We start from the raw sequence: 126,803 nt of genomic DNA, 5'->3' as shown, positions 1-126,803 counted from the left end.
ATCCATGGAGAATTCCAAGAAAAGCTCGTGTGACACACGTCAGTCACAGGTGACAGTTGGACTCACTCCTTTCTTGCACACTGGTCTACTTTCTTTTTGCTTGGGTGTCATTTATATCCTGATAGGAATTAATGGGAATTGATTTCATCTGTGAGCTGCACGACTTGTTAGCAAGTCACAATCAACTGATGTGGACCAGAGAATGCAAACTACCTATGTGAAGGCAAACAAAACTGGACTTGAGAGTTCTTGCGTGACCGCACACTAAATGACTGGTAGCTATTTTCAAACCCTTACTTTCCCCTACCATATGAATTTTAAAAAATGAAATAAATACCTGAGATTTAAGGTCTGGAAGACATAAATATTTGTCATTGGCAGTGAATGAGCTTTAAAAATATCACATTCTGTGACATAAGACTTGAGTCTTAGGTCTAAAGCCTTGTTGACTCGCCAAAGTTTGTCTTCACATTTGTTGTACTCATGCATCAGTTCTGTGAAATGACTTTCAACACCTCTTCCAGATAAAGTACATTTCCCTCTTTGTCAGTGCAACTGGGGGCTCCAACCTGCCAATCAAAGATTCCCTAAAGCAAACAGAGACAGCCTTGATGAGATGGCAATGGAAGGATAAGGGAGGAGGTAAATGAATGAAGTCTGGGAGAGGGGGATTTGAAAAGTCATCTTCAATTAGACTTCTTATCTCCTGCTATATACATACAGTACAATAACAAGATGGCTGCTAAAATGAAAGGTTGTAGGGTGCACAGCTTGCAAGCGGTCAAGCATAGCTTTTGCATTCCCTCTCTGGACAGATTTTCTTATCAGGATTTTACGGTCTTATTGTGTCCTATTTTTGTCCCATATCTGGATTCTTCCGGTTGTGGATCACATTGTCCTCTTTAAACAACCCAGTCGGCACTCGGTCCATTTAAATTGACATGATGCACTTTTTTTTCACATTTTAAAACATTTCCCAGGTATCATAATAATGTCGGCGACAAAATGTCATCAAATGTCAGGATGAAAAATGATATTTTACAGCATACACATGCCATGGCGGAGTTGGCTCATTTCAGGGGCTCATCTGTTTTAACGCAGTGCGCCAGCCCTCATCTTGCCCTCCACAGTGCTGCGTCAAACGGCGAGTCCGACAATCGTTTCGCAACTAGGATGCTTGCGCTTTTTCATAGAGCAATCAGGCAAGTGTTCCATTTCAGAAGCTAATGCTGTTAGAATGCTAATCGTTGCATCCAATATCTCTCACTTACTTTGCATCAAGCCTTCACCTGCTATTTTAACCATAAACTCCCCACCCCTTAAACTTAAACTTACACTTAAAGCAAGCATGGATTGATTCGATCGCATTTTAAGTCATGGCCATAGCATTTCATCACCAAGTCGCCAAATTAGCAGTGCAGCGTAGGAAATGCCCCTCCACATTGACAATTTAACCAAATATTAATATATTTAATTGAATTATTATATATCAAATCAACTTTATTGTCGAATGTGCTACATGTGCAACATACAGCACAGATGAAATTACATTCCTCAGGAGAGAGAGGAGCCGCTGCGGGTGCCACTGCAGCCATCAAAAGAACAGTTAACATTAAATGACAAAATAATACAACACAACACATAAGACGCAGACAGTCGTCCAATCTTAAGCACTTTTCCTGCGTACACTTTTTGTTTGAAGCAGTTATAGATGAAATATATTACTATTTAAGGTAAATGCTGTCAGAATCAGTGTTAGGTCAAGCTAAACCACTGCAGCTCTCCTTATTACTGGCTTTAATGCACGTTTCGGCCGCTGAACAAAGTTGAAAGCTGCTCGCTCACCGACTAGTTTTCCGTTATTAAAAGATGTAATGGTTCTTCAATTTCACACTTGAGGGGTGGGCAGGCACTCCAGAGGCACAACTATTTGTAAGGCAACAATTCAAAAGTTCATTTTCCACAGTATGTCCCTTTTAAAAAAAGCATTTTTTTTGGGGGGGGGGGGGGGCTTCTTCTGTCATCCCACGAAAAGAGAATCTCTTTTTAAATGTGTCACAAAAGGAAATACAGCCTTTCTTCACGACCGTGTGAAGAAGTCGCATTTTTGTATACAATGTGCCATTGCTATACAGCTAAGTACAACATGTTATCGTGTTTGCGTGTGTTGACAATTGGCAGAACTGCGACTCATCCAGCATGAAAACCAAGATGAGGTGCTTTGGTCAAACCTGCCCGTGTATGGGAGAGCATGCAGCCTTGCTTTCAGTTCCCGATGCAGGAAAACTTAGTTCCACATCGGCGAACAGTACAAGCGGAATCTCAGAGGGCTGGCTGACCCACTTTTCAGCTCTCCAAGTAAGCGTTGCACATCGCACTCAGCCCCTTATCTTGTCTGTCGGCCTCACACAACGGCTTCAACAACGCAAGGCAGCCATTAATGTCACATCCTGAGGAACATCATTAAAAGTCATTTGTCTTTGCGTTCTGCCGAGGCTGTCGGTTTACTTTAGTCTTGCCATTATACGCTTGCGAAAAAAGTTTTTTTTTCTTATCAACAGTGCTTTCTAGTAAAGTGGTCATATTGTGTAAAATAAATGGACTTCTTAATGTTTTGAAACATAAATACTTGGGTCTGTGGAGTGTCTGCGCACACAACACTGGTAAAAATCAACGACCAAGTAGATCGTTTATTGGCTGCCTATTTCCACAAGTAAGCTAGAATTGAGCTCTTCTGTATTTTGACAAATTGTGACAATCCACTCACCTAATTTACTTAACCCTTTCCTACACCCTGTAACCTAACAACATCATAAGATGTCCACTGTATGTGCTTATACTTCTCATCCAACCACAATCAAAATCACTCGATTTGCTATTGCGCAATTTATCCGGTGTGGTGATTGAATGAAATCCAAAAGGAAATAGTAATGAGACTTGTTTCGTGTGTGTAAGGAGTAGAAGTACAAAGTAGGCTGAGAAATATCAAATCCAAGTATTGATACCCAAAATGTCTACTTTATGTAACAAGCGTTATTTCATTTTTTGGATAAATGGCTGGCATGTTATTTGAAGCACTTGAATTCGATATTGTTCAAGACAAGCACTTGCTTATTTAGGGTTTGTTAGATGCTAATTCTGAAAATGCTTCTGTTCACATCCATGGTTTTGGTGAAATAGGTATTCTGTTCAGTCCTTCCGTCATTTGGAAGGAAAGAAAATGCCCTGATATTTGAAATCATGAATTTTTGGACAAAATAATGCACAGAGAAGCAGCGTTCTTGTCATCGGGACTGCGGTGCTCAGTGAAGAGAAGACATGGAGGTGTCGACTGGTTTTAATGAAGCGTAAGTAATGATTCCATGGTCTTTATGGTTTGAAGTGTAGTTTTCCTGGCTCTGAGTGAAAATAAATGCAGGGCTCATTGCATACAAGCGAGCTTGATTCAATAAGGTTTACCCAACAGGAAATGTGACTGTGAATCGCTAATGAAGGCTTGGCTCATGATTCTTTGTTTGCTAAAGCGCTAGCACATTAGAATGCCATTAGAGATATCGGCTGCATTCAGCAGGGGTTGTCACTGCCTGGTGTTTACGGAATGCTCTTTGGAACAATGCCATGATGACTTGGGGAAAACCTATACCAAGAAGTACGAATATGGCGAACACAACTTTACAAAGACTGAAGGCAGCGCCGGGGGTGTTGCGCCACAATTTGCGAATGGATCGTGGCTGCTTGGGCTCACGTGTCTATTTGCACTCATGTTCAAGCTTTCGGAAACGCCGGCATAATTTCTGAGGAGCTGCACAGCACCGAGACTGACTCCAAAAATAATGTCAGTACAATGTTAAATACATCAATGAAGTACCACTGAACTCAATTTTGCTCCTGCCGCCTTAAAAAAAACAAAACAAAACTTTTCTTAAAGCTCACCAACACGCCCAGCCCCATTCTGATGGAGACATGTTATCTTTAGCCATTTCTCAATTCACTTTCTTTTCTGTTCGTGCATCCTTGTGAGCTCGTGAAACGGCACCAGTCGTGGCTTAACTCCCCGCGTTTCATAAGAAAGTATGCATAAACCAAGAACGCACAGAAAATTTAAACCGAGGATGCATTGGTTGGTGACTTGTGAAGAAGACGTGGCATTTCGTGTTGCTGTCAAAATCGACTCACGTTTGTAATTTCCACTCCTTTTAATCATTTCGCAGAAACACGTCAGAGCAAAATTCGCAATCACACCACCGTGCCAAGATGTCAAACTGTTTGGGTGACAATATGGTGCGTCACTGTCCAGACTTTATATGGTTTGGGATGAAACTAGGCTAGAAGCAAACAACAGTAGGTCATTTTAGCAGTTCAAAGTACAAGATCACAATGTGCTTTAATGAATGAAAACTGCATTCAGCCAAAGAAGATACAGAATACGTTCGAGAATCACACTTCAGGAGGCAGACTCAATCCCAGATCGATTTTTTTCCCCTACATTCCCCAGAAGCCACATCGCCCTTTTGGGTTCCCGCTGGCCTGCTTCATGGAGGGAATCACAAAAATGAGTTGATTGCAGCTGCAGTCTCAAAGGGGAAAAAAAGGCCGAATTCTGCTCTAAGATTAGAAACTTGTTTTAGAGAGGATGAACGTGATGAATAGAATTCTGCAGGGGTGCACCCGCTCACTTTTGAGGGATTGCCTCCACAAATTTAGGAACTCATATGTCCACATGTGAATTTGTGGAGCACCTAAAAACACTGACAGTGCTGACATAATTACTTCAGCTCTCAAACACACACACACTCACACACACACACACACACACACACACACACACACACATGCAGAGGGCGCCAACCTCATAAATCAGCAGAAGACACATGAGGCAGGCGTAGTGTCCGCATGGTTATGTGGGACCGCTCATTTGGTTGCCTTCATTGGAGACTATTTCAGGGTTTCTTTTTTTTACATGACACAGATTTTGAATTAAAACAATGGGGGAAAAACATGTTTGGTCCATTTATTAACACCACGGGAGTGTTTTCTACCCATCTACATCCATCCATCCAGAGGAAAACTTGCATCAACCTATCCATCCAAAGCAATAAATGCATCTATTGAGCTTTTGAAGACTGAATACATGCATCGATTTTAAACAGATATCGATTTACAGGATGTCAAATTGTATCAGTACTGATGAAGGGTGTTCACAATATGTTTTTTTGGCAAACACAAGGTTGGATTTGTATTGTGGGTAAAGTTGTCACACACATAAAACTTTACTAACAGCGCAGATAATATTTTAGTGGGGGGGTCATTATGGGAACTTTTTTTTTTTTTTTTTTTTTAATTGCTTGAATACAAATGCTTGGCCTCCGAAGTGCCTGCCCGGCCATCAAGTGGGGAATAAATCTACATAACAGAATCCATTTTCTGTGTTCTGTCTCACCGCAAAAACGAGCAAGGCTTCCAGAATTTAGCCCTGATGTCAGCATGGACTAAACGCTGCATGCATCACAAGCACAAATCTGCACACGAGTTGAGTCAAAACGTTTACAGATGTAATTTGGAAACTTGGGAATGAACTGTCACCTCCACAAGTGAAATGACAATGTGTTGACAGTCTTCATGGTGGCGCGCCTGTGCTCCGCACTCTTTTAGACTCTTGGATTGCTTTAGCACAGTTCACCTGTTACGGACTACTTGGCTTGTTCGGAGACATGAAAGGACACAAACAAAAGGGGGGGGGGGGTGAATTCCATGAATTTTATTTTGCATGCTACAAATGTCAATAATTTTAGAAGTTCCGATGTAGACATAGACATAGACAAAGCCCCATTGATTGAAATCCATTCACTGCACTCGACATATGATCCTCCATGCTGTCAGACATGTGCATTAACAGTGTAATCCGGATCACACTGGATAACTCACGCCAAAGGCTGTTTTGTACAGTAGCACTCTGCATGTCATACATCAAAACAGACAGGACATGCATGTCCTGCTATGGTCATTAACTTCAATGACATATTTAATTACATATAAAGGTTCCTTCGTAACAGCAGGCCATTATTTCGACCTTTCTCGCTCAATGCAGCACTGGTGAGGAGTAAAGGAGTAAATAATACGGAGTTCAGATTTACCGTATTTTCAACACTATAAGGCGCACCTAAGAGTATTCACTTTTCTCAAAAGTCGACATTGCGCCTTATAATCCGACGCACCTTCTGATTTCTTGGACGTAGTGTATTTAATGTTCTGTGAAGTGCTTTGTTCCAGCTGAAGCGGTTGTGAAACCTCGATACAAATAAAGCTGGATTGTATCGTTGCATCTAGTGCATACAGAATGCAACTGCAGCTACTATTGTAGCTCCTATTCTATGCACCTTATAATGCGGTGTGCCCTCCATCTGAAAACAGTTTTAAAATAGGCCATTCATTGAAAGTGCGCCTTATTCCGGGAAGCGCCTTGTAGTGCGGAAAATACGGTTAAAAATTTTTATTGAATATTCCTCTTCAAAACTCTACCTACTCAATTTTCCTTTCATTTCCTCCATGATATTATTCACTTTAGCTTTTGAAACATCCTGAAAATTACAACAGTATCCTGCCGGGGTGAAATAAAAAAAAAAGTAATTTAAGATTTTGATTCAACACGCAACACATGCTTTCTTCAGAAAGTAGCTGGAAATAAGAAAAATCGCAAATAAGTGAATATGTGAATCGCAAAGCACGAGTAGGTAGGAGTTCAATGTAAAAAACTTTTATCCACATTACCTAAGCTACAGTAGTTCCAGACATGGTTTTGTGACACCAACATTCCATTCAGGGTGAAAATAAACACAATCATTCCTGATGCTTACTTGAAATGCCACCGTATTTGCAGTCTGACAACCTCCTGGAATCCCAAATGTCAAACACTCGCATACGTGTAAATATACACTTGACCCTTGTAAGTAAATATGCGCAGGCACAAAAAAAAATAGCATCACAATATATTCATATGAAATGATTTATGACTATGGAAATGAGTCGCTCACCTCCAGTGTGGCGTATGAAGAGTGAAAGGTGACGCTACTGCAGTGACGATGATTAATCGTAAAACTGTCCAAGTACCAGGAGCACCGTATGAGATCATGCTATGCTGACATATTGATTTGACAGCCGGTACATGCAAACGTTTGCATGCGTCATCTCCATTAGCACATGCGGTGCGCAGATATTTTTTTATGATGCTTTCTAAATATTATGGCTGTATCGTACATCCATTCAAGAGCTCTTTAGAAACAGGCGATTTATCATATCAAAGAGCTGAAAGATTGCCGTAAACTGATTTTAAAAGAACTCATGTTACCTTCATGCTTAAATCTCACATGAATATTTAAAAAGCTCTGGTTTTGACTTATTTAAATCAGGCTCAGTGCTTGTGTTCCTTTTTTATTTTATTTTATTTTTTTAGATTTGAGTGTGGCCGTCTTCAGTTATATGGAGAGCATTCATACTTATTGTGATACTCTTGTTTTGTAGTTGAAATCAATGAGGGAGGCACTTCATTAAAATGTTTGCGGAGTCGCCGCTATTCAATCACTTGCATGCAATGAGGTGCGAAGGCCATAAAGTGGAGCAAAAATAAATAAAGTGCCTGCAGACACATTGGAACAAAAGAAGACTGTTTTGACATCGAGTGAATTTTAACTGCAGGACCGCTGGCAGTGACTAACAAAATTAACATAAGTGCCTTGGGCTGTAGCGTTAGGCGGTGTTGCTTCTCTAAGTCAGTATAAAACCAAAAAGTGAACACTCCATTACACACTCCATTTTTTCCGGACGCATTTGAAGGCTGTTATTGACCATTCATTACTTCTAATGCACTGTGCCTCTGAGATAAAACGTTGCACAGTTGTTCCAATTTGTGTTCAAAACATCGCTTTGGTCAGTCGGTTGACTTTAGTTCATATTTACTGCATATATTATCCATAGGTACACAGTATATGTATATGTATATATTATATTTTTATTTATGTAGGATTGTGATAAATTCATTGTTGACAATTGAATTGAATTGATAATGCCACAGATTTGTTTGCATTGTGGTTGGAATCTGAATTTTGAGAAGTCGGCACATTGAACGCTTAAAAGACTCAAGTCAAGGTGTTTTGTAAATGAACAACTCTAATTGAAGGAGATTAATAAACTCTTTCATATTATTACATTGTTCATTTTCCTTTATTTGAGCACAAGCCTAACCTATGAAACCAAAACACTTATGTATCGTAAATTGTTACTGTTTATTGTAATACAGATGGAAAAAAAATACATGAGAAGAGGACCTTGAAAAAAATAATCGCATATTAAATCGTAAACGGAATATTGAGGGGGAAAAATTGCATTTAGATTCTTTTTCAAAATTGTTCAGCCGTCGTTCTGAAGTGAGATCTATCCTATCTTCTGATTGATTGATCAATTTATCATTGTGTGTGTGTGTGTGTGTGTGGGTTGGGGGTGGGGGTGCCATGGCCATCTATTGCCCCATTGCCACCTTGGCCCAGAGGCCGCAGAGTGGAAACTGCCGTGTGGAGCGTGATGACACCCATGAGGATGTAATTACGTGAGGAGCAGATGGTCTTTGCAGGAAGACGCTCCGAGTCAGGGCGCAGGCCGCCCGCAAAGTGAGCGCAACTGCAGTCGCACAGTCAGAGCGCTTTAAATGGAAGCCAGGCATGTAAAGCTTTGCGCAGGTGCTCCATCTCTGTTACAGCTGTCCCACCGCAATACATCAAATCAGGGGCAGGGAAAAAAAAAGACGCTGACTCATTGTCTTGTTTTAGCTGGGTTTTTTTTCATGCAGTTAAAAATCTCATAAAACCGGCAGTGGTAACCCAGAAAGCTTCCACAGCATTTTATTAGATTCAACCATGACATGTAGGATAATTGCTTTTATTTAAAAGACCCTAGCATACCAAATGTACTGTTGTTTGGATTCATGTTTCAAGCATTTTCCTCCAAATATACTTTATTCAAACTCACTTTCCCTATTGCTTCTGTCTTTCGTTCGGGATGTGATCCTGTGTGTGACTCAATTTACTGATTGCTGTTCCAGTAATGACTTTCTTCAAGCCATTGACTAGCTAAAATGTCTTCTTTTGTAACCTTGTTCTGTTCCTCCTTTCCGCTTCTATCTATTAGCCCATTGCCCTGCTCTCCATCATTACCGGTCATTCGTTCTTTCCCAATGGCCTCCAGGTAAGGCCATTGTGAGCAGATTCTTTTGCAGTGCTTACCTGGCATAGAAAAGCAAAGCAAGGCAAAAAAAAAAAAAAAGAAATACTGTACCATATTTTCCTCATTATAAGGCACACCTAAAAACATTAAATTTTCTCAAAAGCCGACAGTGCTCCTTATAATCCCACGCACCTTACATATGGATCAATATTCAGTTTTTTTTGGGACGTAGTATTTGTTCTGTAAAGCGCTTTGTTAAAGCTGCAGTGGTTGTGAAAGCTGTATATAACTAAAGCTGTATTGTGTTGTATTCCTTTTAGCGTAGCTCCATCTAGTGGATGCATAACATAACCACAGCCACTATTGCAGCTTCTATTCTATGTGCCTTATAGTGCAGAAGCGCCCTTCATATGAAAACCGTTTGAAAATAGGCCATTCATTGAAGGTGTGCCTTATACTCCGTAGCGCCTTATAGTGCGGGAAATACGGTCATCAATAAATAACCAGACAATCTTGTGCTCCGATCAAAGTATACAATCGCTTTCTTCATTTCAGCCATTAACTGTTAGTTCATTAGAGAGGTGAGTGAGGATACTGGGTTGAAAGATGTGATCACAGCATGCTTTTTTCATGGACTATACACCTGCTTAAAAAAAATCAATCTGGATCCACTTGATTTTTTTGTGCATCCACCTGTTAAAATTGAGTACATTTAACCAAAACGTTTTTCACTGCATAAATTTAACACACCAATTTCTTTTGGTGTGACGTCACTCACACCAAGCTGAGTCTGAAAGGAAAGGAGCAACCACAGTCCTCCGAGTGGGTAGTTTATTTCAGTTTTCTTGTCCCATCTAGACATTTCTCTCTCTCTCTCTCTCTCTCTCTCTCTCTCTCTCTCTCTCTCTCTCTCTCTCTCTCTCTCTCTCTCTCTCTCTCTCTCGCTTCCTCTCTTAGAACGTACCTCACACTTAGCTCCAAGTTGGAGGGCGAAGCTCCTCGCAGCTGTGCTGCACATGCTCCATCATAACACTCCGCTCAACAAAACTAAAATGTAAAAAAAAACTAAACTGGGTTGGAATTGTAATGAGGCTTACTGCAAAAATACCGTCTGTTGAGGTGTAAAACAAGAAAACTGCGGCCATTCAATCCCTGTCAAGTGTGAATTCAAGATTAGTCACATTGTTTTCTCTCGCTTAACTGCTGCTGTTGCTATTGCGGCTGCTTTTCTTAAAATGTCATCTTTTTGTAACCACGATTTCGGCGTTTCTTATTATTTCTATCAATGGTTCATTGCCCGTCACGGACTGATCACACATGGGATTCTCTCTTTTCCTTAGCTGCCGCTTTGACCTTTCAAGAAATGGCTTACTCCAAGCTTCTTCTGATTGGCTAAAACCGAGAATGTTTTTCTCACAATCATCAGTCCTGCTTCTATCCCATTCTCCATATTTTGACTTGGAAGCATTGTCGTTGTCAGCATCCTTATTGGCTACCGTGCAGCTAAAAAAACAAGAAGCCATTTTTAACATTTTATATCACAGCAAGTATGGCTGAAAATGTCTTCTTTTTAATAGAGTACCAATAGATTTGTGGACTCACTACCTGCTTCTAAAAAGACAATGTACACAATTTTGCTTGTCTGCACTCCCACAGGACACAGATGCTTAGTGCGCAGCCATAACCTTCTCTTATCATCCGGGTCGAGAGTGAGGACTATCGCTCGGCTGTTGTTTTGAAGGCTAAGAAAGTATACTATATTTCATAGATGGAGTCAGAGAAAGCATGCCAGCGTTAAATATAACTCGATGCAGCGTAATTCTGGATGATTAAGTGGATTCACAACACAGGGAAAGAAACAAGGTGATTTTTTTTCTCACATCAGCATATGTAATCTACTCACAATTGCAATTGTCGTTGTCATCCCAACCAGATGGGCACACATGAGTGTGCGCGCGCTCAGTTGAGAAGAGCGTTCTGCAGGGTTGAACAAATGAGGCGTCCTTGTCGTCAAGTGTGTTTGCTATAAAGCTGCCACGCGGCGGAATCAATTACAGCATAGTTTGCGCCCGTGACATGACCTGACACATCACGACGCGACAATGACTGGTTACCCCAGCGGCTTCAACAACTCCCATCATCAAGGCGGCAAACACCAGAAGGTCAATGACACTCGTCTAATGGCCTTATGATCCCATTTGGTGTCACTTGGATGACAAAACAAAACACGTTCCCTCGGTATGCTTTCATTGAGCACTTTGGTCCATTCAAAGTGGTCGCAGGATGATGCAGTGCAGTCCTAAAGCACTGCGAACTGCAACTCCAATTACAACTCCTTTTTTCTTATTTTTTTGGTGAACCTTGAGCCAAGGGCAATGAAGGATGTGGGAAAACAGATCCTGTACAGTATGAGCTTCCTTGTCTCCAGTTGTTGGGTCTTTTCATGGAGTGACTTTTTTCAGGCTTCTGATTGGTTTACAGTTTTACTCCCTCATCTATCAAATTTTCATCTTCAAGCCATTGCTTCACTAAAACGTCACTTTGTTTCTATTTCTATTCCTCTCCGCTTCTGATGTATTTGTACATTTTGCAGCAAATGCTTTCTACCTGGAAAAAATGTCAAATTCAAAGATACCAGGTGTGATATAGGGTGTTAGACTTGGTTGCTTGTTCAGTAACTGCAGAGCAAATGTTTACAAAACTTTGAGTAGACCAACAAAGAACTGATGAGATTGAGTATTTTTATTTTTTATTTTTTTAGTGTAGAAAGTTTTTAAAGAAGTTTCTAGACTCTTTGAAATGGTCCAGTTTCAGGCTTGTCAGAAATACAGTCCGTCAGCGATCGAGTAATCCATCCCTAGAGGTAAGCCCCATCAATCTTTCCCTTCAAAAATAAACAGCATTCCTCTTTGAAGGGCACAGCAAAGTCCAGGTTGGGTGCTATATACAGTATGTGTATGGGGTGCTACTCACACTGCTACTCACACATACAGTAACAGCTTGCTGCATCCCATTATCTCCTCACAGATGGACATGCATGATCCATGTGGCCCCTCGCCTAAGTTCTGGATAATTTATTCTCTCTTTTTTTCCCTCCTAGTTTTATTGTACTCATGTCATCTGAACTGTAAAAGAAATCAGCAGGCTCGATACGATTCCAAATATGTGCATGCACACACACGCACGCACCCACACACATGCTGTGGCCTCAATTTACAACCAACTGCTAGGTCCTTCCGTCCTTTACATTTTAATGGCGACCCCACATTGAACAAAAGGTTTTGAGGGATTCTGGATCTTGGTTCGCTTCTTTGTGTACAAAGTGTTTCTTGTTATCCTATGCCAGGTACGAGCCACTTGAGGCCCGGTGTTAGTGCAACAAAGCCATGTCTGCCATCTCGTGGTGAATGGTGAAATTACAACTTAAACTTCAATCCCAGCATATTCACAGTCTGGCACCCGAGGATTCACATATTCATTCCCCCCCAATATTTTTTTTATATTTTGGATTTTACCTTTTTTTTTCTGTATTTCCCCTATTTTTCGTGGAAATCATAATGAATGTTTATCAGTGTTGTCTGAAAATGTATTTACCCTTCTCTGTCCTATGGATTCCTATCAAGTATGTTTCCTATCAGTTTCCAAATTTTGGAAACAACTGTTTCGTTATAGCATCATATCGGAGTACGATTGGTTTAACTCTAACATTCCAACCCAAAGTCTTACAAATTGACCCCTGCTTCCTTGCTCATTCTTCTGTGAATGCAATTTTATCGCTTCCTGCTTTCTCCCAGCACTTATTTTCATATTCGGCCGGGAATGTTCTTTCTGGAATGAAAAATACATATTTCGACTCTCCAGGCTGACTGACATTATCTGGTTGACCCCACCTCCGCCATCAAGATAAGTGCTAAGGACTGAACGCTCTGATAACAGCTTAACAAATGACCCAATAAGTGCGTCGCTAAAAAATGTCAGAGCGTGTGATGCTTTTTTGATGTGAGTGATGTTATTGCTTGAAGATCTGGATTCAATCTCTCGTTGCGTTGTGCTCGTTCATCGGAGGTCAATGGTGTTATCAGTGTGATTTTCACCTTGCGTATATTAAGCTTGCAACAGGCAAACCAATGTAGCTAGCTGCTCTTCCGCTAGAAGCAGAGCTTATGGTGGCATCTTAAGGGCATTAAAGAAAAAAAAAAGAGCATCATTTTTATTCCAATGTCATCATTTTTAAAAAGAGACAAAGTATATTAATTGTTTCTTATGGAAAGTACTGTAAATATACACGAATTCGCTAAAAGCTAGTTTTCATCGGCCCTCTCTTTGCCAAATGTTCATTGACACTTCATTGAAAATGAATTGAAAGTATCAGATGAAGGGCATACTGTCGTTAAGCATATGGTGGTGCTTTTGCATTTTTGTCTTTAATACATAAAATTATCATATACTCAGACCCAAACAAGAAACTCTCAAAGACAAATAAGCTCACGTATACCTCGCTCTGGACTTTGCGCCTTATCCTCTCAGTAAACAGATTTTTTTCTCTTTGCAACTGAAGATGCTGGCTCAACTGTTTACATTTAATTGGATCTGTTTCAATCAAGTGTATACATGTGCCACCTCATTAAATCAGAAAAGCAAAATAAAGTACTGAAGATAAAGAGCACTCGCCAGGCATTAAAACATTGCTGGGTCTTATTTGCCACCGACAAGCATTACTTCTTTCGCTTTGCCAATTATCCTCCTGCCACAGGAGGTGCTACGACAGTTCTACACGGCAGTCATTGAATCAATCCTGTGTTCTTCCATCACGGTTTGGTTTGGGGCCGCCACAAAAAAGGACAAAATCCGACTTCAACGGACAGTTAGGACGGCGGAAAAAATCGTTGGCACCGCCCTACCCACTCTTGAGGACTTGCACACTGCAAGAATCAAGACAAGGGCACGGAAAATCCTCCTGGATCCCCCGCACCCTGCCCACCACCTTTTCCAGCTACTCCCCTCAGGCAGACGCTACAGATCCCTGCGCACCAAATCCAGTAGACACTTAAACAGCTTCTTCCCTCTAGCCATTAACTCCTTAAACAGTCACTGACGTAGTCACTCTTCTTGTACTACAAATACTGCTACTGGTTACTCTAAAATGGTTCAATGATTTGTTGTTTACGATGATACTAATGCAGCGTGTTATACCGGAGACAAATTCCTTGTGTGTTCTACATACTTGGCCAATAAAGATGATTCTGATTCTGATTCTGATTCTGATCAGAGTAAGTAGAGCACAGCAGAGAATAAAATACTCACTTGGGGGAAAAAAAAGCAAACAACCTGACAATGCAGAGCATCGCCTTCTTCTTGGATGTTAAATAAGAAAAAAAATCTAAACAACAGTGGCTGGATGGACAATGCATTTCTAAATTTCTAAAGTAAAGGTGCTTATCAAAATATTCAGTATATTCACACAGTTGCATTTGACTGAAATATTAACATGTCTGTTCCCTAACTGTTCCCAAAATTTTGATATGTCTTTTTTAATCAAAAAGTGACACAGATCATAAACTATTGTAGATTCCGGATATTGTTATGTCCTTGCCACAATGGGTACCGTATGAACTAACTACTGTATTAGCCATATTTATCTCACTTCATAGATGTGATCGTTCACACAAATCAACCATTGAGCTCATTTGATCTCTTTTTGAAGAAAATATGCAGCACCTACCAAAGCAGGTAAACACTCCAAAAATGGTCGCTGATGGTGTAAGTGGCACACTTGCCTGATTTGTGTGTGGGTAGCGTGGGATCGGTTCCCACTCAGTGAGAGTGTGGATGTGTGTGAATGGTTTTTGTCTCTATATGTGCCCTGCGAAGGTTCAGGGTGTAGTGCGCCTTGTGCTCCAAGTCAGCTGGGATAGTCTCCAGCCCCCCGCCTGTTCAGATAAGTGGTGTTGAAACTTGATGGATGGACTCCAAAAATGTGTCATCCATGATAGCCCTAGTGCATATTTGATTTGCGAAATGATCGAGATTTGCGAGCACATTTGCACATACTTTATGCACATAGAAGAAAAGTAGACTTTTTGTACAATATCTCACTAAATATATTTACATGACATACAATTTGCCATCAGTGCAATACATAGGAATGTTGCATATTTACCAAAAATGTTAAACTTTTTCCTTTTTATGAAGAAAAATAATGACAGAAGCTGAGTGTTTTTTCTCTCTCCAGCTCTCTCTATCTTAAAGGAACATGTGCCACTCTCATATTTTGCTCGCATTCCAGGTCCGCGGCAAATAAAAACATGTACATATACATATACTGTATATATCTCCATTTATGGAATGGATTGCGTTTGTTTTTGTACAAAGATTCTAAACAACTTTGGCAGTTTATCAGGAACTTAAACAATCAAAAAATATGACGTGAAATGATGCGGCGTAAGCTTGCCTTCCAAAGCTCATGTTCACAGTGGTCATTCAAAAAGGCCAGAAGCTACCAATTCAAAAGAAACAAAAAAGGAGGAAAAAATAAACGACTAATCCTTCTTTCTGGAGTCTTTTGTCAGATATGTCATGATTATAAAATTACAAACACCTATGAAGGTTTACGTAGCAGTCGTCGCCATTTCAAAATAAGATCAAAACAAATTCCTTGCGGTGGACTTACGATACAAAGAGTTTAAAGGCTCGGGGATCGGGACCCTGTTTGGTGGTTACCGTGGGAACATGGGAAAGACGCAACCGAGAGGACGTGCAACAGTGCTGGGTGACAAAGCAAAACACACTTGAAAGAAAATAATGAAACGCAAAAACAACTGACTCCTCAACAGTGCTGTGTGACAACCAAATACAAAATGCAATCCATTAAAAAGGTCAACAATTAAAAACAAGGAACTTTACAACTGTGCTGGGTGCGAAAACCAAACAATAACAGGGATTCCACAATACGTCTAGGTGGCAAAAAGTAAAAAAATAAGATACAAAAGACTCCACAACAGTGCTTGGTAGGAAAAAGTACAATAAGATAAAGGACCCCGAAATAGTGTTGGTGGCCCAAATATATATATTTTTCTTTCTAAAATAAGGGATGTTGTAACAGTGAAGGGTGGTTCAAATGACAAAAGGGGACTCGATTTTTTTGGAGGGGCATAATAATAATTAAAAAATGACAAAAAATCTTGGGTGCAACAGTGCAAGGTGACAAGAACGGGGTGGAGGAATGTAAATGAATGCAGAACAAAGCCATACAAAAACACAACTCGCCAAAAAGTTGGGTGGCAAACGTGTCGTAGAAATAAATTAATAAACAACAAATAACAAAAAAATATAATTTAAAAACACAACAAGGAACTTTACAACGCTGGGTGGCAAAATATATATCAAACAAACAGACAAACGAGAGACTGCAACAATCAGAATGCCACACAGTCATAAAGTGACTTACACTGGATCATCGAGCAAATTTTCCAACATACTTAGTTCATCGCCACAATTCCTGTCTGCTTTGTTCTTTTTTGTTTCATTTCATTTTTTGTTGTTGTTGTTGTAACTCCACTGGTTTGGCACTTTATTGGAACAAATCTCAGTTCAAAAAAAGACCAAGTGTACAAAAGATATTTTGTCTGCTTGAACGTAACCGATAGAATATGGTACTTAATAATAAGCATATGGTCAGTAAACACTTGTACGTACTTGTAGTATTCAAATGAACATTCCAACAGATGTTTTTTTTTCTTACACACATGCACAAAAACAAACAAACAAACAAACAAACAAACAAACAACTCCTTTGCTCGCATCCTGCTTTGGATCATCTCAAGTAGAACACCATTCCAGTCATTCTCATCTGTAGGACAAAACCATTCAAATGAAATACTGCATTTTTTCCCCACCCCCACACACCCTAAATTCGCATTACGACACTTCCTCGGCTGAGCGTGTGTCCGTCTTGAGACGCACAAACTCCTTGGCCACCTCGTCGTTGGTCCTTTGCGAGAGTATCCGCATGATGGTGAGGCCTGTCTCGTCCATGGCGATGCTCTTCACTAGCGGGTAGCAGGCGGCGCAGCTGCCTGAGTCAGCCAGCTCGCGCAGCTGGATGACGGTCATGCCGATGATGCGGTCCTCGCGGGCGAAGCAGTAGTCCTTCACCGACACATGCAGCTCGTACGCCTCCGGCCCATGCTCGTTGCTCAAGACGCTATGGGAAAGAGGGAATGCAAAGCTGAAATCTCATATGATTGACAAATGCAGTGAACAGCAGTTCACCTTTCACCGTTCTTCAGTAGGTTAGCATTTTTTTTCTGAACGTAACTACAGTAATCATCCACGAGGTTGTGGGTCTCGATGAATTTGTTTTGTGGAACCCGCTCCAGCTATTATCTGGAAAATTCCCCTGTTCAGACAACTTTGAGTTGTCAGAATTTACACTGTCTTCACATCATACACCCTCAATTTATTTATCAGGATAAGAAGATTTTGAAATGAGATTGTTTACCTTGGTCATTTGTCATCAGAGTTAAGATTTCATAAATGTCTTACAGTATACAACAACGATACCGCATTTTCCGCAGTATAAGACACTTCTGAGTATAGGGCGCACCTTTAATGATTGGCATATTTTAAAACTGTTTTCATATACAGGGTGCATCACATTGTGAGGCGCATACAATAGAAGCTACAAGAGTGGCTGCAGTTGCGTTATGCATCAACTAGATGAAGCTATGCTAAAGGGAATACAATACATTATAGCTATATTCATATAGATCTTTCACAACCGCTGCAGCTGTAACAAGCCGCTTTACAGAACATTTAAAATACTACATCCAAGAAATCTGAATATTGATATATATACTGTATATATATATATATATATATATATACCTGTATATATATATAAGGCGCACTGTCGGCTTTTCAGAAAATTGAACGCTTTTAGGTGTGCCTTATAGTTTTGGAAAATACGGTAATATACTTTGAATTTTTTATTATTATTATTTTTTACTCTTAACAGCTTCTTAATGCATTTGTACTGCGGTATGGCAGTTAATGTTACATTGCCTTTGCCATGAGACTAAAATTGTATTTTTATGTTTTATTTACTTAGTGTGTGAATGTTGCAATATTACTTATATATCCATAAAGGTTTTATTTGTGATGCCCCAAAATGAAAATTCTTATCCGAAAACAAAGAAACCAATGCCGACAACCGAAACACAGATAATACAGTACCTTAACCCCCCCCTTCATCATTAATAGTGTGTCAAAGTACAATAATGATTGTGACAGTGACATGTGAAAAGCCACACACTTGTTTGGGGATTGTTGAGTTAATTTAGTCCTGTTTTTCCAGTCATGACTTACTATTGGAATGTTTCGTTGTACTTTGGTGACCAGTTGTTGTTCTTGGTCTTGGTGCTGAATTTGCGTTTCTTGTCAGCCAGGTGCGGCCCGACGGCGTTGACCTCAACGAATGGCCGGAACATGGCGGTGGTCTGCCACTGGAGGTTGTTCACGCCGACCACTGATACACAAAGTAAGTCTGAGTTAAAGCTTTGAGCAGCGATAAACCTACCCTTGAATTGTCAGATGAGATGCAAGTAAAAAGTTTGAAGGAAATTGGAAGAGGCAGGGTTACTACAAGTAGCCTCTACTATTTCTGTCAGAAATTGTCACTTCATCTCAGAAGGAGGGTGTTTGATCAAGCTCCGACCTTGTGGAGTTTCATGCATTCATGACAAATGATCAAACTTTGCGGCCATTCAATGACAAAAACGCCAACATTTTGTCGCCTGTCTGATTAATGTCATGATTCCTAACCACTGCATCACAGAAAGTATATTCTCTGTTCATAAAGAGTGCCGAGGAAATGATCAATTTCACTTAAGTCATGTTACTGACATCAAAACAATGGATGTGTATTGATCAGTTTGTGCCAAGGACATATAATGACAGGGTGAGCAATACAGCCAAAGCTCTTTCGCCAGATGGCAGGAGAAACATTTCCCGTATTTTCCACACTACACGACACTTCGGAGTATAAGGCGCACCTTCAGTGAATGGCCTATTTTGAAACTGTTTTCATATATAGGGTGCACCGCATTATAAGGTGTATAGAGTAGAAGCTACTATTGTGGTTGTGGTTGCATTATGCATCCACTAGATGGAGCTGCGCTAAAGGGAATACAATACAATACAGCTTTATTTATATAGAGGTTTCACAACTGCTGCTGCTGTAACAAAGCACTTTACAGAACAGTTCAAATCCTACATCCAGGAAACCAGAATATTGACCAATATATAAGGTGCATCGGATTATAAGGCGCACTGTGCGCTTTTGAGAAAATTGAAGGCTTTTGGGTGTGCCTTCAGTGTGGAAAATACGGTATTCTGTGAATTCACCTGTTATGATTTGTACAACCCCCCAACTAAACAGGCCCAGATTTCAAACTGAATAAGTGAATTAATAAATTGAGGCGAGATCATTTTTACTTTCTCATATATACTTTTGTTTGGTCGAATGCATAAGCCTCGGCTTAAATGTTGGGAAATACAGGTGGTGCACAAGGTAGGTTGTGATAAGCCGAAATCTTTAGAACTCTTTGCAATGGACCACTGGAAATTGTGAGAATGACCCCATGATTTCCTGTGTTCTTGAGAGTTCTTGAGACTTTTTTGTGGGTCTCCTCATGATAGAAATGCCTACCAAATTGTACGTTGCTCTGTGAAACTGGCTTTGGGGGCTGAATTTTCAAAAGGAAATCCAAACTTGGCCAAACTAGACTTCAACGTGAAAAGTATCTTTTATTAACACATTATTAGCACTCCGAACTGTTTTATGATTTGCTCTGCGCCATGGAGACAGACATGAATGATTGGTACGTCGGCTGCTCCAGCACTGCCAATGTAACTTTACTTTTGATGTTGTGGCTGAGAACGAACACAAAAAAAGACAGATGATGGAAGATTAAGGCAAAAAGCAGCACTCAGTCTCTTGTTTGCGCGGCCTAATAACGAGCTAATGGCACACCCCACTGCCTTGGTAATAAAGATAAATGTAAGGCTGTGAACATGTCGTCATAGCGCTTATGTTGCTGACAAAGTGTGTTATTCAGGGAGGCAAAAAATAATAAAACGGCACCCATTAAAAAGAATCTACGCAGTGAGACGGAGTGCAACAGCAGGGGGAAATGCTTAAGTCATACGCCCCCTGTTGGTAAGAATGACAATTCATTATAATTGATAGGACGGGCTCTGAAACACAAAGTGTCCCACACACATATTGCCAGTGTTTTTTTTCTTTTGTTCACTGTATCACAAACAGCGATCCACTGTAACTGCTGAGCCTTGGTTGCGCACCTAAACAGCAGGACCTAACGAGGCATGTAGACAGTCTCTGAGATATAGTTTCTTATCAATTGTAAGCATGGATTAAATGCACTCTTAAACAACAAGTGGTCGCATCGCAATGTTCTGTCCATCCATGTTGATGTTCGCATTCACAGGTGATGCATCTTTTTTGATAGTAGTGCTGAAGTACATTTTCAGTTCCTTTTAAGCGTGACATATCTCGTTGATGTCTGATAAAAACCACACATGTCGTGTATTGTTTTTTTTTTGTTTGTTTGTTTTTTCTGGGAGCAACAAAAAGGTGTTTTCTAGTAAAGTACATGAACTAACCATCGCAAATTAACAGTAGTAACGTGACCAGTGGCCACCATCTTTCTAGAATTTTCTAAAAAGTATGGAATGAGTGCTTCAAACACCTCTAAAATCCTCTCTAATAAATACATTCGTTAAAAAGATAGTTGGTGACACAAGGACATGAGCTATTCCGCTGCTCACGTTACTCCTCAAGCATCATTTATTTGTCCAAAAAATAATTAGTGCAAAGTATGAATGTCTCTCTCTAATAATGCCTTTCCCTCTCTGCAGTTGAGTAACTAAATGACTCTCCCCTGGCCACCATCTGAGGTACACCATATTTGTTTCTAAATGGAGCCACAAGCACAGTCACCTGCTGCTTCATTCATTTTCGGGATCCCGGCCGGCAGCACAATCATCTCGGGAGTTGCCTCAGGCGAGCGAGCGTGAATACATTTGAATAGAAATGACGACTGATCTGAAGCTCACCCTTCACACTGACTTTGTGCTCTCCGGTGCCAGGGTGAGAGATGAGGTTCACTTGTATGGACACCTCGCCCACCGAGCCGTTGCTTGACTGACCTGAAAACACGGCAGCAGAAGAGAATTAAGGAAAAGGCGTGGTTAAAATTCGGAGATGTAGCCAAGAAGACAACAAAAAACCCCATCAACAAAACAACTGAAACCCATAAAATGCTGAAGGGATACACGCTTCTTTCAACAATGTTGGCCACAAGATGTTTCCTTTAGCCCAAGGCTGAACAAGAACCGCAACAGGAGTTACAAAAAAAAAAAAAAAAAAGGCAAGGAAAACAGAAATATTCTTTCTGGTTGAAGGCCAGCGAGAGGCAGATTGTGCGGAGGGATACATTAAATAGTTTTTTTCACAATGAAGTCATCCACAAAAATGGCAACGAAATACTGGCAGCACTTTAGGGGTTCTCACAGTGGTCTAGTACATGTTGCAGTGCAACATGCTGAGGGGCATTTCTAATGTTTGACCCTTTTACATTGAATAGCAAAAGGCAAATAAAATGTTACAATATGCAAAAGTCATAGAGTTTGCGACAGGGTTTCTTGATATTAAACTAAAATAACTTCCTAAATTCTTACAGCAGTAGCTTTGGGATTGTACTGGAATTGTACTGGCAAAAAAAATAAAAAATAAGAAATCCCCACGGCTATACATGCTCATTATAACAGTACAAAAACAAAATATATTTTGGTGGCCTGAGTCTTTTCCACAGTAATCGGGGTTACAGTAGCCAGAAAGCCTAATTTAAGTGACCCTCAAGAAATGGGGTATCATTATTAGAACAGTTATTAGTGTTGGAGTTTCTTTTCAAAAGAAATGTTTTTTTTTTTTATAAATTAATGTGACCAAACATTAACCCGCTAATAAAAATGCCACATCACGTTCAGCATGTTTGCAGATTGTACTAGTGCAGTTGCTTGAAAGCGACTGCAGTCCACATTTCAGGGGCTGCTACCAAGTCAAGTACCAAAAAAACCCAAAACGTAGTCTTTCGATCAGATTGCAGAGCACGTTTGCGCTGCAGCCAAGCGAGGACGGACGGTGAACGCCCGAAGGCTGCGAGTGGGCTCTCGTACGACGGATGATGGAGCGTGCTGGGCTGATAGCTGATCGATACGTGCCAAACACGATGCATATGTTATGCCACTAATGAAGAAACAAGCCAGGTGATTTATTGTTATGACAGCGCGAGGGGAGGGCTGAGAGTCCCTGCCGCATAATTAAGCTAATAACTTTTGTAAAACAAAGAAACATCACAGCACTTTTGCCTCACGAATGTGCTGATCCAGCACAGTATTTGTAATCGCGTACAGGGACGGAAGCTCGACTGTACATTATCAACATACGTATAGTGTGCACTGGCTTGGAATAACAAGGATGCTGACTGGCGTTGCCCCGGCAACCCTACTTTAGCGTTTTGTATCAGTAGACCAGTCAGGATATTATTCCTCAGCCGCTGTTTAGTTAATGTTTGTTTGCAATAATGTTTGATTTTTGTTTTGTTTAGATGTTGGATCTTGTCGGATCACGAGATTCCAGCTGAAATAATACACAGAGCCAACTATTGATCTTTGAATACGATGTGAATCTCTGCATTGTCTCGCTATTGTGGCTCCCCTTTGGCCAATTATTGCTGTTATATAATTTTACGGGTAACTTTTCCACTTCTATTTCTAAAGTGACGGCAGTGGAAGTGGAAAAGATCTGATTGACACTGTCATTGCGAGATGGAAGTCATTGATTCCAAACTACTGCTCTCTACATTGCCTTATTTCTTGGTTGGTAGTTTGCTGAACTTATTTTTTTTTTTTCATGGTAAATCCTCCAAATGATCAAACATTGAGGCCATGCTGTGACACGAGATGGTGTGGGCTAAAAGCCTAAAACGTCAGCCCAGGTCCTAGAATATTAGAATCAAAGTGCTGGGATCGATGGTACCAGGTGGGGTTCATTTGAATTCCTCAGTCGAGTTGATCAAAGTCAAAATCCTTCAACTCCCAACATGGCAACTTCAAACTAAAATGGCAGACTTTCTGTTCAATTTTATGTATCAGTCCAAGAGACTTATGATAGATGTCCACCCAATTTAAGGTCAACTGATATATTTTTATTTTTTCTTAATACCAAGGGGGTGGGGCGCTACTGAGCATCTTCTCTTTTCAATTAAATACAGACACAATACAATACACACATAAAGCTAGAATATCTGACGGTTTTAGCTATCAGTTAGCTAAATGGTGGGGTTAATGTCGCTTGCCTGTGTTTTGGGATTTTGTGGTAAGAAATCAAGTTCAATGTCATTGTTATTATCTTTGAGTTAAAAACCTTGTATGTTGGGTTGTATGATCACATTTTTCTGATTATAGAAAAATATTATCCAAATATAATAATCTTCTAAACTCCCTCCATGATAGTTGCTTCATGAGGTAGCTTCTGCTCTTTGCATCTCAGCATCCCATGTTTGTGCACACCACACACGCAGACACACAAAAACCACTGCCTTGGAAACTATTTTTAAATGGAAACAAGCCAGATATGGCCAAGCATATAGTTCAAGTCTAAAACACTCTCATGAATACCAAATCAAATTCAAGTCGTCTTCCAATTAGAATCTTTATTGTCTATGCACAGCATGTAGCATTCTATGCAATATAAGGGAATCACAAGTTTCCCAAGAACACGGGGATTCTGGGTGCAAAAAACCCAAATGACCCACATGACCACAAAATAAGCCGCACACTTTGAAGAGAGAAACATTCCTTTTTCTATTGTAGCCTGACCGCTGGTGCGACATACTTTGGCTTCTGTGGAATAAACGAGCACACGCACACCGGGCTCTAAATATGTCACTGTCATGAGCAACGGGGGGTTGGTGATTAATGAACGAACGTTCGAAAGCCAGCACATCGCTGCCCTGTTTGCTGACCTAATGTGCATCAGCCACCTCACCACCTTCACTTCTAGATCCTGCATTTGCCTTATTAGGTGTGTAGTGACTATAATGAAAGAAAAAATGCAAGCTGTCAGTTAGCAAGGTGGTGCTTATATGCAACGTGTGTGTGTGTGTGTTGTGTGAGTGAGTGAGTAAGTGAGTGAGTGAGTGAGTGAGAGAGAGAGTTTGAAAGGTTCCATACATATATCTATCAAAGAGAAAAGGCAGTAACCAGGTGAGCAAGAATTGTTATCACATGTACAGTAGCACAAAATATATTACATAAACAACAGCTCAAAAAGTGAATTAGACTTTGTAGCTAGTGGGGTGTCTTACCTTGAGAGGTTTGGGTGCATATGTATTTCTTGATCAAGGCATCTGTAGGTTGAGTGTAAAGGCTAAGAGCATATTTGAGGGACTTCATATCCGGGCTCTTCTCCAGGAATGTCTTCTTTAGCCCGTTTCCTCCAGCATGGAAATATTGCTGCAGAAAACAGGCAAACAACCATTTCTTGGGTTTGCATCGGACAATGTGTTATACTCATGTTGCAAATGGCTCAGTGATAAGTGGAAGTGGCAGCAAATGCATTAAGCCACATTTGCAGCTAATTAGCACTCATGGAAATGTGGAGGCCCTGTCTGGAATGTTCATGAAATTCAAATCAAATGTATTTAGTGTGAAAGTTTTGTGGCGTAAAGTGAGAAGAGAGACGAGATCAAGGGACAGTGAACTCCCAATTATACTCTACCTCTTATTCCTATGTGCAGCTTATGTGCTTGCCTAAAGTATTGCATAACTGTCACCAAGTTGAATACCCTGTGAAAGACTGGACTTTGAATACAATCTTCAAAACATAATTCAAATTAACCCTGTTGCATAGTTGTTATATCTTATTATGAAAACTGTTTCATTCGTGTTTTTACGCATGTAAGGGCAGCCAAGTGTAGGTTGGTCGAGTGGCTTGTCCGGTGATTGAAGGGTCCTCGGCAAGACACTGAACGCAGATCTGCTCCCAGTGGGCCTTGCAGCGTCATGCGTGATGGCAGCACCAGCAGCTAATTGGCGTATGAACGTGTGCGTGAATGGGGTGAATGTGAGCCTCTGTAAAGCGCTTCGGGCACATTGTTGTCAATAAGCTCCAGGTAGCATTTGCCCAGTTGTTTGTCAAAATGTTTCTTAGCTTACGGTTTACAAGTTGATCAAGGTTTTACGATGGCCATACATTACACTCTTCTGCATCTATCTGTTTATTTATTTTTAATATCCTTTGCCTAATTAGGGTCATGGCTATCTCAGTCCTGGAATGGTCCTGCAATGGTCACCAGTCAATTGCAGGGCAGGTTTGACACATTATTTCCTCTGGAAAATTGCAAAGCTTCCCTGAACAGATACCTCCCCCCCAACATCGTATGTTTAAAAAAACTTACATATTTTGGTTATGTTTGTCTACAACTACACTTTAATGGGCAATAATTTTTCTTGATTTCCACATTTTGTCTGGAAAATATTGGGCATTGGACCTGCAAACTATTAGATTTTGTTCTGAATCCTGGAAAGGATATGGAACTGGAGTTTTTATTTTCAGTCAAAACTTCCAGCAGATGGATGGCATTTCTCCATTGGGCAATTGACAGCCAGTTTGTATTGTGCATTACTGCCATCAAGGGGACTGGAGTGGAACAGTGATTTAATTCGGCTCTAATTACAAAGGCTTGTTTAAGAGCCAGAAATGAAGAGAACATCACTATAGCGAGAGCTTTACCGCTACCACTGGTAGAAGGACTGAAAGCTATTGTAGGTTTTCATAATCTCTTATTTTGTGTGGATTCCATTAGCTGCAATGCTAATAAATTACATATTCAGCATATCAAACTAGGTTGGCGAAATGGAGCAACTGCCTCTCTGCTGTGATTCTATCCAGGTTGGAGTTCAGATGAGAGTAAACTTACATCATTAGAAATGTGTCTGCGGAGCTTGCATCCCTGTCACGTGTGGACTCTTATATGGGTCTGCACATGTATCCATTTTTCTGTCCATTAGCATATACAGGTTTAAAGTTCGGTTTGGTTCAATTGTTGCGCATGGAAAATCCAGCTTCTGCATCCTGTCACTGTTGGGTTTTTTTTTTTTTGTGTGTGCACGTGTAAATGTTCTGAAATTATTATCAAGAGGAGGCACGTTGGATCAATCCGATCGCACAATTCCGAAGCAATTGTGAACGATGCTAATTGACTGTTCTTGTTGGAATACTGATGACAATAATCTCAGCAACCCGATTGATCCAAACCACCGGGTAGTCATCTCAAAGTCGGTGCAATCAATCCGTTTTCTTTGCAGCGCCGCTCCTTCCCAGAACTCCCAAATTTGTTCCCACACAACACAACTGCTCAGATGTCAAGCTTTTGGTCTCCCAACTGTCATATAAGAGTGAATTAATATGAGCACACTGCATGCTTTGCTTTGCCAGAAATTTATGAGCCATCAGGAAATATAAAGTAGCGAAAACATATATGAATCTCTGCTATGAATCTCCAACGCATCCTCACTAGAGGTGGAGCTGAACATACATAAACACAACACTTAACTAGATTAGACACAGCAGGTACAGCAGTACATAACTCAAAGTCTAACCAGTCAGGACACAAATAAGATGAGTCTTTGTCACTGTCACTTTATATTCCAAAAGAAGGACAGTACCTACTCTTCAAATATCAATAAACAACAGACTAACCGCAGTCGACAGACTGTCTAAAGAAACTGAGCAATATTTTGTGGAAACTACAAATGTGCCAGCCGATTTGTAATACATTGTAGGTTTAGCTTCTCTTGAAAACGAAACCAGGCCAGGACAGGGAAGTGTGTTCGTCACTACACTTCATTGAAGTCCAAACTGCTACAATATGTCCATCTTATCACCTTTTTCCTCTTTGTCAGCAACGGTAACCTTCTGTAGTTGCATCACAAAAAAGATCCACATAAATCCTTTTTATATGAGTCCCACCTGAACAGTAAATTGCATTTTGTGGTTGTATGGGGAACCCAAGAGCCAAAAAAAAACAACAAAACAAAACAAAACAATGGCTTCAAGCAAGCTATCCATTCATGTCTGTTGGGCCAGTTGCCTCTCGAACATAAAACTCACCTTGATAGTGGGAAGCACGAGGTCCATGGCCGCACACTGCCGTGGAGTCAGACTCCTGGCTTCCTCACGGATGACATGCTCCTGCAGAGGGACACAAACATAAAACAACGTAAAAGTACAATTAGCTTGCTGAATTGAACTGTGGCTTGCGCGCTTTTCAAGTGCAGACTTGAATTCAACGTGGGAAACAAGAACATTGCCATAACGTGCCAGGATAAGAGAATCTATCTTAATCATGAGCAGTGTAGTCAAAAACGTAGTCAGGATACTGTAAAATAGCTCAACTTCTAATGCCGATTATAATTAGCTTTTACAAAGCCGTTAACACGTCCATGCTGATATTTATGGTGCATTGCAGAGAAAACGCACATGCCGTCCCTAAAATTAGAACTTGCAGATGAAACGCAAAGCCCTGCCTCGCTTTCTTATGCATATTCATTTAATCAGAGATGACTTTAAATTGATTTCCATGAGGCGATGTGAGACTGCAAGCACTTAAATCGCCATCTCTGCTAAAATGCAAGGCAAGTGCCAAACTGCGCCCATTTCATTTTCAATGACTCCGTTCAAGTGCAAGACACGGTAAACCAAAAAACAAAGATGTGGTAAACCACCACAGTCTAAATAGATGCATCCTCTTTCCGATGAAGAAAAACAAAAGGGTGTTTGTGGAAATTCATTCAATTCAGTGATCACTCACGTGCTGACATGAAAACATTGAGCATGTGAATTCCTTTAACCAAAACAACAGCAACTACAGTGGCAGCAGCTTTGTCATAGTAGAAAAAAAAATGTTTCATGCACAATATTAAAGATGATTTTACAATAAGGGTACTGACACTTTTTCAGCAGATGAGGTCGAAATTGCTTCGATTAATTTTGTGAGAAACCCAAAAGCATTTCAGAACAAAAAATTCAGTTTTTGGGGAGTGTGACTTATATATTTTGAGTTTTAAGCAAGCAAGAGTTAGCTGCTGCGCTGCCACCACGCCATTCATATACTAAAAATGAAGCATACATAAATTGTGTTTTACAAAAATACGTAACAATATTTACAAATTCATATGCGCAGTATCTGTGGATGTGAATCCTGCAGTCCCTGTCAACAAAACGTGCGCAAGCAATATACCTACCGTGCCGAGTACATACAAATGAATGGGACCGAGCTGACAAGGAGCAACTAGCGACGTCACTATGAAAGCCATTAACATGATACTGTAGTAGGTGTAGATAAAGTGGTATGTACGCTAAGTGCAGCGCTCCATTTAGCACAGACAGCGCTATACAATGATTCATAGTACACTGCCCATTCCGTGCATAGTATTAAACATCTTGTTGTGCGGTGATGTTGGTGTTTAGAATTTCATCTGACACTGATATGTGCTCCATAATGTGCAGTCCTTCTGCCCAGTATACCTTGGTTCAGTATTTTCTCTGAAATTCTACATAATAGTAATTTTTCTTTGGTGTAAAACTCACTTGACATGAATTATAATATACCACTACCATTGATAATATTATTACCCATCCATCCGTTATCCAAACTGCTTATCTTATAATAATAATAATAATAATAATAATAAGCATAATGATAATAATTATTATTAACATGACAACTGTTATTATTATTATTGCTATTATTATCAATAATAATAACAATAATAAATTCCAAAACCCCATTTGTACTACAATATAGACAACCCCCCACCCCACACCACCCAATTTGCAGCCGAGTACTATACACCCTTGGCTATCATTTGTTCTGAAAATCCCTCATACGAGATGATTATGACTCATGACCAGCATTAACAAGAGGATAATAAACGACTTTAACGCTCTAGGAAGGATACAGACACACGCCCATCTGTGCGCTCCTCTCCAGATGTCGCCCCCTCGAAGGATGGCAGCGTTTCCACGAGCAACGGGGATGGTTGCCGACTCCACGGAATGCAAAGGCAAAATCATATACTGGGCGTGCATCTGTTGCGTCACACTCTCAGGTTAAATACCTCCGGTATCGGCATTCACGGTGGGTAGTCAAAGCAAAAGTTCTCGGAGCCTGTGGCATTACTCGTCCACGTGTGACTTCAGTAAATAGACATGATTCGGCTGGATTGATGCCGAGGTACTGCAGTGGCGAACAAATGTTTTGGTTTTAACAGGCAGCTACCATTCCTTCTTTGTTGTTGTATAATCACACTGCACACTGTGAGTGCAAGCGTGAACCAGATTATACATGCACACAAAGTTGCACTGCTGCATTTAAAATCCTTGAGGACATACAGAAAAAATTTGACCTAATATATATTAATTGGACCGCATGATTTGTGTTAGGCTGTTAGGATTTGTTTCTCTTAGGCTAAGTGGACTTGTAAATGGGTATTTAAAAATGCATAGCTTCTGCATTACTGGTTTAAAAAAAACTGCAACCACAAACACACAAAACAACCATTTTACAGAGCCGCAGACATGTGGCGGAAAAAAAGTTTTTATTCTGGCCACAATCTAAATTAACCAAAATACACTACTCAAAAAATAAATACCGGTAAATAAAAAAATCTGGATATTTGGGTTTCGGGTGCATTTCCTAGTTTAAACTAAAGGGCACCACAACCTTTACAGGTGGATTTGACCTTCTTGAAACCTTTGAATGGATATCTCCAAATGTTTCAGTAGTTTTTGCACGATTTGCTGTTCTCTAAGAAGCAGCTGACAAGTATGATGAAGAGGACTTCATCAACATTCATTCTAATTCATTTAGGTAATGTATTGGCCCATTCGTGGATTAAACACCTGTTGTGAATTTTCCCATTCAGATTCTGCTTAGAGAACTCATTTGTTTAATGTTCATCAGTTGGCTAAACATTCCAATATACGCACAAAAGCTTTCCATTATATGTCACACGCGTTGCCATCCCAATTCCTGTGACACTCGTACGCGTGACAATATGCTATGAATTATTCTCACTCAAATCCGAAAGGACTGATTCAGGCCTTCATTTTTAGCAGCCAATTAGTGTACAGCCCTCATATTCAGGACCTAAGTCATTCAGCGATTTATAGACCAGGAGCATAATTTTAAAATCTATTCAACAGCTGACTGGGAACCGGTGTAAGCGGCAGTTAAAAAAAATGGGTAAGCCTTTTTTTGTGTAAAAGTGGGTTGAAGTAGTTTCCTGAGCAAATCTTTTGATTTGTTGATGTCGCCCCTTTTCAACGTCCCCGCTTCAGTCATTTTGAAAAGACTGGTGCATATCCATATATCTAGTAGTGAAACTTTGTCTTTGTATTCGATAGATCCCATATAATCACGTGAGACTTCTGCCTCTGAGATCTGAGAGATTTGTTTCAAGATTGGTGGTTGAACAGAATCTTTATTTCGTGGTCTTCTGTATTGAAGTAATCGCAGCACACCACGCAAAGTACGCCCAAAACTGTGAGATGCCTGATTTTTAATCGTCAGGTGTGGGCTCTGTAACAGATGAACAATCTTTTGAAAAATCCTTATGCATGAAGTGGGCCAAAGTCACATACCAGTAAGTCTTACTGTAAAAGTAGACGCTGTTGTCGCAGCAAATGGTGGGACCTTGCGGAGGTTTTTGTCCATATAGCGTCTGAATATACTGTATAATGGCTCATAAGACTGGAAAACTTAGAATAGTCATTAAAATAAATGAACAGACCAGTGAATTTCAAGCATATATCTACAGTGGCAGAGTATACGACCTGACCATAAAGTGTGATATGAGTCACCAGAAGGCATTATGAAGCAAACTCTACAGCACATTAGCAGCGGAGTGAAGAAACTGGATTACCTTCAATTTGGACAATTGTCCCAAGTCCTTTGCCGCATTGAAGATCATCTGAGCTCCTTGCTGCTGGAAGAGAAAAATAATAATAAATCCACCTTTGTGCCATATAAAACGAAAAATACATGGTTGTGTAGACATCCACAATAGATCACCATCGATGATTCTCACAGTGGAATTACATTAAATACCGTGTGTAGGAAAAGTGTCTTAACATTATAGTGTACGGTAATCTACCATCATTCATTGGGATAGGGATCAAGTACATCCCCCTCCCCAAATATTTACAATTCAGATTAAGGAAAAAAATCTGTTACCTCTGCAGGGCAATTAATGAACAGAGAGCAGCAGAGTTATTGACGGTCTACAGCAGGCATGTTTCCAATAAAAATGAAGAATATAATTGCATATATTCGTAGTTTAATCCATAAATATGCCACAAACTATAATCCGGAAACGGTTTCATATAGTTTCAAATTTAACCTGAAAAGAAATGATTTACCGATGAATCGATTTAAAAAAAAAAGAATAAATAAATAAAAACAGCACCCTATGTACATGCACATGTAGTAAAGACCTTACACGACCTTCAGCACCTCCCCCCTGCCCCCAACATTTTTGTCTCTTTCGAGATGTATTACTTTCCGTTACTTGAGACGGATTCCAATTTCAACAGGGCTTTTCTGCCATTTTGTGACATCTTGAAGCATTATAGAAAGAGCACAAAACCATAAAAAACTGAGGATTAAAAAAATAAAAGCGATTACAATTTGAAACACATGTTGAGTTCTCAAGTATTGCTAAAAAAAATAAATAATAATAATTAAATTAATTCATCTTAATAAAATCTTCCAGAACCCTCTGTGGAATAAAATGAACAGATTATGGCAAACATGAATGAATGTGTTAATCGAAAACAAACAAACAAACAAACAAACAATGTGATGATAAGTTATAGCCAAGTGTGCAACTTAATGGCTCTTAACGAGCAAATGATGAAATACATTATTGGTAATCATGCAAAAGACAAAACAAACAAAAACACTCACACTCTGGTCACTCAGCGGGGGCAAAACGATGGTTCTCTCGATGGTGTTTAGTACGATCTTCCAAAGCTCTTTGAGAACACGTTTCAGCACTGTCTTCTCACAAATCTTGGCAAATAACATCAAACTGCAAAATTGGTGTAAAAAAAAAAAAAAAAGAAGCATGTGTTTTATCACTGCTTTAAGAGACATCTTCAAATATAAAAGGATTAGCTGAGTGCTTAATAATACTTGTATGAGAGTAAATAATCAACTTGTTATGCTGTTTTCCATCCGATGGAGGATGGGAGGGCATGAGCATTTCCCACCCTGCAAACCATTCACAATTCATCTTATTACCATAAAAATTCCTTTTACAAGTCAACATCTATATGAAAAGGGTGTGGAATGCAGCAACGACATCCAAGAACAAAGAGTTAAAAGGGCTTTACTGTCTGTTGGCCGCTTGCCATTACCGCCACACAATGCTCGATGGATCAATTTTGTCCGAGCCAAGAAACCGCTGCTTAATATCTCCGTGACAGACCAATCTGTCAAACCGGGTGGCGTGGAAGGATTCCAAGTTCAGGCAGAGCGATTGTTACGCTTGCAAAAATATATCTTGAAAGGTACGCTGACTTGTAACTATGGCTGTACCCTGAAAACGACCCCAGTACCTTTGACTTGCAGGCAGAATAGTGCACTGGATTCACTTTTGTCTCTACCCTGGAAATAATGCAAAACAAAATGATGGATGCTAACACGAACATTTTTCGAAAGCCAAATTGATAAGGTGGGGAGCTCTCTCTTCGCTATAAGTCAGAATCAGTAGGCCAGCACAAACATAGCAGCTGAGAGCATATGTATTGTACTGTATAAGCATCGCTGACTAAGCTGGCCTGCGCCATGGGTTTTAACAAGGCCTATCAATGTAGCATTAGCATTTTGGGTGATATGAGCTAACAATAGCATATCGTTATTCTATGCGGAATCCAATTTATCTGCAATTGACATTGACATCCACGCAAAAAGCGTTTTCAGTTGCCTATAGACGCGACAAGATCGTAGCAATTGGCAAAGCGCTTTTTTGTTTTTGACCTCACCCCCTCATTTCGGTGCTTGGCACCAATATGCCACTTGATGGTGACAAATCCAAATTATTTGATACATGACTCTGCCCCGAGTATGAAAACAGTGAAGATGTACATTTTTTCAGTGAGTAACAGAGGATACATTCCTAGCCGCAAATATTTAGGGGGTTACCTATACATTGCTTCCATTTGAGCTGAGCATTTAGTTTGTTGAGGAATTTACGTTTTATCACGAACTCACATCCATGTAATTTAGGGGCCTAGTTTTTCGTTATTTGTGGCAGGGCTGGACCAAGATCGCCCCAAAATAGCCGAGGGTATACAGTCATCCTAAAATGTATCATTGAATTCAATGAACGCTACCGTGAGGGGCAGTAATGAACTCCTCCAGTACCCCTTTTTGTGGCATTATATTGTGCAGATGGGAGTCAGGATTAGCATTTCCATACCATAAAGAGGATTCCCTCTGTAAAATTCCATTGACCTCGATGCTTCTTTGACAATGGCTGAGAGGGACTTCTAAACCTCATCTGAACCATTTATAATCTCTGTGGCTGTTTCAGGAATGGCTTGTCTTTGACACAATCTGTTCTTTTAGCCCTCATTCTGTCTTGAGAAGGGTGTTACTAAGAGGTATAGCATCAGTATTCATGTCTCTTTAGAAAGCAAGGTTCACCGCTAGAAAAACCACTTTACTGTATGTACACTATTGTTGTTCAAACTAAGGTCATCTTACAGGATGAATAAAAAGAGACCTCACTCACTTTTTATCGAGGAGGTCCATAAGAGGCCGAAGGACAGTCTCTGCATCCATAGCAGCATTACTTCCCTTGGCCGAACCTTTCATCTGGACCAGCTCCTGGTTCATCTGCTTCACACAATCCTCGATGACCGGTTTGAAACTGAGGAATAGAAACGGAGCATTTCCTTCCGCTTGTGTCCGTAGAATGTGTAATGACATTTTGGTTCAGGGAAGAGCATTCTTTTTTGGAAAACGCAAGAACCCGAGGTATTGTTTGAATGGCAGTTGGTCTATTTTTCAGTAACAGGCTCCCTTGCTATCTTAACTTTATAACCAATATCAGGCAAGGGCCTCAGGGCAGCATGGAACAGCATGATGGAGTTGAGCATGTTTGCCTCACAGTTCTGAGCCCTGCGGTTTGAATTTTGGCTCCGGCTTTGCTGTGAGTTTGCATGCTATCCCTGACTTCCTCCCAACATTCTAAAACATGTATTTGATCAAATAATTGAAGACTCGAAAACGTCCACAGATTTAAATGTGAATGTGAGTGTGAATGGTCGTTGGTCTCGATATGCCCTGCCCGGAACCAGTTCAGGATGCCCCTTGCCACTTGACTGAATCAGTTTCGATTTGCCTTAGCTCACCTGTGACCCGAAAGAGTATAAGACATAAAAGAATATGGCGGCGTCAACAAAAGTACGCTACCCTTCCACGTAGAACTGATTGAAATTGGCTTAGTTGTTTAGAACTGGAGAGTATAACTTGGTGGACAGAAGGCCATAAACTTGGCAACGTTGAGGAGTTGTTAATTCATGAATGCTGGCCGTAAAATGCATCCCGGGAGCTTTTTATTTGTGTCTGAAATGTTTCGGACAGAGTCTCTAAATGGAGCGTGTGGCTGTTAGTTGTAAAGCAGATTAGTGGTGTCATTCGTCTGAGAAATTTGTACATGGGTTGTGCTAATACTCACCTGGAGCCCAAGACACCGCTGAGCTCATCCAACACGATGTTTAGTTTATTCTGAAGCTCCTTGAGCAGATCACTGGCCTCCGCATCCAGCTGTCATGGTAGAGAAAAAAGACGGACAGTTACTGCATGGCTGCACTCCGCAGAGCTGCTACACGGCCTTACAACTTTGCAGGATGCCTGGGCTGGAATGAAGCGGGGGGGGGGGCAAGGGGGTGTTGGTGTTCAACGGGGTCTGGTAACTTGTTTGCCTTCCGCTCGTTCTTCGTGCCATCTGTGCCGAACATCGCTCTGAATACAAATGGACGGCTCCGAGATGAGCGCGGCTATAAGACATGGCATTGGCGGAGTAGAATCAGCCAGCTAGAAGAAGCTGCGTGCACTCGTGCGTACCATACAGTAGTCACAGCTGGGAGAGTCGAATATCAAGGGAAAGTGTAGTTCTGGATTCATTCTTTCCATTTTGAATTGATGATAAGACTCAAATGAAAAATATGAGATGGAGAAACAGGCCACAGGACCGAAACTGATTTTAATATGTGATGAGTCGGATTTACCAGAATTTTGGGTCAAGAGCAACAAAGTTAGTAATGTTAATTATTGCATTGTTAGCCGTTACAACGTTACGAGTTGTTAAGCCCCGTTTATCAATATACAAGCATGTTGAACTAATTATTTCAAAATATGAACACAGTGCAAAAAAACCCCAAATAAACTTGGTTGTCAGAATATCTACGACATCTATGACAAATCTGTTGTCAGCTCCAGTTTTTCTTATTTGTAGAAATATTAAACTGACATATGAAAAATCACATTTCAATCACTTTGAATATCCCACCCCCCCAAAAAATTTATATATTTTTATAGCAAAGGTACTTTTATTCTTTATTTTAATTTCAATTTATATTATTTATTTTCAAGGCAGGATATTGCTAATTTTTGTCTTTAAGTTAAAAAAAGACTTTAGGCGATCAACAACAACGAGCAATTTTTCGGCCTGTAAACTAAATTTAAAAAAATACAAATAAAGTTGACTCACTCCTGTGGCTTGCTTATTCAATGTTGTACTTTTGATCCAAGCATAAATACAACTACGATGGAGACAAATAACTAACTAAATAAAAAAAATAATCCTTCTTACTTGTTACTTTTTCACTTTTGGATTCTCAAGGAAAAAAATCAAAGACTTCATGATGCATTGAATTCAATAGATGGGAATGGTGACTCCGGTTGCTTGGGAGCAACAAGACATTGGCCTATCAGCACTGGCCCCTAAACAGGATGATGAGCACGGCCAACAAAAACAAGATCATTCAATTTAAATTTAGAATTAAATAAAATCTTTACATTCTCAAATGATATCGTTCTCTATTTCTGATTTGATGCCCACGGACTCTCAGTCAAAGATTTGATGCACTGCTGCCTGGGTTGCCAACGGTCACGAAATAGCAGATGTTGGTCTTCGGCCTTGAACTGAACTTGGAAAGATTTTTCCAGAGGGTTCTTTCTAGAATCTAATTTTATACAGTTTACGTATAGTGTGTGGTATGCTCTTTTTCATCCATCCAACCATTCATTTTCTAATCGGCTTACCCTCATGAGTGTCGCGAGCGGGCTGGAGCCTATCCCAGCTGTCTTCGGGCAGTAGGCGGGGTACACCCTGAACTGGTCGCCAGCCAATCGCAGGGCACACAGAGACGAACAACCATCCACGCTCACACTCACACTTGGGGACAATTTTGAGTGTTCAGCTCCTTTTCAGTTGGTATTCAAATCTTGTCACCTAGCGATGATTTAGTTGGCTTGCTCCGCAGACATTGCTCTGTTGGCACATGAGCACCGCTGATTTACGCTTTTGGCTGCTCACTTATGGACACATTCATACTGCTGTCAGTTCAGCACACCACATTCCGGTATAAAATATTTTTGTGTCACAGAGAAAACTGGCCAAATGTTGGACTTTTTCATTTTACATTGTAGCAAAGGCTCGGTTTAAGCATCCGTCTCAATGGCCTGGCGAACTTATTTGCCTGACCTTTAATCAGGTGTCGGTCAGTCTCTGAAATCGTTTTTTTTTTTTTTCCCATCCTGTGTCTGCGAACTCTCACTTTAATGGCAATATGAGTGAGGAAAATCCAAGCTCACAGTTTGATATCCAAGGCCACTGTCGTACCCTGGGAGCAGAAAATTCAATTCTGACTTCAATTGGTCATCGACACTCTGGTCAAATGTTTGAGTCCTGCCAGTAATGCCGTTTTCTGAGAGGTTGTCACACCTTTCCGTATCATCTGTGGGTCATTTCTCTATAGCTTGTTTCTTTTTCAACGATTTTTTTCAAGGAAGAATAGTCAGCCTTGGTCCTTTGAAAGGTTTCAAAATAGTATTTACGTTTGTGGAATTTGCTCATGAGGAGAATCACAAGGGTGATTTGGACAAAAGAGTCTGAGAAATACAGTAGTGTAATCACAAAGTATTCTCACATAAATCCTTTAAATTTGATTTTTCTATCCTATCCTGGTAAACTATGTCAATTCAAAAGAGGTTTTGAATCTGAGTTATCAGTTTATGGGGGTCACCTCCCAACTGAATAAACTCTCCTCTGGCTTCGAGCCTATCACCAGAAGCCAAGCTTTGTTTTCATTTGCCTGTTTCAACACTTGCGTACGAGGAGCCATTCTGAATGCAGTTACCGAGTAAATAAGGGGTTGATAAACCACTGTTTAAAATGTGACACAACCTACCAAATGGGGAACAATCAAGACTGAGACCAATCTGTGGATGTCAGTATTGCGTCTATATGTATGTGTTGTTTGATGTTTTGGAAAACCTTATGCCAAACTGTCAACATTGTGCCAAAGCTGCGAAAAGCATTCCCTGAGAAACACCTGGGTGTCCGGCAGCATTGGAGAAGCCAACAAAGATTTCTGGAGTCATTAATACATCAGAAGTATATGCCCTGGAGGGTGCCGGGTACCACGATCTGTTCTCTGCACCATTTCCAGGAACGTAAAGTAATCTAGATATCTCTTGAATCCATAAGGTGAACATTTGTGGCTGCAGCCTGGATGACCTGATCCAAATCACAACCAGTTGAACTCAAAAGGGTTGTGTGGGGTGGGGAGGAGGTGGTCGACAAGCTATGACACGTTTCTTAAATTGCCATGGTTAAAAGACTGGCTGAGAGGGGGTCAGGAAGCAAGCTAAAAATAAAAAGATGGTAACGCATGTTTTTTGAGCCACTATCCCGACAGTGCCGGTGATGGTGAGATAGAGCAGCCTGTCCTGAGGGATGATGGGCAATTCAGATTCTGTATGCTTGGTGGCACATGCTGCCTGAAGGTATTCATACTAGAGGGGCGTGGTGGAGTGAAAAAAAGCGTATGAGTAGTGGCGAGAAAGGGCGGAGGGGTGGGGGGGGGGAAGAAATTCGTGCTTTTTGACATCATTCACTAAATGGCGAGAAAGGGCTGTTGGCGGGTCCTACTACACACACCTTACAGAAGGACACAACCCCCTCCTCCTGGAGAGAGAGAGCACATAAAGGAAATTGGGAGGTAGGGAGGGGGTTATCGGGAAGGTTGGGTATCAGGGTCGAGGGCATGACCATAGGAGACAAAACGCAAGGCGAGACAAGGTGTTAGATATTTACAGAGAAACATGCAATCAAGTAAGAAGAAACCAACAGGGGCTGCATCGTCACGAGTGAGATGACAGTGTTTCACACACATTGAAAGGGTTGATCTATTTGTGCACAAAAGAAAAGGTGAACTTTGAGAATCGAATTCGACTGTGTTCCAAAACCTGCATGGACCCACGAGCTCCACGTCTCTCACCAATATCTGTGATCACACAGGGGCTTACCTAAAATTAGAGTTCTTCAAACTGGGTATCCTACTTCCTCAGGTTTTGGTGTGTGTGTGTGTGTGTGTATATATATATATATATATATATATATATATATATATATATAAATTCCTCGTCTCACCCCCCCTCGGGTGGTGTCCGTCCCTCATTCAGCTCGGGTCCTCTACCAGAGGCCAGGAAGCTTGAGGGTTCTGCGCAGTATCCTTGCTGTTCCCAGCACTGCACATTTCTGGACTGAGATGTCCGATGTTGTTCCCGGGATCTGTTGCAACCACTCATCTAGTTTGGGGGTCACTGCCCCGAGTGCTCCGACCACCACAGGCACGACTGTGACCTTTACTTTCCAGGCTCTCTCCAGCTCCTCTCTGAGCCCTTGGTATTTCTCGAGTTTCTCGTGTTCCTTCTTTCTGATGTTTCCATCACCTGGGACCGCTACATCCACTACAACGGCTTTCCTCTGCCCTTTATCTATGAATATATACAGTATATATATACTGTATATATATACTGTATATATATATATATATATATATATATGTTTTTATTGACCCCCACACAAAAAGCACAATGTCTCCAGAGCCATCGTCCAGTTTTCAAAATTCTTGGTGCATTGTACTCAGGTTGAAGTGGTTATTCCAGCTAGACATTGCATTTTGACTGATTGTCATTTTGGGAAAAACTATTTGCTCATCCTAGGGCCTTGCCTATAACCGGGGGCTGACTTGTCCCAATGGTGTTTCTAACTGGAAATTTCACTGTCAGCAAAATGAGAGAGAAAATTAGACCTCAAGGTAGGTACAAGCAAAATTAGGGGAACTGATCACGAGGTAGGTTCTTTGACAGGGTAGCCAGAGTGCATAAAGCATGCTCTGTCACAGTAGCTTCCCCTTCCAAAATTGCTTTTTTTCTCCCCCCAGTAGGCCAACCATCACAGGGACCTCTGACGAGTGGTTCCCGCAACCCAGATTTGAGGCAGAGTCTATTATGTTGAAAAAGCAGTACAATGACCACAGTGACACAGAGCCTGGCTCTTTGGCAAGGTTACCATCGTCACAAGTAGGATAATCGTGAGGGAGCGGGGGGGGATTACAGCACAACACTGTCAGGGTCAATGCCTTTTCACTTCCGAAAAATGTCACGCGAAATTATAATATACATAATCATGACCTGGTACTTATTTCTCGGGCTGAACGGTGTGAGGATGTGGCGTTTCAGCCTCCGTTGCTAATTAATGGCAAGTCTGTTCAATTGTCCTTGAGAAAGGCACGTAATCTATGACAACCGACCACTGCGTCTTGTCCATATATTTCATCAGGAAGGTGGGGGGGGGGGGGGCGCAGACAGACCTGTTTCCCTCCCATTGACTCGAACATCTTCTCCAACTGGACTCTGAGCTGCTGAATGTTGTTGAGAAGAATGCAGGGCTGTCAAAAGGGGTTCAAAACAAATGGGACGTTAGCACACAATACATATTTAATGTTCACGTCTCGCAAAATAAATGACAGTGCCTATTGGGCAGAAGCAGCACATAAGGTTTGACTCACTTATAAAATGGAAAACACATGGCGAGTACGTCAACAAAAGAAGCAACCCCCCCCCCCCCCCCCCCCTCCAAAAGAAAACGTAGGAATGGCAAACATCCATCGGTTTGGCTTTCCTGTCGCATCATCTACACAAGTGATGCGAGACGTCTGTACTACATTGTCAGTCAGCAGAGGAAGATTATGCTACTGGGAGAGGAATGCCTGCGCTGAATACACCGGACATTATCGATTTTTCAGCTCCCTGACAAATTTAACAGATGACGAACATTAATCACAACACTTTTTATGCTAGGCCGCCAATAATTCTTCTCAGCTTTTAGTCAGGCGTGCATTATCTGCCCCAAATAGTAGCAAATTCAGCCCCGCAGCTTATAAAAAGGAGGATAGATTTAATGGATACGGCTGAGATTGTGTTCACCACACAGGAGTATGATTGTTTCCTTTCAAACCACTAAAAGCAGACCAGGAGAACATACTGCACATACAGTAATGACTCCATCCTCCTTTTGCATTTCTCTTTTTTGCGATCCTTTTGCATCCGGTGTTTAGAGAATGAATAATGGGAAACGAGATTTCTCCGAAACCTTCTGTAACTTGTGGGAGGCTGAAAAATGTTGCGGAACTGCCCATTAACGCAGGAACCTAAAATCACAGTGACAGATGAAATGTGTCTCATGGCTTATTTACAAGCTTGGCTATGAAATTTATTTAACCCTTTGAGTTTCAGGGGAAGTTAAATTTTAAAAAATCGGTATTCTGATGAATATTATGTTTGTGGAATCCACTCATTTTTATCCATCTAATGGGGATCCCATTTTGCTTTGTGCTGCCACTTGTTGTCGACTGAAAATGACATCACAGTGCCTAAGAGCCCAGCTAACGACCGTCACGGCTCACCTCTTGTCTGGGTTTGGTCATGTGACATTCACAAGCTGGGGAAATGTTTGACTTGACTGCCACTTTAAAGGCTTGTAAAGTTGCTTCTTTTTTCTTGACTTAAAATTTCAGATCAGATTCATTGACTTCCTTTAATTGCTTTTAATACAGGTAATGTACACTCACCAACCATAACTTAAAGTACATATTATTAATTGAACAAAATGTGTATGATTAGTATTATCGTGCTTGCCATTTAATGTGAGGAGTTTTTAAATCCAGTACAGTATTGGAAAAGTCTTCTCTGACCATCTCAGTTGTCGTACATAGTAACGATCTGTAGTCACTAGCTTAGCCTAACCTATGCTAATGATTCAGTAGGATCATCATTCTAGGAAACATTAGCATAAAAAAACAGTTAGCATGGCGGTTACTGAGCGTGCCTTCAGGTACTTTTAGAGTTGTCTTGCAGCATTCTTCACTGAACACTTTTCATAACCTTGAAATATTGTCGGTCCTGTCGTAAACAGAAACATGAATAATGCTAGAAGTAAAAGTCGAGGACAAGGTTTCTGGCTTTGATGCAGCGTCACCCGAATTACTGGCACGATAGAACTATTTTTTGTCACCGAGCATGTTTTTCTTCCACTAACACTTCCAGTTCAACCACTTGAGACTTTTTGCTTGTTTTGTTTGTTTTTTGGCGCTTGTAGTGCAAAAAACATCAGTACTATTTCAAGTGCAAATCTGCTATCGCTAATCGCTAAACCAGTTATAAAGAATATGCCTGCTTCAAGAGAGTTCCTAATATGAGGTGGGACAGTGTTCCAAAGCTGGAGGGCTGAGCGACTGAAGCTCCCCAGGGTGACCAGAGGTGCAGGAGGTGGAACAAGTTGAACAGTTTGCACAGCGGCATAAAAATATGTAATCACACAGCAGTTACCGCCACACTAAGTGTTTTCCATTTGATGGATTTCTATTTATGACCTTCGAGGTGTATTTCATACAGATGATTACGGTAGCTTTGTGATAGATTACGCTGTGTTCCAACTGTCCCAAGTTCAGGTTATATTGATGCCACGGAACTCTAGCGAAGGAGAAAAGTCTCTTTCCCTAACACACCCACACAGATGACTGCATTGTAGCATAAAATTCACCACGTGTGGTTCGTGAGCGTTCATATTAAAGCATCAAGTTGAAAAAGTACATCAAGTCAGTGGCTACTATATAAATAACATCGCTAAATCTTCACTGAGTATCCTGCACACTGTGCTCATGACAGGTTGACTGATTCTATATAGGGGGGGGGGGGGTGTTTGTGTTTCTTTTTACAATTATGAAATTTATCAATGCGCTGCTACAATACCTCTAAGTAGATCTTTGAGTCATATAATTGCATCTCTGCATTTATCAGCTCTACATCATAGTGCACGGAAAACAAACATCATTATAGTGATTGCATTGTATTTGATGTATGACTGCCACTGCATCATGCCAATGGCTTTTAACCTTTTTTTTTTTTTTTTTTTACATTGTCATCCATTTGTCTAACAAGAAAACTGTTTTTTTTTCCAACTCAAAATATACCGTAATATTGCTTCGTTTGGAACCCTTTGCTTCATATTCCATCACCACCAGAAAAACCGGCGGGCGTAATTTGGGTGGTGGGAAGGACCTTTCGAAGTGTTTGGTCATCTGTCACATTAACCATCCGACACAAAGGTCCCGCCAAAAAAACTTTGGGCCGGGAGATAAGTAATTTTGCTTTAACGTGCATCACGACTCACGGCGCTTGACTCAACCAAGAACACTTGCATTTGCTGTTATAGCTTCGGCTGGATGGCCTTGAAATATTTATCTTGGAACAAATATAAATAACAAATAAATAAATATCAACCCCGTGTCACATATTTGCATATACAGTAGTTGAGCGCACTTACCACGTTCTCCTTGTTCAAATACAAAGGGAAGCCCTTGGAAATGATTGCGGCATACTGCAGAAGAACCTTGTTGATAGTCTGTATGGAGGGAGGGCGGGAGTCGGCATTTTAATTAGAATTGTTTGCTTTTGCTGTGAACTCATTCACTCCCAAGGATGTTTTTAAACGTCTTTTCAGACTTCGTCCAGAATTGGCTGGTACTGAATGAGTTAATGAATCACAGCAACATATCAGGGGAAAAAAAAACAATACAAGCGACGTGGCCTGATGGCATGAAAGATCAATACAGTCAGTTATTACTGAGAAACCCCCCCCCCCAAAAAACTGAGGAAAGACAATATCACTGCACGCTGCAGTAATAAGGCCAAACAAAAAAGATAGTGTGTTTCCGGTAACATGAAATTTCAGCATAGCTTTTAGGGTTTCAATCTTTTTTTTTTCCATCAAAAATTTAAACAAAATAACCATAAAACATAAAACAAGAAGACATTGAACCTGCCGTTCCGCGGCCGGCGCCGCCGCCACCTATTTAGTTTTCTCCCCGCTCCGGGGGGAGGGCGTGCCGCCGCCTCCGCCGACGTCCTCCTCCGCTCTCTGTGTTTACTCGGCCCGTGGTGTTCATCAAATAGTTCGCAGATTTTTTTCGATACATCAATGGATGCTATTTTCTTAACATTACGGTGCGAGAATGCAACTGTAACACAGAAAACGCGGTTTAAACTGTCGTCGCAGATCGCGGCCGCCGCCATGTTTCAATTTTGTTGACAGAAGACAGGGCAAACGACGCACGCACTCAACTTGAATATCGCGAGAGTTTGCACCGTTGTAAACCCTCTACACAAAAATGTAGACGGTTCTTCGAAAAAAATGCTGACCGTAAAGTTTTTTTTCGACGTAGAAATTCTCGGTCGGTCGGGTTACCGGAAACACACTACTTTTTTTTCTACGCCTAAAGCATTTGTGACTTTTTTTTTCAGAGCAACTTCTAAAGTTGATGATTCTTAACATGTCATTTGGAATATTTTCATTTCAGTTTGTTGGGTTGCTAGAATATTTTCCTTTTTTTGTGGGGTGTTGTTTTTGTTTTGTTTTTCAACATTTATTGTATTTCAAGGTATGGACTGTTGCTGCGCAAATCTCACAGAACCTTAGGTCTGCAAGCGTCAAAGGATTATTCTGCTTTTATTTGGCTTTTTTTGTGACAGAAGAACATGGCAAGTCAAGAAGACCACAGAGTGAAAGTATAGTGAAGTGAGTGGAATTACATTTAAGGTGATATGTAATCCTGAAAAAAGATTAACGTTAGGCATTGTTTTTTTTTTTTTACTTTTTCCCACAAAAGTTTTTATAAAACATGGACTAGTGTTGAAGATGACATCATGCAAGACCTCAGCAATTTTGCCTTTCCGCGACCGTCAAAGCATTGTTTACTTTTTCTTTGTCTTGAATCTCGACTATTCAATATTGTGGAAAACACAATTAATTTCAGTCACTCTATTCAAAAAGTGAAACTCATGTGATAGAAATTCACCACATACAGTGCTCATCTCAATTTCCTCGCTCTTCGCTGCTCCAAACATCCAAAATGACCCAGAGGTTATTCTCATGTCGCCATATTAAGGACCATTGACGCGTCATTGTCGAGACGTCATCTTTACTAGACGTTTCCATGAAAGGACAACGTTAAGGAACGGTCGTCTCATTTCCCCAACAAAATATTTCTACCTCCTCCTTGTCTCCGTTCTCTGTCACTCTCCTCACTCCTCAATGGAATTTCTGGAGGCGAGTCACGAGCATATAATAAAGAGACGAGCAAGGACTTAGGTTGCAGCTCGAGAAATGAGAATGAAATGAGCCCAGTGTTTTTATTCCAACTATTTTAATGATGATATGTATCTTAAAGCTAATGGTGATGCACAGTCTCTCAACAGTAAATACACTGTTGGTTTTCTGATGGCACAGTTTGACCCTGGAACACATTTCTACTTTCGATTAAAAAAAAAAAAATCTTCAACCCCCCTTCCCCAACAAATCAAATACATTTCAAAAGCTCCACTGTGTCTTGTTGCCAAATAAAAACCTGACCTTGGCAAATCGGCACATGAAGTGAGCCAGAGCCTGGGGGTTCGGACACTCGAGCTTCTTGATGATCTCAAAACTCTGGTTCAGCTGCGTGAACACGTCCACCACCGAACAGGAGAAGAGGGCGTGCTCAGACGTCTGCTGGAACTGTTGAGAGAAAAGCGTATTCAAATGTAGTATTGCACGAAATGAGTGAAATGTCGTTTTGAACACTGGAAAGATCCTAGTACTTCTTTCTCAAAAAGCAGGACTCAAATCCACTGACTGAGATATCTCTAGGTCAGTTTTTACGTATCAATCAATTATTAACATAAAGTCACATATTTAAGGTGCAATTACGAAAGTGTGAAATTATGTTCTGATATACTCATTGTAATAGAAAGATCTGCACTGAGCACAGATCCAAAATATTTGAAGGGAACAGAGTTTTATCTTTACATCAAGTGGCATTCAAAAAATTCTACATTCCATACAATAATCTAAACAAATGAAAAATAAATAATTTATAAATAAAATAGACACAATGCAGATATAAAATATTCAGAATGCACAATTTTCAAATTTAAAATTGCAATGGTGAATGGCACAATGGTTGTAAACTCATTTTTGTGAGCTTCGAAAGATAAAATAAAAAACGGTTCTTCCAGCGTTTTGTAAATTTTTCTAGGAAAAAAACAGTTTCTATAATTTGTATTTATATTAAATTAAACTGATCCATACAGAAAAAAGGGTGCCAGAAGGCAACTAATTTCTTTATTCAACTCATTCTCTAATATACTGGCAGCCTCACCCCACCCTTTTCTCTTTTTTTTTTTTTTGCCTTGAAATCAGTTTGTTTCTGTTTCATTCAGTCCCATTCGTATTCCTGTCTCGTGCGCGACCCGAGGCAAAGAATGCCTCTTGTCTGTGTGAAATTCCTTTTTATCTGAGAGACTCTCTCCTCCTGGAGAAGCGCAATTCTTTTTAGAGGGCTTCTCCTTGGCCCATTTAAATAAAGCAAGGAACACTTTCATTTTTTATTTTATGTTATTTTGATTTTTTTTACTCACGCCATCTTTCTTGTCTCTCTCCAAAGCTCCATTGAGGAAATCCATTGCCACGTCCTCATTCTCGTCAAGCCACTGAATGACAAACGGCTCAAACCACCTGAAGGAGAAAAGAAGACGTTTGCAGTGTACCTTATGATTGTGCTTGGGTTAAGGTAAGTGAGGAAGTCACGTGATTCAACATGGTTTTATTTGTAGTAGGATTCCTTTTACAAGACGACCGTATTTCCTCCACTCTAATAGCTGGCCTAAGTGACCTGGTGTGTTTGCCACTTCACCAAATGTGCTCATCACTAGGTGTCTTTAATTCTTATGACTATAGCTGATAACGCGACAGATGTCTTAAGCCGACATGCATCTTTCAAGCTGCAAGTTTATGGTGGCACTGAAACATTTTAACCCAACCAACCAACAAAAAAAACATCTAAAGTGCTGTTGAATTCCTGTCATTATTTTATTTTATTGAATGCTAGTGCGCTTTTACAAACTCCGCCAAGGTTAACTTTGAAATCTGTTCGTGTGACTCGCGCTCCTTTTTGTATGTTGAAGAGTGACACGGAATTTAATGTACGCGTCGCCCACCATCAATATTAACTTTCAGACAATGTTGCCTCTGCGACAGTCGTCCAACTGTGCTGATAAATCAGGTGTGACAAAGTATTCGTGTGACTTTCCCCTCCTCGCCGTCATCTCGGAAATGCATTGAAACTCGTATTGAACGGACGGTTCATTTTCTGCGGCGACTTAAAGTGGTCTCTTAATTAAGGGATGCAAAAATGTTGGCATGATTTGATCAAGAAGGAATTCCATCTGGCTATTTAGCACCAATATATCTCGGCAGCATCATTTCACATGTGATACGTTTTGACCGTAGGTCCATTCAGTGTATGTACGTTGAGGAAAAGAGCGCACATTACTTACAGAGAATACTCTGGCGGAACCCCCTTGAAGGCTGGCAATTCACGCACGTACTCATTATGGAACCATTTGACTTTGAAGTGAAGATTCATGTATTCGGTGCTTTTGCATAAGCGGTGCTTATCATGCTCTGAAATGCAGATTAAAACAAAGGAAAGGGAAAACGGTTAGCTCAAAACACTTCACGGCCAAATCGTAAAGCTTGGTCAGAAAAAATAAAATAAAAATAAATCAAAACAAGCTTGTTCCATTCAACCTGTAACATTGTTTTCGAATTCACTCCAACTCGAGAGACCAAAAATGCGCAAGCGTGTTCATTATAAATACGAGACTTTGGTTGCCGTGTTTGCTTTGACAAAGACAGACATCTTCCCAGGCACGATCGTGCCAACACCCTGCAGCTATTGACGGTATTAGAGAATAAAAAGTATCCAGCAGCTCCCTTTAGAAAAGACAGAAAGCCCTTGAATGATTGCAGAGAAAATCCAGATAAATCCGTTTTTGCCTGACGTTGCTGCTGAGTCATGAAGTCTTGTCTCACTTATTTTGGAGCAATTAAACCTTTCTGTGGGGTACCCTCGTCATGATCAAGTGTAACAAGGCGAGGAAAAATAAACTTGGAAATACTTAATGTAAATCTCTAATATGAGAAATACCTGACGTGTTCTTTTACAGTATCCTCCATTGTCAAAGGTCGGAGCAAAACATTTTATGGGTTTCCCTACTTCATTAATAAATGTGGCACTGCCTCTTTAAAGTTGAACACACACCTCTGACTCTCCGATTTATTCTCGTGATGTTCATGGGGAGGTAAGCATTTTTCGAGTTGGAGAAACTTTTGTTTTCATTTACAAGTTTTAAGGATTTCGACACATTGCTGTGCTCTTGCCACTCAAGGGAGGGCAAGAATGATGCTGTCAAAGTAAAGAAGTGAAATCCAAACATCGATTTTTAACCATTTTACATCAACATGTCTTTTCGAAAGCCACAATGGACAGATTTCATTCAAAAAAAATTAAATCCCAATAAAATATTTGCTGTCTGTCGACAGGAAGTTACATGACAGTCTGTACATTCATGAAATAGTCTATTAACTTTACAGCTCAACCCATATTATATCTAAAATAAGTTCAAAATATTGATTGATAATAGCAATTGAATTGTGGACTAACGTGTACGGCCACAGCATCGTGTCAAAAATGAAGCTTAAGATGCTAACAATATGAAGGAATTCATCTATGGCTGCTTTCATTTAGCTCACACCTCCTTGACGCTAACTGAATAGACGGTTGGAATCCAGCTCGTTGCACTCAAGCTGTCACGCCTTAATCCTGATAAGAACCACGGGTGCTTAGCCTGATGAATAGCGCTAACTATAGCCTGCCATCCCACACTCTTTTTTTAGCCCAATGAAAATATTGCCAGGTGCTTAAATTACCTTTTTTTTTTTTTTTAACGTACACATGCTTGTTGCATTCAAATAACCAAAGCAGTACTGGCTCTTGCTAGATTTCATGAAGACAAAGGTTGCGAGGGCGATGACGGATTTTCACACGCTCTGAAAATAACAAAATAAAAGCTGCACCGCAAATGTCATCTTTGTTTTGGTTCTCATTTTATCACTGATCCCCGACTCCTGACACAACAAATAGCTCACACTCTAGTTTGTGTAGTAGAGCCCTTTTTTCCTTTGCTCCATGCTTGCCTTTTAACCTCCTAACTGTTGAGTTAGTTCAAATAGTGTTTACATTTTGACAGTTTGGCAGGGATCCCCGGAGCCCGAGTAGAAGACTTTTTGGAAAGCACTTGCAGTATCCTTCCTGAAATGAAACCAGTCAACGTTTTCCAGTTGTTTTTCCTCCGAGATCGCTGCCCTCATCCACACCCGACCGTCATGGGTGAATCGGCTTTGACGACACAGAGAAATGTCAAGTTTCACTTGGTGGCAGATTCATTCGGAGTATGTTTTTCAAAAGGCGATCGGTCATCCGTGTGCAAGAACTGAATGTCAGGAGTGAGGAGCGAGATGGTACAAACTGTTTGGAAAACAGCAAAAACATCAAGTAAAAAGTCAAGTACCTTCACAGTCCACATTCACCGTTTATTCCAACGCCTTTTTAATCGTTTCTGTAGTGCTGAAATACACACCATGTTTTCTTTTCTTAGTCACATTTATACTCCTTTTATGCTACCAGGCATTAAATTAACAACCCTCCCCCCCCCCCCCCCCCCCCTTTGTGCAATATACGAGGAAGCCAAAGCACCCAAAGAGCACGCAAACTCCACACATGTAAACTGAGATTTGAACGCAGAACCTCGAAGTGTGAAGCAGATGTACTACCCACTATCGCTCCATGCTGTCAGTTTTGGCCAAACACGGCCATATAAAATTTGTCACCTGCTATCTCTGGGAAGCAGATGGAGGTCATTTCAAAGAAAAGGTCAGCAGGTGTTTAGTAAGATTGTGTTTGCATTCATTACATTGTCATCATGAGTTTTTTTTTTTTCATAGTTCCTTCCAGCATCCTATAAGTTAGTATATTTTATTTGTGTGTTAACTGTTCTCACAGATGTCATGCAAAGTGCTTGATGGGTTAAAAAAAACAAAATCACAAACATCGTAGTTAAATCGAGGAACTAGGTTAAGAGTGTTCAACAAACTCATGGTTTTAGAATATAAGAGGAAGCTGAGGTACCTGAACAAAACTCACGGTGGGATTCAAACGCAGAACCACTTGACTGTGAGACAGACATGCTCACCACTACCTACTGTGCAGCCTGCATCATTTGTACGGGAATCTTTTTAATCACACCATGTCCCATTTGCTTATTGGGACATGGTGTGAAAAAAAAATGAAACTCGAAATAAAATGAAACTCGAAAGGACAAAAAAAGTGTCTTTTTCCATGTTATATATTTTGCAATTGCAGTCTCTGACTGGCCCTCAATAGAGGCTACGAAGTCAAAATCGAACGTAAAATTGTCGGTGCTTTTATTTTGAAAGTTGTGCTTTTACTTTTTGTGCAAACGTGTGGATGTTGGTCCAAGCGATGGAGCAAGCGTGAGCTACGACTTGTCTGCGATGTTGCCAATTCAGAAAAAACTTTTACTACATTTAGTGACTTTTCTCGACTCCTCGAGCAACTATATTTTCCCCTAAAAGAGACGAGCAAAAGCGACCAGAGTGGTCGTAATGTTAACAACATTTTAATTTCCTGCATGGTGGACAAAAGAGGGCCAAGAGGACTTGGGAATACTCAACGCAAATCGACAGTTTCACGGACTCCGCGTATCGGGTGTTTTGGAATGTGTAAAGATTTAACTTTAATGGCTGCTTTTAAGTTTGTTTCGAATGACCATCCGTCCATCCATTTTCAACACGGCTTATCCTGAAGAGGGTCGCTGGTGGTGCTGTAGTCTATCCAGTTCACACATAGAGACGAACAACTATTCACACCCACATCCACAGCGTCACCGTGTGGGAACCGATCCCACGCTGCCTGCACTACACCATCAGCGACTCTTGTTTAAATTGTGTACTTCCATTTGACAACAATACTTGCCATTTTCACATGTAGCATTCTATTGAAATAAGAATAATGTTATTTTTCTCAATATGGTCAAAATAATAAGGATGGCCCTTGGCAAGAGTTCCAGTTTTCCATGTGGCCCCTGTGCAAAATTAATAGCCCCAACATTGCTCGGAGAAAAAAAAAAAGCACCCCTGACTTTGAGTGAACTGTACCTCTCCTTCCATTCATTGGCACCGCAGCCCAGAGCCTTGAAATAGAAGGGAGAATCCAAGGGAAATGAAACGAGGCCAGCGGGAGCGGTGCAATAAAACGCGGCAGGGTTGCGTGACTTCTTCCGAGTGAGTCATTGGCGTCATTTTTAGAAAAGCTTTCAATGATTCATATCCAACAAATTCAACCGGGATTGTAAGCGACAAGTGACTTTTTTTGTGTGTTCAACAATTAAAACAGCTACCGAAGGTCCTTGCTTTAACTTGATTGATTTATTGGATTGTGCCGCGTATCCCATGAGCAGAGCGGGTACCTAATGAAGCGTCCGGTCAGCACGATGTTCTGAGGCCCATCAATGCATATCTTTCGCTCGTGAAGGTCAGTCGGTGTATATTCCTACCGCTTATGTAAATCCATTCTCATGAGGTCTTCTCTCGCCGCAACACGGCGAACCAACCGCCTGTTTGTGCATGTTTGAATGTTGAACAAAGACAAGAGAAGGACAAGCCGCAGTATGTTCTTTTCTTGCCCTCACACGTCATCCTCTTTAGCGATATTTTTCATTGCTCTTGTATTAAAATGATTGATGCAAGTACAGAAAGTAATGTTAGCCACACACTGATTCTAAAAATGAGAGTTTGTCTCTGTCAAAATGTGAACCGCATGATGAGGACGACTGTTTCAACGCCAGCCCTAACTGAACCAGCACATTTATTGGTCGAGTCAAGGATCAAACACCTGAATTTTTCCGTTAAGCTCCTCGTTAGAGAACAGCAACTTGTGCAATAAGTATTGAAACATTTAACAGTTGGACATGTGCATTCAAATACTTAGACAAGGTCATGTTAAATTCACCTGGAAAGGTTTGAATGCATTTTGGCTCCTCCTGAAATTTCACCCAAAAGCCAACTATCCCAAACTTTTTGTGAGTCGTGTATGATAATATTTTTAGATTTGTTGAAGAAGAACATGACTTTTGTATGCTTGTGCTCATGATTTAGCTCAATTAGTTAGTTCCAGTGGGCTAGCAGCTGCAATGTCTTCCAAGACCTTGCTTAACTATGTTCTGTTCATTTGATCTGTACAATTTCTCCTCTTTCTTGTGAGAAAGCAAAAACCATCAAAGATGCTTCCCACTCCTGTCATCTCACTTTTCAGCCCACTTTTGTTGGAGAACAGTTCGCTTGCGGTATCGTCGAGCTGAATAATTGTGTTCCTCTCTATTGATTGGAAGACCAAGAATTGTCCCTTTTGTGGTAACGATGAAATAATTGACGGGTTCCTTCAGTGCGCAATACTTTCTGACGATACGGCATTCCCCGGTGACGAAAAACACGGCAATAAACTGATTTGCGCGGCCATGCCACACAGATGTGTCGGCCCTCTCAGTGACTGTTAATTACTGATTTTCAATTGATTGTTTAATTTGATGGCCTCGAGCAGGGGTTCCCAAAAATGTTCCTCGAGAGCCCCATCCTCCCCGTTTTTGATGCCTCCCTCCTTAAAAAGCCCGATCCTGATCCTGATCATTTGAATCAGTTGCGTTGGAGGTGGGAAATATGTAAAAAGGCTGGATGGGGGCTTTCGAGGAACATACTTGGACACCCCTGGCCAAGAGTGGACCCCCTGTACTGTACTTGGCATTCTAACCGTGTTTTTTAACGGGGTCATGACTAATCACCGCATGAAACACTATTTTATCCTGCTTCACAGTGTTTGTGGAAAACATTTAGCTGCATGCCTGTCAACAAACGCAAATGTTCTGTTTGTTGCTAAGCCTGTGATTGTGAAACAAGTTCTTTTGTGGCCCCGCCGATGGTTAAACAATGTTGACTATCCTGAGGGAGGAGTTGGCTCAGCATCCCTGGTGAGGATGTCTTTTTATCTGACGCAGCGATTCACTCGGGAGCCCTCTTTGTTTCAGCATCATTGATTTAAATCCTTTGTCCCGCTGAGCGGCCAAGGTTTTTGCGAGTGTTTGCGAATGTATTGAATGTTGATTCTTCAGGGTCTGCACAAGTTCACAAACGGTCTCAAAGATGGGTGCCAAAGATGGCCACAAACAGGTTTTCTCTTCTCACAAACAAATTTTGAACATGTTCGGCATGATAATTGATGTCACATTTTTGTCATGAAATACCGCTTGTGTATGAAATTAACAAGTGGCAGCTTCGTTATCTCTGTCGAGCTCAAAGGTGAGAGGTGTTGTTTGGCAACTCATTTCAAAACTTTGGAAATGACCGGAGGCATTTACAATCAGTTAATTTGTTCTGCGCGGATAGGAATAAAATGTGGCTTGAGGGAAGAATCCATTTTTATTGAAGCTATTGTTCCCAATGCCATTAGCCGTACTGGCAACAGCTGCACAGACATATTTTATGAGATGGTGACAGGCCCTCTACTTGATGCCAAATCAGTCACCGGGTGTTTCATCCTGATTAAGCAACAGAAACAAATGCCTTCCTGTAATCGATGCCTCCCATATTGTTTCAGAAAAAAAAAAAAAAAACTAAACAGGGGAGTAACTAGAAAATAAGCCCATTTCAACTTGTTGCGAGCCAGAACAGCAGCAACGAGAACAATTTTACCGAATGGGTTACAACTGACATCTTGCATGGGAGCGTCCAAACAATTGATACGCCTCTTTTTATTGGGGTGCGGGGGGATGACTTTCCACAGTAAAATCGTACAAAGCGCACATCCAAAAATAAGGCTGTCAAGTACCTGTGTACAAACGCATGAAAAAGCAGAAGGAAGTGCGCTCATTCATTATTTCACACCCTCTCCTTCTGTCTTTTTTCTGCCTCTCTTTGTCTTCTCTCGCCCACATTCATCTTCACACAGAGATGCTAATATTAGCATCATCTTTTTTTGTTGTTGTTTTTTTTTTTTACAGCCGCACTGCCACCAAGGACTTCTTAGCAGGAAGCAAAAGATGCATCAAAGCCCCGATTAAGTCACGCGCATGTGCTCGCACGCGTGCCCATTCATTTTTTTTTTTTCTGTGACGCAACATAGGCGCGCAAATAAACATGGCGGCATCCTTCAGGCTCACTTTCTTACATAATCTCGTCCTCCCCCTTCTGAGTGATTTCCATTCGGTGTCTGAGACCAGCTGCTCAGTGGTGCTATGTACATTATACTGTATATGTAAAATGGACCGCCTTTGTTAATGTCTGCGGCGTCTATAATGTGTGTGTGTGTGTGTGTGTGCGTGCGTGCGTGTGTGTGTTGTACGGCTGCAATTGGCACTTTGATTTGGTATCTGGTTGTCGTAGCAACGCAGGCCACTGTGGCACAGGGAAAGCAGCAGCAGCTACACGCTGTGGCTGTGAGGGCACAAACAATCCTCAGTGTTTGACTTTGACATCTCTGCCTATCATTACAAGAGGACCTTTCCTTTGACTTATCCTCTGACTTACAATTTGTCTATCTGATCACTTACAAATGTGCAAATGTGCTCCACCACATTCTTGGACCCAAAAAAAAAAAAAAAAAATCTCTTGTTGCCATTGTTAGGATTTGGATCATACCCACTGTCAGTTGATCTCAACTCGGATTGTGTGAATCAGTGTGTGAATGAGAGCAGCTGATGAGCTCTATTGTGACAGGCAACGAATGAAAGTGTTGGTGTCACCTTACACCTGATGAGCGCATGCCTTAATTAGTGCTCGGCGAACAACTGGATTTCGACTCAAATGTGAAGGAGCCCAAATGTGAGATGAAACTCACCTTCCATGGCATACTTCATGTCCAGGGCAAAGAGGTGCCATGTGATCTCGGCGCTAATCTTCCCCACGTTCAGCTCCTGAGGAAACCTGTCAAAAATGGAAATGGATTCCAGTCAAACTCATTTCCCTATAATGATATGTTCCGCTAGGTGGCCCGAGAAGAATCTTAATTATTTTGCAAGACGATACGATTGGCGAGACGCCCCATGTAACGAGAACAGCCAGAGGATGGCCCTTCACAGAGGTTTAAACATTTTTCATCTGCCAAATCAATCAGAGAATGACTATAATCTAGCATGGCTGTAGAGCAGTGGTGCTCAAATTTTTACACCAAGTACCATCCAAAACATTTAGCAGCAGTCCAAGTCCAACATTAAAATACTGTTCCGTAAGAGGTCTGAGTGTTGAAATGAATCAAACTTTTTATTCTTAAAAACAATATTTAGTATTATTTTAAGCAATGCAAGACATTATCATATTATACATTTTGAACAGTCACATTAGTTTCAAAGAGTGGTTCTCAATTTATACAGCATTATTTTACGATCTTGGAGCAAAATAGTGATTTTCAACGTATACACCGATTTGTTGCTTTACTGTTGTATATGTTAGTTGCTCCATGTAGAGCACTTTGTATGCAGCGGTGGCTGTTTGAAAGTGCTCTATAAATACAGTTGAGTTGAGTTGAGTATTGCATTTTCCACACAATAAGGCGCACCTAAAAGCATTCAATTTTCTCAAAAGCCGACGGTGTGCCAACATACTATCTTAAATGTTGTCTAAAGCACTTTGTTACAGCTGCAGCGGTTGTGAAAGCTCTATATAATTAAAGCTGTATAGTATTGCAATTAATTCCCTTTAAATGATGTCAAGTCTTGGATGAATATCTATGCACTGTAAAAAATCTAAGTAGAATAGTGCAAAGCATAGACAGAAAAATCACCCCTCAAAAACAACAATTATGTTGTAACCTTTCTTAAATACTTTTATTTCGGACCTGGGAAGTAACTCATGCGAATGAATATAAAAATAAGAAAAAAGAAAAAAAAACGGACAAAGTCAACACAAACTACGTATTTTGAAAATGTGGTTAAAATGGGTAGGAAAAATACAATAATTACGGGAAATGATATGAAAAGGTCTCTGCCAAACAATCAGCTCCTTGGAATGCTGTAGAGTGGTGGTCAGAAGTTGAATGTGACACATCAGTGGTTTAATTATCCGTATTCTCGGACAATGATGGGGAGGCATTAATAGATGAAGGGCTCTCTGGCATAAAGGAAGGTCAGCTCTTCTTACTGTTGATTTTTAATAGCCTCAAGTATTTTTTCCCCCAGCTGAAAGCACAATCACTCCGGTGTGTCGAATAAACACAAAGCGAGACGAGGAGGCGGATTTGTGATGTGAGCGGCGAATGAAGGAAATAAAAAACAAAACCCGAGAACAATCGTTCCTCCTGCTTCCACGTCGATCGTGCTTTATACCTTCAGCAAACAATAAAACGTAAATCTGTGTGGATGCATTCTACCTCAATGTGAAGTAAACAAGCTGTTTGCGGAATGGCTTTTTTACGTTAGGAACAATCTTGAAATCTTCGAATCTTTTGTGAGCATCGTTCGATATTTATGTTATATGTATCGTCGCAAAATGAACACTGGTCTTTTCATAATTTGACCCTGAAAACAAATGAACAGCTTTCTATTACTTGGCAATCAAGCCCACTTAAGATTTTACCCCCCCCCCCCCCCAAAAAAAAACAACAAAAAAAAAACAAGAAGCACAATGGTGGTCGTTTTGGTCCCGGAATTTTACCAGAGGAGGAAAAGTGGAGGAAATAGATATGATTATTGCAGAGCTATCATTAGACAATGTAGGAACGGGTAGGCAAGGAAGCTCAGGGCATAAACATTCATCATGAGCATCGTAAATCAGCAGGGCTCAAAATAAAAGAAAATGAGCTAAAAATATGAATGTATACAAAAGGACGAGAGGGGATGTAATACTGCAATGTGTAAGTGGGGCAGCAATAATTATCATTGGCTTTGGTGAATTCCCCATTTTTTTGTGGAATGTGCAACATATGCTCAGCAATCTCCTATTCAATCAATGCATTGTTAGGAAGCCATTCAATTAAGTTTCGACACCGATGGGAGGAATGGCCATACCACTAAATTGCCTTGGTTGATTCCGGGATAAAAATGACCCATCCGTCCACATTCTATCGTGCTTCTTCTCTTCAGAGTTGCGCGTGAGCTGGAGCCGATCACCGTTGCCTTTTGGCATGAAGTGAAATAACACCAGCCAACCGCAGGACCCGTACAGTATCATCAAACAACCATATCCATAGTCACATTGACATCTAGGAACAATTTAGACTAATCTTCAATGAACATGCCGGTTTTCATATTGTGGGAGGAACTTCCACTGTTTTTCTTGCACATTATGTTTTTTTACTTGTATAAATAATGATCATGTAAGTAATCGACACAATAGGCATTTGCCCCGCTTATTTTAACATTTGCTTAATCTGTTAATTATTTTGTAGATTCATTGGGAAAAAAATCCATCCCTTTATAACAAAAACAAAAAACAAAAACCAGGACAGTATCACATAAATGCACAAACAGAAATGTATTAAGATTCTGTGACTGTTTTGGTCTGTCACATATCACAAAAATAGAGATTTATTTTCCAAAGTAAAATTATTTTGAATCAACAAAAAGATAAGTCTGCTTATCATGAGGATAACCACTGATGAGAGATTGAAAATTCCAGGGATTTGGGCAATTTTAAATTAACTCTCAAAACCATTAATAGATAATCAAACATGATTAGTGATTAATTGTTTTAACTCTTCTTCATTTTGTTTCAGTTGCAAGACAATTAAAAAAAAATCATTTCTACACAGTCGACTAAAATAAACAATTTATTGATTTGTCTGACTGTACCTAATTAATGAGTGTTTTATAGTACATACTGGTTGATGACGGGCGTGTAGGCTGTCCGGTCCTCGTCGATGACCGACACCATGAGGGTGATGAGTTTTGGCCAAAAGTCCAGGTTCTTGATGGATGGTCCCTGCTCCTCACGTGGGATGTCCTGCTTCCGACTCTGTAGAGAAGGAATTCACGAAACGTTAGGCCACATCACTAAGTTGGATTATGAAAGGAATTTTTCATCAGGAATAACAAAAGTGATTTGTTAATAGGAAGCCTGAGTAAAAAAGATTTTGTCAAATACCAAAAACTCACAAATGTATTTACATTTGTTGGGGTGCAACAAATTGTATATTGAAGTTTGGATTTTTCGGTCGGGAACTGAAGCCGTTTCAGTTTTTCAGGCATGGCAGCAGAATCATTGACGCTGCATTTCTACATGTAAATTGATGACAATGACAAATAATATTTCCCAGACCCTCCCAAGAAGATACTTTTCTCCATTTGTTAATGCAAATCGTGGCCCTTTGGAAAACGGTGAATGTGCTTCAAATCTGTGGTTGAATTATTTAATGGGAATGATCTAACAACCTTTAGCGTATTGACTTTGGTGCAGCACACAGAGGAGGCGTTGTTAGTGAGGGAGCTTGCGAATTGAAATTACAACATGTATCCATCCATTCCTCAGCAACCAATAGCTGCCATCAATGATTAACGTTGTGTTTTAGGTGCTGAATCAAAAAGATTCCATCGCGTGTTTTGCAGTGCCGAGGAGGGCAAGAGAGTTTAATCTCGCCCCAACAAGGACGCAAATGATGATCGTGCTACACTCAAGTCTGAGTTGCCTCGATTTAATCACGTGGCTTTGGGACGGCTACAGTAATGAAAAGGGATTACGTCATGTGGATTGCAGCTTCCTCCGAATACTTCTCATTTGCGTTTTCGGCTTGATGTGTTGAAACGTGAAAAATGCTTTGTGGCTACAAAATATGCAAGGGCTTTTTGTGCTTCAGATTCCTAACTCACGAGACTTTGGAATTGCCCGTTTAGACTCTTTCCCAGCATTAACAAGCTGGAGACAAAAAAACAAGAGTATTTTAGTGTCGAGAAACTGAAGGAATGGAAAAGCAGTTCTTATTATGGTGAATTCATTTTTACTCGTACTGTATATATACAGTACATAGGTAGCCCTGCCGTCAAGTGTGCCGCAAGTATGTATTTGTGACCTGCCTGTGTTTAAAAAAAACAAACATTTGTAAGCAAGCAGTTAAATGTTTTTCTGTTCATTTTTGTGGCAATGTGTCCATTGCGTGCCCAGCAAAAACAGAGCCGCACACTAATTGGTGTAATTCGGTGGCCCATGTTCAAGTGATGCTTCCGCGAGTTAAAATACAAGTGATACTTTCATTTGTTTTCAGGAGGGGGGGGGGGGGCTTGCATTTCTTATCTTTTGACAGTAATGTTCTGCTCTTGGTCGTCTGGGTATTCAATGCCACACCCACATTAGCACACCCTGCAGTAGATGTGGGGATAGCATGAGCTGTGGCTGTTTTGCATTTGAAAACCAAACTGTTTGATTTGGTCCGGGCTGTAAAACTAAGGTAAGAAGTGCACTACAATTCTTCATCCTTGAGGTATTTTTGCAGAAACATGGCACAGAATGCTAATGAGACTCCTAGGAATTCTTTTCATTTGTGAAAACAAATCTGTATAAGTCTCATTTAAATTCATCCCGTTAAGGGACAACGGTTACTACAGTGGACAGCCTATCGTGTTATCAGGTTACACGGTTCCCTTAAAATGTTTTCCAAACTAACCAACTTGGGAAATTTCTGCATTTAAGCACGAAGACGACAAGTAATTGCAGCAATGGAAATTCATGGTTGAGGTTTGTGACTAAATTCATGTTCAGTTGGAAACATGAATATTGAAAAGCACATCCCTGCAGGGTTAAGTCAGTCATGGGAAATCCTCTCAGTACAAGTGCAAAAATGAAGGACGCATTTGAAGGTTGGCTCCATTGGCTGCATCACGCATATGTTCAAACTCCCTTTGCTCATTTGTATTCGTCTCAGGTCACTATAAGCACATTGTTGTATGCGATTAAGCAGCACGCTGCTGCTTGTGTATTTATTTATTTTTTATACAGTCACTGACCCACCAATGGGCTCTAATCTTACTTGCACAAAGAGGGGAAGACAGTACGGGAATATTGGATTGCACCTTAGAACCTCGACTTACTATGACTCGCTTGAGACAATAGCAGAAAGATTGATAGCAGCACATCACTCTCCCAGAAGCTAACGAGTGCTTTATATTTATTGGCTGTTGCTCTCGGCTCTCGATGTGTAGGCAACAGCATTTGCATGCAACTGGCTCTCCATGATACCGCCCCAATCAATTCTCACAACTCAGCTCCAAATTACAGAAGAGATACTGAGGAATGCTCTCTGGGAATGTGGTTGATTACTGAGAGACAGCACAGAAGTGTTTGAAGGGGAGCCAGCATAGCTGACATTAGAATGTCGCCAGTGTCCTGTGATTGGCTGGTGGCCAACCCAGGGTGTGATGCTATTTTGTTCTTGTGTGGCCAAGAAACTTTCTTCAGTTTGATTTTAACGTCTCAACTACTTCCTTTTCCGAGTGTCCACTCCATCTGGTGGTTAGTCTGTACTTTTTTGTTGTTGTTTTTTTTTTGTTAATGTCCTATATTTTCGATGTGCTCTATGTAGTCTGGTGATCCTGAGCGTGCCAAGATTTTGTATTTTCAATCAGCTCCCCATTGACTTTTTCTTCCAGTGTTTTTTTTGGGGGATGGGGGAGATTTTAAATAAAGTCCCTCCAACACCCACGCCGTTCCGCGTTTGAATGTTTTGGGATGCATTCTAGTTTGCCTGTGTTCCACATTCTCTTCTCCATAACCCCACCTTACAATTCCATTACCCCCCATAGTATGGGAACAGTGTGGGATTTTGATTAGTTTTTTTCGATTGACTGAAAAAAGTTGGGTTTCACATGAAAAGATATGAGACAATAAATCAACATTTCAGATCCCACTCTGAGGTATTTACATCTGGATTACATCAATATCAAATGTGTACATGAGCAAAAAGTAAATGAGGTGTGCCAGAAATTCAAAGTAAAAGTTTGCCCCTAAAGTAATCCCCCAGTAGCCTATTGCACTATCCCAGTCTTCTCTGTCATGCCTTCATGCACTCCGGGAAGGATTCATACGGGATATTCCACAGCTCTGCAGTCTTTAAAACAGGTCCCTTCATGACCATCTTGAGTTTTGGAAAGAGCAAAAAATTTCAAATGATGCCAGTTCAGGTGAGTACCTCAGCAAATTTTGTGGAGCCCCCGGTGTGCAAAAGGATAGGCCAGCATGCACGCAGGTGCAGTGAACAGAGACGAGTAGGTGGAGTAGTTTACAGTTTGAGATGGGACACGCTCTGCAGGTGACATTAAAAACCAATGCCGTGCCGAGTATTTTTCACAAGCCAGGTGTCAGAGCTCAGCTGATCTGTCCGTGGGAAGATCTGTGCTTCCTCTCAAATCTTTGCTCGCGGCGCAGGCGGCATCATTTCCAAAAAGTCTGTGCTAGTAAATTAAGCCGCTGAGTCACCGGACCAAAGCAGCAATCTTTTGATTATGAGTGCAAGGCAGCAAATTTTAATTGCAGAATTGTCCATGAATGTGTGGCTTGTAAACGAGCACCATGTTGCTGATTCACTCGTTCTCCAAAGTGTATTTTGTGGCATCAAAAGAGCATGTGATACTGCATCTTTCAGATCAAAAGGGGAATCTAACTGGCTCGACTTATTTGATAGTATTGGTAAATAAAAGCTGAATTGTTGATCCTGTTTTCGCCAGTCTAGAGAAAAAAATGAAACATTTCGTTACATAGGTCCAACATTTGTGAGGAGGGTGTCGTTCCTCTTCTTGCAAAAGTTCTGCAAGCTTCACAGTGGATGAGCCGCATTTGTTTTTTTCCCCCTTTACCATTTACCATGACTGATCTTTTACTGCGAGGACTGTAGAATTCGTTAAACTGAGGTTCCCCACACCAATTTCTCCCCCCACTCCCTCTAGTTATTTCATGCCCGGACGGAAGCGACAAGCTCGATTGTCATGTTACGCAAGATGTCCTGTTGTGTCAGGGCTACATCTCGGCCTGCCTTGTAACGAGACGGGGCTCTCAAATGAGTTGTAACCACGGCGACAGCGAGGGTAGCTCGTGTCTGTGACCACAATAATTTATGGTCACAGTGAGGTTAGCCTTGGGGCAAAATCTCCCCCCCCCCACCCCCTTCTTCTTCTGCATCGAGAGGCTGTCTACGTTGAAACAAGTGCAGAAGGAAGTAATTAGCAAACATGCCAATCTCGCCGGAGTGGTAATTGCCTGCAACACCTCTGGCTGTTTCAACAGAAGGAAAGCTTAATATTCTACTTTTGAGGCGGATTGCCTCCGATTGTAGCCTAAAACGGACATTATCTTCTGTGGTGTGGCAGTCATAAAATTCGGAAAGAGTTGCCTGATAATCCACCCAGACGTGGCCAATGAATGAGAACGCCTGGAAATCCTTAATGCAGCAGAGCTATGCTGTTTCCAGAGAGTCTGTTGCCTCGTTTAAGAGCCTCCAGCTGGTCCCAGCAATATTCATGAAGACTTTAAAAGGTGGTTATTTTTGCACATTGCATAAACACTGCCTGTTGCTTTGCCTTCGGCTCTTTGAAGACGTTTTATTGCAGATTGAGGGTGACAAATAATGTGATAACTGTGGCGTAAGAGAAAGGTTGCCATTTGTGGTAATAGGAGCTGTCAAATAAGAAGTCAAATTGAAGTATACATTAATTTCAGTTCATTATTACAGTGGAGCATCCATTCAGGACAGTCACAAATTTTGGGGGTCCCCCCTTTTTCTGGTTTTCTTGTGTGGCGTTTGCATGTTTGCCTTGTCGTTTTGTTGGTTTTTTATCTGGGTGTGCTTCTTTCAACATTCTGGAGTCTTCCCATTTTGGTCCTTTGAGGAATCCAAATTGCTCATCGACGTGAATGTTTTTTTGTTTGTTTGTTTTTGTTTTTGTACACTGTATGTGTGCCCTGCCATGGATTGCCAACCAGTCCAGGGTGGACCCTGCCTCTTGCTAAAGTCGGAGGGCACAGCCTGAATCATCATCATGATCATCAGCAAAATAATAATTCCTGCTTGGGCCCTCATAAAGCAAAGCACATCTGCGAAATTAATCCTTTAGCTGCTAACATAGGTGAAGTCTTGCACTGTTCAATTTTGGTGACGTCCAAATTGGACCACTTATCGGGTGTTCGATGGTGGCGGTATCACAGCCATCACTTTTTGGAGGTAAACCAGCCTAAGGGGCGATTAGTTATGTACAGATTGCCCCAAAGTGGACTGATATTATTGAAATTGGATGCCAGTTTCCTTTTCATTGGAAAAAAAATTGAATTGAATTGAAAAAATTGACCTTCTCGATGCTAAAGGTCCTTTAAGGATTAGTCATCTAATGAGTCTTTGCGACATATCCGCCGACCTACATCATCATATCTTAAAGTGGTACTGCAGGATTAATGGTGATTGCATGAGGGCGTCTTTACGAGCATACAGTGTGCTACTGTTACTATAACCCAAACAATCACGACCACGCAAGGGCGTTCATGCGTGTATCTAACCCAACAAATGCAATTACGTTACCACAAATATTGTTTGCAAACTATTGTCTGTTCATCAATGGTATGAATGATTTGTTTGCTTCAATCTGCATTCATAATTAGATGAGTGAATTATTGCTGTATCTGCAAATGCTTTGGCCACAAACAGATTTCTGCTCTTTAAGCAGTCGCCAGTTGTGCTCATTATTCTTTGCCCCTTTTTACAGACAAACCTTTAATTGAGAGGATGTGTTTTATCTGTATTACAGCTCCCAATTCCAGTGTTTCATTTTATCTCGAAATTACAATTATTTGTTATAATAATATACAGTGTACAGCATAATACAATGTTTGGCGAATAAATGGTACATAGCTTGGCCAGGCAGCGCTGGGTCCTGATGCGCTTTGAATAATAAATATCTGGAAGTACCGTAATTGTACGTGTGTATGTAAGTAATGTATTACTGTAATGTAAAATTCCTTTGAGGATCAACGCAGTGTCAACCTAATCTAATATGAGCAATTTCAGTGTTACTTTATTGCTTTCATTATAATGGTGTAATTTGTTAGTTTACCCTTGGCATTAAATAAATTAGAACGTACAGTTGTGTGTGGCTCAAGAGTGAATGAATCAATATTTGGGCAACATAAAATGTAATTGATGCCAGTAAAAAGGTATATCTTCTGAACATGCACTGCTTTCAAGGGTACATATTATGTAAATTGACTTCTTTGTAAACGCTTGCATACAAATAGCTTGTTCTCTGGAGTGCTTGCCCACCCGTGAAATTTGGCATGAGTTTCTTTTTTGGGGAACTGACGTCTTCAGAGAAAGCTGTTTGGATTGTGACGCTATTGTCATAATTACATTCATTCAAATATTACTTCCCTCTCACTGAGCTTCCGCACCCGCAATTTGGCAGCAACCTGTGCGAACCTGTGACATTCGGTTGGTCTTGGTTGTGGAAAGTTTGCACTCCCATAGGCACACCTTGAATATGAGTGTGCGGGTGAGTAGTGGTTCATTTGCTCACGACAGGATAGGCCACCGAAGCCAGCTGCTTTAAGCAGGGCTGTGATCTATATAAGTGTGCTGTGATATTTGATCCTTGGAGTATTTTAACCAAAGCCTGAAGCAGAAATACTATGAAGACACTGGGGAACAGTTTTACTCTGTCGGAAAATAGCACACTTCATTTAAATAAAACTTTCTGTTCATTCAAGCGTTTAAAAACCGAGGTTTGGAAAGTCTTCATACTGGCCTGAGTTTTCTCAGAATTAAAACAAAAAATTGTCACGTTGATTTATTGCAGCAATTTGTTGATTTGAGGAATAAAACAATATAGACTACAGAGCTCTTTTATGTGCAATATATCCATCCATTCTCGTTTGTGCTTGTCATCATTAGGGTCATGGATGAGCTGGGGCTCATCCCAGTTGACTTTGGGCAAGAGGCCGGACTGGTCCCCGGTCAGTTTCAGGACACGCAGACAAATGACCACTCTTGCCTATAGGCAACTTTGAGTCTTCAATGAGCCTATAACATTCATGTTGGGAGGGAGCCGGAGCACACGAAGAAAACCCATTGCCAGAATGGAGAGAACTCGCAAACTCCGTAAAGGAAGGCCGAGCTTCTATCTGAATCTCCGAATCTCGGAACTCTGAGGCAGAAGTGCCAGCCCCTGGGCCAACATGTTGCCCTCGTTTTCGTGAAATAAAGATAATCTATGTGCATGGCAACGTTGCCACAGCTTACCTGATCCAGCAGCTGATTGTACAGCTCGTGACAGTTATCAAAAATGTATTTGTACGTAGAATCCAGGCAAGCTTTCACACAGTCCTTAACCACCTGGCTCGCTCTGGGAGGACTCTGCAGCTCTTGGACCTATACGTGCACAAAAACACACACGCACACGCACACACCCATTAATGTAAGTGAAGAAACACACTCTTGTGAAGATCCAAGCCCTTTGCGAGAGGTAATTGAATTACCCGCATCTCTTGGCCGCCAATAGGGATAAACCAATCAAATCACTTGATGGTCAATACTGCATTGCGAGGACACATTTGACAAAAATTTGCTCAACTCGGGCCCTTTTGTCATCCATTTTACTGATACACCATTTACAATATTGCATCCAGTCTGTGAACACATACTGTACAACTGAATGTGTTTTCAAAGAAAGTTGCTCTTCCAACCCATTTAGATCAATTAGATAACAGGGCCTCTGTTGATCCGAAGAGGGAAGACATGAGTTTATCTTTGTGTTACAGCACATTTGTAGTTTTTGTAATCCCTTGATGGACTAGCGTTTTAAAATGTGTTCTGCTTGCTGTCTATGTATAATTCCCACAAATTATTCATGTTCTTTTCCGCTGGCCTTTTTAGTTGTTCTCTGTCAAACTGTTGATACAAATGCATTTGGACACCTCATTTTATTAGGATGCTGCTGAAAACCTGCTTCTGTGCTCGTGTTTTGGGGAGACCACACATTGATACCGAATGAACAGCGCTTTTTTGGCTGTCCTCTAAAAATAAAAACATCGCATTTTATGACAACAATAAAATCATTAAGTTCAGTTTGAGTTTGGTTCACGTGAGTGCCGTTGCAGTTTAAAGACTTATTGTCACCAAAAAAATAAATAAAAATCAAATGGAATCTTTATGGGGTGTAAAGGTCAAGTGAGAGATGTAACGTGGTAAAATGCAGTTCAACCTTCCCTGCAAACTCTCAATTTGCTTGTTTTGTATGATATCACCTTCCATGTTTGGACCGTGTGGTTATGTATGACTTCCTGGTGGAAAAAGGCAACCCACTTACATCCATTATGCATAATACAATTGACGCATGGCGTTAAAGTGTCTCCGCAGTACATCTTAAAAGAGAATCGCGGACGTGTCGGAATTCTCGGCGTGGTCGTGACGCACAGCGCAAAAGCTGCGGTGACCCAAAGTGACACTTTTCATTCCATCGCTCACAGATGCCATCTTAGCTATGCTTCTGTGCTTCAGCGTTCAAGCACCACCACCACCAAGTGGGAACCGAATGGACCCTTTCAGACACACGCTGTTGAAGAGAGATGGGGCGTGAGGAAACCAAGTAAGGAAGCATTTTCAATACAGAAGCTTGACTGTAGAGGATCCATTGTATAAGCCTCCAGTCAAGGACTTGGTGGGAACAGAGACATGCATCATTTGATTTTGAATGGTCAACGGTGTTGAGAAGAGCTGGGGGTGGGGAAAATTGAGTTTTCATTTGACTTCAATGGAATGAGCTGAAAATCAATGGGGGGGGGGGGGGGTTGTGTTTTCAATGAAATGTTGGGAGGATTCCAGGGTCGTGAGCAGTATTGTGTTTCAATAAGTCAAGGTTTTGCACTAAAACATTACATGTGACACCACATGAGAAAAATTAGCTCCATCTTTATGTTTCCATTGATTTGCTTTAAATTAATTACCATACTCCATCCCCGCCCCTCCACCTATACCACCCCCAGTGATTGATGCAGGTAGTCAAGGCCAAGACCACATGTGTGGAGACCGGCTAAGACTTTCAGGTCATGTCAAGGCCAAGAGTACTCTGTGGCATTCAGGCTACGTCAAGACCAAGGCGACGGAAATGTGAGACGGAGGGCAGCTGAAATAGTGACGACCTTGTCTTACTTTAATCACAAAGATACTTAGTCATTGTGAAATCTAGATGTGTCTAGTTGAAGGGTGTATGAATCGCAGTGGGTCACTACGGCGGTTAATTATACCGATTGTCATCTCGTGGAAGAGTATTTAATTGTTCTGCCTGTCACTGTATGTCGCTGGCATTGATAGATGAACTTTTAAGTGACCAATTAAGTGAAAGTGGCTAATTTCCAGGCACATTAGTTGGGTATCACTGCACTAGAGATTGGTACCTTCATCCTGAAAAAGGTGATGCTGGTCAGAAGATCCACGGTTGACTTCAGATCTTGGAGACGCTCTTGGTTTCCAGCAGGGAAATTGTCCTGGATGGCGGAGAAAAACAACCTGACTTTCAACAGCCATCCCCATCATCATTTAGGCCCGAAATATGAAAATGGATTACAGATTAACGCCCAGCAGTCATAACTGAATGAGTGTCTGTCCAATCGTTTAGCAGACTAGGGAGGTCTCCTCTGATGAAAACTTTGATTTCACCGCCATGAAGCCATCAGGCAGTGCACGGGAGCGTAACGGGGAGCTTTTAAATCCCTCGCAGCATTCTGGCACACTTACATTATCATCCTCTTCCCTCTCTCACTCGCTTTGCACTAATACCATTTTTCCCCCCCAGTTTTCTATATAATAAGAAATGCTCTTGCGATGAGAGTTCCCTATATCCTCCGCTACCTTTTAAATCAACGCACAGTAGTAGTTGGAGCAAAACTCTCGGCCGAAGCCTGCAGGCTTTACTGCAAAAACGCACCCGACGTCCAGCTCATGGATCACGCCCTATCGGCACATTATGGACTGTTCAAAACAGGGTGAAACAGGCCAAAATTGTGTTTTCCAAAAATAACACAGATTGGCCCTTTGAAAAATCCTGGTATGTTGTTCCTTTAAATGGAATTTTATACCTTTTTCTTTATGACCAGGTTTTCCAGATACTAACTGTGTTGAAGGCTCCTTCTTGCTTATCGTCTTTGGTTATATCACTGGTAACATGTAGCCACCGAGCATTGTGACATAAGAGCAACGGCGAAGACATCTGACACAATTCAGATATTTTGGGTTGACATTTGACATTGACATTTGATGAGGTTTGATGCAGAGCTGACAAAATCTGACTTTTTATGTTGTTATTATTGATTTATATATATTTTTAAAACCATGCCATTGTACATTACCATAACTCATTTTTTAACTCCATTGGGGCAAAGAGAAATGTTCAGAAAGACATGCATTAGTGTGGACTTAAATATCAATTATTATTATTATTATTTTTATTATTATTTTACACATATAGTGACTCTCAAACACGATCCTCCAGTCCCTTGCACATTTCTTTGAATATGTATCCTTCAAGTCCAGGCATGTAAAATAATAGCCTCTTGGCTATTGCATTGTTGCAGCACTGGTCTCATTCACGGCTTCACAGCTTGAAGCGTAAGTGGCATCAGTCACAAGGCTCTCTCTCCCTGCTGACACCGATATTCCCGTGACAATAAGCGCGCATCCACACAGCCTTTGTACACTTTGGAGATGTGGACTTGAGACTCTGCAGAGTAGCCTTGGATCTTGGCATCGCTCTTGAAATAACCAATATCCACAGCCGGCAGCAACACATGCATTGTATTTAATAATGCTAGAATGTTTATTCCTAAAATGCTGTGCGGTTCAATTCTGTGCTTTATTATGTTCCTTTTGGGCCCCCTTTATAGCTGAAATGGGGTGATTCACGAGAATGGGTGTTGTACTTTGCATGTACAGTAGCTGTGTTGAAATCCTTCTGAGACAAATATCAGAGTTTTATTCCAAGTTAGAAACAAGATAAGAGAGGTGAGAGGTGCAAAATTACGTTTATATAGCCCAAATAAATTGAAAATAAATGTGAATAATTTCTCCAAAACGGTGAACGAAACCGTTAAGGGCGGATGTCAATCGATGCACCTATCTAATAGATCATGTTGCCCCGGGGCCAGTTTAATACTGTGGCTCAGTAGCTATCCCTATCTAATGGCAAGACACAATTTTGAATTCAAATTATGTAACATCACAAGAAACAGAAACATATGGAAAGACCTTAGTTCATTGCGCATCAAAGTAGTCACTTTTTGTGACTTTTATGGCAACGCTTATCGCTGTAATTTATGAGCATTGTTGTTTTTTTTTAACTTCATTTTGTAAATTGTTCGAATTGTTGACCAGTGAACACATGTTTTAGGATGGCACCAGTTTCACCTGAGACATAATAATTTCATTTTCATTATTTCCTACGGGAACGATTGTTCGTTCATCTGAACTCAACAGTTTGGCTTTGACCTTACAGCCTCCACAACTACCGAATTTTAGAGACACTCGTGGATTAGATATTCAGTTTAAAGCATGTTCGTTTTAGGTCCGAAATTAGCAGAGCATCATATACATAACATTCTGATGCTTTTTTTTTGTTTGTTTTGTTTTGGACAGGCTGATGTAGCAATTTTGTGCTGGCTGGTGTGCTCGCCTCCATCTGAGTACTAGTGTGTTGTGACTCCATGCATCCATGTCATTACTTTGGATTATTTAGAATGTAAAAGGCACATCAAATTCTGCAGCAACCAGAGATCTAAACATGTTTTGTTCTCTAAACCCAAGTATAGAGGTGATTTCTTATCACCTCTCCCGGTGTCATACAGTATTCAGTATTATGAACTATGACTCAGTGGCAAACTACGTTAATCTCTTCAACAGTGTCATCTTAATCCCTATCGGTAGAATAATGGGTTTAAAATCATGGTACAAAAATGTGTAATCTCATCAGAGGTGAAATTAGTTGGCAACACGAACGTGTGCTTCACTGTATTTGCAAATTCATCTTGGACTGAAAACATTCTTTCTGCACCGCAAAGGAAGGATTTCTCTCCTGTCATGATGAACAGAAAAATGCAATTCCGCCGCGTTCAAAAGACAAAGATATTCCTGCCTGGAGGATAGCTGCGTGCATTTAATAAAACATGTCTTGAATTTATAGTAGTTTTTTCCTGACCTGAAGTCGACATGATGTACAATTTGTAACAAGTCCGTATGCTGATGCGTGTCAGAAAAGCAAAGTGCATCTAGCCGCCTCCGTCTAAATAATGCACCATTAAGAGAAAACACATTTTTTGTTGCTGCAAACATTTTACCAAGACTTAACAGTCGGTACTGAACATCTATCAGTGCAAAGTTTATAAAGGCTAATGTACATTATAAAATGTGTGCCGATTGCCCAATTTGACCAAATACGAGTCGACAAAAAGTGACAATGAATTTTTGATCGACACACAATACGTCCATCGCTGTATCAAAATGGCTCGGGTTTTTCTTGGTTTGTGTTTCATTGCTCGACCAAGTTTTGAGGTGCTTGAATAACCCAGAATAACAAAATAACACAAACTGATTGACTGACCAAACCACACCTGACCCATACACGCTCACCGACTGCCCAACAGCAATATGTCCCTATTACATGACGCCAATGGTCGAATGCCGACATATCATTTTAATCGGTGAAAAATAATTCTGCATGGCCAGCCCACTCACAAAACGTCGGCCTTGCATGTACGTATAAAACGTCTTGGGCATTCAAGTTCAGCTCATGAATAATGAGAGCAAGCTAAAGTGTTGCGTTTATATTTTAGTTCCCGATATTACATGTTTTTATTTCTTCAAGCAACTTCTAAGGTGAGACCAAGAGCGGTGCCCGACCTCACATCTCTGTAATGGGTTTAGTTTAGCATTATTATATTTGTGCAAGCGAAGTTGTTTGTAGCGTTTCTAAAACCACTGCACCAACCAAGCAAACCATGTTTATTTTTATTTTTTCCTTCATGACTCTTATACAGCACTCACTCAAATTTAAGGGCACAACTCCCAATGGGCTTTTGCTGAACAACATGACTTTATATCAACGTGTCCAAACAACAAGCAGCCTACTAGAGAACCTTGCAGATCCCACAAGGGACACCATGTGGGTACCCAAGATGTCACAGTACATCAGGCCTGTTTGGTCGACATTGACTCAAGGCCTCTTGTTGTATAAATGCAAACTCGATCACCCACGGAATGTCATTCGGGGAGCGGAGAGAAATTCACAGGGTGAGCCAGATGGGAATTGTATTCCTTTCCAATTGTGGCCGACTGGCTCGGTTCAGAGAGAATGAAAGTGAGAATTGAATAGTGCATGTGAATTGTGTGTGCGTAGGTGATAGGTACACCGCAGGGTGGTGCTGGCAGGTAATATTCTTTGATTTTGTTGTGTGTGAACATCACTGCCAAGAAGCAGGGCCACGGGAAAATAAAAGCTGCAGTTACTCAACACACACCTGCACACAGCACGCCTGTTTTTCAATCCACCCCTGTCATCTCTCTGTCCAATCCCGTCCCCTCTCATCCCATCCTTGCGTTTTATATCGGTCCCCGCATTGTTCCGCTTGTTGCTCTGGCATCAGCTGCCATCAAAGTGCTGACCCACTCGCGAATCAACACATCGCGAGTGGGTTGGTGTCGGTTCACTGCGTGGCGCCACCGGCTGGACATAGGTTTTGTATCCAAGTGAGATACTCAGGTGCACACACACAAAGAGGGGAGGAGGGGAAAAAAAAGAGAATGGGGTGAAAGGGCATGATGTACCTGCATGTGGGCGCATGTGTATGGGTGTGTGTGAGGGTGTGTGTGTTGGAGCTAACGAGATTAGCGCTCATGGGATTGTTCTAGAAGCTTATGTACTAAATGTCAGGAATTCAATCAGCCTGAGTAGAGTAGTGCAGCACCTTTGGCGGACCGACGTGCCCTCCCAACTCCAACTATCGGAGATGAAATTCTATTTGCTAGGATCCGTTTAGTTTTCATTCTGCCCTGTTTCAGAGGCTAGTCGGATCGAAATCAAATGTTGGAGCTCTCAGTCTTGGCTAGGAAAGTAAGCATTTATGTTGCTGTGCTTCTCTTAAAGATAAACGAACAAAGCTGAAAGCTAATCATGGGACCAACATTAGGCATCTCTGTAGCGTTATCAGGGAACATAAGTCATATTCTTGCTTTGATAATCGACTTGATGGGGCTTTTTTGGAAGATCTGACAAGATCTGTAACACCGCAGTCGTCGTGGTTTGGCTATCGCTCATACAGTAAGTGTGGCTCCTGTTCCCTATTACGCCGATGGCCCAACGTCAACACTACATCATTTATCAGTGAAAGACGATTCAGCACCAGCTTTGTTTTTTCCTCCATGTTTGAAAGCGCTGATCACAAATGACGACAGTCATCATAATGGCTTGGATTAGACTAGACCGTGTTTGGCGACCTGTAAGTGGGTATGTCAGAAGTATGGAGGGGATAATCGGTAAACCTCGCACGTGCACAAGCTGGGCGTGAAACAAAATTATTTAAGCATGAACGGGACAATCAGGTCCTAAATCACAAACGAACTTGTTCAAGATACTTGAGGTTCTTCCCTCGACCTGGAGGTCCCCTGGTCGTTAAAAGATTTGTTGAACATCACGCTATCAATTTGACCTATGATCTTAACTACAACCCAATCTCGAGCAGTATATCAATCGAAAAATCAATATAGCGCTCGCTTTGGCAAAGAATGATGAATCCAGAGAAGTTTCAAGAATTGTTTGGACCTGTGGTGTTGCTGCCAAGAAAACCTTTGCAGATGCGAGGCCAAGTCCTAATTGCGATGGCATAACTGTACTGCGCACGAATGTAGTTTATTGCGCAAATAGATGCGCAAATAGATGCGCACATCGATGCGTAGGAACACCCTGTGAGGTAAATAACACACCTTGCTAGTTCTGCCTGGAGGTTATAAAACATGAGTGGCACAGCGCCTGCGCTCGTCATAAAGCACACGGCGTGTCGCTAACAGCTCTAGTGGAAAATTCTCCACATACAGTCGAACATCTGTCCTCGGGAGCAAATGTTGGAAAGTCACCAAACTGCTGACCATGAAGAGTTCATCTATGTCGCTTAAACAGCCAATTGATGTTGGACAGAATCCTCCGGAGGAAAATGTCACCCAGCCACTTTTCATTTTGCACTATTCTTTTTCCATGGAGGAACTGTACGCTACGCAGTATGCGTCCTCGCTCAGCCGTCGCCAATGACCTTGCTTGTTCACCTGATATGCAAGGGTCTCATAACCTTGTTGTTGCGTTTTTTTGTTTTCTTTCCAGCTAAGTTCCAGTAGACACTCCACAATGTTGTGTGTATATGCTCCAGGGACCTATGCTACTTCTTCCCCCCCCCCCCCCCCTCAGTTCTTACCAGTTTCACTCGACACAAATTGTGTAATCATATCTACCAGTAATATGATTTAAAATAAATGTTTTCCCATGAATACACACCTCTCACATCTGGAATTGAGTTAATAAACATATCACACTACACAGAGTGCATTGGAAATATACAACAGAGTTTGCCAACATTTTATGCTGGTGCTGTTCTACCTAATTGGACCAGCAGGCTCACTTACATTCTTTTCGGGACTCGGTTATGTTGTCTGTCTATAATTTGCCAAAAACGAATCTTGTAATTCATCATTCGTTGATGATTTTTCAAATGAATCCCTTCCGGCTTTTGTTTTCTTTCAATGTGATTACACGCTGCTATGAAGGTTAGTTTGTCTGTGCTTTGATTGACTTTCTTACAATGGGACCTGGAGGGAGGGGGGTTTAAGGTGACCTTGATCCTGTCTCATTACACACATATCCACATTTATGTTTACAGAGGGTTCCTGATGGTTTACAGAACTTATTGCATAGCCGATATAAATAGAAGTGTTGGCCGGGTGCGCAATTTAGACATTTCGGATCACCAATGAAGAATATCCGGTTATGTGTTGGCACACGGACGCAAGCTGTAGTTAGCGGACAATGGGCCTCATTCACTCATGCTGCAATTGAAGCGCAAAAAGTTGCGCTTAAATTGGGCACGTTTGATGCATAAATCTGTGATTCGTCAATATGCTCATACCTGAAAATCTGCATATGGTGAGAACAGATTTAGAACTTCACAAAGTACAAATAATGAAGAATCAGCTTTTAAAAAAAACCAAACGTACGCATTATGTATTGAAAATAATCCCTCATTTGGTAACGAGTTGGTTAATGTCATAAATAACCGTGAAAAGGACACACATCATCACATTTACCCTCGTTACGTTCAAAGGCTTGTACGCAGGTGCATCCGCTGCTGTCTGCGTATAGGCAGTTGCCCGAATACACGCTGTAATCACGCAACCAGAAAAGCTATCAAACGGCTCGCATCAATTCAAGGCTACAAATCTCGAACGACATTGCCAGAAATTAATAGTTGATAAATGACCGTCAAAAAAAGATAAGCGGCCCACACATCGCTTGTGAAATAACTAACCAACATGGCTTCGATGTGAATCAGACAGGGTTTTAGTATATAATGGCAACTTGGGCACGGTGTAAGCACTTTTTTTTACAGTTTAGCATTTATTAGTGAATGAGGCCCACTGTTACAAAGAAGAAGAAAAAAAGACATCAAGTTGCCACAAGCTTAAGACAAAGTGACAAACAGTGTTGAGACTTACACGATACTTGGACAGGTCGATCCTCAACGAGTTGTGCAGCTGATCCAGTAATTTCACAAATTTCTCCCTCTGTCGGGATGAGAAATCAGCCACGATTAGGTCACAACTTGGAGTTGGATCGAAACATTGATACCGCTACTGGTTGAATGGAATGGTTGGGACCATCCTTGATCCCCAGTCGTTTAAATGGCCCAGAAAGCAGCACTCCATCTCCATTGCTGACTATTAAGCGACTTGTCGTCTGCTTGGAACCCTGTTGATTCATCAGGGTTCACGCTGTGAAGCAACTGAGTTAAAATGGCCTGCCAGACTTAGCTTAACAGAAATGCAACTAGTTTGTAGCCCGAAGAAGAATGTGACGTCAGTGAGGCCAAACATCCACACAGAGCTCCCAACCGGAGAATGTAGGCATTACCTTAGTAGTTGACATTTATTCACTTGGTCACATGTTTATATGAAAGAACTTACCCCAAAATTGGAGGCGGCGAATCGATCCGAAGCAGAGGCAGTGGTTGTGGTGGTCGTGGTCGTGTGGGCGAAGTAGGCGTTAATGTTCGCAAGCAGGTTACTCATCACCGCCGGCACACTGGGACACATGTACTTGGCGGACAGGCAGGAGAAATGCCTGCCAGGGAAAATTAATGGTAATTATTCGTAATTATGGTTGTGGGACGTGGACACAATTAAGAACAATAAACCCAGAGACGATTTGAGATGACACAAATGAAGTCTGATTCCTTTGGCAGGCACATGCATTCATGAATCAATATATGCTTAAGTAATCGCCATTTTATTGATGTTCCAAGCAATCCCCTCTGATGAAAGAGTTCATTTTTGAAGGCATGAAGAGATCCTGAATGAATAATGCAGAGATGTGCTGTAAAGCAAAGGTGCATGGACTGGAATAGCCGTTCCGTTAGCGATAAAACTAATCGAGTTACTTGGAGAGTAAATCCAAGCTTCTTATTGTTGGGATGTTTCGACAACCACACATTTAGTTATTTATTTTCTAGTGTAAGTCGTTGCTTCTAACAGATGCTAACCTCACTTTGTACTTTGCATATTACAGGAACCATAATGTTATTATATTGCATTTTATATCACACTTGTCATTAGAGTCACATCAGAAATGACGTCAATACACCCTGTACTGGTCGCCAACCAATCATGCTGTATAGATAAACAAGCATTCTGTAGTATGGGCAGTTTAGTCTCGAGAATTTGGCCTACAAGGTACCCTGAGAAAAGCCACGCAAGCACGGGGAGAATGTGCAAACCACACAGAGGACCTGAGATTCAAACCCGGAACCTCTCCATTGTTTGGCAGACATGCTAACCACTGCTCGAAATGGACATTACAACTGATTGTGATCAATGACAGTTTGTTAATTTATCAATACAGTCATCACGTTTTTTTGTCGAAAGAGCGAGTATTCTACTTAAGTCACAAAACATACAATTTGAGATTTTCTTGTCCTACCAATACAAGGAAATAGAAATAGCAGATAACAGACTTTTCCACTGTAACCAACCAAATTTCTGGAACATTGGAGTCATCATACTTTTATGAACATGAAATAAGTTCACACTCATATATACATAAGGCCAGTAGGGAATTGCTGAAACGTGACCACAGCACACATTTCCAAAGAAATGACGGTATGCTAATTCCAAAAAATATGAATGCTGTAGCACCTGCATCACTGCTTGTAGAGCATTTAAAACGTGTGCTATTCAACACTGCAGGGGCATCAAAATGTAAATGTGTAGTCATCTACAAGTTTACTTGACTGCAAAATAGAATACAGCAGCGCAAAGGTGAGGCACCCTGCTGAAGCGAAAAAACCAAGGAAAACAGTTGCTTTGCTTTGCTAATGCTCTCACCTAGAAGGCATAAAAAGAAGGGGAACCTCCAGCTATGTTGAATGTTTCTGCATCTGTCCAATTTAAATACCAGTGGAAATGTTTTGGGAGAACGTGCCTTTGTAGTTGCAAAATAACCCCCGCAGCTCAGCTCTTTTTTTTTTTTGCCTCATTTGATGTTTCCTCAAAAAGGTACCAGTGATTGCAAAGCATGATGGACACGTATAAGCGGAAATAGAACATATTGCAACATTCTGGAGTGATCCGTTACTCTGTCCTGGCTGTGATGTACAATACAGTGGAGCCTCTGTGTGAAATTAATTGGTTCTGGAGGAAATTTCTGAACTAGAAAACTTTGTAAGTCGAGACGCGTTTTGCATGTAAATGCCCTAATCCATTCCAAGCCCCCCCCCCCCCCCGAAATTCAGACATAAATGTTTTCTAAAGCATAAAAATGCATCAAAATATGTAACAAATACATGTTACAAGTAGACTATTGTAAAGAACTGATTCAAAGACATTTGCTTTTGTCGGCGTTTAACAATCCTTTGAAAATGTCCAAGGCAAACATCAGCATAGTGAGCGATCTCCCGACTGGTGAGCACTTTTCTGGATGATTCACATTTGGAACGCCTCATGGCCCGAGGGGCAAATGACAACGATGCTGCGAGTAGCAGCTCATACTGTATTTTTACCTTTCGCATCTTGAAATTTCTTTCGTAACAAGGGGCAATATTTTCCTGTTGAGGCATTTCGTAACTTGAGAATTTCGTATGAAGTTCGTAAGTAGAGGTGCCACTGTATGTCTAAAGTCAGTTATCAGGCTGGTTAGCATTAACATGAGGATACACAACTCCCCAGCACTCTGCGCATTTTCCACAATTAGTGGTGGGCACATCGTTTTGTTCAGTTTTGTTGTTTTATATGTTCATACACTAATGAAAATATTAGAAAGCATGACACATGGTCAATGGGTGTATAATTTTGATTTAGGTAGTTTATCATAACATGATAAGCTCTCCACTGTTGTAACCGCTGTCCCTGAATGGGTTAATTTAAAAATGTCACCTAACCATTTGCCAGGCGGTAAGGAGTAGCATCTTCAGAAAATTCCAGATTTTCTAACTGCATTATTTCCGATGGGAAAAGGTCTAAATTTCAAGTCAGAGCGCCCTGAAAACATACTCCAGTTCCCTTGTAGATTAGTTCAAAAGAACATGCAGTTTTCACATCCCGACTAAATTCTAAGAACAGGCTGTACACAAACATGTTTTGATCCAAATGTCTCCATCATCAGTCTGCTTTCAGATACCAAATTACCCAGAGGCACTTGTTGTGAGGGGGCGAGGAAGGAGATCCTTGCCCCCCAATCATCAATCACCATGTAAAGTGATTGATGATTGCATCTGTTGAAGTCCTGTGGTGCTCGGTTAGTTCAATCCCCAGAGCCATTAGTCCCAATTTTGTGCTGCACCCCCTTTGAATTTGTCCCCCCCGCCCCAACCCTGGTGAATGTAATTTGGGGTGCAGAGCAGGGAAGTGGTTGTTCAGTAAAGATGGGGGGGCAAATTGAGGTTTTTGAATAATTTCCGGTGAGGTACAACATCCTAAACAGGTTCTGAATGCAATTCATTGAGAAAAATGCTCTTTCAAGCCATTCAATGAGATCTCGCACTACAAAGTACCTGCTCAATTATCCGTCGCGTTCGGGAGCAGCTCTCAATAGGCAAAATGGGATCAAAACACTTAATTTTTTTAACATGTCGTACGGCATCCATGAATTATCCTATTAATCAGTTAATTGGCCAAGTACATTTGGTGCAATACAGGTGTGCAGTTTTATTGCCGTCAAAAGCTTTTTCCACAGAAAACACACATAAAAAGAAAAACCCTCTGAAGCTTTGTGGCCTTCTACGCACAGATGATGACTTCAATAAAGTTGGTTGCTGTGTTAACCCGCAATGTGTTCTCGCCCTTTTAAAAAGCCAGATTCAAACGACGATTAGTGAGATGTAGTCGTAACAAATGGAACGTTATTAGCTGTGACTAACAGCCTGCACACTGCACATCATAAACACTGTTTAATGCCGACGGAACTTGAGCGTTAATCACTAGGACTTTATGTAAACGTACTTTATTAATTCTGTCATAATCATCATCACCATTTTTTAAAAAAAACTGAAATTGACGGTCACGTGCACACATCAGGTCTAGTCGGTGGCCTTGGTAACTTGATCTGTGTTCCCACCGTTGAAAATTTGCAATTTTCATTGTGAAACAAACCTGTGGTAAACATTGGTTGAATACGACACTCCCACTACATTTAGCGCCATGGTGAAAATACTCCTTTTTGCAAAACTGGTTAGAACTGGAAAATGCAACAAAAAGGTTGGCGACTGCTGAGGCAAAGATTGGCTAAATTTTTAAAATGTTTGTTACCTAAAAACAAGGTAGGGAGAGGACTTTTACTTTGATAAACCCTGCTTTCACTTGTTCTTTGTTCATCATTACCAATGAACAATAAAGAAATAATTAAAAATAAACAACCAACCAGCAGGGTGCTGCAGTCACTCCCTTTTCTTTTGGGTTCAGGATTTACAGGAACCTTGAAACCAAATTTCGATTATATTTGGGCCACTGAGTTTCCACTCTTATCTTTTATGTTTCAATTTTTTTTTTTACAAAATCAAGTGAATTGTTATTAATTGCATTTTAGTGAATTCCTGCTCATTGGCGGTTCAGCATCCTCACCTTTGCAATTTTTGGGGGGGAACCATATTTGCAGAAACCCTCTCTCATTTGTTTTTGTTTTGTCTTTTTTGTGTCATTTTTTTCACCCAGATTACCTGTTTATTAGACTTTTTTTTTCAGGTTTAAAAAAAAAATCATGGCAATTATGAATAAGGCATGGTGGCCGACTGGCGAGCACATCCGCCTGTATAGAGGTCCAGTGTTTGAATCTTAACTCCGGCCTTCCTGTGTGGAGTTTGCATCTTCTCCCTGTGCCTAGGTGGATTTTTTTCCAGGTATTCCAGTTTCCTCCCACATTCCAAAAACATGCATGGCAGGCTTATGGAACACTTGAAATTATCCCAAGGTGTCACTGTGAGTGTGAATGGTTGTAGACCATGTGTGCTCTTTTTTTACCCTGCCTGCTGCCTGAAGAAAGCTGAGATTAGGCTCCAGCATGCCCGCGACCCTTGTGATGACAAGCACTTCAGATAATGGATGGATAGATTTCAATTATGAGGGAGCATGAATTACTCGCGCATTCGCTGTTCATGGTTGGACTTGGGACCTCTCCCACTGCAAATAGCAGGGGGTCCGCTGTACTTCCAACAACTGAGTTTTCAATTTTCATTATGAGTTTTGGGGGATGGATGAATGGAAGGAAGGAAGGAAAAGGAAGAAATGGTCTCAATCTGGAGCTTGAGAGAGTGTTTGTGTCCATAATCAATGTGACCAAAGCAGTTTTTGCTCGAGACCAGCATCAAATCAATCAAACTTGGAAACTCAATCGTCCTCGGAGCTCTGATAATGCTGAGGAGACACTACTGTACTCCTCATCTTCCTCTTGTCTTTCTGCCCCCCCCCCCCCCCCACTCTGTCCGATGAGACAGTGACTGATGTCTGAGGTACAGGACCATAGATCAGGGTGGGACTCACGTCATGGCCTGATAGATGGACTCCACTCCGTATCTCATGGCAAACTCGTCGACTATCTCCTGGGACACGTCGTCGTAGTAGACTTTCCACGCCTCTTCGCCTTTCACTTGCGGGATCTTCACCACGCCGTTGTTCTTGCCCTCGGTCAAGTAGTGGAACAGGTTCTGCAAGTGGGACGGGAGATACGAAGGGACGGAGTACGCGATGATGGAGAGTGGTGTCAGTTCGTGTAAGACTGCCGGAGACAAAACTGAACCCTTACGAATCGGACAGATGTAGCATTTTACAAAAACAAACGGCTGCACACGGCATATGTTTCTGGCACGGACATACCTGCTCGCATAACTTCATTACGCGCTGATTAATACAGATTAGATAGATTAGTTCGATTTCTATGAATTGGTACAAGGTTACCTCGTGTAAACAGGTGTACTGGCCGTGAGGTGGCACCACATTTTCCTCCCCCTTCATCTCCACGCTGATTTTGAGCCTGATGGCGCCAGACACGGCCGACTTGTCGGTCCTCTTATCTGCAAAACACAACCGGGCCGATTTATTGACCAAAGAGAAGTACTGAGGGTCTGATAGGAAAGCTTAACAATAATAATAATAATAATAATGAGGCATATATTCTTAAAAGTCAAAACAATATATTTATTGCTGAACCTATAGTGGACACTCTTTATTGCATCCATTGGCAAAAGCTACTATATTCAGAAACCATTTCCAAAAACATAACTGAAAAGTATGTCAAGCTGGCACCCAGAGAGTCACGTTACAGTACAGAAACTGTCCTCTGTGGTGGAAATGTGTCCTTGAATGCATCATAATAACATGAATTATAGTATGAAGTGCCCGTAAATCAACAAAAGTCTATGAATCATATTATCGAAACAAAATGCCAAGCATCATTGATTGGATGACATCATGTACTATAAAGCATCAATGCTGTCCTACTCTCAAATGTGCATAATGAACCAGAAAATGTTCACATTCATCATGGCAGTTTTGAGTTATCACTAATATCAGTGGTTGATTTTACTTGGTTGGAACCGCCAGAGGTGCTGTTGTCTTGGTCTGAATTTGTGATGTAAAGCGTGATACACAATAGCGATCTTATGGTCAGATTTGAGTCCGAGCTCTGATGAGAAAAAACATTAGCGCCAACAATTGTAAATTTTGAGCCTGTTTACTTTACGAAAAATTCTCCTGTGTGGTCAACATGTTAGGTAGAGCTGAGGAATCCATGATTGTGACATGAAACGTAACGGTGGACATTTAAGAAGCTTTTCGCAAGTCATGCAACACCAAAAATAAGAAGTCCAGATTTTAATAATAATCTTTCCTATTTGCAATTCCCGTCAGTGGCACCATGCTGCCTCTCACAGGTTTGTCTCTGGTGGCCGTTCAGCTCCTTGTTAGAGAACAGCAAGTTGTGCAAAAGAGGAGTAAAATCTTGAGCAGCAGATCACGTGCATTCACATTTCGAGAGGTCAAATGAAGTTCTCTTGGAGAGGTTATTTTGCGTTTTAGGTCCTTCCTGAAATTTCACCAGGAAGCTGAATCTCCCCCAATTTCTGCGAGTTTTATAAAAGGCAGCATTGACACAGTAAAATACACAGAGTTTGTCTGTTGGTGGATTTCAACCATCTGTGGTAATTTATACAAAGTGAAAAATAATTAAGGGGCGAAGCGAAGGCATGAGGCCTCGCATTGAAGAGGCGCTCAAGAGGCTTCAAGAGGAGTGCAGCTGCGATGGGGTGATCACCCACCTCGGCAAAAGCCCTTTTAAACATTCATCGCAGGTATTTAAAGAGACTCTGAACCGCGGCACCGGCCATGGGGTCACTATTAGCGCAAATTGCTTCCTTTTAGCCAGAGAGACAAACAATACTTGAGCGACAGTCTGCACTCCTATAAAGCCGCCATTCAAACCAATGGGAGAGCGGAAATAGGAGAACACTCGGAATGGGAACCACAGGGCCCGCGTGTTCTTTGGTACTTGAGCGCTATTGAATGCCTCAATTAGAACACACGTGATCCGACCATAAATTTATCCTGCTATCTTTGAGGATAATGGTTATTGGATGGGAGCGGATATCGTGGTTACACTGCGGCTGCAGTGTAATGGGATTTTGTAAGTGAGGCCGGGACGAGGAGATCAATTTGCTTGTCGAGCATAAACTTTGTGGTCTGATGACGACAGCCAAGAATCGGGATGGGAAATTCAAAGGGACAACCTTTCACTTTATTCATTTTTATATTATTAAGTTAGATTAATTGTATGGCACACTTTACAGATTTATATTCGCGTAAAACTTTGAAAGTTGTGTCACTTTTTCATTCAGCTTCAGAATTTTGTGCGATTTAGTGTTTGTCTATTGCAGGGAATCATAAATAGAAATTTGTGATTAAGGTGGTCAAAAAAATGTGGAAAAAGCTGCGAAGGGGTATGAATACTTTTTCAAGGTGCTGTACAATGGCCAGCGCTTCTGAAGACTCTGGGCGGATTAGATTGACATGTAAAGGCAAAGTTAAGATTTTGACTGGACAAACTTCTAAAATCCACATACACACTTTGACAAACATGTACTGGAAGTAGCACCATCCATCCATCTTCTGATCCGCTAATCCTCACAAGGGACGCGGTGCATGCTGGAGCCGAACCCAGCTGTCTTTGGGCAACCCTTAACCGGCTGCCAGCCAATCACAGGGCACACAGAGACGAACAACCATCCATGCCCACGCTCACACCGAGGGACAATTTAAAGTGTTCCATTAACCTGCCATGCATGTTTTTGGAAAGTGGGAGGAAATCGAAGTACACGGAGAAAAGCCACGCAGGCACGGGGAGAACACGCAAACTCCACACAGGAAGGCCTGAGCTGGAATCGAACCCTGCACCTCTGCACTGCTATAAGCAGCCCCGTCAAGAGGGAAAAAAAAGTGAATGTATGTCAGTACTTCTGATCGTGTTTTGGTCAGCCGAGAAGGCCTCGCTGGCCCTGGAGACCCACTACTTTTGGAGAGAGACTACTTTTGACATTTGCCGCTTGAGGTAGCTTAGGCGCAGTTTTTTATCGGGCCCTGTTGCGTGCTAAAAGCCACAGTTTAGAAGTTCCATGAGATGCTTCAAGGCGTTTTGTTGACAACCAATCTCGCATGTCATTTGTGGTCAAACTACATACCTAGATTGTACCAAACATCCATCTCCCCACTGAGCGTGCGGACCTCGATGATGGTCTGGCCCAGGAAGTCATCCGACTCCCGCTTGAAATGCTGCTTCACCCGCGACTTGATGTCGTCGTCCTCATCCCACACACGCACCTTGATGCGATCCGTGGCGTTGTGACATTCGCTGGGGATTGCGCAAGGATAGGCACGTCGGTCAAAGCAATCAGTGGCGGCGTGTTCTACAGCGTTGCGTTTGGCTGACAGCTCATCGGGTCGGGGCGCCCAGCCGAGCAGAATGATTTAATGTCAAATACACAATTGGAGATAAGCACACACACACACATTCCTTAACCCCCCCCCCCCACCCCCCTTTTTTTTCAAAGCAGAATACAAGAACAATTCTTGCCTATATGAGATAAAAGTCTATTATTATTGTATGAACGGGCATGCATCTCATTTGTGTGTGTGCGCCGAGTCGTGCTCTCTGCCTGGCAGGAAGCGTCACCCCCAAGACGCTGCATGACCTTTCCTCTGCATGACTCTCTGAGCGCATGCGAACATCATCAGAGCGGAGCTGTGTGTTACACAAGAATGACTGCGTCGCCGTTCCCGAGGAGGATTATCTATTTGCGAAAACGTCATTATGTAAAATAAGCGATGCTTCTGTCCAACGGGGCTACGCCGTAACGCCGCCGCCGAGAATTTATAGATGAGGTCAGACCGTGTCCGCCCCTCCAATTAAAACCAACAGATTAGGTCGTGCACGAATGACGTCTTGGGCGCAAAATCCACAGCAACGCTCGCTGCAGTATTTCTGCTGTCATCCCTTTCTTTGGGCAGCCCTGCATTCTCGCAGCTGCGCTCGTCTGGGATTTTGCTCTTTGCTAAGCACGCAGTAATGTATCACTCTATTAATCTACATCCCCGTAGTAATAGGAAAAAGTTTTATTACAGCCACCGCCGGAGCCTCATTACAGGTGTGGAGCTGGTGTGCGAGTGGCAAAGGCCGAACGAAATTGCATTAGTTGGAGTTGCGCTATTTTCATCACAGATGATGACGGCTTATTATTTTTGATTGTTTTGTATGTATGGCCTACAGTAGATGTGTTTACTGTACATATACAATTTTGGAATTACGCAAGACATTAGGCTGCATCGTGCTGTAGGAATATATCGTCACACGGCCAAAAAGTCATGTGCAGTTATCGCCGTATTTGCTGTTTTTCATTTTGATTGTATTGTACTGATGGCCAAGAAGTGTTTTCATCGAAAGAGTTATTATGATTTACTCTACTGCAGCCGTCACGTTGATGAATGATGCCAAATGTCGGCACGCAATTTCTTCTTCAAATGTAGTCCGTTGTTGAAAAATGTGCCGGAATCCTAAGCGAATTTAACATTCTGCCAGTGATCGTAAAGCTCAAGGATATTTTCTGAAACGCCCCAGCCGTAGTCGAGCTTAATCTATGAATAGAAGCTATATAAGGATGCACGGAAACCTCCAAAGGAATAATTAAACCAAAGCCCTTCACGCGAGCGTAGCACCCTGGCAAGTAAAAATGTCGGGCGAAGGTGACGACAGATGAGCTTGTGCAGTGATTCATAAACACTGTCAGGCTCACACATTACTGGCTTCATATCCGCCATCAAAAGCGCTCATCACAGTGAAGCGCTGCAACAATGGTTCACCAAGCAGTATTGTTGTCAAGCGCGGGGCATCAAACGCAAGATTTGTCACTATAAATCTGCTGTCGGAGGCAAGACCTGCTTGTTTTTATGTTGATTGTTGGGCATTGATTAATGCCGCCCAATCGCATTCTGCCGCAACTCACCTCGATTTATTAACGTGTATTACCGAAATGAATACTAGACGGCGTGGCACTTTTGCTAGGGGGTAAAAAAAAGAATACGTTGATGAGGAGCAAAGATGCTTGAGATTTCTCAGTGTGGAAGCACACAGGTGATAAAAATAGTGCATTTATAACCTGATGTCTGCTGAGGTCTGCGTGATTCTCGAGAATTCTTGCAGCATCCAAATGGGATGCGGCGTAGGCAAATACAGTGGACGGCTGCAGTGCATAATGCATAGTGCACGTCTCAGAGGCTGCAGATTTATCAACATATCAGTTGCTGGAGGGCTTTTGGGAACCGGAGCTTTCCATAGAGCAACCGAGGACAACCGGCCCTTGTGCAAACGCTATGAGTCATACCGCCCCGCCGTGTATTTACATGCACATTAAATATGATATTCTGCAAATGAAAAAACATATCCCGGTTCAGTTAAAACGTATTTAATGAGCTTTTCTTGTTGCTCTTTTTTCAGACTGTAAGGTCGTAATTATTGAGCTCATTACTGCTTGAGCAAAACCTGCAATGTTTGACGGGTTCCAACTGCTATGTTGTGGCAACATTTAGTTTTGATGTGGGAAATGAGCGATATCGGCTGAAAAACAGGACCGGCATTAACAAATTGTGAGGGATAATTGCTTATTCACTATCTCAGACTTATTCAGTGACTTTGATGATACCAGTAGTACATTTATCATAAGTAGTGACAACGATCTGCCATTTGGCACAGCTCCTTCAGGCTTTTTCAGTTTCTGTAGACATTTTTAAACAGCAGTTTCAAAGACATGTATTCCTGTCAGACTTATCTGCTGACTGTCGATTGAATATTAACTTTTTTTTCATATTTGTATGTTTTTCAATCATGTAAAGCCCTTGGTGAATCCACTATGTACTAAAGTGCTATATCAATAGAATTGACTTACTTTTGGTGATTAAAATTTTAAACCGTTGCTATTACTGTTTGAAAGTTTAATTATCGTTGCTACCGTATTTAGCGTCTCTGGGAGTAAGCGGCCCTGGAGCGAGCTCCTCTTTGATGCAACGTGCTCAGTTAATGCAGCAACATTAGCAATACCATCGGCTGCTAACAGCACGTAGGTCGATGCTCGAAAGTCATTAGCCTGATATAGCCACAGGTATACACAGATTAGACGATTGACTTATAGGGCTTTGGACGAAGACGACTATGTCTTCTTTTCACCTCGGTAATGAGTAGAACACATTTAGGTAAACGTGCCCATTGCTATTTTCTTGTACTTTATGTCGTTACCTGCTAGCTGACATGCTAGCAGGTCGGCTAGCAGTGCTTAGGTTACTGCTTTTATTTTGTTGGTACTAGAAACAAAATGCGTTCGATGTATCAGTGTTTGTTATTTTTACTTTCATTTTGACAGTATCTTATACCGAGATGAATGCGTTCCAAAAGCCAACGACAAGAATGTAGCTATTCAGTATGTCACAGTCTTTCTACAGTGTTCCTATTTTTTTCTGGAGTTACTGAGAGAAAATAGAGGCAGGTAGCAAAGCCGTCAAGAAATTCCAGGGATTATTACACACCGTTTCAGAGCAGGAGAAGAAGAAGCAGAGAAGAAAGAACATAATATGTCACATACAATTTATTTGGTTGGGAAAATGGCAGGGATACAAACTCTGGTGCATACCCTGATTGATGGTACTGTAAAACTGCAATAGCACTGGTTTCAGCAATGTCGTGCTGCAACTGTTGTGTTGCATGTTCTACCGAACTGTACTTCCGCTTAAACTATTAATAACACAGGTTTACATGCTAAATAATGGATTGAACACCCCCCCCCCCCCCGCGCTTCCCCAAAATCGAGCCTCAACAGGAACCATCTGGTCAGAGAGAGGATGAATTCTTCAAGAGTAGGCTACTTACAAGTAGAACCTCTCGTCCCACACTGGATTGAGGTTGCCAAAGATGGTCTTTGTCCGACGCTTGGTCTTTCCCACCTGGACGGTGACGTAGGGGTCGCTGGAGCCAGTTTTATCCTTGGCCTGGAGCCCTTGAGCACTCATGACTGAAACAGGAAGAAGTGAACAATTCATAGAAAAATTCACGGAATGATAGAAAACTGAAAAGTGGATGGATATTCATGCAAGGTAAATGAACGAAAGGATTGGTGCTAAGCCGACAGTCAATGTCAGAGGTTTGTTGGTGCTTGCTTGATGAAAATATTTTAAGACATGATTGTTAAAATGTGTTTTTGCTTTAGACATCATATTTGCAGGTGAGCAAAAGGCCAAGGATCAAGAATTATTACGGACATTTCGAAATTTCCTTTTTGGATCCCTGATAAACTGCGTGCAGAGGCTCATGTTTTTATCAACTCATATCTACAGTGGAACATTCGCAAGAAGGTAGAAATACAATATTGTGGGGAAATGAGGCGAGGCTTTTTCAATCTCCTCATCAACATCACCAAAGATAACGTCACTTCATTGCCGCGCGCAATAATGAACCGTCTGTGTGGCTGAATTAGTACTATCACCGTAAATGTCCATTTAATGTTTCATGTTTCAGGGGGGATTCAATTAAAGGCAAATATAAAGTTGATATTGTTACTCAAAACAGCTTTGCAGATTTACAGACAATTGTCAGTATAAAGCAGTCTGTCCACCCCAGCCGCACGGAGCGCATATTGGGCTTTTGTTGAGGCGCAGGTCGGATATATGCAACGTGTCCATTAAGACTGCTGCGCGATTGAATAAAATGTGATACGTATCCGACCATGGAACAAATATGAAAACTGCTATCAGGCTTGATCCATTCAGACTGTCAGAAAAAAAAAATCCGATACAGGTCACATACAGGCAGAAAAATCCAATCTTGGGCATGGTGTGGACCTACCGATAGTCTTAGTTTAGCATGTTGGCAAACATAATTCTAACATCACAACTCTAAAAAATGTCAAAAGTATTGACTCGGTTGAGTAGTTTCACTTTTGATGGTTGGGCAAGCAATTCGCAAATCCACTTTCAATCGGATGTCCTCTTTCATCAAATCACACATTGACTGAAGCTGAACCATAAGCTTTTCAAAGTCCTTGATGAATATGGTTTCACTCCAGTTTCTCGTCAAGCAGCAGAATTTTTACCAGTCCAGATCTCAAATGTACGATGGATAGCCAGAGGCTGAAAAAAAACAAGCTCTGACTTCACTGACAGGATAGATATTCCTTTCATTTTGCACATAGCGTTACGTCAATCCATAATTAATCTCCTGTCCAGGCAGCGGACTCGTGATTCAGAATCCTATACTTCTGCACATGCTGACGACAATACAAGAAATAAGACAGTTATATTTCACCTCCATAAAGGGGTGATGGGGACACTGGGTCATTAAAAATGCAAGGGACTAGTTCAATAATTCAGGCTACGTGTATATCCCCGGCTCAATGCAGACCGGAATTGGAAGTGTGACTCGAGAGGGTCAAACAACGGTGACCCATTCACTCCTAGAGGACACAAAAACATGTCTTCTGTGGCAAAGGGTGTATTTTGAGAAACTAAGTATTTCTTAAGGAGCAGCTGGGGGTTCAGTCTCTTGCTCAAGGACATTTCGACAAGGTCGTAATGGTCAGGGATTGAACCCCCCAACCCCTGGGTTGGGAGACAACCACTGAGCCAGCTCCACACGGCTAACAGCACACAGAGGAGAACTCTGAGAATCTAATAATGCTGAAAAGTCATAATCCTCTACTGCGAATCCAAGGCTTTATTTGGACATTGATGTTAAATGAAGAAGCCTAGAGGCGGAACAACTCCCGGTTGCTGTCTGGGAGCTGTAGCGTACATGCCAGCCCTTGCTCATTTCATGAATGATGACTAAATAACCGCTCAATACCTGCATTCTAAAAAGGAACATTCAATAGGCCCTCGGGATATCAACAGAGGCAACCCTGGGTCTTTTCCAAAAGCCCGCTCTCTTTCCACTTTCTTACTTTGCTTTTCACCCAATTCAATACTGGCCCTCTCTATTCGTGCCTCACTTTCTCAGCATCTGCTGCTTGCTCTCTTCTATTGACAAAGCCAAAACTGCAAAATGGGCAGTAACTGAGCCGAGCCTGACAAATAGTAGTTACCATTGAGATGGATTGGAGTCCTGCGAATGAGGCTACCCTGCCAACTTTCCGTCCAGGGCTGGCCCAAGTGTAGCCAACAAAAAGGGCAAAGATTGCGTTTGGTTTATGGTTTCCTATTCTGTGACATTTTTGTGAATGGTGAATTTTTGTCAATGGCATTACGACACCCAGCTCGCAACGGATGCTTCAGTCGTCGCTCCATTTTACTCAAAAGGCTGGCAAAGACGATAAAGTTCACGGCGAGGGATGGACAATCAATTTCCCTTTACAACCAACAGAAAATGTTAGGTTGTATTAAGCATGAAATAACCCATGAAATGGAGAAAGAGAGAGATCCCCAAATGTATGCGTATTTAAAAAAAAAAAATCAAAGTGCACTCCAGCTGTCTTGTCAAATTCCACTCAGGCGCTTGACATTTTGATTGGCATCTCAAACAGCTCGCTGGTGGCGTCAATTCCAGAGCTCACCGTGCAAATTTGTGTCAGCATATCCAGTTGTGGGATTAACCTGTGAGTGAACTCCACAAAAATCTCGCGCATCAGTGCCTTAGGGAGGCTTTTGATTTGAGGCTTGTTTAACATTTGCCGGAAGCAGGGCCACCGCATCGCTTTGGTTTTCACTGCAGCTACAGTTGTGTTCAGCATAACAGCAATGTGTTGAAAAAAAATGGAGGAAATCTTTATGATGGCCGTTTTTGATTCCATTCATACAATTGCATTGACAACATTTCTGTTCAGTTCTGTACATACAACAACAACAAAAAAACCCTTACCAGTGATGCTGATTTTAGCAGACCATTTGGAGGTGCCGTCCAGCACAGCTTGCTTGGCTGTCTTGAGATGGCTGGCGAAGTCCTCCTTGGAAATGTCGAACATCTCTTGGATCACTTCAAACACCTCGGGTCGGTTCTTCTCCCGGATCTTCATTCGCTCTTTCATGGCCATGATTATGTTTTGGGTCTTGTCCTCCGCTCCGTGCTTGGAGCTCTTCTCCACTGCCCCTAAAAAAAAAAGATGGTGGAAATAACATTGGATGGGAGCGGTTGACAGAATATGTCGCTTATACATAAATCACAGCGATCTTTTTTGGACCACAGATTTTGACAAACTGGAAAAGGACCAAATTTGAAAAAAATGTTTCAAGGTAGAAATCAGCCTTAAACTGAATGGAGTTGTTGAAATGTGGGTGACTGCGGCAATGTGAGACAATGACAATTAATGTTTCACAAAGATAGGAAATTCAGTATTTTTATTTTTTTTTAGAAGTTTCTTTATATACTGGATGGCCTTCATTGCCAGCCTGTCGGCACGTGAGGCAGAGCATGCGGTCAGTCGGCAGCCCATTTATTGCACACCATATCATCTTGTATAGGCAAAGGGTTTCAAGATCTAAGATTTGATTTATTCTTATCACAATGATAAGCATGAATCGCAATTTCATTCGGGGGGGATTGCTCTACTAGTATAACACCGTTACAAAGCATTGCGTTTAGGTGTGGCTAATCCACTTAAGTGCGCATGGATTGCAGCAAGCATCCTGCAGCACTTTTTCTATTAGCTGACACTGTTACAAAAGAGACAACCCTGATTAGAGTACAGATTGAAGATGATAATGTGCGCAAGTGCCTGAACGGGCAACGTAATGAACCATAATTTTTGCCTTTGTGCATTTGGAATCTGTACATTTTCGATTGATTGTTGATTAATCATTTCTTAAAATGGAGTGCGTGTCAGGAAGTTTTCAGACTTACTCTGTAAACAGTCTGCATTGAGCAGGTCTTGGCACTTTTCGTGGCATTTGACGCCACACTCAGAGCAACGCATGCCTTGGCGTGCGATGCCCCACAGGAGCCCCTCGCATTCATGGCAGTAAGTTGGCGCAGTGGCTGTCCACACTTCAAAGTTGTGCGGTGTTGTGGAAGAAATCGGGTATATCAAGGCCTGGAGGGTCTTCTTGAAGACGTGAAGTTTCTGAAAAGAGTCAAATCGAGAAATTTGAGCGTTGCCATCGAATATATAGTTTGAACCAATTGTGATGAAAAACGCATCGGATTTGGCACAAAAAGGTCTGACGATGTTAGGTTACTAAAAAAATGGTCGATGAAAATAAAACTAGCACGACCTGTCCACTCACTTCCAACGGCCCTTGCACTGCTTTGCTAAAATAAATGAATAAACAATGCTTGGCATGCAAATGCACATGGAAAGACTCGAGTCTGGTGGACAAATTAATATTTTCAGGACGCATGCATTCCTCTGCACACCAATAATGTCAAGCTAAGTGTCACTGTGCCATGAACACCTATGGAATTTTTCATTTCAGATTACCTCTAGGAAGTTCTAAAAAAGTTAGCATCCCTTGTTCAAATTCATGCAGTCATTACTCATTGCAAGTTTTGTTGATCCTTTTCTGATTACCCTCGAACGATAGCAAAGGTCCGGTGTATGACAGTAAATCAGGCCTACATCTCATTAAACTCAGATTAACAACATCCTTAGCCCCCCCAAGGCTTTGTTCCAATCGACTGGTTGGCGGACCGAAGGCTCCCTGCACTGAATACTGGAGTAGACCAGCCCCTTTTGACAGAAACCTCCTCAAATAGAATGCTTTACTGCAACGATGGTGCCATCAACAATGAGTGGGCTCTGCCAATTCCTGAAGGAACGATAGATGGGAGCCGTAAAGAAGGTTTGAAAGATGGGAATGATCCATCCAGATTGAGATGGAGTGAGAGCGGTGGAAAGACAAGAGCCATAGAGGCTAGATAAATCTCCGCTTGTGTCGGCCCCCTCACCCCTCATAAAGTTAAAGAACTTTAGAGCAGCTCACACTGCCTTCTCGTACCGCCAGATGATTAAATGATGCCAGATGACGGGACAACAAGGCACAACACAAGAGACTTTGAGTCGCTCATGCAAAGAGCTGAACCCTAGTGGACCTCTAATGAAATGCTAAAAGAGACTGTGAAAGATTTTCCTTTTTAATCTAAGGTCAACGAGATGGAGCAGATGTCTCCGATTTATTCACTGATGCTGTGATACGGTTTAAAGAGATTCCCTGCCCAATTGTTGGTATCCCCTGACGTATTTTGATACTTTTCAGTCAGCGTATCATTTATTCTTGCCATTTTCATTGATATAAAACAAACAAAAAAAAAAGATACAATTCCCCACCAATGTTTTGTATCACACCAGCCAGCCGAAGTGTGAAGAGCACTGGTGTGAGTCACCCTGTGAGGTAACCCTGACTGTGTGGTGTAAGACACCGACATAAGTGTTTGACAGACGCCACGTTGATCTGAGAGCAAGGCAGCAACGCAGTCAAAATCTTGCAAACACCTTTGGCCCTTCGCCTTGCCTTTCACCACCTGTTGTCTGTGTTGTCTGGCACTCAGTCAAAACACCCACTTGCAAAACCCAATGAGACGTTCAAGTCACAATGGTTGCTACTTGTGTTGCCGGTCTAGTGATTGGTCTTAAGAACACTTTAGGGTCAGGCTCTGAATCAATTCTATTTCAACTTGTTCTTTTCTTAGTCTGACACTTTAAGTACTCGGATTTTATTCTCAAAACCAAAACTGCTTTCATATATTATTCATCACAGTTTGTTAATTTCTACAAACAAGCTCATGTAGGCCTTAACCTTGATTTGGTTTCAACCTGGTTTTGACCTGCTTTGTTCCTGACTCGTTCTCACATTGAATTGGCCTCACAAGTTCTCAAAGTCTTGGTCTGCCCTGGTTTCGACCTGCCTTGGCCATAGTCTTAGCCTTGCATTGTCTTACATTGTTTTGGTCTTGGTATTTACTTGGTCCCAACTTGAATTTGTCTGTTTCTTGAATTTGTCTGTTTCTCATCTCGTATTGCTTCTCCCTTGGTTTTAATTTGGTCTCAAAGTGCCTTTCTCTCTGTCTTTCATTGGGCTTTCATAATTTTTATTCTACACATCCATGTTAGGCTTGGAAAAAACTTCCAAAAGTGTATTCTTAATAAATTAGGGACATTACATTTAGCATTTACGGCCAATCGGCCATGTTTAGACACCACGACAAGAACAATGATGGACCCCTGAGCATTGACAATCAGTGGTCTCCTGATACGGTGGTTAGTTTCGTAGTCCAACAGCATGCAAAGCAGGCACTTTTAGACTGTCAAAAGTCCCAGCCCTTTACTGTATTCAGTAATCATCTTATTGAATACTAACTGTATTGAATCATTACCAACTATCAGCATGTATACTACATCACTATCAGTGTGGTAAATGCAGAACCACCCAGACGTTGTCATAAAACGATTCGTCTAACTCGACAAATTCTGAGCAAATAGAAAAATGTCTTTTTATTTATTGATAAATAAATAATGCAAAATAGTTCTTGTGATTTCTTTTGCTTTAGGAATTAATGCTAGACCAATTAGATGACTGGATCCTTATCTTCACACTGCTACAATTTGTGAGCTTTAGGTGTTCAGATATTGTGTTGTGTTATTTTTGTTATTTTGACTTCAAAATGGCGCCGCGAGAGTGGCTGCCTTTCCAGCAGCTCCTACATTTTGTTGTTCTACTTCTTCCTTTCATAACTTTGCTGCTGTGAATCGGGAATTTCTCCACTGCGAGACTAATAAAGGTTTTCTTATCTTATCTTATTCTTAGCAGATAAACACAAGCAAAGTTCTTTATATTGATGTTGACAACACAACTGAAAAGCTGGAAAATAGATGGCGCGCACATAATGTTTCCATTCTGCCCTAAAAAGCACATCAACTGGAAACGTGATTCAGGTGTCTTATTCGTCATCTGATTCGAAACATCCATGTAAGGTAAAAAAGAGTGGTGGACACCAGTCAAAATGTGAAAGGTGTTGAGACATCTCCTACTTGGGAGGTGAGGGGCAGTTTGTTCAACGTGGATGCCCAATAGCTAACATCAACGCCGCAGGACTGCGATGACAAATTACTCACTGCCTTGCTCCCTATATATTCTTCTTTCATCACCCTCTTTGGTCCGGATCCACTCCCTAACGTCATTTGATTGTTTATACAGTGCTCCACCCATTCACCCACCCTCCAGCCCCCTCTTCCAGTCCTCACAGGGAAGCACTCTCCTGGACTTAATGCAGCAGATAAAACTCTGACATCTGCTCGGCCTACTTACCACGACCGCACAATCTGCAGCCTTGCTGGGAACTCGACCACAAAAATACACAACTCTCTGTTTGCCCCCCTGTCCGAATATAGTTCTCGACAGATGTCCCTCTAGGTCCCTTGCTTACAAAGATGCACAGTCTCAAATCATAAAAGGGGGCATCCTCGATGCACTAATAAACACAATGAATATTTTATGTCTTTACTATGCCATCTGGATTTTCCATCCTTAAAACCCTTTTAATCTCACACAATGCTACCGCCTATCGTGAAATAGTCGCTTCAACACTAACAGGCGCTGTGCCTTAATTAGTCAATGGGTCTTCTTGAAAAGATCAACACTTTTTCCCTTTGTATATGTCCTCATACCAAATGTTAGCATATCCGCATTTTAGCAGTTCTCATTTCTTCTCATTTATTGTGCAGTTCTCATTTATTGATCTGCCACATTTTGATTTCGGTCTTGCGTAATGTTAGAATGCTTGCTGATAGCCCGTTGGCAATTCTCATTAGAAATGGTAGCAGAGGACAGGGCTGGATGTGAAATCTTTATTGTTTTGCCTTTTTGGCTTTTCGGCTTTTTGCATTCAGGCTGTTGCAATATTTGAACAAAGTGACTTTTTCTGTGCTAGTATTTCCAGCCAGCAATTTTCCATTTGTAATGATACCTGACTACTACTACTACAACGACTGAATAAAGCTGCCTCAGCATATTTACAGCATATTTACATTTGATCAGTTCATATTAGAAATACATATCGTACTTGACTATAGCGTATGTTTTTAAAATTCTCATTGATCTGCCTGTGCTTTTAGTTCTCAGGTGTCTATCTTGCTAGATGTAGTATTATAGTACATCTAGATATAGTATTTATAGATATTATATTATATATATTATAGATATAGTATTTCACCAATTTTCTTTTGTACATAAATTCAGGGATGTGAAATCAGTATCCTATTTACCTCAGCACTTTCTTTCCTCATGTTGCTATTTTGCTATTTGTTAGCATACCATAAAGTGCATAAAGCGGGTTTCAGAATTATAGTAGATGTCCACTGAGATCCCAAAATAACCTGCAGAGGTGTTTGGCATGCTATAGGTTCTCATGGTAACATTTAGCATTTTGAAGTTTTCATATTTGCAGGGCTACTGTTAGTTTAGTTCTCCAGAGCAAGCCCAAATCCCACTAAATCTGCAATAGGACATAAGGAAATCAAATAATTCATGCCTATCTTGAGAAATCATTCCATATTTAATGCAAGGACTTCAGTTGTCATGTAGCCCAAAGTTAAAACTGCTCTGCCAGTTGTTGTGCAGAGAAAGTCCTCTCACTCCTGCCTGCTGTAAATCCACCTCTCCCTCTGGGAGAGACGAATTGCAATCAATTAATACAGAGACAGCTTTGGAGGTCACCACAAAAGTGTCTCTTGCTATTGACTTTTACATTCCGCCTGTCCTCTATTACAGTAACTCAGCCTTCAAAGTGTTGCTTGGTGTTTATTAATTATTGCTGCATGCTGTCAAATTGGACACAGCGGGAGCATATTGTGATATATGGCAAAAACAGGTTGAGAGATTATGTGGACCAGACATGCCAGAAGGGAGAACAATAACAAGAACAACAACAAAAAAGTCATAGTTGGAAAATCCATTTGGTGCCAATCAACCATTGAACAAGTTGAAAACTGAGACAAATGCAGCAAAATGGCAAAAACAGAGTTACAAGTTTTGCGATTGGCTGGCATCCAGTTCAGGGTGTACTCCTCCTACTGCCCAAGACAGCTGGAATATCTTTCAGCATGCCCTCGACCCTCATGAGGATAAGATGTTTGGATTAAGGATGGATGGAGGTGCAAATTTGTCGGAATGAACTAGTTGCATAGCTTCTTGGAACACAGACATGAGTAGACACAACACTGTGGAGGGAGCACATTACAGTCTCGTGGTATACTAAACTTTGAATTTGTTTTTAGTACTATGTAAAATCCCACATTTATTTTCCATTTAGAGTTTTCACATGCAGCAGTGATGCTGTTCATGGGCGCAGCATTTCGATATTTAATGTCTTCGTGTTAGCGGTGGCATCTATGAACTAAGGTAAATGCAGACCCAGCAGGACTACCTGTTTGTTTGAGAAAAGGCTGACATCTATTTGAGGGAGCCATTTATTTCTCTTGATTCAAACACAGCATTCATCAGAGGGAAAGGTACTTGGGAGTAAATGCATACATTGCAAGTTAGCAGCCTTTATGCCTTGTTGACCCCAATCAGGAGAGTAGTGAAAACATCCTTTGTATCCAAAAAAAAACAAAAAACAGACACCAATATTCCTGGTTTCATAAAGGCATACTGTCCAGTTCTGATGGAATTGCTGCCATGGCAACATTTCTTGACGGTCACCATAGATTATAAATTCACTGAGACGTTCCATTCATACTCACCAAGTCCTCGTTATTCAGGGTGGAGCGGTTCACCAGAGCAAACGAGATGCCTGCCTTTCGAGCAGTGAGGGTCTGCGAGCAGAAGTGGAACAAGGTGATGAGGAGGGAGAAATCAATGACCTATTTTTGAGAGATTTTCTGCAATTTATCACAGGCAGATGATAAATTTGCACGAGCAAGTACAAATAAGTTTCCACGCAGCGGCATAGCCAGAAACTTTTCATTGGGGTGGCCTGGGTGACACAAGGGAAGGGTGTAAGGAGTGTATGTGTGCGTGCATCGTTCTTGAGCAAAATAATATTCACACAGATCCAGAGCAATGCCCATCACACTCATAATCAAGTTGTAACTTGTCCAAGTCAACAGCAATATTTTGCTGTGCTCAATTTATTAGTTACATGGGGAAAAAAAACGTCCACAATCTATACCAGCGTCCTGAAACAGATTGTGTTCCACCGTTAGTCAACTTGAGCAGACACAAGGAAACTTACCAAAGCCTGTGGTTTCCAGGAGGCCAAGAAGTGAGAATGAAAGAGAGAGACAAAAAAAATTAGACATATCGCAGGATGTCAATTAGGACTGAAAGCACTAACAGCAGAGTAATTGTGTTCCATAGTGAGCGGACAAGTGTCTTAACTGCCATGCAGGACTGCTGATTGTTATTTTCGAGCTCTTAGGCAGAAAACTAATCATCAGATATTATAAAGTCCATGGCGTGATTTTTTTTTTTTGAGGGGTGTGGGGGGGTTGTTTATTTTTAACCCACCCATGCACTAGATGTTACTTGTTTGCAGTCATGCTTGACTCTTCTCTAAAGCTCGCTGTCTAGTGAAGCTACTTGCTCATATGTTCTGCTGTACGCTCTGCACAGTCATTTGACAGAAACACGCCGAAACATTAACACACACACGGACGGACACACTCATGTTCAGGTGAAGCCGACTATGCTACACAAACCTGACTCACGCACACACAACACACACACAGATGCTGGGACATTTAAAAATGCACGATGAGCACCTATGGGCAACACGAATGTAGACGAGGGGTGGGAATCGCCGTGGAAGTTGTGATATTTTGCCAACTCTTCACGGTACACTGATTATGTTGTGAATAATTTATTTAGATGGGAAATCAGCTATGGCAGAAACAGACATAACTCTGATACTTCATGATATGTTTGGAACTGATGCATGGCCAGCTTGTTGAAATATATCTCACACAAATATCAAAGAATTCCAACCAATTAATATCGCAATACTTTTTTTGGTGTCTTTTATGAAGTGATTAGCCTTCAATTGTGCAAAATAATGGTTCTCATTAAGTTGCAAGAAACGGTTGCATTGGACTATTTGCATGGGACGCTTCTGCTTTGCACAGTACAGAATATTATCCGATCGGCAACTATTCGTCAACAGGTGCTGATGTATAGTAAATTCCAGATCACAAACTAATTGCCATTAATGGCAGCGCTGACGTATATTGCTGATCAGGACTATGTGCTCAGCTGCAAAAACAAAAACAAAACAAAACAAGAATGTATTCATTAATTCTAAATTTAATTTAATTTAATATTTTCTTTTTACGTCTATGTCAGGGGTGTCAAACATATTTTTGTCACGGGCCACATTGTAGTTACGGTTTGCCTTGAAGGGCCGTTATGAATTTTGGGAAGCCATATAAATGTTTAATCACCTCCATATATTACACACATAGCGCACAACAAATTTATGAAAAACTAGTTTTTAAATCAGAAGTCAAGAATAGTGACTGTTATTGTGGAATAACATAACAATTCGAAATTTTGGTTCAGACTTTAGCAAGCATCATGGAATTTGACATGCTTGATTTGCGTTCGCGGGCCACATAAAATGATGTGGCGGGCCAGATCTGGCCCCCGGGCCTTGACTTTGACACCGGTGGTCTTTGTGACCGGTAACAAATAGCCATACCAGACCAAGATCCGGTGCCTGGGGATGTCTGCTGAACAAACTGTTGGTATTTTGTCCCACCTCCGATATAGATGCACAGATATATGTGCGCGCACACACACACACACACACGCACACTCACACACTGCACACACACACACTGCAAACACTGACAGCTGACAATAGCGAACCGGTCTTTACCACCAGCCCCTTCTGCGCGCAGGCCAGTTATGGTAAAGATCTACGGACGGCCATGGGAAATGGCGGAGGGAACCTCTACATGAACTGCGAGTGTTGATGTAAGTTTTATTTTCTTTCTTTTTTATCAACATGCACCAGCATTGCTGAGGTTGCTGCAGGCAATACGAAATGACTGATAGGATCTGATCGGTGGCGATATCACTGCTTTTCAAATCAATTTCCATTGTTTTTCTTGATTTCTTTTGTCTCTTTTTGTTTTTTATACTTCTTCATTCTTTTATGTGGGTGAGCCCTGCTGCTGTTGCCCTGAAGCAATCATACAGCGAATGGGGGGGGAGGTGGGGATCGGGGTGTACGGGGGGACATTGACAAAGGAGTAGGCATGATAAGGGGGGACGGGCACCAATTGTTTTGCTGACTTCATCCCACGTGTAAAAGGCTTGGTGAGCGTCACTTTTACATGATTTAAAAGCCTCACACAGTTAAATCAAGAGTCAATGAAGTCTCTCCCCGGATATATATTTTTGGGTTGAGTTGTCATCATTTCAAGTTAAATACAGTGATAGTAATAATAATCATCATTAAGAAAAAAAAAAGCTGAAATCTGACAACTCACTGAAAAATATCACCCATAGCTGTGATGGGTCTATGTAGGAATGTCAAAATATACACGCAAAATCCCCAAATATTAAAAATAAATAAATATTAAGACAACAACCCCCATACTTACCAAGACAATGTTGGTTATTAATTTGATGAGAGACATGGACAAATACAGCATCAACTCATGTTGTTCACTGTGATATAAACATTTATCAGCATCCATTGTCATCAAAGCATTCAAATGCACCGACCGCTTTACTATAAAAGAGTATTTACGTGTTTTGTTTTTTTTGGTGGGGGGGGGGGACGGTAAAGTGGCTAAAGTACATGATGATGAAAAACATACATACACAAGAGACGGTCACGGACAAACAAGAATACACACATTTTATCGTTATTGGCAGTGAGACCTACGTGCTGCGAAATTGAACCGTGGCGTTACTGTCGGGTATGTTATGATATTATCAAACCAGCACTGGGATACAATGTCAAACACTCTCTCTTGGGTAATTAATCAAGCTGCAATACCCACTAGCTGGAGTGCTTCTCTTCAAACTTCGGTACGAGTTGTTGAGGCATCCAATTTGAATATGTTAGTAGGTCACTGTTGTCACCCTCCAAGCGAGCAGTTTACACAGCAAGCACATTTTAATCCAGTGAGGTTTGCGCTTGGGTTTCATCAGTTTATTAAGCAACAGCAAAGTACTGCAAATGTTCTGACTTTGCGGATTATTTGTGTCTTCTCTTCATTTCTATTGTGCAAGGTGTTCTCAATCACGACGAATGTGAGAGAAGCAATCACATACATTATAATGACACATCCCAACATGCTGTGATGTGATTTTCACTTTTGGGATATTTCTCGTTGTTGTTTATTTCCATTGTTCAAGGTGGCGTTGATTTTGACGAACTAGCAGAAGGACCAGTCCCATTAATTTTATGACACAAAGTTGATGCATGCATGCCCCTGTGGGTGACCGAGCATACCGTAGCATCTTTTTGACTCAATGGATTCTTCCTAGCTGTATATTTGGGAATTAAAACCTGCTGTTGGTGTCGCACCTTTACAATACAATACACGAAAGTATCATAAAAAATCTGAAGATGCCTGGCAGGTATACATGTGTTCATTTACAACCATGCATTTCTTGTTTGATCTTCTCATGACTTTTTTTTTTTGGATCAGAATGGATGCAATCAGGTGTTCAGTAAAGCAACATTTTGATTGCGCTCCTTGATCTGATACTCACGCAGCACGGGGTTCCACCAGCGTGACACAGCGTAAGGTCACTCAGATCTCTTTGACATAAATCACATACAACTCCGTTCGAGGCAGATGACTCACCAGGTCTCGGACAAGAGGCACTGTTCTCTTGCGGCGTAAATCTGGCATGCTGTCAATACCGTAAAGAATACTGCCGGCCCTAGAGAAGAAGACAGATTTAAAGTGTATTAATATCATAACAACGCCAATGCGAAGCGAGATATTACTAGCAGGAGGTCTTTTGATTTATGCGTACTAGCGAACACTGTGCCTCCTCCCTTCACCTGCGCCACCTTTGGATGTGACTTCATTGCATTCCATTGGGATACTGCTTTTTGTCCTCGAGGCTGCATTGGAGTTCATATCGCTTGCGAGAATTCTCATACCTCCCAAATCACTTTTCAGTAAAGCCCCAAAATGGCTTCTTTGTTCAACCGTGAACAGAGAGAACAGCTGGAGCTTCTGACAGATACCGATTCTTTGAGAGGCTAGCGATCGCTTTTCAATATATCTACCTTGCCATATTTAATTTTGGCTTAGCTGCACACATACAGGCACATATTTGAGGCAATGCGTTTAATTATACAAAGCATTTTTTGAATGATACTTAACAATTCTACGAATGTGCAATATTTATGACATGTGCCTCTTACCCAAAAGTGAAGAGACTTTCATGCATCTTAAAGAAGTTCAAATGCTTTGGTATGCGCTGCTGTTTTGCTTCGCATCTGAATTCAAATTGGCACAGAATCCAAATGTGTGGGTGATGCCGACTGATTGTCTCTGTGTGACATTTAGGTTTACATTGTCCTCCCGACTCTCTGAATTCTTACACTCCCCACGGGCTGGCTCCTCATCCTCCCCCCCCCCCCCCCCACACTGTCCCACCAGCACTGTTCCTTCACCACGAGGCTCTGGGTGGCATCTCCTCAACTGTCACTCAAAGCCTCTGTAATGACCTCGACAGCAAGTTTTCCCTCTGTGCTGCTGGAGCTCCTCAAGCCTTTGTGTCATGCTGTATGACCCTTGAGTTACACACAATGTGACGAGCGGCAGGGCGCACCCTTGCCTCACCTTGAGGGGGCTTGACTCTCGCTAGGTCTATGCAAAGGTAGTCAGGTGTAGTCAAAAGTCTACAATTTAGCTTTGGTCTTTTTGTGTGGAGTGGGCATGCTCTCTCTGTGCTTGCTTGGAGTACCATGATAAAGCGAGTGTGAATGGTTGTTCGTGTTTATGTTTCTTGCGATTGGCGGATGTCCAGGGAGTACCCTGCTTCTTGCCCAAAGTCAGTCTTCAGAGGCTTCGGATATGTTTCATTATTTATAGTTTGAAACAATTTTCATTGTCTCTAATCATTACAATCGCTTGCTTTTCACCCATAGACAGTTCACAGCACATCGGACCTTTGCAACAGAACCCACCTATGCCGCCTGTTCCACTTTCCACTTTTGCTCAGATGGAAAATGGGCTGGTTCAAATAAGTTGCATAAATGTGTTTTATCTAACTACATAACTCCCTGGAATAAAAACTGAAATGATACTCGTTAGTCTCATATTCATTTCACCGTTAAACCCAAATGTTGACAAGATACAGCAAAGGTAAAGAAATTGGCCTGACTGTTCCAGTGCTTTGTGTTTAGCTTGCCCTATTTCACAAATTGTAGGGGGCATGCTGTCTTAACTAATTGGGGTTGCCTGGCAGAGAAACAAAAGATTCCTGTCACATTTTTCTGCCTCTGTTTGTAGGGTAAAAAAAAAAAAAAAAAAAACACACACAGCCCGAACAGAAAGTTGGAGCCAATCAGATGAAAAAGTGAGACAGCACTCACCCTCCAGACTGCAAGCCGAGCAGTTTGGGGTCCAAAATACTGCGAGGCTACAAGAAAAAAGACAAATTCAGTCTTAAAAACGCCACAGGTTCCGAGCTACGTGGCCAATCACGAAATGGTTCATTCATAACAAATCACTCCCCCATTCGGGAGTCAATTCAGGATAAAATAAATGATGGGCGATGAGTAGGAGGGGGAGATGGATAGCACAGCAGGAAGGGAGGGAAGCACCAAAGGCGAAAATGAACCAAATTATTCCACATCAATGTAATTTGTGGGCTCAAGACTGAAAATGATGTCGCTCTTGGTGCTTCAGGCCTTGATATGCCTATTGTGTAATGCTCCCTGTTCACTGACCAAAAAAAATAATAACACACAAAAATTCCTCATGGAAAAGGAAAGAGCAGGAGTAGTAAAATCTGGGGACAGAATGATGACAACGATTTGTATTTATTTATTTAACACATGCGGGATTTTCTCATCCACACCTGACAGATACACCGATATATTTGTGACTTTACATTTGGTTCCACTGTGCTGACACAATCACACCCACATGCGTCAACATCACTTATATGATAATAACCAGGGACTTCAAACCTGAGTATCCAAAGCACTGCAATCTGAAAGGAGAAAAATGACAGGGAATTCAATCAACAATCAGCAGTCATCTGACAGCAACAAAAATAGCAAATAAATAACCAATTCATTTACTGTCGTACATTTTGCCGAAAGGCATTCATGAAAACCGAGTAAAAATGCCCAGCGAACAAATCTTAATGATGTTGTTGCTGTGTGCAGCTCAAATTAAAATATCATGGAAAACATCATTTATATCAATGTTTCAATTCAAAATATTGAGATATTGTGAAATATTTCATGATTTTTTTTGTCGCGCTGATAACTGATGACAACTAAATATTACCCATACTAAGGAATTATAAAATCATTTAAAATTAAAATTACTTTTAATATGGAAGGCTCTCTGTAAAATATGTTCATGAATCTGAAATATACAGTATGAGTATTATTGTTTTAAATATATTTTTTTCTATCATGTCCAAATCCTTTGAGGAGCACCTATAGACGCAATCAACACACACAAGGACTCTCTGAATGGAACATATACTGTCATACATTTGTTCTGGTGACACAGGCAGGCTGAGCTAAATGACCAACCATGCACATTAAATACCTTGGATCAATGCAACACAATACACACGGCTTTGATCGACGCATGCAGCCAATTTAACAGGCATGTTGACACGGTGCTGTATGTTAGCCGAGCTTGAGCAGTTCGGTATCAGGTAGCAATTTTTGCAGACGAACCGGTGAGAGTGCAGGCCGGACCGCAGAGACGTAATTAGTCCACTATTGATCGGCGTGTGATAGATGGTTGCGTTGTCATAAGCTAACATAGTACAAACTACACACAGGTGTTCGTAAGAGGGTGATTAAATTGCAGCCATAATTAAAACAAGCCCGGGGAATTTTGTTTGCTGTTGACATGCTGTCAAGAGGACTGTTCAGACAATATTGGATGATGCACAGTGTACTTGAAAGTTAGCACCTATTTACGGTATTAATGACTAAACATTAAAATGCGAATCTTTTTTTCCACCAGGAATGCAGTCACCTAGAAAAAAAATGCAGATGAATGAAAATAAATGAGGCTTTTCATAGCAATGTAAACCAATTGCCTGTGAGCAGGACACAACATTGAAGCAATGGGGTTGGATGCAAATGAATTACTGCGACCTTCCATAACACAATGATATTATGCCGCGTGACAACCTTTGAGTGTAACATTGGAGCAATGTGATTGGACAACAGTGTAAGCGCCGTGACCATACAAGGTAGGATGCAATTATGACTCCTAGGGTTCGGTGTTAAAATCTTCATTTGTGTACCGAGGCAAGTGTAGTTTACAATGCTTCGGAATTTGGCAGATCACGTTACGCCTCGCTGGGTGATCCGAACTTTTCGACTACACACCCTGGCACACCTGACAATTTGGTGACGGAAAGTAAACTAGGCTTTAGACCAAGTGACACCAGGTCTAAATTGTGGTGCTAGTGGGATAATGTGTTTTTGGTGGATTTGATCCAGGCACAGGCAGCCAGGTATTCTGTACTCTGTTTATGTGTGTACTGGATGTCATTTTATTGCATTCTAGGTTGAATCAGAACAGCCCGCAGTCTGAACACGGCCAAATAAAGAACAATGTTGTTGTTTAGTGTTTTTGATCAAGAAAATAGCAATTTGTAATAAAAGAGAATGTAAAGAAATCAACTTGTTTGAGAGAGAGTAATCGCTCTACGTTGCCATGAGACGAGTCACAACAACAACAGTTGTATGGTGACAAATCGGTCCTTCTGAGACTTGCCCACATCCCACTTAGAGAATATTGTAATTGTACCAATGCAGTTGTAACAATAGGAATCATTTCTTTACCATGTCCCATTTTGAGTCTGTTTGATTTCCATTTGACTTTTCCCCTAATCAATTCACTGCTGACGGTTTGGCGTTGGAAGCGTTCATCCTTTTTGTCAACGTGGAAAACCTAGCCAGTGCACATTTGTGGCTTGCTGTAGCCGTGGTCACAATGCATCGGATGTGGCTGCGCCCAAGCAGAGGAGCAGCACTCAGATGTGTCTGCAGGCACCGTGGACAGCAATCAGCTCAGCTACTATGAGCAGCAGCCTGACAAGATTGAGCCATCGCTCGACCACAGCTGCACGAGATAAAAGTCTTACAATCGGCCGAGATGAACCTCAATTCACAGGTGCCTTAAATCTCAGGGGGGGAGGAAAATAACAAAGATAGTGCCCGAGGTCTCTTCCCATGCTGTGGGCAAAAGTGTTTTGCGAGTAACAATCGCAGTAAATTTAGCATCTTTGAGCCGACGCGCATGATCACACCTCGCGTAGATCAGCGCTCATTGGAGCAGAAAAGCCTGCTTTTGGCTGATAGTGCAAAATACACAACAACATTCGTTCCAGGATGGACACAACAGAGACACATAGTAAATATATGCTGGTGTATTCCGATTTACTCATACAGGCAGAGGCATGCACACACCGGGGAGAAGAAGAAAAAAAAAATCCTCAGAGCAAGTGAAACAATCATTACATAATCAAAAAACAAGCCCCCAATTCAGTAATAGCTGCATGCCACGAGGCTCTAGCGTAGTGGAGAGCTTTAACCTTGTCTCAAACTGATGGGAGGGATTTTACTGATGCTCATCACTTTAGGTCTCTTCTTACAAGAGGATTTGATGATGCCAGCATCAAAGGACAGGAGAGGGATATTAAAAGTGCAACAAGTGACTTTTTTTTTAAAGAGTTGTGATCAGGATCACGGTCTGTGAAATAGATCAATATTTCCCAAACCTTCACTGAATCAGGCTACATTCGAAAACTCACCACCTCACAAAAATGCCAGATTATATAATATGCAATGAACCACTTGTATATGGAGGCTCAATGTTCATGATGCTACAATATTGCAGATTTTTGAGCGATCATTTTGTTTTAGTTTTTACAGTATACTGGCAAGTCCAAAATCAGAGTAGCGTGCCTTCCGTGTCGAAACAGATCTTGCCACAACATGCAATGAGGTCTAATTGGAAAACATGCAGTGCAATTGAAGAAGAGCAAGAGGAAGAGACAGAGAAGGTTCTCAACTAAACTTTAGTCATCGAGCAAAGAGAATATATTATTGAGACTAATGTATGTGCTCTGTGTATTTATGCTGCGTGTCTTAAAGTATCAGTTGTTTAAAGGTTTATAATTACCATAATGTAAGGACCCACAGAATAGTTTGAGACCACCAAGGGGCTGTGCCCTAAGTGAGCCTGACTCACGTGGTTGAGTAGAGATTTCCATTTCCAGGTTCTTCGTGTCTTTTTCACAGGGTTACGCAGTGCAAACACAAGTACCGCTTGAACTGCTCATAGTTGCTCCTTAGTTTTCGTCAATCACAGCACCACTATAACATCAATGCTTATTTCCATTAGCCGGTCTCTAGATTTTCTCTTTATATGTTAGCATTAAGCTAGCAGGATTTCGTCTAATGTTAACTGGTCATTAGACATCATCCATTGCAGTATATAAAGCGTACAAAAGCCCCCATAAAGATACATTTTTTTTCACTTGTGGAGGCAGCATTAATAACCACACTGTTTAAAATGAATGCTCGAACAATCAATCACCAATTTTGCCTGATTATAATTTGAAAAGGATAGACGATACATTAAGCTACATCATAACAAAAGAATATAACATATTAGCACTTAGAACAGCATATCTCCATACCTGTATTTAAGCTACAAATGCTCTTCGTCCCACATTTCAACAATACCGGTATTCATTTTCATTTTGGCTACATGTTGAGGATGGATAAATACTGTAGCTAAAAAAGCTTTGCCTGAAACTGTCACAGAAAGGCAACACTGAGAATACCGGGCCACGTGAAAACTCACTCCTGTTTTGCCGTGACAAAAGATAACAGGGAGATGCCAAAGGATGACATTCTCAAATAATGTCATCAATAAAACCTATCAGCAAATATCTATTGTAGCATATTTTAAAATTGGTATGCTTGCAGAGTAACAAACAGTGCATTTCATCTGAAATGAAAAGCACACTTCAATGGGTTGAGTGGCGGATGAGTCAGAGGGATCAAATGAAAAGTGAATTAATGTCCTTTGCCTATCGAGACTTCAGAGTGTAGCATCTGAGAATGTAATTACTGATCTTGGCAAGCACCATGACAAATCAGCGAAAGCATTTTCTGCAACCTGTTGGTTTCTTTTCGAGTGGACTGACTTCAGTGAGTCTTTTTTTTTCTGATCCAAGTCTAACACTTTGTATGCCAATGAGTGATGGCAAGGGCTACTCAACAGAACTCTTTTGGCCTTATGGGCCGTCGACCCAAGCGTATCGAGGAGTCCATGCTGTAAGAGTCTTCAACGAGATGACTGTTTATCTTCACTGGGTAAAGTCCGTTTTGACTGACAAACCACACAAAGAGGTGGCAAGCTGCGATGCCAAAAAGTGACACGCAGGAATTTCTGGATGGAGGCACTTTCTGGAAGAAGGCACAGATGTGGTAATCAGGCAGCTGTCGCGATTTTGATTGTCGTCTCACCTATGTTGAAAAGCTTTGTTCTTTAGTCTATATCGGTTCAGCCGCACCCGCTGACAGATTGTGCTTGCCTGTTGTCATTTCAAACTCTGTCGTTTCAAATGTTTTTGAAAAAAAAAATAATTTAGTGGGTTGGGCATGCCAACGTGGTAACTGACCAGTAGGCTACAGTATGATCAGGAGGTCAGAGGCCACTTCCGTCACACAAAACCCACGAAGACATGTAGCCTGTGTTAACTTCACAATTTAGCTAAGTCGGTTAAACAAAACTAAGCTTTATATTGGATATGCATTCACTTGACAAGACAATGTAACATCCATCCATCCATTTTCCGAACCGCTTGATCCTCACTAGGGTCGCGGGGGGTGCTGGAGCCTATCCCAGCCGTCTTCGGGCAGTAGGCGGGGGACACCCTGAATCAGTTGCCAGCCAATCGCAGGGCACACAGAGACGAACAACCATCCACGCCCACACCCACACCTAGGGACAATTTAGAGCGCCCAATCAGCCTGACATGCATGTTTTTGGAATGTGGGAGGAAACCGGAGCACCCGGAGAAAACCCACGCAGGCCCGGGGAGAACATGCAAACTCCACACAGGGAGGCCGGAGCTGGAATCGAACCCGGTACCTCTGCACTGTGAAGCCGACGTGCTAACCACTGGACTACCGGGCCGCCACAATGTAACACAATATGGAAAATGGTTCGAGAAGCAATAAATGTGGTTGTGAATGTGTTAGTACAGCAAACCAACGCAATTACAGATACGTACATGAGCAAATACACGATACGTTGTAATTGAAATGTAATGGGGACCTAAGTTGACTTACTTTGCCACAGTAACTTGGGACTTGCCTGAAAACGTGAAGGTTAAGATATTGAGACTTACTTCTGACTACCTCCCGGCATGTTTTTTACATTTACCGAAAACGCAAGTGCACGCGTTTCACCTTAAAATGCAGCTAAACAACTTGCCATCACCCGTGCAATGACAGGAAGAAAAGGATGTATCCTCTACATATTTCAACACCCAATTCAAAACTGATGATTTCAGATTGAATGATGCATGTCCTTACGAGGCCATATAGGAACACAAATGACCTTTTCCCTGACATCTCAGTCATCCCATCACTCCAGTCCCAGAATTAAAGCGATCACTTCTTCTAACTGACAGCGCACAGTGAGGAAACAAAAGTAACGATTTGTTAATCTCTATATGTGTCATTTCATTGACTGGTAAACAATAAGGGGTGGAGTCTGACTGACTTTCCAGATGAGTTTGCTACAGTTAACGGCCTTAATTAGAATGCCAAACTTACAGCAAGGCTGACACCATGAAAAAAAACATCATTCGAAAAATACCTACACTGAAGAAAACCTCCTTGGCAGAGGTAATTAAATGATCTGTCACTTCTAATACCTTAAACTACTTTCATGAGAATGAACTTGTGACAGAAAGAGAGATTTGTTGGGGACTTCACAGCTCTCTGGGCCACGTAATTTTAGCTTCTACAAGACCTGGGACTCATTAATTGTGAGTTGGTTACAGCACTCATTACCTTGCTGAGACTCCAGCACTGCCTAAGGACCACTGCCGCTTAATAGAGAAGGAACAAATAATATACTTTATCTCCTCTAAGAGTTGCACTTACACGTTACCTCAGCTTTAAACATTTGCAGGTGACTGCTGTGAGAATGTGTGTGTGTGTGTGTGTGTGTGTGTGTGTGTGTGGGTGTGTGTGTGTGTGTGTGTGTGTATTTTCTCCAAACAAAAATGTAACTTGTTCTCAGCAGAATTAGCCATCCAGAGTAATTTCAAAAGCCTCCATTACACTGCAATCTCACAAAATTGCAGTATCATAGTCTTGACAGAAGATTTGCTAATTTTCTGCCAAAGTCGCAGTGGCATAGTATCCTGCAATTTGATAATTTGGTGCATGAAAATATCTAAAAAATTCATTGGAACGGCGGAAAACTTCCTGGTCAATCTCATTCAGCAATTCTTTGTTGATGGCCGTTTAGACCCAAAAGTGACACGGAAAAGTGCCAGCTAGAGGAATGGCGTCCACATAACCCTTGGAATGTAGCCTCTTGCTAACCATTGCAAATTCCGAAGTAAAGTTTGCACACAGGCTATTTGTATGAAAAAAAACTTCAAGGCCAGAACTATAAAACACCAAATATGAAACCATGGCAAATGAACTTCTTGGAAAACCCGTTGTAGAACAGTCATGTCAAAGGAAAGCGACAAAAAACCAAAAACTATACTCAATATTGAGTAAACGAAACAAAACAATTAAGGTCTGGCGAGTTATCCGTCAAGGACACTTATGACTGTTGTCTTTTAATTCCAAATGTTTTGTGCAACTTTATGAAACAATTTACAAAATGTTATTCTGAATTCATAACTGTATGACCGTTCGGAGGTTCTGACTTAGAGGATTTTGAGATCACGAGCTGCTCGCAATTAACTATTTTTAACTATTTCATCTAGCAGTGGCACAAAAATATGCCGTCACGCATGCTCAATTACCGTCGTACTTGTTTAAATGATTTTTTTCAACTGTGTGATCATCAAGGCCTTGTTCTGATGCATGTACATTAGGGTTAAGTTGCCATCCTAGGGACAGAATTCCATCAGAAACAGAAGCCCCCTGTAATAATCTACCCCAAGATGTGTGACAATATACTTTGCTCCTACTCACAGAAGCTAGTCTATGTCCGAAAATGCATCCAACAAAAGAAACATCTCACTACAGATGGTGAAAAGAGGGTCATAATTGGAAGCACACACATGCATATTCCACCCCTCATTAAGCTTTACGCCTCCATCCCATGAAGCCAGCGTGTGCTCGTCATGAGTGCGTTCTGATGCATGCTGGCTGGTCTGTGTGCGAGCTGTGAAGGGAGTCTCAGCAATGCTCCCTGCCACTCTTGCCAGCTCCCCCTACTTCAACTGACTACAGCAATGTCTGTATTCAGATGCTAATTCACACTCCCAAGGGCATTCTGTAACCAGGTCAGCCTTGCTTGGAATATTTATAGAGGTCTACTGCTAGTGAAGTTTGAAGGAGGTATACCCTCTTTATGCTTAGTGCATCATTTCTTAGCAAAGTGTGGCTATGAAAAATGCAGTTACAAGGGGAGAAGAGCCTCTGGTATAGTGGAGGTGATACCCCCGGATTTTGAATTATACTGATTCAGTCGAGCCATTTTCACCAGGGAATCTCCGCAAACTTTGAGAGAGGTTGGGCTTTCTCTTTGGGTCTTTAGAAACTGGCCCAAATAGGATGTTAGGCTCAGAATGTCCGCAGAACTTTCAGAAGTGCACAGGAGGTCCTCGATTTATGACGTATCAGCATATACTCAGAAATTTCATGTGTATGCACGACACTGTGAAGTCGTGGCATAACGATTATGTGATCACATGGCACAAGAAGGCTGGCAAAGACCATGCCATTGATGGTTTCTGACAGCCAAGCATAAAGCATGACTGCACAACACAAACTAAAAGCAGAAAACTGCTCAAACTGTGTGTGCCAATAAGGTAGTAAAAAAAAAAAAGAGAGCCAAAGTCAGTCACCCGTTGCACGTTTTTATTACGAGTCCTATGCCCGGAGTCTACTGCATGCCTCACCTCGGACATGCAACACTGAGGGGTGATTCAGTCTGTCAATGAGTCAGTATTGTCAAAATGGTGCTACTCTGTCAACCGAAAAATTCAACACAAATTACAATGCACTGACATAAATTACATTGGTGCCATTATTATACATCATATGGAAAAATAGTTACTACAGATCTAAATTTGTTTATCTTCGCCCAGAGATGCCCAAGCCTGGTCTTTGAGAGCCCCTGTCAAGTCAGCTTCCCTCCTCCAACACACCTGATTCGAATGATCAGCGCATCAGAAAGCTTTGCTGATCATTTGAATCAGGTGTGTTGGAGAAGGAAAGCATGTAAAGCAGGTGCTTTCAAGGACCAGGCTGCGTCACCGCTGCCTTATACTATGAAGACGGATGCTATTTGAAATATTCATTATGTAGACATATTGTACCTTTAAATCCAATAAGCTCGGGGCCTCATCACGACTGTGGCTTCTTCTATGACAATGCCCAGGATTGCCAAATGTGTTCTCATCGGATGATTTGAAATGATGGACCATTTAGCTTTAATCACATTTCATCACATCCCTTGCACGAAACAATTAGACATCTAATTGTATGTTGTACCGGTCACTGCTTTCAAGCCGTTTTTTGAATTAGAATGAAAGTTATGCAAATATTGTATAGAAAGGAGATTAGAAATCTTTCTGTCTTTACTGCACAATGTCAGAAGTATCAGAAGTATCATAAAAATGATGGCAACCAATGTGAAAGAGCCCTACCTCCCGCCAAGATCTGTTGCTCCAGTTCAGCCATCTGTTTCCGGTACGCCCTCAGAGCAGCCTCTTTAAATGTCGGTCGTATTCGCTTCTTTGGTGGTGCCTCAGTGGATGCGGGCTTCTCCTCATCCATGCTTTTTCTTTTATCCTCCTCATGTTCATCGACTTTCTCAGAAGCCTCGGCGGTCTCCTCAACCAGCTCCTCGATCTCCTCTATATCCTCATCGCCCCCTTCCATATCCTCGGTAATGTCATTGTCCTCTGTCTCGTCGGGTTCCTCGACATCCAGATACTCCACCATGGCGTCATACTCGGCCGTGTCCTCTGTCACGTTGGTTTCATACTCCTCGCTGTACTCATCATACGGCTCATCCAAGCCGCAGTCATACTCGAGGACATGTGCCTCTTGGCTCGCATCATTGTCTCTTGTGATGCTGAAATCTTGAGCGGTCTCAAAATCTTGAGGAACATCATTGTCTTGAGAAGGCTGGACATCCTCAAATGCATCATTGTCCTGAGAAGGCTCACATTCCTGCACAAGCTCTTCAGTTTCATTAACATGAGTTCTGTTCTCCAAATTAGCCAGAACCTGTTCCATCACCTCAACGTAATGGGTCTCGCCATCCTCAGATTGTTCAACGGCTTCCGTCTCTGCATCTTTTTTCTCTTCCTCTGGTTTGTAGTAAACAGGTTCTTTGTGAACAATTGGGTCTACTGCAGATGGTGAGTTGGAGGTGGAGATTGTACGGAAGCGCCCCATGAATGAAGAAGAGTTTGTGGGTTCTTCAGGAGGTGCGGGAGTATTCTGAGGGCCGGATTTCCATACAACCTCCAGAGCTGATTTAGCCCTTTGCAGCGTAGACCCAAAGCCAAAACCAAAAGACTTCTCGCTGAGGTCTATACTGAGCCTGCTGCTCCATGACTTAGGCACTTCCTCGACCTTTTCTGTTCGGATCTCACTTTGACTGCGGTACATAGTAGTAGATTTACCTTGAGTTTGGTGAAAGCTGTGATTGACATTGATTTCAGGAAATTTTTCCTTCGGGACTGCTTTTGAAGCTTCCTTGGGGGCATCTTTAACAACTACTTTTGGGGCATCTGGAGAGACTACCTGAGGCGATTGACTTGGAGATGCCTTAGGGGCTTCTTTGACAGACACCTTTGGGATCTGTTTAGATACAGGTGTTTCTTTGATTGGGATGCCGGAATCCTTTTTGGGTGGTACTTTATTGCTGTTGCTCTCCTTATTCTGTACTATAGGTACCCCTTTTGTGGGTACCTTTGTAGCTTCTTTGGTAACTTCCTTAGCAGCAAGTTTCTGTGCGTCTTGTAGGGGTTCTTTCACACTGACCATAGGGGACTGTTTAGGGGATTCTTTAGGGGACTCTTTGGGAGTTGAAGCTGGGCTCATTATTGGGGTGATTCTAGGGCTCTCTTTTGGTGACTCTCTTGGACTTTGTTTTGATATCATCGCCTGGGAAACTTTTGGGGCTGCTCTGCTCGCTTTAACTGTCTCACTGCAAATGACCTTCGGCACTACTTTAGCAACATCTTCAATGGCAGGCTTTGTGGAATATTTAGCTGTAGGTTTCGGGCTATCTTTAGGGAAGGATTCAGTGATCTCTTTAGCTATGGATTTCTTCTGTTTCAGCGGCTCTTGTGGAGTAGCATTTGATGTAATTTTAGATGAAGTCTTTGCAGAAACGTTTATAGTTTCCTTTTCCTGTATTTTGGGGGGTTCATCTTTCAACCCAATTTTAATTTGTTTATTTGTCATTTTAGCTTTAGCTTTTGAGGTGTCTTTAGATAACACTTTCGTATTTTCTTTTACTACTGCCTTGGAATTCCCTTTAGACTGGCACACATGTGCTTTGGTGGACTCGCGCTCCACAACGGGTGTAATTATGTGAGTGGTTATTGGCGGCAGAGCAAGTACTCTGTCAAGCATCATGAACTCCTCCTCACCTTCAAATTGTAAATCAACTTCTTGGCATTTAGTGATATTCTCTGGAAAACCCGGGATGGTGGATGGGTCAAATGGACTGCTAACCTCTATGGACGCTTCCAAACCTGAATCGGCTCCTTGCTCTATATGATGCCAATCTTTCCAAGGTGACAGGTCAGCTTGGAGAGAAAGTTGGGAGCCACTGTAGTGGCTTCTGTCCCGGACTTCTGTTGCAGACATGCAAACAAGTCCATTGCTGACGCCACTGTCAACAGTCTCAGTTGTCTCAATCTCATTTTTTTCATAAGGTCGATTCTCATGGCTGAGTGGGTGACTGGGGCTAGCATACCAAGAGGAGGCCATGTCCTCTTGTTTCCTCTGCCACAGTTCTTGATCTGAGGAGGATAACAAGGAGCAGCCATTGGCCCGTGTAAAGTACTGGCTTTCTGAAAAGTCCTCTGAGTATGACTGGCAAAGTTTTGAGCAGTCCGATTCAGAACGGCTGAGTTTGGGCGTGGAATAGTCACTTTGAGAGAGCCAGCCGGAGGTCACATCAGAATAGTAAGCCTTCCCATGCTTGTCGGGGTCATAGTATGTGTCATCGGCATAATGAACTACACCTGAGTAGCTTGCCCCCTCCCCTGACCGGCTGTGGTCATGGGATCGTTTTTTCTCCGATTTGCTCTTGTGAGCAGGCTTTGAAATCACCATTGCATATTTGTTTCTGCTTAGCTCATCTAATTCCTTGTCACTGTCCATAGAATCCCAATCATCACTCTCTACTACTTTATCTTTCCCTGACACCTTAATATCCATACTTTCATAGGTTTGTGAGGAGGACATTGACTTGTCCTTTCGCTCTTTCCCGTCCCGAGTTAAACTGTCCGTGGAAACTGTAATCCCAGTACCTTTAAGTTTATAGCATTTTTTCAAGACTAAATCCCTGTCTTGGGGTGTTGCAAATATAACTATAATGGGACGAGGCTTTGCATTAGAACATTCTCGCTGTTGTCCTAATCTGTGAGCAAGTTCAATTTTAATTGTTTTATGGGCATCAGCGAGACCCATTTTGTCTTTTAGTAATTTATATATAAGATGTTCTGTTTTCTCTGACCTTTCTTCAGGGACATTAAGGAAGCGCAGAGTCGAATTATTGGCCTGGTGGCTAATTTGTTTTATGTAATCATGGATGTCACGTGTTTCCCTTCTTGACTGGACAAATCCAGAGCGAAGTTGCTCAATCTCGCTCTGAACTACTTCCACACTGCTGGAGATCTCGTCAATTGAGCTCTTCAGGGCGTTGACATGGCCACGGAGCTCGGACAGTTCCGTCTCGATCTGGCTGATCCCCTGAAGTTCCTTGAAGATCATCTCCATGACATCCTGTGTCTGACTGATGCATCCCGTGGAGGAGGAACCAGGTTCTAGAGTTGAGCTTTTCTGCTGCCGTCCCGCCCGGTCCAAGGACTTGCTCCGGATGCCAAGTGTCTTCCTCCAGTTGCTCACCTCGGAGTCCGAGGAGACACATTCCTGACTCTTTTTCCATTTCCTCAACTTGCGAAGAGCTCCCAGCCGGAGCGTTTGCAGACTTGAGCGTTCCACTCGTTCGCCCTCAGAGCTCCCATCAGAGGGAGCCAAACTGATGAGGCTCTTCCGGTTCCGTCTTACTGGCATTGTGTGCGATTTATGCTCATCCAGCCTCCGGATAGGCTTTGCGTCGCTCAGTGTGTCGGAATAGCTACTGTCGATTGAAAGAACCTCTGGAAATATGCTCTCATTGTTGTTATTCAAAAAAGGGGCAGTTTTAGGGAGTCCATTTGCGATGGCTACGCGATAACTGAAAGTGGGTGACAGGGACGAGCAGTCATTCTTCCCGTCGTCTTCCAGCGATACGTTACGTGCTGAGGAGCATTTGGAGATCTTTTTAACAGTGGTCTTCACTGTGTTTGACAGAGTTGGATGGTGTGCTTGTAGGTCAGTGGTCAATTTTGTTGGCTCTTTATTTTTACTTCTCTCTTTCTTCTTGATTTGGTTTGCCAATTTCTTTGTAAACATTCCTTTGCAAATCTTTTCAATGTAAGATGATATAATCTTGATGAGGGTAGAAACCATGGATGGCAACCCTGAAGACTCTATAGCATTAACAAGAGAAGGTGACAGCACTGGCACAGTCAGGATTGTCAGCGTGTTTATGTGGAGAGCAGTCCACTTGTCTCCAGAGGCAAATGGTGAAGCAACCTTGTTTAAATCCAGTAAAGGAAATCCCCCTGAAAGGTGAAAAAGAAAATTGTTGAATTGTTTTACTCTGCAATATCGATGAATCGTTCATACAGCCATACAGTGCGAGCAAAAATACAATTTCTCAATGGAAAAAATGAATGATGAATGAAATAATGGCAAAAAATTATGTCACCCAGCGATGGATGGCAAAATATTAATTTTCTCAAATCACGTTCCAACAGAAGACGAATGGTGTTGTCAGATACACGGCATGCGCTTTCCATTTATTGATTGCAATCACAAGTATGACATATGAGCTAATTAAACATTGAAAGTCAATGATCTGTGCTGCCATTTGTTTCACGTGCGAAGTCCTGACGTGTATGGCTTTGTATTTGAATCAATCATGTGGTGATAATACACGGGTGCAGCAGACTGTACGCATGCAAAGGCATCGTCTTGAAAATTTAAACAGTCTGGAGTAGCTGCTGGAGACATTTGTTTACCAATGAGAGAAACCGGTCAACTGAGTCGAAAGAGCAATGCTTGCCATCCATAGGTTTTGGCAGCTGTTTCATATTAGTCCTGGGATTTACAGTATTGATACGACAGTCTACTACAGCCTCAAGCCCACAAAGACCTGCAAACGTCAAATGAGTTGTAAAACACAGCCTCACTGTTTGGCTTTCATAAAGAAGATCAGCATGTATTTTGGGTTTGGGTGTGTATGGTTATGTTTTTCTTGCACTGTAGTTTCCGTTGTTTTTCAATTACTTCTTTGAGCAATCATAAGCAGTCACCTTCTGCACATTTAACCAGCAAAACATCAACCCTTGCTAGTCAGCATGCGTTCTCAGGCTTCACTGGCGCTTGTTTTTGTGTTTGAGTCGCACCTCCCTGGACCATCATTGCCAAGTAGTCTTTATTCATGAGATCATTGGGCAATCTCAATGTCAATCATTATAATAGGGCTCTGTCAGCATGTCGACACTAACTCTTGGTGTGTATATTGAATAAATGAATGAATTAATTAATTGAAAAGAGCTAAAGTTATGATTTGTCGAAATATCATCTGGAGATTGGACTTTTGAGCTTCCACTGTATGAATGAAATATTTAGAGTAGTTGCAGGAAATGAGCAAGAAGAAAATAGCGTGTTCATTCCAAATCCGGGGTGTTCCTAAATCAGCTTGGGTAAGCTCCAGCTCATTTGCAACCCGAATTAAAACAAACGGCAAAGAAAATGTATGGCTGAAGAATATTGGTAATCTATATGGGTGGTGTGTATGTTGATTAACAAAAACCCATTTGGACCCAAAAAGAAACTCAACTTTTATACATCTTGCATGAAAATAAAGATTTGATATGCCCCGACATTGCCACACAGACCAAGAAGTGATGGAATAATGCTGTCGGATTCGGTTCGTCAGCATGCTGCTAAGGGTTGTGCGGGCCACCTTTCGAGTTGGCCCATGTCAAGTTAACCCATTAACATCATTCCTCTGGGACAGCTTTTTCAGTTCTAAACATGACTAGCCCTGTTGTTCTAGCCCGCCTACACAACGTCTACTGACTGACCTCCTCTGGAGACAGTGTGGGCACAGATAGCACTTGATTGACGTCTCCCATACATTGTTTTTTCTTTTTATTGGATCACGGCGTCTGAGTTTTTGTTTTACTTCATTATCATTGTATTAATTCAGAGAGGCCTGGAGAAAGAGAACTCTTTAGCTCTCCAACTTCCACACTAACATTTTTGTATCAATGAGCTTCAACAGAAACATCTTGGAGTTTTTGACGGCGGGGGTTTTGACTACTTTTGCAAAGTATTTCCTCTGGGCTGTTTGATTGGGAAAACAAAATTAGGCTCACAATTTTGAGGCAGTTATAATAAATCTAGTTATAATTTACTGCCACGGCTCTGACTTTCTGTTTTATATGATTCATATTATATGGCCTATGTTTTGGGTCGTTGGCACAGAATTGAGTAATTGTTGTGCATCTCGGGTGGAGATATTTATAAACGTCATGCCCCGCAGCAAGCCTCCATGAACGAATTACCACACTACTCTGCATTTCCCCATCAGCCTTACACAGCTTTATTGCCAGTTTTGGCTAACTGTTTAACTGCCCAGCTGTAACTTTACTGTTGTGCCTTGCTATCTCGTTCATCGTAATCCAATAATAAAACCATCTGAAACACTAATCACCTGACCAGCTCACGGAGTACCAAAAAGGCAAACACATTTTCATTTCCGAAGGGCGGCACAGGTTGATTGCCAATTATCCTCCAAACAACCCCTTGTCTGTGAGTGTTGTTGACACCTCCCTCAGTTGTATTTCCTGTTTAGACACAAATACCGCCAACCGTCTGTTTCACACGCTCTTGTTTCGTTAAAAAAATAAATAAAATACAAGAGCTGTGAATCAAAACACATTTACTCGCTCAAAATATGATTGAGCTTCAATGGCATTGTTCCCCTCTCCAAGGTGCCTAAAAACTAAGTCAATACTGTTAATTCTGTGTTTAAATCCCTGGCTGGTGGATTGACGTTAAGGGGAGTGATGCAGAGAATCACATTATACTTTAATATGGGCTCTTCAACCCCCCGCGGCTTGAAATGAATAAATACAAACTACTGTAGTATAATATCCCTGCCCCCCAGTCCCCCTCCCCCCACACACACACATTTTAAAACAACTCCCATGTGTTTAAATAATGCAACATGGTTTCGTCAAAATATCAAAGATGAAGACTTTTATTATACTTTACACGAGGGCTGTTTTCTCGGACTTGAAAAAGCACCCATGGGGGTAACAGCTCACTGCAAGTATAAAGTGCATAGGCGCATGACTTAAATATATACCCCAAAACTATGATTCCAAAATATTTGATCATTTGAAACTCATCTTACAACATTGCTCTTCAAAATATATGGCTTTCAGAAGATTTGTTTTACTGTCAAAAAAATGCACCAGAAAGGCAAGGATGCTTGCGTGGATGTTGCCATTATGCATATACTTGTGAGCCATTCAACAAAAAGGCCAAAAACAGCAAATGAGCTAATTTTCAACAAAGCACGAACTACCAAAGGATAAGATCACCTCAAAAATTGGCGAAGGAATTCACAGGTAGTGAACTGCACTTTTTGAATATGATTTCATTTTTAATTTCTACTGGTCGAAACACAACAAATGGCATTTCGTTAAACAGTCTTGCTCACTTACACATTTTCAGACATGGATAACGAAGGATTTAGCTCTTTGTTTAGTTTTACTCTTGATGGTTGTGCAGGCACTCCAGAGACCAAACTATTTTTGTACAAGCTTTTAAAAGTGAATTTACCATAGACATGCCCGATAAAGCCTGTTATAAAAGATGTGATGAATAAATGACTGATGATCCGGAATCATTTTGAGAATATAATCAGGAAACTATCATGATACATTCTTGAGATGAGCCACTTAATTGGAAAGGGAAAACTGTCTAATCTGACAATCTAAAATCAGCGCTTTCCTGTCCAGTGGTTTCCTGTATTGTGGCTTGCGCAGAGAAATGAGTGAAATAATTGAATATGATCCGCACACTTGAATAATACAATGCAGTGAGCAGCAAAAGGAGGATATGGGAGCCAATGTAAGATGGGGGGGATGTAATGAGTGAAATGAGGTGAGTTAAGGTTAACAAAGTGAATAGTTTGCTGTCGTCAGTGGATTCAGTCATGAACGGAAGATTGTTAAAAAAAAAAAATCAATATATCACATGTTCAGCTATGAACAATCCCCCTCTTTCCGATGTCTCCTGGGAACAACTCCAGTCCCTCTGCTACCCTACCGGGGATAAGCCACGCTGCTAATGGATGGGTGCTTTTAAAACACGGCGACGTATGTGACCTAAATCAGCAAGTCCAGCTGTCCAACTCAACATACATGTGAGGTGTGTCAGAAGATCACGCTCATTGTCACTACTGAAGGTTCTATCAAAGAATCGGGTTTTCGGATAAAAAGATCAAATACATTGTTTTTTTGCTTGGTTAAAAATACAGACGACAAAAAAACCCAAAACATTCCCACTTAATAATGAACGGCCAACTGTTTTTTCTTTTTAGATAATTATTAATAAGATTAATAAGATTTTGCACTTTAATTTAAGATGTCCATAACAGGACACCATTTTCCTCTCAAGAACCATTAATGAGAATTTAGCAAAATCTCTCCCATTAAATTGTGGTCTATGAGACAAAGTGTTTTCAGACAATAGCGATTTTTGCCGGCTAATTCAGTTGTCATGGTCTTACTATTACCTCAAAGTAAAAGTACTCCAATCATGTGGAACATTGGTGATGCAGCCGTGAGTTGCCATGCTATGACTGACTGGCACCTGTCAACTCTTCTTCACCTGTCCTCCATTGAAGTCGAAAACTCTTAGTTTGGAGTTTCAGTTCTCATCCCACATGGGATACTTTTTTAGCAAGGGAAGAGAAACCCACAGGATGAAAATGTGAACTCCTTTGTTGTTGGGCTTCTTGCCTTCCACCATGTGTGAAATTACACAACAAAGTAAAATCTTTTGTTCGCTGCATATGGCAGAAAAAATGTCTGTTGGAGAGCCGTTTAGTCCTGTGATATCAGTCAGACTAATTAGAATAATACCGCCCCCACAACAAGTTTGGCTTGCCGCCACGTTCCTTTTGGCCAGAGTACACAGAAATCATTTAAAGCCAAAAGCTACGCAGAGCTGCAGTACTGTTGGATGCACTCAGTAGCATTGGCTAAAAGTGTGATCAGCATTATCTGCGGATAAAAGGCACGCGGGGTGGACCTATCTATCCAATCTTTTGAAACAACGTGTGTCGTATTTTGAAAATTCTGCATCATTGATCGATCAGAAAATTATGAGATTTACAACCCAGCACCGATTTTGCATAAAATGCAAAATATCTGCTGATCCAATCAGCCAAGTCTTGTCCATACTGTAAATGTAAATGTGAATGTGAATGGTCATCCAGGTTAGGCCTCAGGTCACTTGCCACACTAATGAACACGATGTAATAGCCATGCCTTCTACACCTCCCCTCATCTACAGTTGCGTCAACAAACACACCCAAGGCCACTTTGTGAGTGAAATACAGTACCACATGTCTCAGTTCTGGAACATAAAGCACTTTCCATGTCCGCTTGCTGTCTGAACAAATCACAGTAAAAGAGCAGTCGTCTTAAATGAGTGCTTATTAACAATTAGTGCGCCGCCTCGCAAGGCTCCACCGAGCCAACATCTTGACACGTGCATGTTAGGACTTGACAAATGAAGCATTCAGCCTCCTACCCGAGCTCGCGTTGCCACACAAATGATTCGATAATATCCGCGAGGTATCGCCTGAATTGTCCCGTAAGGGTGTAATGATGCAGGAATTAGGCGGAAGGGATGACGGATGACTGTATCACCTTTTGCGCCCCATTTGCATTTTATCAGTTTGACCGCCACATCCAGCGGACCAGCTGCAAATGCAAAGATTATTCATTCCCAGCCATAATACCTAGGACATGTGAAATTATCTTACAGTGCCTACAGCTCAGCTGATTGCCCTCTTGGTCATTCTCTCAGTAGCATAACATGAGTGGCTTATGAGAGCTTCTAATGGTGCATCCGAGTGGATATAAATCACTGCCGGTTCAATATTGGGAGGTTAAGAAGCAGACGTTTGTCATTTAGTCTGGAGATGGCGCATTGTCCGCCATATCATTGCGGGCCATTGAAAGCAATAGGGACAGGCATAATAATAACTGCATGGATTTATTGATGGTTAAGAATGCTGTCTGTGTGTGGAATTGATTGAATAGCGACTGAGGCAAATTGTCATGCGCTACATGGCTGCAACGAACTGAGGTACCGTTGATTCATCCATCCGTCCATTATCTGAACCGCTTTATCCTCACAAGGATCGCAAGCATGCTGGAGCCTATCCCAGCCGTCTTTGGGCAGCAGACGGGGTACATCCTGAACTGGTTGCCAGACAATTGTGGGACACACAACCAGTCACACTCACAATTTAGAGTGATCAATTAACCTAACGTGCATGTTTCTGGAATGTGGAAGGAAACCGGAGTACCCGGAGAAAACCCACTCAGGCACGGGGGACAACATGCGACCTCCACACAGGAAGGCTGTGGCCTGTAATCGAATCTGCACTGTGAGGTGGACGTACCGCCTGCTGTTCATGACTCTCAAATAATTTGATTTTAAAAGGAGACCAACTTGAGAGTTGAACATCGACCCAAGTATACTCATTAGCTCCTCAGTTTTGCCAACGTCGGTGCTATATTTAGTGACTTTTCTGACACTTTTTCTGGTGTGATCGGAGTTATGTTCACACCTTCAAATCCAGAGTGCAGATCAACAACATGTGAAAAGCCACCACTGGCTATTTTAATGACGATCGTCCGTCGCTTGATGACAGCAGATCGAGGGGGGTCGCTGCCCAATCATGGAGAAACTCTGGGTGGGGGGTAGTTATAATGTTGGGTTTTGTCTCACATTTTCATACACAGGCAGATAACAAAATATTTACTCAGTTGTTTAATTTCACATTGGATGGGTGGGCAGGCACTTTAGAGACCCAACTATAAAATTTCAAATTGGAAGTTGGTGACGCTGAGCTCCATTACACATGAGCAACTTACAGCCTTGATTATTCCGCAAATTGCACGGGAACACTGGCATGAACAATGGACTCCTATTTTTGAGAAAGATTCTTCCAGCCTCTCTGAATATTTTCCTAAATATTAACAACACAATGGATTAATTGTTAATATTCCCAATATTCAAGCATGTAATTAAATGTCCGCCTTGATAAAAGAAAACACTCACACCATCTAAAATTTACTAAAAAGTACCTGCTCCAAAGAGTATATATTGGGCCCTATTTTCATGGCCATCATTAGTTTTCTTTCTTTTGGTATTTTCTTATACAGGTATGTGTGCATTTAGAAACGGCGTTTCCGCCATTTTGGGAGTGAGCAATGCTGACTTGCTCCCCAGCCAATGGAAGTGGCTCCTCTCCTTCCCTTTACATTCAGTGCAGGAAAGGTGCACAGCCTCCATGGCAGAAGCATAAACCGACTCACCGGAGTTCATGCAGGGTATCGATGCACGCAAAGTACATTTATAAGAAACTTCAAGAGGAGTTCCACTTGTGGATGATGAAAATTTGGACGCGACCCGATTGTTAGTCCGTGTGTGACAAACGCTCCACCTCCGGGCTTGCACACAAAGTAATTCCTTTTTTTTTTTTTGAACAAGATGAGCAACAAATCGAGTGACTTTTTCGGGTGTTACTGGAGATTTGGAAACTGTGAGATCCAGAGCTTGAGATTTTTTTTTTTTTTTTTACACATCTATATGTCCGGAATGCAAATGGATGGGATTTGCACAAAGCCGCAACAGGTTAATTTAACCAGTTTAATTCCTCCTGGACCCCCCCACCCCCCCTCCCCTACACCCTGCCCACCACCTTTTCCAGCTACTCCCCTCAGGCAAGCACTACCGATCCATGCGCACTAAATCCAGCAGACATTCAAACAGCTTCTTCCCTCTAGCTATTAACTCCCTAAACAGTTACCCAAATCTATAGTGGCTCTTTGCAAATGTGCACCCCCCTGTGGAACAGCATTACCGCAATAATCATTGTAGATCCAGCTCTGTACTTACTTGAACCATTGTCACTGATCTATATTCCACAGCACCAGACAATTAAAAGCGCCCAAGGACTCTCTATACCAGTGTTTTTCAAACCCTGTGCCGCAGCACATTGGTGTCCCATACTGCTACGGAGCAGCAACAGCTAGCCAATTGCCTTGTGTTTCGACCACTAGAGACCAGCGAATTTGTCTCGCATGAATGCAGGACGACAGTTAAACAATAAATATCAAAGATTCTAAAATACGTTTTTCTTTGTGTTCATTTGATTCCAATTCAAGCTGTTATAACGTCATTCTTCAATGTTAAAAACGGTTAAAGTAACAATATCACACGTTAATTGTTAAAATAAGTGTTTTTTCACATTTTCAGCTCGTGGTGTGCCACGAGCTGCCACGAGGCACACTTCTTCATTTTTTCAATGAAAGAAGTGTGCCTTGGCTCAAAAAGCTTTGAAAAACACTGCTCTATACAATTGCGTACTAAAAGACTTTCTACAAATACTGCTACTGTTCACTTTAAAATGGTGCAACGATGATCTGCACCAACTGCACAACTGTCGTGGTATTGCATTCTACCACTGATCACTTTAGCTCTGCTTGATACTTTGCACATTTTCTCACAGCTGTCTTTGGGTGGTATTACTGACTTAACGGAAAGTCTTTCGATAATTATTTGTCATGTCCTTGTTTATCGTAGTTGCTTGTTATTGATAATAGTAGTGGAGCCTATACTACCTACTATCCAAAAAATAAGAGTTCCTTGCATTAGTGTGTGTGTGTGTGTGTGTGTGTGTGTGTGCGCGTGTGTGTGTGAAGAATTCCTGTGGGCCGAGTGCCCCTCCACTCTGAGAAAACTCCAGAGGAAATAAAACAAGGAGGGGAGCCACCACAGCCACACCTACTCCCGTGAGCAAGCCCGAGGCCATCATCACAAGTATCCAGGGACCCTTTTCCTCCATTTCCCTAGAGGGGCATCTGATCAGCAGAGCACTCTCACACACTCCATTTGTCACAGCCTTTCAATATGTGTGCCACTCTCTTGCTAACCTATTTCTCCCAATTGCCAGATCGGGGTCATCATATTTTCGGATGGGGGTGGGGTTTTTTTTGTTCAACACATTGTAGATACTCTATATGCATGTGTGTTACGTCATGTCTCTAGGAGCACATGATCGCGGATTACGGTGGAGTGTGGATGAATGTGGGCGTGTGCGCCGCATCTCGCACATGCATGCACACACATGTGCATGATTGCTTTCTGTACCACCCGACAGAGCAAGAGAGGGAGAGGAGCACACCACAGTGATGGCGGGAGGGGGGGTTACAATCTTCAGCTCATATTGCCTGTGTTTAAAATATGTGCATTTCCCTGATAAATCAAACCCCCAAATACATGACAATGTCTCCCCCGTTTTTTAAGGCGCAGAAGGAGCGCTTGTCATTGCATCCACAAAGGAGAGAATGCGAGGCTTGTACATCATTTTTTCTTGAAATAAACTGAGCGCGATCTATATGATCCCACCGCATTCCGGTCAAGCAGCATGTCGCGGTTGCGATGACAGGGCCACAGAGAGACAATGGGTGGATGGATGGTGGTGGTTACAAGAAATGGGGTGAAGTCCATTCATTCACATGCATGCATGGAGAAGTCTCTCTCACACACACACACAAAAAAAAGATACCTGTTTGTGTCAAGTTGCTGTGCAGCAAACGCCGGTGGCGATGGTGGTGGTGTTTCCGTGTCCCCGCGTTCAAATGAGTGCCGTTCGGCGATGCTGGTGAGGTGAGGGGAGGAGAGGAGAGGATAGGAAAGGAAAGGAAAGGAAAGGAAAGGAGGGGAGAGGAGAGGGAGGGGAAAAGGGCGGCTTGGGTGCGCAGCTCACGGGAGCCTCTCACAGCAGCGGCATCATGGTCGCTGGGCTCCCGTCAGACAGCACGCATCCCGCAGCCGCACCTCCACGCCTGTCTTCCTGCATGCTTCACTTTCTCACCCCTTGCCAAAAAAATAAAAACAAATCCTCTCTAACCTCCTCTTTTGTTCGCCTGGGTTGTGTATAGTCCGAAAGCTGGATGCAGATTGGTAGTGGTAATTGTGGTAGTGATGGAAGTAACTGGGGGAGGCAGACAGCAATGATGCTGCTTCTCCTCCTTGCTGGCCAGACTGAGGCTGTGCTCCCCTGCTTGGAGAATGTCTGTCCCCTCCCTTGCACGAAACTCACTCCCTCACCATCCTCCCCCTTTCTCGGTTACTCGCTCGCTCGCTCGCTCTCTCTTGCCACCCCTTCTTTCAGCACAAACTGAGGTGTACAAACGACACACTCATTGCAAGTCTGCATATTCCCATGCAAAGACCAGAAAGATGTAATAATAAATAGACATATCACAACACACTATTTTTAAGGTCTTCAAGACATTATAGTGGTCCATTGCTGTGACACCACCATAAACCAATTTTGTCCATTTTTAGTCTCTGAATGGGCGGCACAGTGGTCGATTGGTTAGCACGTCGGCTGCACACACTGCAGAGGTCCAGGGTTCAATTACGGCTCCGGCCTTACTGTGGGGAGTTTGCATGTTTTCCCCGTGCCTGTGTGGCTTTTGTCCGGGTACTTTGGTTTCACCCCACATT

At 41.6% G+C, this 126,803-nt stretch overlaps 1 protein-coding gene across 3 annotated transcripts; it reads right to left on the bottom strand.

Annotated features, from left to right (window-relative positions):
* Positions 1-15,249: 15,249 nt before the first annotated feature.
* unc13c (unc-13 homolog C (C. elegans)) lies at positions 15,250-126,068 on the bottom strand. 3 transcript variants are annotated; one of them, XM_086107360.1, is made up of 32 exons: positions 125,857-126,068; positions 112,316-116,524; positions 103,380-103,402; positions 102,780-102,826; positions 101,032-101,110; positions 96,952-97,005; positions 91,116-91,335; positions 90,138-90,365; positions 87,159-87,300; positions 83,428-83,597; positions 80,654-80,769; positions 80,240-80,403; positions 75,179-75,335; positions 74,711-74,779; positions 67,363-67,452; positions 65,210-65,338; positions 57,824-57,957; positions 54,848-54,933; positions 47,376-47,502; positions 46,458-46,554; positions 45,412-45,555; positions 43,327-43,404; positions 40,313-40,390; positions 35,107-35,195; positions 34,159-34,296; positions 32,328-32,451; positions 31,285-31,347; positions 27,470-27,550; positions 24,663-24,810; positions 21,349-21,441; positions 18,580-18,739; positions 15,250-17,416 (listed from the first exon to the last, which is right to left on the bottom strand). In XM_086107360.1, exons 2-32 carry the CDS (start codon positions 116,367-116,369, stop codon positions 17,131-17,133), a joined length of 7,668 nt encoding a protein of 2,555 aa, XP_085963486.1. In that variant the 5' UTR covers positions 116,370-116,524; positions 125,857-126,068; the 3' UTR covers positions 15,250-17,130. The 3 variants fall into 3 exon arrangements, with proteins under 3 accessions (XP_085963486.1, XP_085963487.1, XP_085963485.1); XM_086107361.1 differs by lacking the exon at positions 125,857-126,068 and adding an exon at positions 97,443-97,448 and having other exon boundaries at positions 96,952-97,023; positions 112,316-116,504; XM_086107359.1 differs by lacking the exon at positions 125,857-126,068 and having other exon boundaries at positions 31,285-31,344; positions 112,316-116,504.
* Between the last annotated feature and the right edge of the window lie 735 nt (positions 126,069-126,803).

Source organism: Hippocampus guttulatus, chromosome 3, assembly GCF_054856545.1.
Source record: "Hippocampus guttulatus isolate MCC_2025c chromosome 3, RoL_Hgut_1.0, whole genome shotgun sequence".
NCBI lineage: Eukaryota > Metazoa > Chordata > Actinopteri > Syngnathiformes > Syngnathidae > Hippocampus > Hippocampus guttulatus.
The sequence above is the reverse complement of the archived record's forward strand: the minus strand, read 5'-3'. Positions and strand labels throughout refer to the sequence as shown.

Coding starts and splice junctions, on each gene's coding strand:
- unc13c (XM_086107361.1), bottom strand. CDS start 116,369: ATGGTTTCTACCCTCATCAAGATTATATCATCTTACATTGAAAAGATT. Junction 67,453..74,710: donor TCGACCTGTCCAAGTATCGT/GTAAGTCTCAAC, acceptor TCCGCCATCCAG/GACAATTTCCCTGCTGGAAA. Junction 17,417..18,579: donor TACAACGAAACATTCCAATA/GTAAGTCATGAC, acceptor TCTTTCCCATAG/CGTCTTGAGCAACGAGCATG.